Below are 144,179 nucleotides of genomic sequence, written 5' to 3' on the forward strand. Positions count from 1 at the left end.
TATTATTGTTTTTTTAATTATTTAGCTTTAGTTATTATTCAGTTGGGAATTTTAGAAGCTATTTGGTTGCTAGGATACACATTACCCTAGCAACCAAGCAGTGGTTTGAATTATAGACTTGAATATGAATGACTAGTTATAAAAAGTAACAATAACAATACAAATGTAGCATTACAGAGTAATAGCCACCCCCATTTGAAAGCTGGAAAGAGAAAGAAGAAGGTGACAACTAAACTGGGAAAGGGAATGGAACAATTAGGGGGTTATTTTCTAAAATCCCAATTTATCTCATAACATTAATAAAAAAAAAGCTCAACCAAACTCCCTTACCTGATTTTTATTTATTAACAAAAATAATTCAAATTAATTGGATCATGAAAAAAAAACACAATAAAATCGAGCAAAACCTGGAATCGTACACATTTTTCAGGCTTGTTTCCAAAATTGCTTGATTTTTTGGAATTTTTGTCCAAAAAACTCTGAAATGGTTGGATTTTTGTTCTAAACCCAGTGCAAACCACGATAAATTTAATTTGGGATAGGTTCCTCTCCCATTGACTTGTACAGGACCTTGACAGGTCTGATATGGTGGATTTTCAAATTCTGGCTTTTTGCAGCATCGGGGTATAATAAATCTTGAAAAATGTTAGTTTTTACCTAAAAAAGCTTGATCACAAAAATTTGAGTTTAGTAAATAATAATAATAATAATAAACTATGACCAAAGACTAAAAAATGCGCTTGCCTTCCTTGCTACTCTTTACTCTTTAGTACATTGGATAAGGAATAGCACCTTTACTTAACAACACATTCTTTAGAGTGAGAGTAGTAAGGTTGTTGAATGCCCTGCTGGGTGATGCTGTCATCCTTAACTGAGAAGGTTTTGGGGATTTTTGTGGATAACAGGGTGTGCAACACTAGGCATGGGTTTTTGTGGCCTTCCTACGAATCAGGGCCTGGTGCAGGGCACTCTTTATGCCTTATATTGGTTTGTGCATACACCTATTTATTGTACAACAGAATATGCTGGCATTTCATAAATACTTATTAATAATAATAATAATAATAATAATAATAATAATAAATAATGTTAATATTGGTATAGTTAGAATAATTGAGGCAAGATTCTGATTGTTGTTACTTGATTGGGGTTATGTATTTGCATAAGCTGTGTTAAGTTAATTGCTTATGAAGGATGTCAGAATGTTGCAGCCTTGGGAATATTGGGAGGAGACTGGGAAGCTAGTCTCTGTGTGTGTGTGTGAGAAATAAAGATGGTGAACTGATAACAGCCTGCCTGCATTACTGTGATATAACAATGGGACTCTGCATATTACTAGATAATCATGACACTGTACTAAACTGTACAAGTAATTATCTGATTACAATGGACATAGAAGCTTTTATTGAAAGGATGTGGTGCTCTAGCTGATGCCTAATGTAGTACAGAAATGGCTAAACAGTGCAGACAGCACATCCCTGCTCTGCGTACCGCATAGGGCACATTTTTTTCTTTTTGTTAAAGCAAAAACAGAAGCAATCATTAGAAACAATTAATTCTACCAGATACATGGCACTTACAAGATAATTACCATGTAGTTAACTCTATTTTCCTTTCCTTGCTCTTTTTATTAGCTACATAATCTCCTACATTAGCATTATTCTGAAGCAAAATGGTATCTGTGAAATAGTTCCCTTTTCACTGATGGCAAGCTACAAAATGTCTGATTAGGGATCAATTTTCCTAGCAACGATTGCTGGCAATCAAATAAATAGATTTCTCTATTGTTAGAAATTAAAATAGCTGTTTCCTTGTGAGTGCTTAATGAAACTGTTTATATGGCTTCTTTTTTCAATGGTGTAATTTTTCATAGAATGGAACTGTGCTATTTGGAGTAAAACTCAACTGAACTGCTCTAGAAAGACCAGAACAAAATGTGTTTAGAAGTAAACGGCAATTAGATGCAAGATTCTTATAGCTGCAGTTTTTTTAAAGAGAAATCTGTATTGGAAAAATAGGCAATAATTTGTTTCCTTTACTGTAAAAAAATTCAGTTAGGTTATTTCTTTCCACGCTTCACAGCTGCACAATATTATTTTATTTTAACTGTCATTTATTTCTCATCTAAGTCATCTCTAATGTTGAAATATTTCTACCGGCTCCAGTCATATTGATAATGTCATAGCAAAACAACCACCTCTCTTTTGTACATGTTCTGGTGTGTAAATAATCTAGTGTAGTAAAATACATTAGCGTGCTTGCAAGTTTTTCCTCCTCATTAAATCTATTTTACATCCAGTACACCTACTAATCCATTTTTGTGGGTACTTCAGTATTAGTTGAGTAACAGGTAGTATTTCTCAGAAAAAAAGTTCTTTACTACACATGACACTGGAGCAAGATGGTCATCTTTTAGTAGCAGATAAGCAACTAGAATCACCTAACAACTTGGCATCCCAAGTTTTTGGGATTTTACCTTGCTTTCTCCTTTTTGTCTCATTTTTAAAAATTTAACAAAAAACATTAACTTTAGCAAAGCTGTGTGATTTTAGAGTAAGAGTTAGAGGAAGGCATATCTACAAATGTTTACCTTATAACCTAAAGTGTGTTTATTTCTTGTATGTTTTTTTTAAAAAAAATTCAGTATTGTATTACTATGAGTGTCCAGTGGTGTAATAAGCCATGAGTGGGCCTGTGTGCACCCCTGCACCCCGGTAGTTACAGCACTGTGTCTATACAAATCAGGTATATGAATAAACCTATACATATGTGGTATTGTTGCATTAGGGAGACAAATGGGGGCTGATTTACTGACAATCAAATTTCATTTTTTTCCATGAATATCTAAAAATTCATGGTTTTCCTATTTTTTAAAAGCTCTAAAAAATTTAGATTTATTGAGGGTAAAAATCACAAAATCATCTAATACAAAATTTCGCCATGTAAAAGTTGTCAAGGTCCTATAGAATTCAATGGGAGCTGCGATGATCAATTTGGACTTTTATAGGTTTTCGAATTTTTCTTTGCTAGTTATTGTCAGAAAAACGTGAACTTTTAGTGGTTTTAGAGTTATTTGTATTTTTTAGTTCATCAATCCATGTTTTTACCTTTCATAATTTTTTTATTTGGATCTCTTAATAAATGTCATGACATTCGTGGTTTTAGAGAAAGCCACTAAAATCGGACTTTTAATTAATACACTGATAATTTAATATAAAGGCAGGGTAAATTGTTCCTGATAAATCTGACCCTAGTCTGTTTGTTAAGCGTCGCAAAGAATTTGACTATATATAAAGGATAATAATTATTAGAATCTGGCTGTTCCTGTTGTTTTGGAACGCCTTAGTAAATGTAATAAACTACCTAGTGCAGTAATTGCTAATTGTTTTGCATGCTATTTATTAACATAAATGGAAAGTTCAATATGTTTAACTTTTTCAGGCTGTTCCTGACATTACAGTTAACAGAATATGAACCCATTATTTATTAGTGGCAAACAAGATTTTTATATTCTAAATTATATGAACTGCATTCTGCCAGAGTTTGAGAGTAATTGCAGGTCTTGCATGATAATAATGGTGTTTAGCTGCTATAACCTACCAGTTAGTTATTCCTTCCTGTTTAGCTTCTGCAAGTCTGCAAAGCAAAGAATATGTCAAAATAGCAAAATATTATAAAAAATATTGCCATCTCAAATACTTAAAACCAATACACATTTTTATAAAGTATACAACTGCCCCTAATAAACAGTATAAATCGCTTTGAATTAATAGTATATCTGCTCCCTAAACTGTGCAAGTATTCTGCGCCTAGAAGAAAATTACTGTAAAGAATATCTTAATATAGATTTCTGGCATGATTTCTGGTGTTTATTTTGGCAATCCTAGAGGGATCATATAATGACTAAGCCATGTCTGACAGTTTTCTGCTCTCCGTTTGCAATGTTTAAAAGCGATCTCACATTTTATGCAATGTATCAATGGCATTAACAGCTTAACTGTTTTATGACTGTTTTGTGAAATATTGATAAAACACAATGGTTAGAACACACTGAGTGCTCCTAATGAGACAGTATTTGTCAATGAGATATGAAGTCACATAAGGATAGAAGAAGTTGTCATAAATATAATGCCATATGCAGTAGCTAATTATAGAAGAAAACAGGAAAGAAATACAGTCAGGAAAATACTGCTCATCAAGGTGTTTATTTTCATTTGTGTTATTAATTTATTTATTTAGAATACAGCATGCTCTATATAGATTAGAGCAGGGTTGTCCCTTCTGTGGCCCCCCACATGTTGTGTCTGTTTACTATATGAAAGCTTTAAAAGGTATCACTACAGAGATTAACTGGCCCCTGCATTGTTTAAACCTCAAATTCAGACTCTAATCCCCTGTATTGTTCACATCTGTGATCCCCCTGCATTGTTCACACTTGAGACACCTCTATTGTTTATATCCTAAAGGCCTGTACTGTTCACACCTGAGACCCAGACTGAAACTGCCCACATTGTTCACCTGTTCACACCTTATTCAAAATGCTAATGGGGCTCCCGCACTATATAACTGTATGTAGTACAGTGTAGAATGATAGCTTTCCCTGTCTCCTGCTCTGTTCTGCCTTCCCTCCCTGTGTGTGCCATTCTCTGCTTGCCCAGTGCTACCTGTGTGTGTCATTCTCTGTTTGTCCAGTGCTGCTTGTGTGTGCCATTCTCTGCTTGCCCAGTGCTGCTTGTGTGTGCCATTCTCTGCTTGCCCAGTGCTGCTTGTGTGTGCCATTCTCTGCTTGCCCAGCGCTGCTTGTGTGTGCCATTCTCTGCTTGCCCAGTGCTTCTTCTGTGTGCCATTCTCTGCTTGCCCAGTGCTGCTTGTGTGTGCCATTCTCTGCTTGCCCAGTGCTGCTTGTGTGTGCCATTCTCTGCTTGCCCAGTGCTGCTTCTGTGTGCCATTCTCTGCTTGCCCAGTGCTGCTTCTGTGTGCCATTCTCTGCTTGCCCAGTGCTGCTTCTGTGTGCCATTCTCTGCTTGTCCAGTGCTGCTTCTGTGTGCCATTCTCTGCTTGCCCAGTGCTGCTTCTGTGTGCCATTCTCTGCTTGCCTTACGCTACCTGTGGGATGTAAGCCTGTTAGGGGTTTGTTCTTGGGGTTTGTTAGCATTTGGGAATTGTTGTTAGGGGCCACTAAGGTGTTTAATCATGTGTTGGTGGGTTGCTGTATTATCCACAGGGGAGGATGAGGTATATGGATTTAGGGGTATGTTTTTAACATAACTTCAATTTTTCACATATGGGTGATGAGGGATTTCCCTGCAGCAAGCACCAACCATTTGTTTTTTTTGGTGTGCTACCACCATTAATGTGGATATGATCTTAAAATTTCTTGTGGTAATATGGGTGTGGTTTACAGTGGGTGTGGCATAAAAGGGGGAGTTGCCAACACTGACTTCCATTATCAGCCCTCCACCACATAGGCCAGTAAAATGTTGGCACTCGGTACCACAGAAGTTGGACAGCACTGGATTAGAGTACCAAAGTAAAACTACAACAAACAGGACATTACTTTTATCCCTATGGCCAACATAGTGGCCCTCCTATTCTCCCAAAAAAAATACAAAAAGTTTATTTTGATCCTTTACCTTACTGTATTTTATGCAAGCTCCATCAGGAGACAGATGCGAATAATGCATTTATTTATATAAGTGCCACTTATATAAATAAACCATATTACCCATAAAGGATTTACTTTCTTCCACTAAGCTAACGTTACAAATATGGGAGAGATCCAAATGGTGATTGAAACTTAAATCTACTAAACCGCTGATTATAATATATCTCAACAATGCATCTTTTCCACCCAGTCAATCACCGGACTTTTGCTCCAGATGGTTTGAAACTAAATTGCATACCATTAATGATCTATTGGACTCAAATAATCGAATGATCCTGCCCTTTGCCGATATTTCCAGGAGTGTTCCCCAAGTACGTTTGCACCTATTTGAGTATCTTCAGATATTTTTTTGCCCCATATAGTGCTAATGCACAGACCACTGTTCCAACAGAGTTTAAAAAGGTGGCTAGGAATGGCTTGCCACAATATGGCTTAATATCCAGGACATATAAAATACTACAAAAGACCCCAACATCCCATTCCTATATGCTGAAGTGGAATAACATATTGCCACAACCATTAACAGAAGCTGAATGGGATTCTATATGGCAGAATGCTAAAGGTATGGAGACATGTGCTAAACAGAGGGAACATATATAATATATTTATATATATATGTATCATACCCCTCAACAATTGAACAGATTTTTTCTGGATCGTTCAGCCACTTGCTGGAGAGGATGTGGGGAAATAGGCTCGCTTCTTCATATTTTTTGGATATGTCCTGTAATACAATCATATTGGGAGGAGGTGACGAGGCTCCTTGGCTCAGTTTTAGGCCAACCTATATCGAAGGACATACCAACTTTTATACTTGGCAAACTTTTTCCCAAAATAAGAAGGAAGATGCAAAAATGTATAAATCATATACTGACAGCAGCCTATCAGGCAATTGCAGCAAACTGGAAAACACTACACCCACCAAGCATAGCAGAGGTGTTATTGAGACCAACAAAAACTTTGAGTCTAGGATAGCCTACATTCAAAACACTATGGCACAATTCCTGGAAATATGGACTCCATGGGAGCTGCGAAATGGGGGCTAGATAGGTCGCAAACCTATGCTCAACATTAGTAAAACCAGGAGCAGGAGTCATGGGAAAGTAGAATCTTCTTCACAATGATAACTCCAATTTTACTTTTGAATGGTTAATTTACCTAACACTGTTAATTTACTTATGCATTCTGAAATATCTTAATTGCATATGTAGATTTAAGATGGCACGCATTTGTTATTTATTTGTTATTTATTCACTGTAAACTTTTGAACTTTTCATTATTTTTTTTTCATATTATGTGATGAAAAACGTTAATAAAAATTATGTTACAAAAAAAATAGGCAGGCGGATTAGTAGCAAAGTCGCTATTCAGGATATGGGTGCGGCACCGAAAAGTAAGGGGGGGGGCGCTGGGCCACCAAGCCTTGGCTTCTGGAGAAATTGTCTGTAGAATTCCCTTACAAAGCGAGGGGCATGTACATTGGAGTGTTTCTCCAAAGATCAGTCTTACCCTGAAGGGTGGAAATTGCTGGTTTTACAAGGGAGACATGAAACACATTGGGAATTCGCATCTTAAGTAGTAGTCGGACAGCTACAGGACTAACTATTTCAGAAATGGAGAAAGGACCGGGAAATTTTGGACCCAACTTGGGAGAGGGAACTTTTAAATGAATGTTTCTAGTGGATAAACACATCCTTGTTACTAACGTTGTATGGAGGAGAGGATCTCCAGAGCACTCTATTCCAAATTTGCTTTGGTCACAGCCCAAATAGTGGACATATGGTCTGCATAATCATCTGCGGTGGGGACATCCAAAAAGAAGAAGTCTTGTGGAAAGGCCTGACGATTTTGTCCATACACTGTCATAAAGGAGACCTCCCAGTGGAAGTGTGGCATGCATTGTTATGTGCGAATTCTGCCCACGGGAGGAGGTCGGATCAATCGTCCTGACAGAGAGAGATATGATTCCTCAGTAATAGTTCTAATGCTTGATTCACCCGCTCTGCTGCCCCGTTAGTTTGGGGATGGTAAGCAGAAGAGAACCGAAGAGTGATACCCAGAGTTTTACATAAAGAGCGCCAGAACCTAGATATGAACTGAGATCCCCTGTCTTTGACATCTTTTAGGATAGTCAGACACCAGACTAAATGTTGCAAAAACTCTAGAGTCTTTTCAGGACCGGGATGTCCAGCCTACCTAGAACAATGAGTTTATTGCAGATTGGGGGGGCAAAATTCAGGGGGTACAAACGACATCCGGATAGGAGTATCCGAAGGAACGGAAGACTGACCAGACAGGATTTGCTCAGCAAACTGAGGAAACAGGGAAACAATAATTCTGGCCGAGAAATGACTGTATCTTGCACTTCAGAATGACGATCCACTGGAGTGAAGCTTCTGGATAGTGCATTCGCTTTCCGATTCTTGGAGCCTGAATGATAGGTCAACACAAAGTTGAAGCGGGAAAAGAAGAGAGCCCACCTCACCTGTTGGGGATTCAGTCTTTTAAGAGCTTGTAGAAATTCTAGGTTAGGTATAGATGGGGACTGGGTTAGAAGCTCCTTCTAAAAGGTGGCCCCATTCCTCTAGCGCAAGCTTCACTACCAGAAGTTCACGGTTCCCAACATCATAGTTTCGCTCTGCTGGAGAGAATTTCTTGGAAAACTATGCACACGGATGTAATTGCCCATCGGCAGAATATCTTTGGGAAATAATAGCACCTGCTCTGACATCGGAAGCATCAACTTCAATGAAAAGGGAATAGGGTTTACCTCCCTTGCAGATGAGATAGGGGAAATATGGGAGGAAAACCCTTTAATGAATTGCCGGAAGTAGTTTGCAAATCCAATAAATCTCTGTATGGCCTTGGTACTTAAGGGAAGAGACCACTTCTGTATAGCCGAAATCTTGGTGGGGTCCATCTCGAATCCCTCAGGGGGAAAATGACATACCCAAGGAACGAGATTTTGGACACTTCAAAGATGTACTTCTCCAGTTTGGTAAAGAGAGTTTTTCCTTAAACGAAAGAGTACCTCCTTCACTTGAGAACGATGGCTTTCCAAGTCTTTGGAGAAGATTAGGATGTGGTCTCAGTACAAGACCACCGATTTCCCCAGTCGATCCCAGAAAACATCATTCATGAGCTCCTGCAGAGTCCGAACCGCATTACAAGATATTCGTAATGCCTGTTCCCGGGTGTTAAATGCCGCTTCCATTTGTCTCCTTTCACGTATGCAGATGCATTTATACGACCCACGTAGATCTAACTTGGTGAAGATTTGAGCACCTTTCAGTTGGTCGAAAAGTTCAGAGATAAGAGGCAAGTGGTATAGGTTTTTAACCATAATTTTATTAAAGGAAAGGTCAAGCCTTTTTTCAGTTTTGGCATGCCTGTGTAGCCTACCTTATCCCAACCCGAACTGCATTATTTTCTCTGTGAAAATCCCCTCCTCCTCCCTGCAACAATGCATTCTTTGTCTCTCTATACAATCATTTACCCGGTGGCCATTTTTTCAGATTGCGGTCTTCCTGAGGAGGCGTGTTATAGAGGTCACTGATGATGCGCTGATGTTTTTTACCCGAAGCCCGAGTCCTCTTTAATGCGCATGCGCAAGATTAACTAAGAGAAAGTGCGCATGTGCATATCGCCAAGCACTAACGCTCTTTCCGAAGGGAGGGGAGAGAGAGGCTGATCGTGCAGAGAAGAAGCAGGAAGATGCAATCAACCAAACAGCTCAGCGCTTTTCTTTTCAAGGACGGGAGTAATAGGTATGTGAAGACTGTAGTGAGGCATGTTAATGATTAAATTCTTGTTGTGGGGGTTGACATGTCCTTTAAGGCCTCAGTAGTCAATGCAAGGACGTAGACCACCATCCTTCTTTTCCACGAAAAGGAAGCCAGCCCCAGCCGGAGAGGTAGAGGTATAAATAAACCCCCGCTGGAGATTCTCTGGGATATAGTCCTTCATAGCGGAGGTTTCCGCAGGAGACAAGGGATTAGTGCGGCCAGGGAGGAGATTTGTAGGGTCGATGAGCGGGAAGGAATTCTGGGGATCTTTTGCAGAATACATCAGCAAAATTCCCATAGACTGCCGACAGGGGTTGAAGATCAGTAGAGGAAATGGATACCCGCTGGATGGGAGTAACTGGTAAGCAATGGGTTTGGCAGTATAAACTCCAACGGGAGATCTGGTTGGAAGACCAATCAATGGAGGGGTTGTGCAAACGGAACACCACTGGAAGGGATGGACAGTTAATAATCAGGAGGGATAATCTCTCTTTATGCAAAGTCCCAACCTGCACAGATAATTCCCCTGTCATCATGGAGATAATCGCAGAGGCAAGCGGTCTGTCATGAATGGCTGTAACCTACAAGGGAGAAGAGTAGGGGCGTACGGGGGAACGCCCATGTATTTGGCAAAGGTAGCGTCCATGAAATTCCCTGCAGCCCCGGAATCAATCGATAGTCTTAGTGGCAGAAGAAATTGGTGAGAATTCTCTTGGAGAACAGGTGCAAACCTTCCCTGCATGAGTCATCCCAGTTTTACCCTGGCCCACTCTAGCGGTTTACCCTCCCATCTATTCATCACATGCCCCACCTAAGCCCGCTTGCTGGAGAACTGCGAGGGTTGAAACTTGAACTGTATGAGGCATTGGGTCACAAAGCCTCTACAGGCCTGAGGATCCCCATTATTATTATATTAGTTGGCCCAGACCGCTGCCTGCCCTTGCTGCTGAGATCTCTATCTCTGGCTCCGGGCGCGTGACATTCAGGTATGCCATGTGCGCACGTACGGGGGAGGGATTGGCGTTCCGAAGGTTGCTGCGGCCAGGGCCGGAGGGGGATTGGCAGAAGGGTCGGGACTTGGGGAGGCCCTGAGACATTAGCCCCAGTGGGTCCTGGGCCCCCCAGTCCGACACTGATTAGTGCTCAGTCTCATACCCAGACAGTTTCTCAGGCACATGCTATTAAAACTTTGTAAAGGCCATTTAAATGGTTGGGAGAATATGAATAAATACTTTTTCCTCCTTTCAAAATCTAAAGAGGCACGGAGAAAGTATAAAATGTAAATATTGTTCAGTTCTTCATTTTGCACTGTTTATTCCACCAAAACATACAGTACATAAAGAAACAGGAGGAGCACCCTGCCATAGTGTAAATGAGTTAAAAATGTATAGGTATGTGACCTATTATTCAAAATGCTAATACCAGATAAGGGATCTTTCAGTAATCTCCATAATTTAAAGGAGAAGGAAAGTAATTTGATTGTATTTACTTACGTGACACTCCGGGCCAGTGCTTCTATCAGTAGAAAAACTGCACCGGGCCAGGGTTCTTCCAACGAGCACCACGGAGTGATCCTCACCCTGGTTCTTCTTTCAGCTAGCTGCGCATGTGTAGTAGAGTGAAAAGCAGGAAAAAAAACCCAAAAAGCCGGCTATTTAGTTTGACAGTGCATGCATCTGCCCTGGGAAATTTGAAGAGTGAAGAAGCAGGAAGAGGATCACTTCGTGGTACTGGTTAACAGAACCCTGGGTCGGTGTAGTTTGGATCAAGTACAAGGTACTGTTTTATTATTACAGAGAAAAAGGTGATCATTTTTAAAAGTTTGGATTATTTGTATAGAATGGAGTCTATGGGAAACGGCCTACCCTTAATTGTCTTTCTTCTCTTCTTTTATTTCTCTAAAACTCTAAAATTTTGAGGCTTATTACAAACCACAAAAAACTGTAATACAAAACATCACAAAGTAATAGCATTCAAGGTCTCGTAGAAGTTAATGGGAGCTGCACTGATTTCACTTGTAATTGTCCATAAAAAATTGACTTTTTTAGGTTTTATAGATATTTGTATTTTAAACACACATTTCAAACTTTTTTTCATTTGTACTCATTATATTCAGATCTTTAAAGAGAAATAGAATGCATCTGTGGTTTCAAAAAGCTTTAATACCACTAAAATTCGACCTCCAAAACTGCAACAAAATCTCTGATGTGTGACAACGGCTTCTATTCTGTTCTTATCCCCTTTCATTCATCTTTATGCTTTTGAAACTGTATTTATTCCCCTTTATCTTCCTTCGAAGCAGATCCATTTTAAATCCCATTTACTGTGGTAGACTTTAGGGTAAGGGCACATGGGCAGATTCGGGGAGATTAGTCATACCAGCGACAAATTGCATCTTCTTTGGGGGCGACAATCTTCCTGAAATGCCTTCCCCTACCTTCCCGCCGGCTATAATGAAAAATTGCCAGCAGGATGGCGCTCCCGGAGATTCGTTTTCTGAAGTCACCCGAAGTTGCCTCAAGAGGAAACTTCGGGTGACTTCAGAAAACTAATCACCGCGTGTTCCACCCGCTGGTGATTTTTCATTTTTTAGTTCGGGGAGATTGTTGAAGAAGATGGGTTTTGTCGCCGGGGTGACTAATCTCTGGTTGGTGGTACACGGTAATATTCGGGGGGAGATTAGTCACCCAGTGACAAATCTCCTCTTCTATTGGTGACTAATCGCCCGGCAAGGCCTTCCCACCGGCAAGAATGTGAATTGCTGGCAGGATGGCATAAGTAGGAATACGAGGAAACTTCGACCGGCTTAAGAAAACTAAGCACTACATATGCCATCCTGCCGGCAATTCTCATTCTTGCCAAAGGGAAGGCATTGCGGGAAGATTAGTCGCCCGAAGAAGAGGAGATTTGTTGCTACCCCAAATCTTGGAGAACAAATTTAGTCAGCACACCGATTCTTAGTATCTTGCCTTGATGGTGCACGTTCTGCAACGACCACTTTCCATTGACAGACCATGTAATGTAGAAAATGAACAGCACCATCGATTTGGATGTGGTTTAAAAAGCCTTTATTTGTGCTCTTGTGGGCATCCCCCGCGACGTTTCAGGCCATGTGGCCTTTTATCAAGCTTACTGACCAGTATTTCCATACAACCATTTATACCCTTTAACTCCATCTAGTGGTCAATAAAGTGCATCAGTTATTTTTAAACAAAAAACAAAAAACAAAACAAGCAATTACAATAATTCATAATATAGTGAAAATTACCAATTACATCAATCGAGTGACACCAATAAATAGAAGCTTGATACGATAAAAAATGTCATAGTGTATCTGTAAAAGAATAAAGACATAGATCATAATTAAAACCCATAATCAATTAAATATAGAATAAAAGAGCCATTCAAGATCACCTAAAAATGGGACTTAAATCATATTCTTTATTCAATCCCCATGGCTCTAAAGTTTCCAATTTCCTAATCCAGAATGCTTCTCGATACAATAGATCCTTGTGTCTATTCCCTCCTCTTTGTTTTATATCTACTGTCTCCAACACTTGGAATTTCAATTGGTTTACTCTGTGAGAATGCTCAATAAAATGGCCTGCTACTGCCTGATCTCTTTTTCCAGTATTAATAGCGGACTTATGTTCCCTCATGCGTTCACGAACTGTTCTTTTTGTTTGACCCACATATGTAAGCCCGCAGGGGCATTTGATTATATATATAGCATATGTTGAACTACAGGAATAACGATCTTTGATCTTTATAGGGTATCCTTTCCTAGGATGAAAAACCACATCTCCCTGTTGAACATTGGAGCAACAGTTGCAGTTATAGCAGGGAAAAGTCCCTGCTTTACTGTTCCTGCTCACACTCCTTTGTCTCATATCGGTGTGAACCAGCATAGAGCCTAACGATCTACCCTTTTTGTAGGCTATTATAGGTGGTCTAGTGAACGCATTAATTTGGGGTAAATTGTTTTTTATAAGCGGCCAATGATGCCGTAAAATATTGGCAATTTGTTTACTCAAGGTATTATATTGAGTAACGAAAGTAACATTGTTCTCTCTGTTTTTTGGTTTACCTTTTAACATTTCCTTTCTACTTTGATTTTTAATTTCATTGAATTGCGTCCTAAGGAGGTTATCTGGATATTCTCTTTCACGAAATTTATTGCACATTTCATCCAACCTTTTATCCACTTTATCTTCAGATGCGACTATACGTTTAACTCTGCTTAATTGTGATTTCGGCAGAGCTTTCTTTAGCTGTGGTGGATGGAAGGATTTGTAATGTAGCAGCAAATTGCGGTCTGTCGATTTTGTATATAAATCAGTTAATAAACCCCCCTCTGCTTTGTATACCTTGGTATCCAGAAATGGAATTTCATCCAAATGTGAGTTTAGGGTAAACCTTATACAGGGTAAGGCATTATTGATTTCCTGAACGAATAATTCAAGGGTCCAAAGTGGCCCCGCCCATAACGCAAACACGTCATCGATATAACGCATCCATTTCTTGCAATATATTTTAAATAATTCATGTACATAGACAAATTTTGTCTCAAATTGATTCATGAATATGTTTGCGTAGGCGGGGGCCACATTAGACCCCATTGCCGTACCACGTATTTGCATGTAGAATTCTTCGTCAAATTGGAAGTAATTGTTATGAAGGAGGAGTTCCAAACACTGGATCACAAATTTTTTTTGAGATCCATCAAGACTTTCGTCCTTTAGTAACTCCAATGAGACTGCCTCGACACCCCCATCATGTGGGATGGAGGTGTAGAGGCTCTCTACATCTAGAGTCACCAACCATACCCCTTCCATATCTTTAGAAAAAACAGATATTTTGTTTAAAAAATCACTAGTGTCTCTCACATATGATACATGCGCTTCCACATATGGTCTGATGATCTTATCAACAAAAATAGCAATAGGTGATAGAACAGAATCCACACAGGACACTATAGGTCTCCCGGGGGGACTTTCAAGATTTTTGTGAATTTTGGGAAGTATATAAAATAAAGGTGTTAGAGGAAACTGTTGCTGTAAGAATGCCAATTTTCCATCTATTATCTTTAATTGTGTGGCTTCATCCACCAAATTTTTAATTTTCGTTTGAATTTCAATCAACGGATTGTTTCTTAATTTGAGATATGTAGTATTATCATCTACTTGGCGTTTTATTTCAGCAACATAATCATCTCTATTCATAACAACCAGTGCGCCCCCTTTATCTGCAGACTTGATGATAATCTCTGTATTACCCATTAAATCCAACAGTGACTGATATTCTGATTTACTTAAATTATTCGGAAGTACATGTATATCACCTCTACGATATTTATCTTCTAACATCTTAATTTCCCTGGTTACATGTTTAATATACGCTTCCACAAAGACATTATCACATTTGGGCATATATGTACTAAGGGGTTTAAGATCTAATTGATCACCACAGAAGGTATTTATAGAGTGAACTACACCTCCCACCTCTTGTTTGTTGTCAAATTGGGCCTTCAATCTTAATGTCCTGAAAAGTCTAAACAGTTCTAGATCTAGTTTAAAGAAATCGGGTTTGTTCACCAAGCTGAAAGAAAGTCCCTTATGCAATACCTGCAGTTCAACATCGGTAAGCGTTCTGCTGGAGATATTCACCACCGCATCCGTCGGCGTTTGTATTGTCGGTGCTGCTTGTTTCTTGCGGTGCTTGCGGCCCCCTCGTTTGCGTCTTCTGGGTCTGCCGTGAGTGAACTTTGCGATCCACCTAAAAAAGGCAGGGAAGTATCTTGCGAGTCGGAGGTTTCAGTCGATGCACGAACTCTTCGCGTCTCCCTGGGTTTATTACGGAATCCTCGTGGGTCCCTCCCTTGGAAGCCTCCTCGGTCATTGCGGTTAGTTTCCCATCGGTACACTGCACCCTCCTCGTAATCAGCCGCATCGCGTTGAAACTTTGTGCGTTTGCGAGCCTGCAGCTCCATGCGGAAACTTTGTAGATGGTCCGCCAGCTTTCTCTTTCCCTCTGTAAACACCTGAGGGCTCGCCTGGTTCCGCAACTTTCCATTTCGTTTCCGCTCTGTGATACTTTTGGTAACTCTTTATGTATCTCTTCTATAATTGCCACCATAAGGTCAATCGAGCATTTATTCAGGATAGCTTCCCATTTATTACAAAATTGCTCATTATTGGAAAACATTGTAGGTCTTAAATGTGAACGCAGGCCTCGTGGAATTCGTTTGCACTTAACATATTCTCCCAATGTTTGCGCATGTAACTCATATGCAATGAATTTACGTTTGGTTTTCTCCAATTCTTTGAAGTCAATCGCTATATCCGGCTGATTCAGGAAATTATCAGTTTGTCCAATCATGCCAGTAATTCGGGTGATGTCCTCATCAGTATATGCAAAAGTCATTTTGAATCTTTTTTAAGTGTGCAAGACTTACGTGGAACAGTAATCTCTGGTTGGTGGTACACGGTAATATTCGGGGGGAGATTAGTCACCCAGTGACAAATCTCCTCTTCTATTGGTGACTAATCGCCTGGCAAGGCCTTCCCACCGGCAAGAATGTGAATTGCTGGCAGGATGGCATAAGTAGGAATACGAGGAAACTTCGGCCGGCTTAAGAAAACTAAGCACTACATATGCCATCCTGCCGGCAATTCTCATTCTTGCCAAAGGGAAGGCATTGCGGGAAGATTAGTCGCCCGAAGAAGAGGAGATTTGTTGCTACCCCAAATCTTACCATGTCCAACCAGCCGAAAAAAATTATTTAGTCCTGCTTTTTATTTAACCATTAGGCCTAATGGAGTTCAAAAAAAATCCCCAAACTTTCTTCATTGTCACCTCAAAGGACAGACTGAATGGATAATTAGCAATTAATTTAGATGCATTCTGCATGGCTGCACAGAAATCAATTCAGTCTGCAACTTCATCTAATGTATTGTTAATTAGCAAGGCAGGGTATGGATTTAATATATGCCTGTTTTCAAAGGGTATTTGTTGGTAATCTTACATGGTAAGTCAAATTCATCTAGGTTAGGTCATTCTTGCTTTATTTCTATACCTGCACAGTAAAACTTCTCCAGCTTTCCATTTGTATTATATGCACCAAAGTGATGTACTTGCATTTCAGGGGCCCATTGTAATGGAAACAGAAGTTTCTCACCTACAAGATGGCGACGGCGTCCAAAATGGCGACTCCTTCCTTCCCCATGTGGATCCTGCTGGTCTCAGTGTGATGACGTCGGCTTCCTCTCGCCCACCGATTGGTCGCCGGCGACGGAATGGTCGCCGGCGTCAGAACGTGCGTCGGCGTCTCGACGTCAGCGCGTCCAAATCTTGGCGCCAAACTCTGCCTATTTAAACCCCTTGGACATTACAGATCTTGCCCAAGTATAGGTTCATCTTCGTGATTCCTGGGTGTTGTATTATTGACTGATTTCTTGTGTACATACCTTGCTTGTTATTCGGATTGACCCTTTGCTGCCTGGATTGAACCTTTTGCCTGAACCTCGACTATTCTCCTGCCTGATCCCTCTGTACCTCGAACTCGGTGATTACCTGCCTCCTCCTTGGTCCGCACTCCTACTGCGCCTTCGGGCCCTTACACCCATGCCCTCCATCTGTTCAGATATAGCATGCACAATAAATCAACTGGTTTGATTCATGGCTTATGTTATTCTGATACATTTCCATGATTATTATTTTTCAATAACTCTAGTGGCAATCACTGTATTACAAGTTTTGACTGCCTGTTAATAACCCAATTTTTTTAAACTACTATAAAATCTTTCCAAATGACGCCGGTTTCATATAAATTTAACTTTATGGAATATTATATAAACAGCCGGCTTTAACATAACTGGAATATCTATCTTTCTGGGCTATATTTTTTTAAAATGTATGGCAGTAACTATACACTGATTTCTATTAGCAATTTTAACTTACCATGGGGGAGAATTTCTTGAAAAAAAGGTAGTTAAAAGAACACCAAATTGACAAAAGCCTTAATCCATTTTGTAAATACAGCAATGTTGTACACTCTGGAGTTATATTGTTGTACAGAATTGGAATAGGAAATGTTTCCATAAAAATGCAGAATACAGCTTACACCAAATTGAAATTAGGGTAAGCTGTTTGGTGTTATTATGACATTTTGCTGGCATTAATAACATCAAATTAATGATTAAAATGAGTTCAAGTTGTTTACTCCAACTGTTTTGTCAAAAAAAACAAAATGAAAACATTTTGTGGAAGCTTGTTTGCTCCTGCAAAGACTTAAAAATTGAATGTTTAAATATGGGACTGGGTCCAGTGGTAGTTCCAGCAGTGCCATATATTTAATAAATTACTTACTCTTTCTTGACTGCCAGAACCATTACTTATTTGATCATCAGAATGTGTTTGACTATTTAGAGCAGTCTAATGTACATTTTGTATATAATTTGCACCTTGCAGATTTATTAAGCATAGAACAGTATTATGCATGCAATGAACACAGCACAAGCCAGTGAATGGGGTTCAGTTTGGAAGGTATTTTCTGAGTTGTGTAGAGTGAAAGTGGTAAAACTGATAAATCCGCCCCAAAGTATTTTTCTTTTTTTTTTTATATTCTTTAGACCTATGACCTATGACCCATGTTGAATATAATCTTCTGATAGAAACCCCAGGCCTTATAAGGGGCTTCTGGTGCTGTGTTTTGATAAATATATATTTTGTTTAATTGTGTGGTTAATATGTGTTTTTCTTTCCTTTAAAATAACTATACCAAAGAACGTTCCCATATGATATATGGTTATTCTCAGTCACCAAATTTCCATGGGCATAAATTGCACAAAACTCCGATGTAAGGTCTAATATGCCCATATTTTACAAATGAGGGTTTAATATATATATATACTACATGTATGTACATGAGTCATGTGACATCACTGAGCATCGATTATAACTGATAACATTACTAAGCACAGTTTACAAAGATATAATTTACAGGATATTCATGGCTCTTGTGTATTATATATTTATTATTATACAGTATGATTGTCAAGCATGTGTAAAACAATACCATATTTCACCACACTGCAGAGGCATAGGAAAGTGTTGGGAAGATTACTTTTTCTGCTCTGCTTGCATTTCATGTATAGGAAAAACATTTAGGGATCTAAAATATGTTCTGCAAAAATGATGTTCCTGTCCTGTTAATATCTTTGTCCATCTCCTATAAGGTTCACTGAGCTGCTGCAGAATTGAGGAAGAGAATGGCAGCAGAAGACAATGTTCAAACACTGTCAGGTACAGTATATTAGTTATTACAGTTATTACAGGAAGTCCATCTCCCAATCTTAGTTGTTTTTAAGCCATCACGGCAATAGGAGAATAGAATAGAAAGGGGCAGACAAACACTGCTTTTAATAGCAATACATATACAAATAACTTTAAAACCATAGAACATTGGTAATTAATGTATAATGCAAAGTTGCTTAGAATTATGTTTTCTTTTATTAGGCAAAAACATTGTTTTGGGTTGACTTTCCATTTAAGCAAAGAAGTCTAATTTTTACAAATGATTTTGTTTTTCTCTGTAATAATAAAACAGTACCTTGTACTTGATCCTAAGTAAGCTGCGGAAATCTATATTGCTCTAATGTTTAAATATTTTTTTAGTAGACTTAAGGCCTCATTTAAGATTGCTCGAGCTTTTCTCATGTGAGCCAAAACGCTCAATCTCAATTCAGGCACTTAAAGTATCTTGATGCAAATTTTGAAAAGATCCCTTATCTAGAAAACCTCAGGTCTCAATCATTCAAGATAATATATCCTATATTTGTATTATGGAAATATAAAAGACCATGAAGTATCTGTACATTTTGGCTCCTTAAATTTTAGTGTGTGCTATAGTTACACAATCATTTGCAGTTAAAAAATACAGTAATGTCCTATGGAGTCTCTCTCCCTAAAGTTCAAACAGATTAACTCCCTACTGTTCCAGTACTTGAGAAGTCTTTCTACAGTTCCTGTTCTGTTATTTCCCCTGTGCTTTCCAGCATCCTTTCATGAAAAATGGCAAAAAAGCCTTGACAGAATAAAAGATGTTCATATCAGTAGAAAACAGAAAATACCCTTGTAAAGGGCCTGTATACAATAATTTTAGTGCTACAATTTAGCAGCATGGAATATTTTCATCATTCTGTCTATTTGTGTTATTTCTAAATTCAATTAAATATGTCATGTTTACAGTTCATGAAAGGGCATGCTACAAATAGTAGAGAGCAGGGGCAAAACTACAGAGGAAGCAGACCCTGCTGCTGCAGGGGGCAAGAATGTATAGGGGGCTCCATTAGGCCAAAATGAAATAGTGATTTCAACATATATTGGTACAACACGACAAATGTAGGATATGTTGGGGGCCCTAAAATTCATTTGCTGTGGGGCTCAGTAACATATAGTTACTCCACTGGTTTAGAGGCACAGGTAAGGGATCCTTTAATCTGGAAACCCATTATTTCTAAATTACAGAAAGGCTGTGTCCCATAGACTCCATTTTATCCAAATAATCCACATTTTAAAAAAAATTTCCTTTTTCTACATGATAATAAAACAGTGCCTTATATTTGATCCAAACTAAAATATAATTAATCTGAAGATATTAATAAACTGAGGGCCGGAATTTTTCTGGTCTCCGTGGTGGAGGGCCAATAATGAAAGCCAGTGCTGACCACTCCCCTTTTAAACCACACCCACTTTAAACCACAAGAACTTTTAAGACTATTTCCACATTAACCCAAATGGTTGGTGCTCACTGCAGGGATATTACACATCACTCATGTGAAAAATGTAAGCCATATTAAAACATACCCTTAAATCCATATGCCTCCTCCTCCCCTCCTGTGGATAACATAGCAACTCCAGCACATAATTAAACACCTTACGGGCCCCTAAAAAGAATTCCCAAATGCTAACAAACCCCTAGCACTAACTTTACCAGGCTCACAGATAGAAAAGGGCAGGCAGAGTATGGCACACACATGGAGCATAGGGCAGGCAGAGTATGGCACACACAGGGAGCATAGGAGAGGCAGAGTATGGCACACACAGGGAGCACAGGGCAGGCAGAGTATGACACACAGGGAGCATATAGCAGGCAGAGTATGGCACACAAGGAGCATAGGGAAGGCAGAATACAAAATGATACAGGGAAATTTATCAGGCCCCTCCAGGTGTGAACAGGTGAACAATGTGAGCACTTTCAACAATGCAGGTGAATTATAGACTGCATTTGAGGTATCAACAATACAGGGGTCAGTTAATCTCAGTAGTGATACCTTTTAAAGCTTACGCAAGATAAGCAGTCGCAGCAGGCAGACTTTCATTTGGGGGGCCACCAGGGGTGGGCCAATGTAGTTTGGCACCCTAGGCAAGAGCTTCAATCAGCGCCCCCCTGTTCTGCTTTACCACTTCCCACCTTACCATGACGATTTTTAAATAAAGAAAGCAAGAAAGTTTACAACACATTAATGAATGAAACTTTTCATTCATATTACTGCCCCCTGTACCTGTACCAGCAAGCACAGCAGCCATCCATCATACAGCCCTCCTGTACCTGTGCCAGTAAGCTAAGCAGCCATCATATTGCCGCCATTCTTTACCTGTGCCAGCAGCAGCCAAAAATAAATGTGATCACATATTGTCCCCAGTATTTATGTACCTGTGCCAGCGCCCAGCAGCAACAGCAAACATATGGGCCCCAAATCTGTACCTGGCTGTGCCAACAGTAATAAAGAATGTCTTCAGTTCATATATTCACATAAATGAAGTTGTCTGATGCAGTAGTTACATATGCATACATATGGGAAGGAGGATACACAGAGCTAACCACATCAGATAGATGGCCTTAGACTGCTGCACTGACTCACAGAAAGGCCCACAATATAAATTAAATTCACTGAAAGAATAGTTATAGTCACTAAACTATAGTTTATTCCTCAAACAAGTTAATTTGACACTTGTCTGGGTCTGTATGTCTGGGATTCATATCGAACAACGTGGGGCATATTTACAGCTCTTATATATAGACTATAAAAATACAAAAGTAAAAGATTTTAAATAGATTGATTTATATGACGTATGAGACACTATTAATTCTTTTTTATAAGTCCTCCCCTGTAAAAGAGGTCCATATGTTGTACAGTTAAACACATGCATTCTTTTTACAATACAAACATTGCTTTGATACTTGAACTAATGTCTTCACAAAGAAAACAAATTATTTATATAAATATCATGATACCAGCATTGCTCTGCGGCTCATTCCTATGTGCTCAATTAGACAACAGAGCAATTTAGAGCAAGTCTCACATGCAGGGCCGGGCCAGACCGGCCAGCTGCATCGCCCCCTTCACTCATCCCGCGTATCCTCGTGGAAGGCCACATCACTGCACATGTGCGCTGATGACCAGAGACGTAACTAGAGGGGGGGGGCCCTGGCGCGGGACGTGCAGCCGGGGCCCCGCCCCTCTCCGTACGGCCGGAAACGGCCACAGAATTCAGACTGGACTGGGGTAGGCAGAAGTTAAAGTTATGTGCCGGGCGCCCGCCAACCCTTGCGCCCTAGGCACATGCCTACTCTGCCTACCCCTAGTTCCGGCCCTGGGGGCACACAAGGGTGGGGGTCGCCAGTTGGACAGCACTAATGTACTGCTGATGGTCTTTATTTTTATTTTTGTGTTGTTTGGCATTTCTGATTGCAAGGGTCCGACATACCCTAGCAACCAGGCTGCTATTTAGAATTCAAAACTGAAGATGAATAGAAGATGGTCTCTACCGAAGCATAAGCAATAAAAATAACAACAAAATGTAGCCTCACAGAAAAAAACATGATTAAATATAGTTTAATTTTTTAAAAGTTGTTGACCAACGTAATAAATGATGTATGACCAAGGAAAGAAGAATAAAAAACATTGAACAACTCTTCAAGCAGTTTTTGAGTTTATAAATCTATTGCACTTCTGCTTTGACTACAAATATCAGAACAGAAAATCTGAAAGGTTAGGAGTTGACAATCTTAAAGAGATTGTGGCAAGTGCCAAATGCATTAGGGAAAGAACCACAGGCTCACAGTACTGACAACCAAGAGCAGGTGTGTGGAAAACTAAAACCATAAAATAACTCATAATACATTAATTTCATCAGACTTTAGAATATAAACTTTAATCACTTTACCATTAAAGATAAAGAGCCAATGTAAGACCCCTGTTTGTTATATAATAATTGTAAAAAACTGTGTAATTTGATGGCAGTATATGAATAAATGACAATTTTCATAAGCGTATACCTAAGCCTTTTTTTTAATGTAAATGATTACTGCCACCTTCTGGAGATTACCCTGCATGTCTAAAGAATTACAAAAAAAGTTAAGAAATGTCAGCAGCTACATTGCATTTTTTTCAGTTTACTGGGCAGATGTTCCTGTTTTCAGTGGCATTTAAAATATGCCACGCGGAGGATTTTGTTTATATAAAATATTAATGAGTTGAAGATTTTCTTCACATAGTCTATTTTCCAGACTTCATTTTAGCATACTCTATTGCCATCTTCATTTATATAATTTAAAACATTTAAACATTCAATTACAAATATGAAAATATTTATAGATCGATTCGGTAATATATTATTAGATTTGTTTTTAATATTACACATTTTTCCACTTCAAAATAATATCTGAAACAAGATATTTTAAACTCATTTTCTAAAAACTGCGTAAAGGAGAAGGAAAGGCCTATTTACTTGGGGGTGCCAAAAGTTAGGTGGTGGTGCTGGAAAAACCCCATCGAGTTTTCCCCCGATCTGATTAAATTGTGCTTCTTTAATAATAAATAAGGTCCAATCCAAAGTTTGGTCAGACTTTTTTATTAAAATAATCAGAAAAATCTGGATTTTATTAAATAACCCTTTTAAGTGTTGATTGTTTTCAGTTACAGAGCTATTTAAGTTTTTATCAGTTGCCAATCTAATGAATTTTGTAACACCACCACCACCTGTAGGTCAGTTCCTGTAACTGTACAGTCAAACAGATAAATATAGTATACCTTCAGAAGGAAAACAGAGAAATGTTATGATGTTGCTCTGCTCAGGAAAGAGATCAGAAGTCTCAAATTCTCTTTCCTATCTCCTTCCTGAGCAGAGCAACATCAGATCATTTTAGGGTTTATTTATCATTTAATGATCCTTGGCAGACAAGTAGTTAAAGACATTCAATTGATAAGAGTTTTCACATCTTAATGCTATCAAGTTCATGTACACTTGTCTTTGTACACCTAAACTACTTTCAAATAAAGAAAAGTTATAGTATATAGAATTTGTATTAAAACACACCATTGCCACAGGAAAAACTAAAATGATAAATTAGGCTGTGTATCTGGATCAAGAGTTTGGCACATGTGTATGTATATCTTTATATTACTCAATATACAACTGAAATGTTATCAGTCTAGAAGGAATATAATGATATTATATATTGATAGCATTGTTTAGAAATCTTTCCTACTTGTTAGATAAACTCAGGCTCAGCTTTCATTATTTAACCTCCATAGCTGATACTGGCCAGACACACAAGTTGTATTACAAGATCCCCATCTGATTGCTAAACTTTTTGGATATTAGGTGAGTTATATTAAATATATAGATGAGAAAACAGCACAGGCCCATGAACCAGCCTGTAAGAAACTTACCTGGGGTGCAACAGGGATGCTCATTGAACCCACGGCGGAGACTCCCGATGTGTCTGCTTCCTCCTGCACCTTCACGTGCCGTGTCCTCTACTTTTTCCAGGTTTGTGCGCTGCTCGGCTCTTCGTGCATGACATCATTGCGCTGGCAAAAAATTTAAATATTCAGAGGTGCAGGTGCCATTGCCCAATGTAGGTCTAGTTCCTGGGTGCGATTTCTACTGTTTCTAACCTGTTCTTGACCCTGCCTGACCCTGAACCAAGCCTTGTCTGCTGCCATCCTGACCCTTGCCTGTATTTTGACTATTCTCTTGGATCCTATCTTTTAACTGCTATATTGGTATACCAACCTAGCCTGTGACCTCGACTATGCTCCTGTCTCTCAATTTTGGACTGCGCTTCCTGATTTGGTATTGATCACAGAATTCTATCAAGTATTGCTTCCACACTACAATTTATGGAGCCATATTATTTTAAATCTCCATGATTTTTATTAATTTATCATTTTAAACTTTGGGGTTCATCTACAATGTTAGTTGCACTACCTGGAATGTACAAAATGACATTGACAACTTTAATATAGTTTCATACATTTTCTTTTTTATTCAAATAACAAGTAACAATATATCTGTAATGACCAAAGATGACCATACATGGTCTGAAAAAATGCAGAATAGGCCCCTCCAGACTGAGTCGCCAGTTGTACTTCCAGTGAGAAAGGATCTCCATCAGCTCAGAGAGATTAGGCAGGTTCATTAGTTGCTTAATTTGAGCAACAGAGAAGTCTTCTAGCCTGTGAAATCAGTCTCCTTTCTGGCAAGGGCTGAGATTAATCTCTTCAATGGTAGATCCTTATTGACCCAAAAAGAGGCCTTGACAAACTGGAAGCCTAGTTTCATACAGATGTTTTCTCCTTTATATACCAAAGGTTCTGTTGCTTTTCTTACAAAGCCAATCACAGTGTGCTGAAATCTGGGGCTATTTTCCATAGAGGACTGTTCTATACCTCCCAACATTTCTTTGAAACTGTATGCCATTAGTCTTATGCGGCATGGTCATACAGTGTTATTAGAAACCACAGTCCTAATCCAACCAAGTTCCAGTTTTTATTAAGCCCCTTTCATTTTCCCTGAATCCCTGAATCCATAGTGTGTCACCTTAACAGGAACAGAAACAGGAATTGTCCCAGAACATCACTGCTCACATCAGGCAAAACTTTAACTTCAAGAAAAACTTCCTGTTTGACTCTTGGGCCCAGAGCATTCTGGGGATTTAGTAGAATAGAAGCACTTATTTTAATGTATGCTCCACTAATCTTGTCAATAATAATGTACTGCTTATAATAGCAGAACCTTCTTCCATGACCCATGATTAATAAATATGCATGAATTATTTCATGTAGGAGCGTCTGTAGAGTAGAAAATACTTCAGTTAGTTCAACATTATTGCAAGACCCAGTATTACCGTATACAGAATTTAGAAGTAAAAGGGGGTTTATATATAACCAGTTAATGTCACCATAATAAAATATTAAATATTATTATAGTTAGGTGTTAAGGAGAAGAAACCAAATCACCCCATGCCCTGCAGAGTAAAGGGGGGAAGGATGCATTTTGCACTTCGTGTTATATTAAGATAGTTATATAGTTATATTTTCAATTGGCAAATAAAGACATACAGGGGAATGTAATAAAAATCGCTAACGGAAAAACTATTCGCAATGTGAAAAGTTATGCCTTTGCGCAAACAAATTTTGCTTTGTGCGAATTTAATATAGCTTTTGCGAGCCTGGAAACTGTTTAGCGACCACTTCCGACAGTGAAAGACCGTTTGCGAATTTTATAGTTTGCGCCAATGCGCAGTCAATGTAATAAAACTTCTTACTGAAAAAGTCTTTATGTTTGCTCCAAAAGATTACGACACCTTCAAGCACTTCTTATGAGTGCGTAATTAAAATTCGCAATGCGCAATTAAAAATCGCAATGCAATAACAGTTTAAGGAACAATATTACATTGCGAGAAGTGGATTTTTAGTCTTATTGAATTGTTTTGCTCTTTGCGACTTTTATTACATTCCCCTGTAATATTATTGTTTTGTTACCAAACCTATTAGCGTCATTTGGATCTTGGAAGCCTTGATTATCTCCTGTTTCTATGAGTCGCTATAAACATGTACAATGAATTAAAGCCAAAACCCTTACTTCCATTGTGTCTTTTCTCGGCAGTAATTCCAGGATGCGCTCGCTCAAATCAATGTGGCATTTACCAGTGTTCAGATCAAATGTGGTCATTCCGAGACTCCTGTAGAATAAAATAATTTATATTTGTATTTAGTAATTATAATTAAAGATAGACACATATTGGGGCATGTCCGACAGCGTAGTGCACAAGACGTACGGTATGAGCGCTCCCGGGGCCCAAAGCTAATACTGGGACTTGCGGCTGCAGAGAAGGCCCACTGCCCTCAGGGTCTACCACCGGAGGACTCACCCAACACCTCCGCTACCACTCGCCGCAAAGCCTGTTCTTCTAGGAGCTGCTGCGGCATCGGTCCGGCTGCGGCCTACACGCGCTGTTGAAGCCGCGGATTAAATTTTCCGGCCGGAAGTGTGTCAGAACAGCGCTGAGCAGTGCCTGCCCAAATCCAGCATGTCATAACCCTCAGGGCCTAAGGTAAACTAGAGGGTGTGAAGAGTGCATCTTAGGCCCAGGGGGCGCCCCTCTTTCTGGCCCCAACGTAGGATAAGCTGCCACAGTTCCCAGAGGCCCAAACAACAAGCCATGGTGTCACTTCTGGAGCAACGCAGGGCAGGAGACCATGCTGTATATAAAAGGCACAGTTGAATATAAGGGACCTAAGCAGCCCTCAGGATATATACTTCTGGCCCAATATTACTGTAGCAGATGCTAAGGCTGCAGGATTGCCCAGGGGCAACAGAGTGCTGCTCATAGAGACTTGCAAACATAGAGCTGAGTTACTTGAGCCCCTGTAGGTACTATAACACAAATGGGCATTAGCACTAACAGACCATAGATTGAAAAGCTCCGCAGTCCCTTCTCAATATCTGACGCAATAGCCTGCGCAAAACCGCTTGAAAAGAGACAGCTGACTACCCCTCAAGCTTAAGTCATTAAACGAAAAGCAAAAATGAGGAGAGGTGAGCAGAAGAGCCGACGCGAACTGTCTAACAGGTTAGACCAATATCTATCTCCATCGCAAAATGGCGGCAGCAGCCAGCAGGGCACTAAAGGACCCATGGCCTGAGCCTCCTCAAGCAGCACACCACCAGACACTGAAGTGGCTGGAAATTCAGTGGAACCTACAATGGCGCAGATCCTCACGGCTATTAATACCAATACATCGGCGCTTCACACAAGTACTGCCACGTTGTCGGAGCGCATAGATGGCATAAAGGTTGATATTTCGCTGCTGCGCCAGGACCTCCAAAATGTCAGAGACAGAGCGAAGGAGGTTGAAACACAGATTGGTGTAGTGGAGGATGATACCGGGCCAATGAGAAATGAGCTACAAACCCTAGCGAGGCAGCTAAAACAAACCCAGGCACATGTGGAAGACCTGCAAAATCGCGTAGTAATATACAGTACGCATTATAGGCCTACCAGAAAAAGAGGAAGGGGATGGGCCAGAACAATATGCGGAGCAACGACTGCTGCAACAATTTGGAGCAAATGCTTTCTCCTCACAGCTGGTTGTCTTTATTTTTTAAAATTTTCAAGGTTTTCTGGGGGTAGAGAAGAGAAAAAATGGGGGGGTAAGGGGTACAATATTGCAATAAAGTCACATAACACAATTAGCACACAGTATAGAGCATTTAGCATCAGACTATTCCTTCAACTTATACCGTTTCTTTTTATTTTTTTAATTTTTTTGTCCTTTGTCTTTTGTGATAGGGCGGCTTGGAAGCCTTCTCTTGCTTCTAAATATATTTCTGTGTTTCTATACTGTTGCTATCAAGATGGGGGGGGGGGGAGAAAAAGGGGGGGGGCTGGAATGGGAGGGTGGGATAAAAACTAGGGGGGGGGTGGAAGCAAATCTAGATCCGCTCTACATTGATACTTCTTTTGTCTTATTCTTTATATCTCTTCTTCATCTACTTATTTTATCTGAGATTATATTAGTCGCTTAGTTGCTGTCTATCTATTTGTATTTCTCTGCTATTTACTTTGTAGGTCCTTCCAATCACTCCATATTTTTCCAAATTGTTTCATGGTACCGTTTTCTAATGCTAAAAGTTCTTCCATTGTCTTCGTCTTCTCCAGTTCTCTGACCCAGTCTAGTTTGCTGGGGGGTTCTTCCATGTTCCATCTTTTTGGTATCACCATTCTCGCAGCTTGTAGTATATGGAGGATCAGTTTGTCTTTTATTACTGCTTGTGTAGCTTTGTTTACATTGAAAATCACTGTTTCTATACTGTTTGTGTATGTCCTAGGTCTTAGTTTCTCTATCACTCTAAACACCTCTTCCCAATACTTTGCAAGTTTCCCACATGTGTACCATATGTGACTGAAAGATCCTTCTTCTCTCTTACATCTCCAGAAAACTTCGGGGATATTATCATAAATTCTATGTAATATTATGGAAGTCCTATACCATTTACTTAAGAGTTTGAAGTTACCTTCCCGTACTCTAATTGATCTTGATCCTTTGTGCGCTGAAGACATTATATCTTCCCATGTTTCATCTGTGAAGTTGATATTTGTTTCTTTCTCCCACTGTTGTTTGCACCTTGATTCCCACTCCCCATTTTCATCATATGCTCGTGGTGTATCCATATCAGTGCGCAAAGATACCCCGTATAAATTCAGAGAAATCAAACTCGACCCTCAGGGCCAATTTGTAATACTGCACTGTCAAATATTTAATACGGTGCTAACTCTCTGCGCTCTCTATGTTCCTCCCCCTCTCACTCTGAGGACCCTGGAATTAGTGTGGACAAAAATTCTTGAAGTTCCCATTGCTCCCCTTTGTATAATAGGGGACATGAATATGGTAATGAATCCACTGGTAGATAGGATCCCAGCTGGTACTAGTGCATGCTCCACCCTGACTCGATGGGCGGAGGCTATGGCCCTGTCAGATATATGGAGGCTGAAACACCCCCAGAGCAAAGAATTCTCTTGATACTCAACAACCCATAAATCTTTTTCCCGAATTGACCTGGCTCTGGGAACTCAAGATTTTATAAGATATGTGGTCGAAGTTAAAATATTACCGCAGGCGCTGTCTGACTACTCCCCTCTAGCATTGACACTGGTTCTCCCAGGCCAACGTAGCACTAGACTGTGGGGCCTTAGCCCCATGTGGCTTAAGCTCCCGACTATAGCAGAAGGCAGTGACACAGCAATTGTACAATACTGGGAAGAGAATAGGGATACTGCCTCACCGGATATACTCTGGGATGCCTTTAAGGTTGTTATCAGGGGGAAAATGATGCAAAGCATAAAACAGTATAGGAGGTCTCTTCAAGAGGAGGTGTCGCACTTAGAACAGGTGTGTGCTGACATGCAAAGAAATCACGCAGCTAATCCCACTGACGACACATATCAGGCAATACAGCAGGCACAGCAGGCTCTATCACTAAAGCAAAAAGAGCTTACCAAGAAAGAGCTTCTGTATACACAACAGAGAATTTTTGTTCAGGGTGAGAAGAATAGTAAAGTCTTGCCAAATTCCCTGCTGAAACTGTAGCGGTACCAAGGCTACTAAGGCAAGATAATACTGAAGTCAATGACCCTTGGGGAATTGCACAGGAATTTGTTAATTACTATGCCGCACTATATACAACAAGACTGATGGTTTCTAAGGAACAAATAAATGACTAACAGGAATAATCTAACAGGAAAACCTCTGAATTCTCTAGACCCCCAACAGAGAGTTTATCTTGACTCCCCAATCTCTCACTATGACCTAGCACTAGCAATACATGACATGCCCCCAAATAAAACACCTGGCCCAGACAGGTTTCCAGTTGACTGGTATCTAGCGAAAGCCAAGACCCTAGTCCCACATTTACATGATACTCTAGCTGATGCCCAAACAAAAGGCCAACTCCCCCAAACATGCAGGAAGTGATTATTGTGGTTATACCAAAGGAGGCAGGGCACCTGGCCCAATGTGGAGCATACAGACCAATATCGTTTCTTAACGTAGACACAAAAATTCTGGCCAAGGTTTTGGCCACCAGACTGACTAAGGTCATTACCACCCTTATAGAGCCAGACCAATCTGGGTTTATGCCACAAAAAGCCACGGATATACATATCAGGAGACTATACGCCAATATACAGCTCCCACATATAAACAAGGGTTGTAGAGCTATCTTGTCCATAGACTGGGAAAAGGCATTTGACTCAGTTGAGTGGCCTTACTTATGGGAGCTCTTGGCAAAGTATGGCATAGAGCCTAAATTCATCGCTTGGCTCAAGCTGCTATATCACAACCCAACAGCCAGAACCAGGGTAAACGGAATCTTGTCTCCACCTATACAGCTACAGCAGGGTACAAGATAGGGGTGCCCCTTATCCCCTCTGCTTTTTGCAATGGCAATAGAGCCACTAGCTGCTAAAATTAGAGCTTCACAAACTTGCAAGGGATTAAAAATTGGGACTCTTGAGGAGAAAATCTCCCTATATGCAGACGATGTCCTTCTATACCTCCAGGACACAGGGCCGTCATTAGCGGTAGCTATGGAAATCATACAGGAACAAGGGACTCTTTCTGGGCTAAAAGTAAACTGACAGAAATCTGTACTTTTTCCTTTAGACCTACCCCCTGCTCAAACGACATCTCCTAGACAGGACCTCCGAGTTGTGGACACATTCAAATATTTAGGCCTTAAAGTACACAAAATCTTAGCGAATTTTAGTAAGTTAAACCTAGAGTCAGCAACCCAACACTTCACTTGAATGATGGCGGCATGCCAGCACTTACCACTCACAATTTGGGGAAGAGTGGCCCTATTTAAGATGGTATTTCTTCCCAAATTTTTGTACCTGTTCCGAAATTCTCCAGTGCATATACCAAACAAATTATTTCAAAGCATTGAGAAGGTCACATTGACCTTTATATGGAACAATAAGGCCCCAGAATAGCGAAAGAGACATTGTACGCGCCAATGGATAGTGGGGGACTGGCGATGCCCAGTCTCAGGGCTTATTACTTGGCGGCGCAGGCAGCCTATGTTCACTGGTGGCTTGTGCCTAGTGCGGAAAACCCGAACATGCAACTGCAGGCCTCATTTCTGGGTTCTTTGGAAGCCATGCAAAATGTCCCATATAGAGCCCTAACAGACATTCATAAAGATTTGGCGGTAATAACAACAACGCACAAGGCCTGGACATCAGCATTACGTATAACGGGAGTAGATCCCCCACTATTATCCCCAGACCTACCACTTTGGAGGAACTCTAATCTTATACACTTTGTGGACCTCCCCAATTTTCAAGAGTGGCCACGTGGGGGCATAAAAAAAATAAAGGATGTGCTGGTAGAGGACTATTTTATCCCATATGTGACCCTCAGGGATAATATGATACTGGGTAACCCTAGACTTCATTCCTATTTTCAACCAAGAGAAGCCTTTACAAGGCAATTCCGATCTCAGTCATTAGTATTTGAGGACTATCCACTGATGAGGCTTGTAAGCTCTGAGACGCCGGCAAAGCTCAGATCTCAGATCTACAGGCTGCTAGTCCGAGCCCAAACATCCCCATTTCACCGTACCTACCTTAAATGACGGGATACACTAGGGGATTTGGGAGAAGACCAATGGGAGGAGGCGACTGAGAACTTATACCATTTTCTGGTATCCTCCCGAGATAGACTGATACAATACAAATGTTTACACCAGGTTTATTTGACACCCACCAAACTTCACAGATTTGGTAAAAGGGATAATATTAGCTGTCATAGATGTCAGACGGATCAGGCAGACTTCCTAAACATGACTTTGCAATGTCCTCATATAAAAAACTTTTGGAGAGCAGTCACAACCTATCTATCAGAGCAGCTGGCCCTTCCCCCATTGCTGTCTCCCCACTGTTGTTTGTTGGGGGTGCTGGAGGGAGTGGTTGTGGGCAAGTATATGACTCTTCTCATTAGAGGACTACTATATTACGCAAAAAAGTGTATTATTATGAGATGGATGGAGCCTAGGGTACCCATGCCAGGAATGTGGAAATGTCAAGTTAATAATGTTTTACCTATGATTAAACTTACCTACCTGGCAAGGGGCTGTCCGGAGAAATTCGGAAAAATTTGGCAGCCATGGACTGAGGCTGAAGGCCTAAATGACTAGGATGTTTGAGCTTAAATCGAAATGTGCATACCTATCTGAGAATTGTATGCATATCCTGATAAATATGAGTGAACCCCAGGCAGGACTGTTACCCCCCCATCTTTATTTCTGTGTTGTATTGTATTGAAGAAAATCAATAAAAAAGTTTTGTTTAAAAAAAGATAGACACATATTAATCAAGTTAAAATAATAATTCCTTATAAGGAAGATAAGTAACAAAACTAGAGTAAGATTGCATATCTAGATTACCTACTGCTCTAATTTATAGTTGCTAGGGCTGCTGTACTTAGCAACTAAATTGTAATTTCACTTTCAAGTTGGAAGAATAGAAAGGCTATTTGTTAAAAAAACAGCTACTTATGATGGTTAGACTGCATGCATCCGCAAAATGGTAGTAATAGGCAATACTTAGGGGGCCTATTTATCATGCTGTGTAAAACATTGGAGGGAAACATCACCGGTGATGTTGCCCATAACAACCAATCTGATTTTTGCTTTTGTTTTCTAACTTGTAGGTGACTTTTCAAATGTAATTGCCAATTAGTTGCTATGTTATTTATAAGATATAGGCAAGATGCCCTCTGTACTCAGCCCATTTTGTACTAAAATGCCTTACCCTTTAAAGGAGAACTTAAGCTTAACTAAAGAAGTAGCTAGAAATGTTTTACATTATGTTTTGGGCTTCTGTACCAGCTCAAGGCAACCACAGCCCTTTAGCGGTGAAGATCTGTGTCTCCAAAGATGCCCCAGTAGATCCCCATCATCTATTCTGCTGCACTGCACATGCTCTGTGCTGCTGTCACTTAGCTTAGGGATCCACTCAAAATATACAGTATACATAGAATAGAAATATCACAATATAAGGCTGATTAGTAATTAATACAGATAATTACTACATGTCAGCACAGAAACCAGTGCAGTTATCATCCAAATTTATTAATCAGCCCTGTAGCATCATCTTATATTACAGACCAACCTCATTTTCTGCTTGATAATTTGGACCAACCCCTGAGCTTAGCTTCTCAACAGCTGCTCAGAACCCTCTGAGGATGAGAGTGTCACAGACACTTTCCAAGATGGTGACCCCATGTGACAAGTTTGAAGTCCTGGATCATTGCTGCTATTGAGAAGCTGGTGCAATAAGTTCAGTATTAAAAATATAGCATGTTTAACCATATTCAATTTTAGGGGTTAGTTCTCCTTTAAACAAAACAGGGATTGTTTTTCCATATATTGCAATATATTTAAGATGGCCAACTACGTCAAAGTCATCTATTTCATACATAAATTGCAATATATGGACAAACAATCCCTATTGTGCTTAATTTTTTTATTTGTATGAATTTTGTGGTCACAGCCAAATGCACCCCTAATAAATGTGGAATGAGCTTCAAATAGTTAAAAAGTATATATATTTAACAGTTGAAATTTATAAACATAATCCCAAATGAAATATGAAAAAATGCCAGCATTTCGTTTTTTATTACTTTTTTAGAGTACAGGATGGGATGTCACTGACTAATGTTGAGGCTGTAGCTTCATCTTATCAGAACCTGATGAAGTAGACTTTGGATTAAAAATCATTTGCCTGAGCAAAAATTTGCCTGGCTAAAGGTCGCAAAACTTGACGATGACCCTGCAAATTGTTATTTTTGAGAATTTTCGCTAAAGTAAAGTTCTTTGCCCTTTGTTTCTCAACCCCTTCTCCTTTTAGTTTAGAAGAGTCCTGCAGGGCCTTCTTCACATTTGTATCAATTACTGGTTGCTATGTAAATAATTCTGTGTGTTTTTTGTATAAACCTATTAATTGTACAGCACTGCAGAAGATTTGGGTGCTTTAAAAATACATGTTATTAATAATACATAAAAAAAGAGTTGGAAAAGAGTCGGAATAAAGTAAGCAGTTTACATGGCAGGTCTTAATAGGGATTAAGTACATTCATAAAACAATACTGATAACTAGAGTAAAAGTGGTCATACCAATAATATCATACAAAAATTTTAGTACGAAATGTGGTGCGTGTATGGTGGGCGACAAGCCAACTGATATCAAAAGATTTGGATATCATTTGGCTCGTTGATTGTGCTGTCCAGAAAATTTTGATTGGGCGCCTTTGAAGGCACCCGAACATCAGCCATTGTTAGTGTTGAATCGTCAGATACAGTTAGAAATCCATTATTTATACCTTTATAACACACAAAAGCCATGAATATCCTGTAAATTATATCCTTATAAGCGGTGAGTTCTTATGTCATCAGTTATAAACGGTGAGTTCTGATGTCATTTCTGTCACATGACTCACCGAAACTTGTGTATTATAATAAATAAAGTACCCCCAGTTGCAAAATATGAGGATATTAGAAGTTACCTCGGAGTTTCCTGACCTGGCAGAGAGGAAAATCGCGTGACTTTTTGTCACAAAACAAGGAAGTAAAAAATGTTTTCCCCTTCCCATCCCTAATTTGCATATGTAACTGATCTTTCCTGGAAGGATATTTTCCAGGAAAGATTGTAACTGTAACTTCTATGGCCACCTTTAATAATACCATTAATGTCCCTGTGTCACATACAGGAACTGAATAAATATTAACCAAATATATCATCATATGCATATGCAAATTAGGTATTAGATTTGGTTTGGTATTTGGCCGAATCTTTTGCGAAGGATTCAGGGGTTCGCCGAATCCAAAATAGTGGATTTGGTACATCCCTACTCAAAACGTGCCTGCTCTATGGAGTGTATGGCTTATTGTGGTCCTTTGGACAGATACTCCAGTCTCTGCTGTGGAACTCTGCAACTCTCTCAGGTTTACCTTTGGTCTCTGTGCTGCCTCTCTGATTAATGCCCTCCTTGCCCGGTCTGTGAATTTTTTGTGGGTGGCCCTCTCTTGGCAGGTGTGTTGTGGTACCATTGTTGTGTTACCATGTCAGAAAAGGTGTGTTTATACTGACAGATCATGTGACACTTAGGGGCAGATTTATCGAGGGTCGATTTTCGAATTGAAAAAACTTAGAAATTCGAATTCAAAAAGACCAACCGAAATTAAATCGAAGTTTTTTTATGGCCCGAATAGGTCCGTTTTTTAAAGTCCACCAATTGACTCCAAATAGGTTCTAGGAGGTTCCCCATAGGCTAAAATAGCAATTTGGCAGATTTTGGATGGGGAATGGTCAAAGTCGACAGTACAGTACATGATAAATTTCAATATTCTCATATTTTGCAAATTCAAATTGAATTTTGACTACTCCCTAGTAGAGTACACAAAAATTGCTCGAAAATCGAATTTTTTCAATTGGAAAATTCACCTTGACATTGATAAATCTGGCCCTTAGATTGCTCACAGGTGGACTTCATTTCACTATTTCACTAATTATGTGACTTTTGAAGGTAATTGGTAGCACCAGGATTTTTTTTAAATTCTTTTTTGTATATATTTTTCTCATTTCACTTCACCAACTTAGACTATTTTGTGCAGATCCATCACAAAAAAATAAGATTAAGAAACATATAAATTACAGGTTGGAATGTAACAAAATAGGTAAAAAGCAAAGGGGAGTGAATACTTTTTCAAGGCAGTGTATATATATATATATATATATATATATATATATATATATATATATATATATATATATATATATATATATATATATATATATATATATATATATATATATATATATATATACAGAATCAAGGTCCTAGCGCACACCATTAGTTAAAGGTTCAAAAAACACATACCTGGGTGCTGCCCTAAAAAAGCTGCATTATTCATAGTCCAATGATGAGGGTGCACACCAGGATTTGGTAAATTAAAACTTCATTTTTATTAAATAACTTTAAAACAGGAACCGGCCAACGTTTCGGTCTCTCTCTAAGACCTTTATCAAGACCCTGTTCACATAAAACATCAGAGTTTAAATACCTAAAAACATGACTCACCCATTAGTGCACGCCCATACAGTCATGTGACAAAGGAAACACCTGCACCAAAAGAGCAGAAAGTTAAAAGCATTGTATCAAGTCTGTACAAAAACATTGTGTCAAATAACAAATTAGGCATACGCAGAAAACTGATACATATTGGGATGTATGGTTTGTAACATTATAGCTAAACTGTTTAACGTTGCTCAAGAAAACATAAGTAAGAGCAATGCTCATTCAAGCCCATAGGGGCTATGGTGTTAAGTTTACGTATCCAAAAGGCCTCCCGTTGCAACAATATCTTGGACCTGTCCCCCCCACGTTTCAAGGGCGGGATATGATCAATAGCTATATATTTGAAGGTGGGAAGTCTATGGTTCATTTCTAAGAAGTGCTTGGCCACAGGTTTATTAGTTGCACCATCCCTAAATGCTGTGCTGATGGCGGATCGGTGTCCGTCCATCCGCAGTCTTAGTGTCTGATCTGTTTTTCCCACATATGCAAGGCCACAGAGGCAGGTAATCAGATATACCACATGCGTCGTGGTGCAAGTGATGTGATGTCTGATCAATAGACGTTTGCCGGTTTGTGGGTGTAGAAACGAAGTGCCCGGGGACATAAACCTACATGAGGTACAGCATGGACAGCGAAAACAACCTAATTTCAGTTCACTTAGCCAACCACTAGGTTTCTTTGAGTAACATTCAATTGGATCGCTCTTGACAAGCAGATCTCTAAGGTTAGTGCCCCTTTTATAGCACATCATTGGCGGACCAGAAATCGCCTTGTGCAGATCAGAATCTGCCTCTATGATTTTCCAATGGTCCCTCACTAACCTGTTAGTTGTACTGGTGTTTGCATTGAAGGTAGTAGTAAAGACAAGTTTTGGTTTTGTTTTTCTGGCCTCGCCAGTATCGATAAAGCCTCATTCAATACCTTTTCCGGATAGCCGCGGTCCTTGAACCGGGCCCACATCTCTCCCAACTGTTTTTGAGTTTGTTGATCAGAAGAATTATTGCGAAACACCCGGCAAAACTGTGAAATCGGAAGGGATCGCTTCATATTAGGTGGATGACAGCTCCCAAAGTGGAGCGGTACATTTTTGTCGGTTGGTTTTCTATATAGAGTGTAAGTAAGGGCTTGGTCATTCATAGATAATTCAATGTCCAGGAAATGTATTTTCTGAGAACTGATCTCATAAGTAAATCTGACTGGACTATCCAATGAGTTTAGGACCTTTACCATACCCGTAAACTCCTCTGGGGTACCCCTCCAAAGAATGATCATATCATCGATATAGCGATGAAAAAACAACATTTTGTCACCAAACCGAGGAACAATCACTTTCTGTTCATATAAATGCATGTACAGATTGGCGTATGAGGGTGCCATGGCTGCCCCCATCGCCGTACCTGCCACCTGTAAGTAGAAGCTACTCTCAAAGCGAAAATAGTTCAACGTTAAAGCCAACTCCAGTAGTTCTAAAACAAAGGCAATGGGAGGGCCTGCATACGAATTAGATTCCTCCAATGCCTTCCTAACCGCCACTATTCCATCATCATGTGGTATTATAGTATACAGGCTGACCACATCCATACTCGCCAAGTATATCTCAGTGTCAATAGGGATCGATAACTCACGGATACTGTCTAATAAATGTGGGGTGTCGCGCAAATAAGTAGGCGTCTCACGTACTATTGGCTGTAGGACTGTGTCTAAATAGATCCCTATTGGATGAAGGAGGGAATCACGGCCTGACACGATCGGGCGGCCAGGGGGTTTGGTTAAACTCTTATGTACCTTTGGCAGTGTGTACAAAACGGGGCATTTAGGGAAATCTTGTTTCAAAAAATCAGACAATGTTTTATCAATCACTTTACAATCAAATGCAATATTGATAAGGGTATCAACTTTTCGTTTTAAAATTTATTACAGGATCGCCTGTAAGTTGTTTGTAAACACGACCATCTGATAGTTGGCCCAATATTTCATTCCTATAATCCTGGTAGTTCATAATCACTATCCCCCCACCTTTGTCCGCTGGGCGGATTACAATGTTGTTATCCATCCTCAAAGACTTGACTGCGTCCCGTTCATCCTTGGAGAGATTATCACGGAAGGAACCTTTGTCTAGCCCAGATATATATATATATAAAGTAGTTAAGAGCACTCACGGGTATTGTGACAAAAAGCTTTTATTGGAGCATTACAATCTACCCCACATCAACGCGTTTCGGTTCTCTCTGAACCGTCGTCACATCCTGAGTAACACATACACATTAGATTCTGTCTTTTAACTACAAACTGGGGGGAAAACAGCTTAGATGGAGATGACGTGTAAGGATTTTAATCCAACGATTGAAGGAATATCCTTCGATCAAAAAAAGTTAGCCAAGCCTATGGGGACCTTCCCTATAGGCTAACATTGACTTCGGTAGCTTTTAGATGGCGAACTAGGGGGTCAAAGTTTTTTTTAAAGAGACAGTACTTCGATTATCGAATGGTCGAATAGTCGAACGATTTTTAGTTCGAATAGTTCGATTCGAAGTCGTAGTCGTAGTCGAAGGTCGAAGTAGCCCATTCGATGGTTGAAGTAGCCCAAAAAAAACGTTGAAATTCAAAGTTTTTTACCTTCGAATCCTTCACTCAAAGTTAGTGAATCGGCCCCTTAAACTGTGAATCTCATAGCTTCCGTTAACTTTAAACAGGCAATCAATTACCTAGATACACATTAGTAGAAATCTTCAATATTTATACAAAAACAAATAAACAATGGAAATACAAACACAAAAAAAGAAAAAAAAATCAATAAAATCAGATACAACGTAACACTGCTATGCTAATACTCTTCCTATACTTCCTCCTGCCCAATCTTAAGCGGAACAAATTTTGTTACAAATGTATCAAGAATGTATCAACAATAGAGAATAGGCACAAAGTATATACCAAGTGGTCATGTCATTTTCTAAAAGTTATAATCTACCCTAAGTTATGAAAAAATAATCACATCTCCCTTTAGTACATAAATGATGTCCAGCAAACACTTGTTATCGCTAACCAAATTGTCGGTTCTAGGTGGCTTAAATAGTTAAATGGATCACTTAGCACTCTTTCAATGTTAGTTATGTGTTGCTATTAACTCCTGCCTATTCCACACAGTCTAATGTGGTTGTACTTACTCTAATCATACGGTTGTTACCGTTGTTAAGCAACTGCACTTAAACCCTTGCTGCAATAGATCAAATCTGATTAAACCGTGTAACAATATTTCTCTTCTAACCTATTGCACCGTGCATACCCACTTATATGTCAAAATATAGCTCAATATGATTCCCAAAATTACATTATATATTGTGAATTATTATTATATACACTATAATTATCACCTATAGATATTAATAAATCTAATATAACCCACAGTGTATCATTAAATTCATCATAAAATCTAGATCAAACATATATATTGCACCACCCATTTGTAAACGGATTCTCTCCCCTTGTGTCGATCTTGTAGGGCTAGTAAAATACAAGCAACAAAGATGGAAAATTTATAACCCACTATAAAGTGAAACCGTGTGTGTAACCCTCCCCATCAAACTCAAAGTGTCCTTATGTAAAATAACACATCCCAAAATATCGCTTAAAGAAAATCCAAATTAAGTTCATACAGTCAAAATTGCAGCTGAACTATCTTGTTGAATCACTTGTTGAAAAATATATAGCTCTGGAAAATAGCAGCTGCTATAAGATGTAAAGTCCGTAATCCGACTGTGTTAGGGATTTTACTGACGAGTGGTTGAAGCTGCACTCCCCTGCGTTCCGTTTTTCTGCGTTCAGCCGCAGGGGAGCGCAGGAATAGACGTATTAAGCTTTTTTCAAAGGGGCTGTACTCACACAAGCGCGTGTAGGCACCAAATGCAGGTTGAGACGCAACATGCTGCATTTTTCGTGTGTTCGGCGCCTACTCGTGCCTGTGTGAGTACAGCCCCATTGGAAAAAACTTAATGCATCTATTCCTGTGCTCGCTTGCGGCTGAACGCAGAAAAACGGAACGCAGGGGAGCGCAGAAACAACCGCACGTCAGTAAGAGCCCTTATGGGAGTGAATGGTAGATATAAATCTGGCCTTAGATTGCACACAGGTGGAATTCATTTCACTAATTATGTGACTTTTGAAGGTCATCAGTTGCACCAGGATTTTTTAGGGGCTTTATGGCAAAGAGGGTGAACGCATATGCACATGCCAATTTTCCGTTTTTGAAGTTTTTTTTAATTCTTATTTGAATATATTTTTCTCATTTCACTTCACCAACTTAGACTATTTTGTGCAGATCCATCACATAAAATAAGATTAAGAAACATATAGGTTGGAATGTAACAAAATAAGTAAAAAGCCAAGGGGGTGAATACTTTTGCAAGGCAGTGTGTGTATATCTATCTATCTATCTATATATATACATACATATATATATATATATATATATATATATATATATATATATATATATATATATATATATATATATATATATATATATAGTAGTGTAGCAAAAGAATGCACATCATAAATGACATATTCGCTAAAAAAAAGCCCAGTAAGTGAATTAAAGGGGTGGTTCAAATTTAAGTCTTGTTAAAGTGTGTTAAAGAATGGCCAGTTCTAAGCAATTTTGAAAAACGCTCTGTAAGGCTACAAAATTATTGTTATTGCTACTTTATATACATCTTTCTATTTAGGTCTTTCCAATTCATATTCCAGTCTCTTATTCAAATCATTGCTGGTTGCTAGGGTAATTTGGACCCTAGCAAACAGATTGCTGAAATTGCAAACTGCAGAATAAAAAGCTATATAACTAAAAATCTGAAAACAATCTCTACATCAGTGATCGCTACCCATTATTACATTCTCCCAAAGGGTTTTGTGTTGCAGCTGGGTTTAGTGAGACAAAAATACAGCTACTTATCTACAGAGAGAGACACTGCAGTGTGCAGCTTGCTAGGAATTGTTTCCTGTTCCTTGGAGGGAAAGTGTGGCCTACCAGTCATCTATATCAGGAGAAAGCTACAGTGAGATGAGAAACAGAGTTCCTTCTGAACTGTGAGTTGCACTAAACCCCTGCTTTTCCAGTTTGGGAGATTGTTGTTCAGCCCTTATTATATCTGAGATTGTTTGGTTTTTGTGGACTGGGTGCACCTGAGTTGCTGGATGTTTCCACAGTGGTCAGATGTATCTCCCCTCTCTACTACAGGCACCATCTGAGAGCAGTGTCAGACTGAGACACCAGGGGCCCACCAAAAAAAACCATAGACCAGGGGTCCACTCTCAGAACTATTTTTCTTCCTCTCCTCACTCAACCTCTATTCTCCTAGTCTCTTTGCTTTACATACTTTAATCTATGATTCCATCTATTTGGCCTCTTTGTTCTCTTAGAAATAGGGAATGGCCATGAAATAGGCCAAATGTTTAGCAGCACCTGGGCCCACCGGGAGTTTTCCTGGTATTCTTGTGGGCCAGTCCGACACTGCCTGAGAGTGTTGTTCCAGTGAGCTGCTGAGGTGACTTCAGGGAATACACGGTTATCTCATCCACGTAGTAGGAATGTAAGGAAGACTGACAGTATTGTTTTACACATGCAACTTAACCAAGGGACACATCTGCATCTTGTATCTAGTATAGGTCAATCTAAAAACAACTGGACTTGCTGAGTAATCAATGAAGACGATTCACTACTCATCCGAGCAGCTTCTTCAGTTCAACTGACTGGTGTGGGAAGTTCTCGTCATATAAACTCTTCCACTAATCCATTTACAATGGCACATTGTAACTCTTCAAAAAGGTGACATCTGAAGAAATTCACAGAGGTGTTGATTCTGTGTAGTTGTGATAGGATTATCCAATGTGTCATGCACCTCCTAGATACAGGTGTTACTTGTGAGAGTTGCATGAATGGATGTGTGAAGTTTTCTGAATCCGCCGGGGTACAGATGTTAGAACAGCATTGTATGTAGCAGACAGGTGGTGTCGAAGGCCCCCACCTCTGTAAAGAGATGGTCTCTCCACCTTGACATGAATCGCCTCTTTCACGCCTCGTTCAAACCAGCGGTCTTCTTTATCCAAGATTTGGACCTTGCTGTCTTCAAAGGAGTGTCCCTTGTCTTTTAAGTGTAGAAAGACAGCTGAGTTTTGCCCTGTAGAGTTCTCCCTCCTGTGCTGAGCCATTCGCTTGGAGAGCAGTTGTTTTGTCTCCCCAATGTATAGATCTGTGCACTCCTCGCTACACTGGACTCCGTATACCACATTGCTTTGTTTTTCTTTTGGTGTTGGATCCTTTGTGTGTACCAGTTTTTGTCTCAGTGTGTTGCTAGGTTTGAAAAACACAGGGACATGGTGTTTGTTGAAAATCCTCCTGAGTTTCTCTGACACTCCAGCTACATATGGGATGACTCAGCAAGTCCAGTTGTTTTTAGATTGACCTATACTAGATATACTATGACCTGGATGAATGAAAATCTTCATAGTCATCTGCATCTTGTGTTGTCTCCACAGACAGAATCCAAATTCCAAGTTTGATGTTGAATAGTGATGAGCGAATTTGCGCAGTTTTGCTTCGCGGGAAAATTCGTGAATTTCGCGCGAAATTCGCAAAACGGCAGCGGCGTCTCGTTTTTGACACCTGCTTTTTTTCCGACATGGCGAAAGTTTTTTTTTGACTCCGGCAAATTTTTTCGGGCGAATTTTCGCGGGCGTTTCGCAAATTTATTCGCTGGTGGCGAATCGCGCAAATTCGTCGCGAATTCGCGACTGGCGAATAAATTCGCCCATCACTAATGTTGAACCTATATTGCAGACTATTCAGTTCTTCATAAGGTGGCCCCCCACTGGTAAATGTTATATACAGCTGGTGATGTGTTGAGGTTATTCTGGGGGCTATTCTTACTGAGCTGCTATACTTATTGCACTATTATGCTATAAATTAGAAATGTTCCTGTTATTGTTCACATATCTAACCATCTCTTTCTTACAGCTTCAACTGTGCCTGGTGCAATGCCATTCTTGTACTCTTGGCTACTGGATCTCTGGGGTGTCACCAGGGTGCTTTACAGGAGTGTGTGCCGATCAGCACAAGTTTAGGGTACACCTAAGGGTGTGCTACATTGCATATGTGAATCTGCAACCCCTGAGTAGTCTGCCTGACATACACCAAATTGCATGGGCATATGATGGTGTACCCAGTTAATCTACTGGGTTAAAGGGGTTGTTCATCTTCTAACAACTAGTTGTGTTCAGATAGATAACCAGAAATAAGTCTTTTTTCAATTACTTTCTATTTTCTAAGTGTGACCGTTTTTTTAATATTGAAGTATAAAGTGTCACCTTCTAAAGCAGCTCTGGGAAGGGGTCACCAACCCTGTAAACTGTTCTAAATTGATATTTTAGTTGATACATTTCTTATCTTTGTCCCTGCTGAGTAGAATCCCTGAGTTTCATTAAAGGCAGCTGTTAGAATTGATACAATAGTTGCTAATACTACAGAGATGCTGCTGAAAATTGTATCAACTCAATGTTGCAAAATTGTAACAGTTTATTGTCTGCACCTGAACTACTGAGCTGCCAGACTGAAACACCAAGTACAGGAACATTCAATTTTAAACTTAGGTTTTGTAAAAACAGTAAAACATAAATAATGGAAAGTATTTTGAAAAAAAGTCTTTATTTCTGGGGAACAATCTGAAAACAAATGAACTGAAAAAAAGTGTTTGGAAGGTGAACAACCCCTTTAATCTTACATCCAGGGGCTGATCCTGGCCATTCTGCCACCCAAGGCGGCCTTCCTTTTACCCCCCCCCACGGCACCAATGTCACACTGGGACACCAGGGTCCCACCCAAAAACCTTAGACCAGGGACCAACCAAAAGACCTTAGATCAGGGGCCCACTCTCAGTACTATTATAATCCCTCTTCTCACGAAACCTCTTTTCTGCTAGTCTCTTTTCTTTAAATGCCATAATCTATTATTCAATCTATTTAGTCTCTTTATTCTCATAGAAATAGGTAATGGCCATGAAATAGGCCAAATATTTTGAAGCAGGAGGGCCCACTGACACCTGAGCCCACTGGGAGTTTCCTGGTGTCTCTGTGGGCCAGTTCGACACTGCATGGCACTCACCATTTAAGAGCTGGAGAGGGTCAGGGTCATTGCTAGGTCTGCACTACTGAATTTCTGCGTTGAAAAATGTAAATCCAGCTCTTAACTTTTTTCAACTTGCTTCATTGGGGGAGCACCCCTGCTTACATCATGAAATTAACATATCCCCCAACCATATCTATGGATGTATTTTACAGTTTCCACATCAAATAGTACCTTTAAATCTAACACTTGTTCCCAAAGTTACCTTGTGCCCCTTATCATCGTCACCCAGGGCCGGATTTAGGGGTAGGCATAGTAGGCACGTGCCTAGGGCGCAAAGCTGAGGGGGCGCCAGGCACATACCTGCTCTGTTGCCTACCCCGTGTCCGGTCCCATCTCTCCCCGACTGCTGCTGCTGTCTTTCACGTGAATGCATTTCTATGCATTCGTGCACACATTTCTCGCATGCGCGCTGGAGCGAAGTTTCGCACATGCGCAGTCGAGCGCGCACTGAGCCGGCGCCGTGGCCCGCCAGGTTGCCTAGGGTGCCTGGCCGGGTTGGCCCGGCTCTGCCGTCACCCATGGATAAGCTGCTACAAAAGAAGGATCATAAGTTAAAATAGTTTAGTATAAGGCCTTGCAAATGGTCATTGTTTACTATGGGTGAGAATTAACTGTATCCCTTGTTGTCACAGACATTATAAGAATGTGGAAAATGATCCCTGTTGGAATGATGTGTTCTTCAGCTGGCATTTTTGAAATCACAGAATTAATGTAACTTTGTGCTTTCAAACAAACTTGGGTCTTTGGCAAACCAAGAGAGAGGAACAATTGCATCTTACCAGTAGAAATTGCCCTACAGAGATGCCAGCTTTTAAATGGATTGGACAGCAACTTTGGAGATGCACAAAAGAAATCGAAGCAGTACCTAAAAAAGGGCACTGAACATGAGAGACTGGGTGAGTTTGATCCCTAAGTCATTTTGATTTAAGATAGAAGAAGCATTGTTCTGAACAAAGCTAGATCCTCAAGCTAGATTGCTCAAAATCAGGATCCCACCGAGATCCCCCATTGAGAGGGGGCAGTGATATTAGAAAGTTTACAACACATATAATACACTTAGGTTGCTTATTTGGCAGCAAAAAAAAAGTATGCACTATTTTCATTTTGGGATCTCTACATGGCTCACAGGACTGTAAACTGTTCAGAAGACCTTTAAGCATTCATATTGTTTTTTTTATCTTGCTGGTACCTAATGTCTTGGGAAATAAGATGCTATAAAACACAAGCTTTGCAGTGACCTTCAGAAATGTTATCACAACTGTTATATCAACAATACTCTGCAGTTTGGTAGTTTAGAGGATAGACATATATAGCCAAGTATTTGGCAAAATGTATACTTTCCAAAAATATGTTTTTGGGGAGTCTGCTTACATTTTTCAGCTTTCTGTGTGTTACAGAAAACAGGCAATGCATGCTGTTTGTATACCTAGTATATGCCTTGTATTTCCTGCTGTTTATATAGTGCCAACATATTTCTACAGCTCTTTACAGAGATTATACATCAGTCCACGCGCCAGTTGATCTCACAATCTATTGTTAGATCAGAAGGTCCAGTTTTATCAGGAGTCTATTAACCTGTCTGTATGTTTTTGGTATGTGCGGGATAACCAGAATATGCAGAGGAAACCCATGCAAACACTGAGAGAACTTCTTGCAGATAGTGCCCTGGCTTGAAATTAGATGGCATGGAGCTACATGATGTTATAGACATGCCACTCATTTACCGTACATGTCTCGCGGTCCTAGTGCCACTGACTGTGCACCCCCTACCTGCAAGTGAGCACATGCGCCATGGTGCTAGGGAACTCTGCGTTCCCAATGCAGCCGTTCGGCATGCCGCCCCTAGAATTTCACCAACCTAGGCCTGGGCCTTTGTGGCCTTGCCACAAATCCGGGTGTTGGTATATGCAGGGGTGTGTATACCATATAAGCATTTGAGGGCATGTGCCAAGGATGGCAGCTTTAATGGGGCAGCCCTCAGATGCCTATATGGTAAAAATAAAACCTTTCCGAAAAAAGCAAACTTCCCTTGCTGCCGGATGCTTGCCTATGAAATCTGGCAGCAGCGGTCGGGATAGGTGGTCATTCAATTACGTATGCAGTGACCTCACATCCGCTGATGTCACACAGAGGTGTGCTCACAGGTTGGGTGCCTAGGGCAGCACCAGACCTAAATAGGCTACTGCTTATATGAGATGCAGAAAAAAATTAGAGAGCTGCCAGCTGATTTGAGCTGTTGCAGGAATGTGGAAAAGCTGTTTATAAATTGATTTTTTTAAATAATTTATGCTGCCTGCTTCCACTTCCACTCACATAGTTTCTGACTGCATTGTCGTGTCTGGCTGTTAGAGCCCTTTCCACCAAGGCTTTCCAACTTCTGAACATGTTGTTTCCATAGGATGTGCATCTTAGTGGGAATGAAGCCTGTTTAGGGCTGAGATGAGATTAGGCAGGGCCCCCTCCCTTCCCCCAGGTGTGTCATAGTACCTGGCTGCCCCCATCCCCCCAGGCTAGAACAATAGAGTAGCTGCACAATGGTGGGAAAAATAGGGGTGGGACTTGGGGCAGAGGGGTTGGTTGCTGGAGTTGAGTTCTTAAGGGAAGGTTGGTAGTTTTGCAGACAGACTTACAGTTGTTTTTTTGTTTCCCACCCTCCCTCCCTAGGTGAAGAAGGATCCAAATGAAGGTGTTCCAGGGTACTTTGTAACCGATCGTCATGAAGGGGTCAGGAAGGAATTTTCCTCATAGTGCTAATTGGCTTCGAAGCACTAGAGTTTTTGTCTTCCTCTGGGGTATCATTATCTGTGTTTGTCAACAGTACTTACCTGGTACAGCTGCAGCTCTTGGGTTGTTGATGTGAGATAGAATCAATGCGGCTCCATGAGCAAAGAGACGGTTACAGTGCAGGCCTACCCTTATTGAGTCACTGGTGTGTATCAGACTTTGACTGTTCGCTCTTGTCTGAGTCATGCAAGAGTCCGGGTTATCGCCATTTATGCAAAATGTTGGGAGCAGGGGGAAGGGCTACAGTTCGGTTACGGAGGGAGATTTGCTCCATGATCCCTACTCCCTGGGTTTTATGGTAGGGGTAGTGAACCTACATTTGAGCCACAGAAGCTGGGGTCAGGGTGTACCTAGTTCTTTTTTGCTAAATAAAGCTGTGACCTCCACAGATTTTGCCGCCATATATGTCTCTGTATCTTTAATTCTCTATAGTAGTGACATACTATGAGGGGATGGGGGGTCCTTTGCCTAATATCTGTGTGACTGCTGGGGTGGGACCGATTATAGCTAGAGCAGGGGAGAGGGAAAGGAGTGCAGGAAGGTGCAGAATAAATTGTATAAATTCATGTGTATAAAGAAGAGGGTGGGGCTTTGAAGGAGGTCTGAGGGAAATTTCACAACCTAATGCGAAGAAGAAAAATCAGACCATTTCTTAGGAACTGCTTCACAAAATGCAGAGATATGCTGAAGGTTTGTGTTCTGTACAAACAATATGCCAAGACTTGAGCTTTTAAGTAAACCCTATGTAAATCACGTGTACACTTGACCTTTGTATTAGTCCTGGACTATGTGAGACAGTAATGTTGCGGTTTAGCATTATTAGCACGTAACACCAGGGGTTGGGTAGAGCGACAAAGTGTATGAAAGGGAAAGGGCAGCCATAACAATGTTTAACAGGAATGCAGTCTCTTCCCTGCAGCTCAGAAATCTGGCATGTTATATTCATTTTCCTTTCCCGCCCCACCTCCACTCATACAGCTATGTCAGGAGCACAGAGACAAGTCGGCTGAGCTGCTCACAGCTTATCACACCCACTGGGTGTACAAACACACCAAAACATTTGTGTAATTCTTTATTTCCCGATGTGTATTAAGGCATGCAGATCTAGTGTCCACTGCAGTGCTAGGATTCTCTGATACCCCCTTGAAGTGCGTGTGTAAAAAAACATAGAAATATATATAAAAATATTTATATGTAAAAAACTTTTCTCCACAAGTTGTCTCTCCCACTAACTACTCCAGCATTCTATTCACACCAGCCAATCACTGCTTCTTTGCAGTTGCCAGTCCAACCTCTGTCCATAGGAAATAGGAGGGTTTTTGGTAGAAAGGGAAAACAGGGCCAAGGTTGGGGACTGTAAAAAGAGGGAGGATCAGGGGAGGGCTTTCGTGCTGGGAGACTGGCCTCTCTAGCTTTTGCCATATGACTGACACAGCACAGACTCAGCTACAACCTCTGCACCAAATCAGCATTTAGGGAGCCCACAACAAGGGGCAGCCATGGACAACAAGTATGATGTGATTGTTATCGGTGGAGGCATTTCAGGTTAGTTGCACAAACCAAAAAATATGTTTCAGCATTTATAATTTATATTGAACATTTTTGCTTGATATCTGTTTGCATTGGTTGCAACACAAATCTAACATCAGCAGGAAATTTTCAAGCCAGAGCTTCCTTTTCGACAAGTTTCAGTTATTTGTACATGTCTAATTCACTTTATTTGCACGGAAGTTCATGAGAAAGAATTGGAAAAGTTCCAGCTGAGCTGTCAAATACAACTCAGGATAGCAAACACAGAAATGATTATAAAAAGAAAGCATTAATGGCTGAAAATAATGCATAATGTTAAGAAACAGACCAATCTATACGCTCATATATATAACTATATACTGTATACATATACTATATGTATATATATATCTTCAAAAAAGGTCATTAATAGAATCTAAAATAAATAAACTATGATGAAGGTTCCATCTTTGCTATGACAAAGCAGCAATTCTTCAATGCTTTATGGCATAAGTGGATTTAGGCACTGTTAAATTTAGTCACCCCCCCCCCCAGCTCTGGACAAGGATATAAATATGAAAACTTGAGTGTTGCATTCTCACTGGTACAGTTCTGGGCATATCCAAGAAAGTAAAAATACAATCACCCTTAAACTGTCCCTTCAGGATTGTGTCCTTTTCTACTACTTTGAGCCCCAAAGTACCCAGCCCCACAATTTGGGGGACATGAATACATATGTGTGTATATAATTTCTATATTTTTTTCTGAAATGGAGAAACTGATCCCACAAATGTCTTAACCATTACAAATGCCAAAAATATAGAAGACATGCAGGAAGACACAAAAAATATAATTTCTAATTTAATGAATTATTTAGCACAAAATTATTTGTTTCCCAGAACAATAATTGTAATACAGAATCAAAGAGTGGATGGTACTTTTCTCTGCAAGCTGTAATAAGTTTTCTTTGCAAAGAAACACTTTGCACAATTACACATGTGCAGGATAATGAAATATGTTATGTTGTTTGCCGTAAAAGATATTATGTGTTGGTAACAGCCACCGGATGACTAAAGCTGGCCATAGACGCAACGATCCGATCGTACGAATCATGGATTTGTCGGACCATGTGTGGAGAGTCCCGACATTTTTTGTCCAGCTAAGATCGGTCAGTTGGTCGATCGGACAGGTTAGAAAATTTCTGTCGCCTGCCGATAATATCTCTGCATGTATTGCTGATCGTACGATTTTCAGAGGGAGACTGTCACTAGCTTTGTCAGACATAACTATCGTATGATTGCTGTCAGGGGCAGAACATCAGCTGATCTGTTCTTATTTGATCAGAATGGTAAGACTTTGATCTGAATGGTTAGTGGTCGGGAGATGGGAAAGTCCGATCGTACGTTGATTCGTACGATCGGATCTTTGCGTCTATGTCCAGCTTAACCTGAATATCTTTGACCTTTCCGACACTTGTTTGAGGATCTTACCACAGAAAACAGTCTTGACTACCTCAAGTCCACATACATCTCCATTTCTGCAGGGTAATCAAAGTTAATATGTCTGTGTCCATCTTTTGGAGGTGCACACCATTCTCCATAAAGCAGGATAACCCCCTTTTCAAGTAACGTATGCTGCACTATGATCCTTCCTTGTAACCTGATAAATTTACTCATGGCCATTTTCACTTTTACCCTGGTTCTCTCCATCGCCTTGCGTCATGTACCATACCTCCAAAAAAGCCTAGGAACCATTTGAGACCATACTATGTGGGGCCTCCTCCTTCATGTTTCATAGACTGGAATCCCCCAAAACTGAAACATCCTTGCAACCCTGGAATAACCAGACAACCTCTTTATCTGGGCCAATGAGCGTCTTTCTGCTGTTGTGTTCCCAGGCACATTCCCCCAGTCCACACATATGCTATTTTCTCTTCCCAGAAAATGAACAAAGAATAATGTAACCCCTCCTAAAACTAAAACCTATGCTTTAAACTAACTGAGGCCGAAGATAGGAGCTAAAATTACTGAATTTCTACCTCCCAATTTAAATGGTTGCCCCGGTCCCCGGTCCTAAAGGAGTGTGAAACATACCCCTTTTCAGGCAAACCCTAGATAAGCATCTCTGAAAAACAGCTACAAGTTGAATCCTAGACAGCAGAATATAACAAAAATAACCAGTCTCCTTTTATCCTCAGTAGATTTTTGACCAATGAACAATGAAGCTTATAATAAAATCCTTCTACACTATTAATTCAAATAGAAAAGGCATGCCACTAAAGCCTTATTAATTACAATATGGGAACCTCCCTCACTGCCATGTTGACCCAAAAACCATTATAGTAAATTCTCTCTCCCTTTATCACCTGGTAGTGGGGATACAAACATGTATCTTTCCAGGTCCACCAACTATTACCATACCCTATTCTACACCTCCTAGATAGCTGGGGATCCTCTGTCCCAACTGCACCAAAATTGTCACAGCTGTCCCATTGGAATCACCTGGCACATGACAAACCCTGAATCAAATGTTGAATTTTCCTAGTTACAGGGAACAATGTTTGTGCTCTGATTTTGATACTCTGATACTTTGTACTTTGACTTTGATACTCTGATTTGGTACCAAACCCCCAAATTAGCTTTGTGTTCCTGATTCAAACAAATAAAATTGTGCTGTTATTCAACCCCCACTGTTGTCTGAGCTAATCTTTTCATGTTCACCCTTCTCCTGGTTATTATCCTACACAAATAAACAAGGAGCAACTCTCTCAGCATCACCTTTCTCACTTGCAACATATAACACACTATGTTTAACAAATCATACGTTTCTTTCGATGGTAAGCTACTCTGCGTTGCCTGGGAGTCAATTTTTATACCTAAGAACTTGAGTGTTCTCACTGCCTTCAGTTCTACCTTTAGCTACAGGTCCTCCATAATCTAAAAAATACCTATAGCAAAACCTGAAGTGTCACTAGACATTAGTTTTAATCTGCCCTTCCCACTCAAAAGAAGTCATCGAAGTATTTGATGACCAAACATATCCTGGCTTGCTCCCAAACCTCCCATTCTAGGAAAGTACTAAAGGCCTAAAAGTATACACATGATATAGACACACTCCCAGCCTACATTGTAAAAGGAAGCATAGGACACCCTTGACAAAACCTTTGTCTATTTCATCATTCACTAAGGAAAATCTAGGATGGGAAAGATTATGTATAATTATGTATATATATATTTTCTGCCCTCTTACTTGGGTTCAGCTCCAAGTGGCAACAACAACAAAAGTTTTACTGAGATGTATGGGATTATTATCCAGCTGCAACAGGAAAGGGCATTCCCCCCAACTGTTGCTACAAAATAAAAAGTAAAAAAAAACAGTGGTCTCTTTCTATTGATATCAAAGGGACGTACAGGTTTGAAACATGTTATCTAGAATGCTTGGGACCTGGGTTTTTTTTGGATAACGTATCATTCCGTAAATTGGAACTTCATACCTTAAAATCGTTAAAATAATTAATAAACCCAATAATCTGGTTTTGATTCCAATAACATAGTAACATAGTAACATAGTAAGTAAGGTTGAAAAAAGACACATGTCCATCGAGTTCAACCTTTTTTTTTTTTTTTATTAACTACCTATCTGCAAGTTGATCCAGAGGAAGGCAAAAAAAACCCATCTGAAGCCTCTCCAATTTGCCTTAGAGGGGGAAAAATTCCTTCCTGACTCCAAAATGGCAATCGGACTAGTCCCTGGATCAACTTGGACTATGAGCTATTTCCCATAACCCTGTATTCCCTTACTTGCTAAAAAGCTATCCAACCCCTTCCTAAAGCTATCTAATGTATCAGCCTGTACAACTGATTCTGGGAGAGAATTCCACATCTTCACAGCTCTCACTGTAAAAAACCCCTTCCGAATATTTAGGCGGAACCGCTTTTCTTCTAATCGGAATGGGTGACCGTGTGTCAGCTGGAAAGACCTACTGGTATATAAAGCATTAGAGAGATTATTATATGATCCCCTTATATATTTATACATAGTCATCATATCACCCCTTAAGCGCCTCTTCTCCAGCGTGAACATCCCCAATTTGGCCAGTCTTTCCTCATAGCTAAGATTTTCAATACCTTTTACCAGCTTAGTTGCCCTTCTCTGTACCCTCTCTAATACAATAATGTCCTGTTTGAGTGATGGAGACCAAAACTGTACGGCATATTCTAGATGGGGCCTTACAAGTGCTCTATACAGTGGAAGAAGGACCCCCTCCTCCCTTGACTCTATGCCCCTTTTTATACAGCTCAAGACCTTATTTGCCCTTGATACTGCTGACTGGCATTGCTTGTTACAGCCAAGTTTATCATCTACAAGGACTCTAAGGTCCTTTTCCATAATGGATTTGCCTAGTGCAGTCCCATTAAGGGTATAAGTGGCTTGGATATTTTTACATCCCAGGTGCATGACTTTACATTTATCAACATTGAATCTCATTTGCCACTTAGCTGCCCAGATTGCCAGTGTGTCAAGATCGTGTTGCAAGGATGCCACATCCTGGATGGAATTAATTGGGCTGGATAGTTTTGTGTCATCTGCAAACACTGATACATTACTTACAATACTTTACATAAATACATTAATGAACAAGTAAAATAAAAGTGGACCCAATACCGAGCCCTGAGGGACCCCACTAAGAACCTTACTCCAAGCAGAGAATGTACCATTAACAACCACCCTCTGTACCCGATCCTGTAGCCTGTTTCCTATCCACGTGCAAACAACTTCATTAAGCCCAACAGACCTTAGTTTAGAAAGCAGTCGTTTGTGGGGCACAGTATCAAACACTTTGGCAAAATCCAAATAGATCACATCTACTGCCCCCCACTGTCCAGCATCTTACTTACCTCATCCTAAAAAGCAATCAGATTTGTCTGACATGACCTATCCTTCATAAAGCCATGCTAATTGTTGCTCATAATGCCATTCATTAGGACAAAATTTTGAATGTGATCCCTTAACAAGCCTTCAAATAATTTGCCCACCACAGATGTCAAGCTTACTGGCCTATATTGCCAGGCTGAGATCGTAATCCCTTTTTAAATATTGGAATAACGATTAATTATATCTTAGTTTGGATCGATTACAAGGTACAATTGTTTTAAAAAATTCAGATTATTGAACTCAATGCTCATTGGTGTGCTGCTGATGCATGGGATGTCTGCTCGCTATACCATATTTAACTTGCTCTGCTTTTAGACAGTTGCTCCACTTCAATGTACTGTTTTCAATCATATGCTCGCTGCATATTTCTACCTTGTTTTCCCCCATGTATAATAGGTGCTAAATTTGCCTAGGTACAGTAACCCGTATCACCTAGTAAGATATTTGCTTTTAAACAGGTGACCAGTAAATGTTACCTGCTGATTGGCTGCTTATGCATACATGTTCCCAGAGATGTTCTTTATTAACTTACAAGAGTCTTCTTTTCTAACAATGTAGGGCAATGGATATGCTATTGCAGAGCAAAAAACATCTTATCTGCAATGTAATCTCACCTTCCCATTCAATCCAATCCATTTTGGAATTGAAAATTTGAAGATTTAGCAAAAATAAATGTTGCAAGTTTGCTCATCGCAAAATGATACCTTTAATGATAGTACAACCCAAATATTTATATGTTTAAATTTAAATCAACAACAAGTCTATATTGTTATATAATATATTGTATAAGAAAGTACTTCATAAATTAAATGAAAATTAATTTCGAACTTGCTCTTTAATTTTTGTTGCAGTAGCTTTAATTGAATTTTACATACACACCCTCACACACACATAGTTCACATCAGCATTCAACAAACTAACAAAATTTAACAACATCACAAAAATCATACTTTTTTGGGTAGATAGTTTGTACAAACGTGTTGATATTGATTTGCTGGGATCAGGACTGACTCATAAAAACGGCTCAGGAAACTGTGAGAAAGGGGGCAAGTGCTATAATATTACTTACTACTGTTGGACTTTGATTTTGAGTTTTGATTTGGACTTTGCACAAAACAAATAAAATGTATGGGCAGACAAAGGATAAAGTTTTACAAGATTTTACAGTTTAAAAATGTAGAGCAAGGGTTCAAGGATGACCATTCTTTGTATCATAATGTGTCCACATAGCAACAGTGCTGCTTGCATGACTTTCATTGCTTTCAGCACTGATATTTGCTCAGATAGATACTGTAGGTTATGAGGCTAACCACACTGTCTAGCTCTGTTTTGTGTCATGACACAAGAACCAACCTTTGTCAGTCAACCCCTGCCCTTAATTAAATGGAGAAAGCCTGCCTGTGATACTTCTGCTATTTTTGAAATGCATTTCTTTGTTTTTTGTCATTTAGCTGATTTCGTTTTAGAAGGTGTTGGGCACAGTGTTTTTGGGCAGAGACTAGCTTGCCTTCAAAATGTCTTAAGTAACAAAAACATACTGCATATAGAGGTAATGAAGTGGTGGTTCACATTTAAGTTAACTTTTAGTATGTTATATAATGGCCAATTCTAAGCAACTTTTCACTTGCTCTTCGTTAATTATTTTTAATACTTTTCAATTATGTGCATTGCTCTTTGTACATTTTCCAGCTTTCAAATGGGAGTCACTGACCCCATCTGAGAAACAAATGCTCTGGAAAGCTATACATTTAGGGGGTTATTTATCAAAGGTCAAGTTGTGTTTTTCCCTAAAAAAAATTTCATGGGTAGTTTCAGTACAAATCCAAATTTTTCAGGATTTATTATACCCCCGAAGTTGCAAAAAGCCTGAGTCTGAAAATACACCATCTAAAACCTGTTGAGGAAGTCAATGGCAGGGGTCCCTTCAACCAGTAGAGAAGAAGTTTTTAGCTTTCATGATTATCAGGCTTTTTTGGTGGTTTGCGCTTGAAAACTAGATCAATGAGCTTTTCAAGTTTTTTTTTTTGCAAATAACTCGATCCATCTGAGTACTTGAGTTTCCTCCCTATTGCATTGATTCAAGTTTTTTACATTTGTCTTTTTCATAAATAAGCAAACATTCGAGTTGTGAGTTTATTCGAGGTAGAAAAAAACCTCACAAATTCGACCTTGATAAATAACCCCCTTATTGTTATTGCTACTTTTTATTACTCATCTTTCTATTGAGGTTCCCTTCAATTCATATTCCAGTCTCTTATTAAAATTAATGCATGGCCGCTAAGGTAATTTGGACCCTAGTAAACTGGAGAGCTGCTAAATATAAAGCTAAATAAATCAAAAACACAACCAAAGTGAACACAAAGGTGAACAACCCCTTTAAGTCTCTATTTCATTTAGGTAATGTAGGTGCTGATATACTGTAAGGATGGATAACACTTGCATTGTTCACTTCTGCCACTTATCATTAAGTGGAGAGTATGGTTTACGTTTGTGTTCTAGCCTATAAAAGCATATTGATTTCCCCAGTGGGACTAATAGAACTAAAGGGATTATTTATGACCTCATGAATGCAGGATTGCCTGTGTTTAGCAGAACTGTATTCATCAGGGTGGGTGGGAAAGGCATGTAGAGAAGAAAGAACATTCTGAATTCTGTGAACTGTAAACGAGTAGACAGGCCTATGTGTACTAAGTTGAAAAGAGACTATTACTTTTCAGTAGTAAATAAATCATTTTAGTGCATATTTGCAAGGCAAAAACATTCTTGTTCTGTTATACATAAGCATTTGTTCCAGGGTATGCTTGTGTGTATGTATGTTTAGCAAGGCTGGTTCAATGCATGGAGCCAATTCAGTATCTGCAAGCTCTTGGGCAGACTGGGGTGTAAAAATCCCTTGGGGGATTAGTTGCATATCCCTCAAGATGTGAGAGGAAGAGATCAGCTCTGCCTATCGCCAGGATGTCGTGAAACATCAGTTCCGTATGTTTATATTTTCTGCTGTGTACAGTATTCTCCTAATGTATCTGTTCTTCATCTTCTTGACAACTCCGAACATACCAGGTATTCCATATGTTAATATTATATCTGTCATTTTCTATCCCTATAACCTGCTTATTTGTCCCAGGCTCTACTTCTGCAGTTTCAGCAGATATGCAGCAGTATTAGTAACAAGTTTAGAGGTGAGGCAGAGAAATAAAGAAATGAAATACAGTAACATATGCAAAGAAATGAGGAAATTATGAAAAAATAAAATACCTGTAACTCCTTAATATTTGCATGACTTGTTTCTCATTCCCACTGCATCATTTCTCATCCAAGAAATGCCTCCGATATTTTTATAAGAGTTTACGGCCATATTGGTGTAATTTACAGAGACAAAGGAGTCAGAGTTTCAGTTTATTGCTGTTAGTGTATAGAGTATGAAATGAATATCTTCTGTATATGTATACTGGGAGTCTACCAACATCTGGAAACCAAAGGTTACGTTACAGGACTTTAAATGATATTCTGAATGGCTTCACCTACAATCTTAAGGTAAAATTGACATTTATTATAATTAATATTATTATAGTTTCTTTATTTTGTTACTTACTCACAATGACACTCTGCATGCCAGGCATTAGCAATGACCTCACATATAATGGACTAATGGAAATGTAATTCAGATAAAAGAAATTATTAGCAGCAAGATAAAATGTTCTCTTTTGCATTTAAATGAATATTGCTGTTTTGCATCATGGGCCCTGTCATTCAAATTGAATGAGCATGTGGAAGCTGATTTTCCTTATGTATTCAAAAATCCTACGGAAAAGAAGTTTGCCTCTAGAATGGATTATCTGCTATGTGAATGAGCATGGAAAGCTTCCTTATCAATCCAAGATCATTCTTAGGCAGTGCGGTTATAATAATGTGTACCCCTTGGTGCTTGATCCTTTTGTGAGGGTTTTCTGCAGGTGCAGTCATCAGTCAGGTGATTATTGCTAGAAAAAAGGCTCACTACTATATAGCAGCAACAGTTGTCCACGAGTAAATTCTTGTGTCTGGCTGCCATTGAAATGAAGGAGGCCCTTGTCTGCTGATCTGGAAATTGCTTCACTGACAAAACAGCATGCATTGCCCCATGTACAAGATGGCACTAATATAAGGGCACAGGTAGGGATAGCCAGGTTAAAATATCCATACAAAGGTCTGGATGTCTGTCTGTACTGCCCAGTTGCGGAACAGTGCGAGTAATGGCTTCATTTGTATATATTTGTAATATTCTTAGTATGATACCAGGTTTGGACCATGCCACTGGCATTCATTAATCTATGTAATATGCAGTGAGGACAAGCCTATTGATATTATATGATAATAATAGATGCATAAACTGTGCATCATTTTTTGGCTGAACCAAATCCACATCCAAAAAATTACGTGACTTTTCATTACACAAACAAGGAAGTCAAAAATGTTTTACCCATGCGCTGCACACGCGGTTCTCTTTCCCTAATCTACATGTGCAAATTAGGTTTTGGATTTCGGCCAAATCTTTCACAAAGATTAGACACGCCCAAGCGATTGCATGTACTTAACTGAAACCCCGGGCCATTCTATCAGAAGAAAATTGCACAGGTCAGGGAATCTTCCAGCGAGCACCACAGAGGTCTTCTGGGTTCTTTTTTCTCGCGGCTGCGCATGTGCAGTATTGCGAAAAGCTGAACTTTAACAAAAAAGTCAGCTATTTCGTTCTACTGCGCATGCGTCTGCCCCTGGAAATTTGAAGTTAGAAGAGTCTGGAAGACGATCGCTCCGTGGCGCTCGCTGGAAGAATACATCGCTGGTGCACTTTTCTCCAAATAGGAGCACCGGCCCGGGGTTTCAGGTAAGTACATGCAATCACTTGGGGGTGCCTAACTTTTGGTATACTGATATTTTTGATATACTAAGAATCCTAACATTCCGATCCAATTATCCATAATAGATTCCTGGAAAAGCTGATTTCCTGTAACAAGTCATGTAGTAAAATATGTATGCAATAAGTATTATTTATTTGAAAACTATTATTTATTGAAATTTCAAATGTAATTACATTTTTTGCAGTGATTTTCTTATTTATTGTTTTAACCAAAAATGATTTTAAAGCTTTTTTTTATTACCATGGAATACTTTGCTTTCTCATTAAACACTGATCTTTTGCTTACCATTATACACAATGCTCTGAACATATGTGTATTCTGGCTTTCCTACCATTTCAGTGACTTCCCTCATTGCAACAGGCAAAATGTTTCAGCTCCATCCCATGTGGAATAGAGTATATGTTAGGCATCTTGCTAATGAATATAAGTGACTTACTTATCTTGCCAGACTAACTTAATTTCTTTTTATGAGAATGTAAGTAGAGACCTCGATTCTGGGATGGATATGATTTACTTAGACTTTGCTAAAGCATTTGATACAGTGCCACACAAAAGGTTACTGGTTAAATTAAGGAATGTTGGCCTGGAACATAGTATTTGTACCTGGATAGAGAACTGGCTAAAAGATAGACTACAAAGAGTGGTGGTAAATGGAACATTTTCTAATTGGACCAGTGTTGTTAGTGGAGTACCGCAGGGCTCTGTACTAGGTCCCTTGCTTTTCAACTTGTTTATTAATGACCTGGAGGTGGGCATTGAAAGTACTGTTTCTATTTTTGCAGATGATACTAAATTGTGCAGAACTATAGGTTCCATGCAGGATGCTGCCACTTTGCAGAGTGATTTGTCTAAACTGGAAAACTGGGCAGCAAACTGGAAAATGAGGTTCAATGTTGATAAATGCAAGGTTATGCACTTTGGCAAAAATAATATAAATGCAAGTTATACACTAAATGGCAGTGTGTTGGGAGTTTCCTTAAATGAGAAGGATCTAGGGTTTTTTGTAGATTACACATTGTCTAATTCTGGGCAATGTCATTCTGTGGCTACTAAAGCAAATAAAGTTCTGTCTTGTATAAAAAAGGGCATTAACTCAAGGGATGAAAACATAATTATGCTTTTTTATAGGTCCCTGGTTAGGCCTCATCTGGAGTATGCAGTTCAGTTTTGGACTCCAGTCCTTAAGATGGATATAAATGAGCTGGAGAGAGTGTAGAGACGTGCAACTAAATTGGTTAGAGGGACGGAAGACTTAAATTATGAGGGTAGACTGTCAAGGTTGGGGTTGTTTTCACTGGAAAAAAGGCACTTGCGAGGGGACATGATTACACTTTACAAGTACATTAGAGGACATTATAGACAAATGGCAGGGGACCTTTTTACCCATAAAGTGGATCACCGTACCAGAGGCCACCCCTTTAGACTAGAAGAAAAGAACTTTCATTTGAAGCAACGTAGGGGGTTCTTCACAGTCAGGACAGTGAGGTTGTGGAATGCACTGCCGGGTGATGGCTGATTCAGTTAATGCCTTTAAGAATGGCTTGGATGATTTTTTGGACAGACATAATATCAAAGGCTATTCTGATACTAAGCTCTATAGTTAGTATAGGTATGGGTATATAGAATTTAATTAAAAGTAGAGAGGGGTGTATGTATGGATGCTGGGTTTTCATTTGGAGGGGTTGAACTTGATGGACTTTGTCTTTTTTCAACCCAATTTAACTATGTAACTATGTAACTAACTATGTAACTTACTTTGCTTTTATTATGGGGGTCATTACTGCAATACAAACATCCCACACACTGCATGCATTGTCTACTCACTCAATGTCCCACTCACGGTCTGTGCCATAATGTGTTCAGCTGTAATCAAATTTAGGGCTGGATAGTGGATCATCACTTTAAACTATACTTTAAAACTGAACAATTGCAAAGCTCAATAACCAAATCAACCCTTTAACCAGTGTTGCCGGAAAAGGAGGAATTAAAATAATGTAGTAATGCAATTTAGTGTCATAATATGTTGGACTGTACTTGAGTGACTATGGATTAAGAAGTCTTGGACATGAACGGCTCCACTTACAATTTCCCCACCATCATAATCTCTCTCCTACTCCTTTTCCATCTTTCTTTCTCTCTTTTATCTTCTATTAGACCTATAGTATCTTGTTTTCCCCAGGTGTTAAAGAAAAAAAAAATTCCAGTATGTTTCCTTACTTGCCATTCTGTGATTTGTAAGTACACTTTTCACCTGACTGTGTACTGGAAATAAATAAACAGATTAGTAATTGAATATTTTTAGTTGTATTAAAGGTTAAGTGAAGCTGCCATTGATTTGGTGGTAAGAAAGGGTCCCTTGAAACAAAAACTTCCCAATGATAGCTTGGGTGCTTAGAAACACTGCTGGCCATAAGAATTCAGTACCACTCTTAAAGTGGACCTGTCACCCAGATATCAAAAGCTGTATAATAAAAGTCCTTTTCAAATTTAACATGAAATCCGCATTTTTTTATTAAAGCATTCATAGCTGTAAACTCATTTAAAGATCTCAACTGTCAATCAAATATTGCTTTAGGCATAGAGATGGGGCAGGCGATTACTTTCACTTTTTATTCAGAACTTACTAGATGTCACTGCACTCCCCACATTCTCCCTCTCTCTTTACTTTTAATTTAATTTGTGTAACCAGGGCATGGGGATGGGCATCAGGTCCCCCTTTCTGGTGCACAAACAAGATTCTGATATAATGCAAGGCCTGTCTTAATAACAGTGTCCACAAAATGGCTCTGGCCTGCTTGCTATAAATATGAATTCCCAGACCAAAGGAAACAAGATTCAAATAATTTATATAGTGTAATTAATTTTAGTGCAGGTATGAGATCCGTTATCCGGAAAATTCATTATCCAGAAAGCTCCGTATTATGGAAAGGCCGTCTCCCATAGACTCCATTTTATCCAAAAAATTCAATTTTTTCAAAATGATTTAATTTTTCTCTGTAATAATAATACAGCACCTTGTGCTTGATCCAAATATATAATTCATCCTTATTGGAAACAAAACCAACATATTGGGTTTATTTAATGGTTACATTATTTTCTAGTAGATTTAAGGTATGAAGATCCAAATTATGGAAAGATGCATTATCTGGAAAACTTCCGGCTCCCAAGCATTCTGGATAAAAGGTCCCATACCTGTACCACTAGAACTAGTTTGTACTGAATGCAGTAATTAGTTGGTGCTAAAATATTGAATATTGCGATACTGTCTGTATAACAAATGTGTATGAACTGGTTTTCCTTAAAAAAAATATAACACAGTAAACTGTTTTGTAGGTCTCACAGCTGCTAAGTTACTTGTTGAGTCTGGACTGAATGTTGCTGTGTTGGAAGCTCGTGACAGGGTCGGTGGAAGAACCCATACAATAAGGGTATGTGTGCAGATATCCTCCTAAATGGTGTAAAATTGTATTCATTTAAAATAATATTACATTTAAATGGACAAAACTATAGAAAATTTGGTTTGACCTTAACATGGATTCTATGGTGGTGAGTTCAGCTGCATCTTCTGAGCTAGGAGTTAGCTCTGAGACCTTCAGAAGATGAGGTGATTATTTATTTGTGGCTTTTACTGCGCTTCCCACATGGATTTAATGGGGTTGTCCTGTGCTGACAGAAATATGCACATCATCCTGATCTGAAATGTATAATTCTATTTTTGTTTGTATTTTAATAAATAAAGTGGAAACTATGTATATTATTTTTTCATCAGAAAAAAGAAGTTCAGTATGTGGATGTTGGTGGTGCATATGTTGGGCCAACACAGAATCGTATACTACGAGTAGCCAAGGAGCTGGGAATAACGACATATAAAGTGAACATATCTCAACGCTTTATCCACCATGTTAAGGTAATAAATTGGAGTAGGATGCATCTATGTTGCCTGTGCTATGCAGAAATGTTAACAGATGTCAGTAGAAATCTGTTGGCAGTACTGTGTGGTTATGGTTAGCACCGCTGTCTCTTTTCACACCTGGGTTAATTTCCTCAAATGAGGAGGTGTTAGCTAAGAGGTTAAGTGATCAGTCATGCTCAAGGTTCAATTCCCTGTGTCAATTCCCTGTGACCCTGGACAAATCACTTAAGAGGTTATTTGCCTATCCCTGGGTTGCCCTTTTACCAAGCATCGGCTGGGAGGAGCATTAGAGGGCACAGGCCAGCCCTGCCCTTACTTCTATGCCATGGAACAGGCAGCAAGTACAGGCCACAAAGAGCCCTTTGCCGCTCCTTAACTTGTGCGTATGTATTAATATATGGCAACATGGTGGCTCAGTGCTCAGTAAAATACTGATTTGCAGGTTCAGTTTCAACTAGAGGATTTAGCATGCTCTTCCCATGCATATGTAGCATGCTCTTCCCATGCATATGTGTTTTTCCTTTATGTATGTATGTATAACTTTAATTATAAAGAGATGGAAGCATACCTAGCTCTGTACAGTTTACAATATATAATAGTACACAAGGGAGGGCAAGAAACATAATAAACACAATAAATATATAAGTACACAGAGGTTATGTGCCATGTGCTACGAAAGCCAGTTGAAAGGAGGTCTCTGCTCCACAGAGCTTACAGTTTAAGTGGGTGGATAACATGCAGGCACAAATTGGAGGGTATCACAGGGACCTTAGACTCAGATCCACTGGGGTAGGGACTGGTGCTTAATCTCAGAAGTGTACAATGTGGTCAGACCTCCAGCATATAAAGAAAAGATAATCATTTTGTTTCTTTATAGTAGAATTCAGTATGCCCACAGCACAAGTGAATACAGGTGTGACATTGTCCCCTTATCGATTCGATTGTCTCATATGTGCACTAAAACACATATGGAGGATCCGCCGATTAGGATAAGTTTCATCAGAAGCCTTTAACGGGCAAGTCAAGCCAAAAACAAAATAAAAAAAGGTTAATAAAAGAAAACATAATTCTAAGCAACTTTCCAATCTAGATTTATTAAGAATTTTCTGTGCTTTCAAAGTTATTTGTAAATGCAATTGCTATTAAAATTATTAGGCAAACAATTATTTTTTGGGTTGACATTCCCTTTAATGTACCATTATATTTAGAAAGAAACTAGAGCACCTGGTGGAGGTCTATCTGAGCACATGTAGAACATACATAATCTGTGCAGTTTGTGCCAATCAAACTGGAAACAAAGATCCATAATTATGTTATATATTAAGTGAAGTATAGAAGCTGCCTGGATGTGCCACTCTGTACTCGAGAGTCTGTTAATTTTAGGATGTTCTCTGATGTTCATGCATCTCTCTGAGCAACTATATTGACTGCTGGAAAACACATGGAAAACAGAAACATCATGCTGAAATTATTGCTACTTTTTATTGCTCACCTTTCTATTCAGGCCCTCTCTTATTCAAATCAATGCATGGTTGATTGGGTCATTTGGACCCTAGCATCCAGAAAAAAAATCTAAAACCACTCAACTAGAAGACAAATGGACAGCAGTTTACATTAGGTTGCATCATGTTTATTTCTAAGCAACCTCAAGAAATACAGTAAAGAATGAGGAAGGGGGTTGTACGAAAGCCAGGACACACATAGGAACCATAATGTTACCCTTTTGAACCAAAAAGCCTTGGGAAGCTTTCTCCACTGCTGTACTGAACTTCAAGTATATTCAAATTATCTGAAATTAGAAACAGTTAAATTGCTTTTGTTCATGGTTAATAACAACATATTGCATTAATTATGAATTTGTTTTGTTAAGAATGCATTTAACATTCCAAACCCTTTCTCCCTCCTCCTATGTTTGTGTCAAATTGTTATCGCAACAGTACATATCAGCATTCTGGTTGCCTTTAAGAAAAGAGATATCTATTCTTTTATCTTTGGAAAAGCTAGTACATTCTTTGTTAATTTACAGTATGGAAAGAAAAACAAAGGGTGGAAATGGTAATATCCTTTGTTAAGTAATGTTTATCAACCCATTTCCTTTGCTAAATATTTTAGGCAAGAAAACATTTAATTTATATTAGCATCATTGTTGCAAACTGAGACTTTGATAGATGATAAAGGCATATATCTGCAGCTTAATCTCATGCACAGGGAAAGGGATTTATTGGTAGTAGGGGACATTAATAATTGTGTGACTATTTTTCATTAGTGACATTACAGAGTTTTTAGGAGGTTACAGCCTCAATGGCCAACAGTGATGCCACTAAGGTCAAACTCGTCAGTGTTCCTGTGACATCTAGGGGTGGTTCGCCTTTAAGTTAACTTTAATTTAGTATGTTATAGTATGGCTCATTCTAAGCAGCTATATAATTGGTCTTCATTATTTCTTTTTATAGTTTTTGAATTATTTGCCTTCTTCCTGACTCTTTCCAGTTTTCCAATGGGGGTCAGTGACCCCATTTAAAAAACAAGTGCTCTGTAAGGCTACAAATGTATTGTTATTGCTACTTTTTATTGCTGATCTTTCTATGCAGGCCCTCTCTTATTCAAATCAATGCATGGTTGATTGGGTCATTTGGACCCTAGCATCCAGATAGCTGCAAACTGGAGAGCAGGTGAAAAAAAATCTAAAAACATTCAACTCAAGGGCAAATGGACAGCAGTTTACATAAGGTTGCATTATGTTTATTTCTAAGCAACCCATTTATAAAACAACGGTAAGTGGCAGATTTATCAAAGGTCGAGGTGAATTTTCGAATGAAAACAATTCGAATTTTGAGCTATTTTTTGTGTACTTCAACTAGGGAATAGTCGATTCAAATTTGCAAAAAAATCAAAATTCGAATATCAAAATTTATCATGTACTGACACTTTAAAAATTAGACTTCGACCATTCGCCATCTAATATCTGCCGAATTGCTGTTTTAGCCTATGGGGGACCTCCTAGAAGCTATTTGGAGTCAATTGGTGGACTTTGAAAAATCTAAGTTTTTTTTTGAAAAAATTTGAAACGAATTTGATCGAATGCGTTATTCCTTCAATTCGTATGATTCAAATTCAGTCGAATAACGAGCTAATTGACTCCATATAGGTTCTAGGATGTCCCCCATAGGCTAAAACAGCACTTCGGCAGGTTTTAGATGGCAAATGGTCGACGTAGAAGTTTTAAAGAGACAGTACATGATCAATTTCGATATTCGAATTTCAACGTTTTTTTCAAATTTGAATCAAAGTTGGACTATTCCCTAGTCGAAGTACACAAAAAATAGCTTGAAATTCGAAGTTTTTACTTCGAAAACTCACTTCGACCCTTGATAAATCTGCCCCTAAGTCTTGGGGCGAATGAGTTATGTACCTTATTTAAGACATCTGGTGCACCAGAGTGAATTATTGATCAAACTCACTTATTGCTTCATTAACTGATTAGAGGAAATCTGCACCAGTGCAATGCTTAGCAGACATTCAAACGTTTAATTTTATTGCAGTAAACCAATTGCAGGTGCAATTTTGACCTTCAGAGACACATTTTATCTCAAGAATCAGGTATTGTAGCCTAACCACAACTCTACCATTACTATAGCTGTCATTTAATGACCAGCGGTGGGTTTTATCATATGATGTGCATGCTCTTTTTAGCTATTTCAGTTCCTGTTTGTACTTCTCCATTGTATATACCTAAAATCTATGTATAAGCAAATATGTTTGCTTATACAATTTTCAATTTTCAGTGTCAGCAAAATAAAGTGCAGAGTTTTTTAGACGGCTGCGGAGCGGTTTGTAATTATGGACCTTAACAATAATTAACTGAGTTTTCTCAAGGAATATCTCAAGACTTTTGGTTTATAGCAGATTTGTTTTAATCTGCACTAGTTAATCAATAAACAAGATGATACTTTCCTTTTATGGCAGCACTATTCTATAAGAAAAACAAGTGTGCGTCCTTTGCTGACTTTTTCTTCAAGGGTCTTAATTGGTTGTAAGAGAACTGCTATTAATTCTTTTTGTAATAAGGATGACGGTGGAACAAATAATTCCAGTGTGAACAATGCATATGTAACTGTAAAAACTTTCTGGTGATGGTATGCTAGAGCACCACACATTTGATTCAGTTCAGAAGTAACAGAAAAGTTAGAGAATGCATTATTGTTTTCCTGTTGCAACGTTTGCCCCAGGTTCTAATAAAGTTGTTACTGAATTCACTTTTAGATCATACATAGGACTCCAATATGAAATTGTTGTCTACAACTTTCTTCCTTCAACAGCCTTCTTAAAGTATTATAGTTCATTTAAAAAAAGATAGCCTATGCTGTAGTACCCAGGGAAATATGGCTTGACATTAGTAGGTTTGTACCTAGGAATAGACTTGTCCAGGCATAGCAGTAATGGGAGCAATTGCTTAAAGGACAAGATAAGGCAAAAAAAATAAAATCCCATTTTTACTTTCTTTAATGAAAAAGAAACCTATCTCCAATATACTTTAATTAAAAAATGTGTACCGTTTTTATAGGAAACCTGACTGTATGCAGTGAAATTCCCCCTTCATTTACTTCTATGGATAGGAATTGTCAGACAGTCCCTAACTGATCTGCAGGGAAACAATCATACTTATGAACAGCATGGGGAGCCCCCGCTTAATTCCCAGCCATGCAGAGCTCAAGCAGCTTTGTTTTTTTCCCTTTAGAGCAGTCAGCGACTGTGTAGAGATTTGTATTGGATTTTATTTTTGACTTTACATCCCCTTTACTGTTTCCAACTCCAGCAGCAGGGACAAAGATCATTGAGCCAGATTTACACAGATAAACTGGGATTTAATTAGGAGTATACTTTGCTGCAGCCACTGGTTATGGAGAGTTGGAGAAAGTTTGCATTAAAGGACATGTAAACCCTATAAACCCTTACCATGTTTTTAGGTTGGGCATATATTCCCCACACAAAATGCATCATTGTCTCTGTATTGGGTCAGGTAGTATCTGTATCCCCTTCTTTAGCCTGCACTGTAGTGTTTTCCTGAACGCAAGATGTGCTTCAACCAGACGGCCATTTTCTATCGGCTACATCATCATTTATATTTGCATATCCAGCCACGCCTGATGACCTTGCTCAGAAGTTTTTTTGGTAACTTTATTAGCAAGTATGTGTAATCCTACTCACTCCTACATGTAACCCCACCACTCATATGCATAATCCCACTCACTCATATGCATAATCCTACTCATACCTGTTATCCGATTTAGTCATACATGTAATGCCACTCACTCATACATGTATGAGTGGGATTATGCATATAAATTGTATTATGCATGTGAGTGAGTGGGATTATTGATGAGTGAGTGGGATTACATGTATGAGTAGTATTATGCATATGAGTGAGCGGGATTATGCATGAGTGAGCAGGACTATACATGAGTGAGTGGGATTATGCATGAGTGAGTGGGATCATACATCCTTACTGTTAACCTTTTAACAACCAGTTATCTAAAGATTTCAAAGAGGCCGTTCACTGATTAAATTTTTATGGAGGGTTTACATGTCCTTTAAACAATACAAAAACTATAAAATCCACATTAGATTACATGACAACACAGGACCGAGTGCAGTCTGTATATTCTGATTATTAATCAGTCTTGCTGTATCGGCTTCTGTCAGATATTATTTGACTTGTGCTCTTTTGATAATTTATGACGATCCCTAAGCAGCCCAGACCACAGTGAGCATGTGCACAGTCTTGTCTTGCAAAGATGTTTAACAAAGTTAAACTTTGTTAAACTTTGAAAGCATAAATTATTTGTTTGATTAGGCTTTGTGGTGCAGTAAATTCATGCTTATGTTTAGTGTACAAAATACACCATTTCTAGCCATATTCTATTTTAGATTTTCCTTGTCCTTTAATATGGCCTATTAGACTTTGCAAGATGTACAATAAAACAGGTTGATCACGTATTCAATTGTACTAGGCACAATTCAGCAAGACTGTCTTATTAAATTTAACATGTCTATCTATTACCTGGTGATCAGAGCTTTCTCGCATAAATTGCCTCCTAATCTGAATCTGTCTCATGGGAATTCAATGCATGGGGCTCATTTACAAATGGAGCGTTAAGAGTTTCAATTTGTATTTACACAGCAAACCCCATGCTTAGGATTGAGAGGTGTGTTGGAGAAACATGTAGCTCTGTGCTATGCTGGGTGACAAAGGAAGGAAAAGATTAATGATTAAAGATTTTCTTTATTGAGTTACTTTGCACATTTGCCCTGGGCCTGATTCCTGTCTCAACAAAGCGTTCTCCAGAGATAGAAGTGTTTACTCATTGCCTGCCATAAGGACAGTTTGTATTTAAGAATGTGGGTTCTTTAACTTTTCCACTAGCTAGTCTGCATCTATGCGGGACACACGTTTAATAAATGACCTGCAAAGCATAAGTGATGCAACAGTGCAGCAATTATACACACTTCACTAATCGTAGAGAAACTGTTCTGCCATTATAATACAAGGTACAACCACTAGATGAGAAAACATTTGTTTTAGGCTTCTGTACCAGCCTAAGGTCATCATATCCCTATAGGAGCAGTAAAGTCATTTCAGTATAAAAAAATACAGCATTGCTAGACATGTTATTTAAAGGGTTTAGTGTTCCTTTAGATATAAGCATTTCACAATTATAGGTACGTATTCAGCCAATGCATACTATAAAAAGACATACAGCCTCTGTGATTGCAACATATTATTATTGCTCTTTTTTACTATGCATTAGTCTTTAGGGTCTTTATTGTGATCCCCACACCTTCTCCACAGTCAGTTGAGCTTAATACCACTTTCATTAAAGGTACTTCATTAAAATGTGCTTCTTGTACCACTGTATATTTGTGCTCAGCGCCGCGCAGTCCTTCCTGCCTTTCATTCCAGCGCTGCTGTGTCCATTGATGTCAGATAACCCTGAAGCTACCGCCACCACAGGGCGCACATGGCACTCACACCGTGAATGCTGGAAATTACTCCAGTGAACACTGGAAAAGATGCCAGACAAACGTTGAAAATATTTGTTGCAACTGCACTTGATTTGCAGCAAATATCAGCATAAATATAAATTGTACTTTGCTCACTGCACTTGTGGACAGACATGTGACCTTTTATGAGTATGTATTAAGGCTAATGGGACACATTAGGGTACTTGTAAGTATGCAAATGCAGTGAACGAAATCAACGCACCTGCATGTGTATTTCATCGCAAATCTGGCACAGTTGCACTAAAGATTTTTAAAGTCTGCCTTGAGTTATTTCTGGTGTTTGGCATGCAAACAGGGCTGGATTTACATAGTGGGCGCCCCTAGGCCCACTACCATTTGTCGCCCCTGTCCCCTCCAGGGGGACAGGAGCAATGGGGGTTGGCGCACGGGAAATTTAAAAAAATGATTGTATCTCCAGCGCATCCCCAGTGCTTTTGAACCAATGTGGGTGTGGTTGGGCAGCATGCCGCCCCCCTAAAATCCTGCCACCCTAGGCCCAGGCCTAGGTGGCCTTTCCACAAATCCAGGCCTGCATGCAAATAATGTGTGCCCTATTCTGTTCATACAACTGAACTATGGTTATTTACGCAGGACACTGAGGAAGCCCTGAAGCTACTGCCCAGAGGTGGTGGTAGCTTCAGGGTTCGCTGGGTCAATAGTCACCTCAGAGCAGAATGAAATGCAGGAAGGACTAAGCAGCACCACACACATGCAACTAAATGGTAGTGCAAGGAGCCAATTTTGATGCAAGTTACACACAACTGCATTTGCTGACCTACAGTACATGAGCCCTATTGTATTTTGAGCATTTGCTCTGATGTCCTTGCATGTGCCAGAGCTATATATTAAATAGCTAACATTCACATTTTTACATTAGTTTGCTTGATTTTACTTGGTTTCATCTGATTAAAAAATTATTATCAAAAATACAACCATTTGTAAGTACCATGTTACAGTTTGTCCTGTTGTATGAGGTCTATGTGTGGGTGCCATTAAGTATTTGCAACCTATGGCAAAGAGTGTGTGTAAGCAACATGTGAACTCATTTAGCACAGTGAGCTTTGAGGATTTTATTGACGAGTTTACTTTGATCACAGCATACAAAAAAAAGATAAAAGAGGCCAAAGGACAGATATATTTCTACTGTGTTGAAGGTTCCCTGTACTTTTCAATAAGTGTAAATGTTTATAAGTCTCAAGTCCTGAACTAAGAATGTTTGCTGAGCTTAGATCAGAGTATTTTAGCTAAGTGAGATACATAATTAAAATGCAATAATATACACTGTATGTTTTTACAGACTAAATCGAGAAGAATTCAGTAGTATTAGAACTAAGCTTTTTATGGGCTTGTGTGCATAATGATTTCTTGGAACATTATCCTCTTGGATGCAATTCAAAATTCTGTTTGAATCACTGTTGTCTTCTTTTGCTAATTTTGATTAAATCCCTGTCATATGTTATTTATATAATGCTCATGAATACACCATAATGTTATGATTTCACATAACTGTTTCTGAAGCAATCAGCCTGTCCCAACAGATCTGGTGAGTTATTTGCAGTTGAAATTACCATTTGAAATTCAAAGATATGAAAAAGCATTGAGGTTTGTTTATAGCAAGGCCAGATAGTGGCCTAACAGTACCCTGCTTTTGTACAATTCACATTCCCACCTAATAATTACAGTCACCATGGCTTCATAATTAGATGTCTGTTATAATAAAGGCAATTTGTGTGTTGTAAGTATGGGATCCCTTATCTGGAATCCCATTATCCTGAAAGCTCCAAATTACAGGATGGATCTACCACAGAGTTCATTATAGTATGTATAAAGTTTAAGGACACACACCATATTGTTTCTTTAATTACCAACTAGCATTTATAAAAAATGCAAGAGGTTCTAGAATTACGTCTAGGATCATACGACAATGCACTGCTCCACTGCTACCCTTCTGTTGTGCTGCAGGTGCGGCAGATTTCAGTGCAAAATGCAAAGTCTCAGGTTTCAGAGCCAAAATCTGCCATGTCTGCATGCACCTAAGTGGAGGTAATGATTCCAGGTGCAGGAGCGGGGCAACGGATTCTGCGATTCTGCGGAGCCTAAGGCTGTCCTTGTAGAATGTGTTTACATTTATGTAGATGAATCATGCTAACTGCAAAGCAGTGGATGATAGATCTCCTTTTAAATGCTTTTTCAAATGGAGCAGGGTTTATCATCTGAACCAGACTCTCCAAAGGGACACAATGCAAATTATATTCCTGATTTTATATATTCAAATAAGTAGAAGGAAGTACCAAATGCTCTTTCTAGGTCAAACCCTGTCCTTTGTGCTCAGTACAGGCTGTTGCCATCACTGTCAATTGCAAAGTCTTTAACGTTTTGTATTAAACGTTTTGTATGTAATGAATGTATTCCCAAATTTAAATATTCTCAATATTATTTTAGGGAAGGACCCATGCATTTCATGGATCATTTCCACCTGATTGGAATCCCTTTGTTCTTCTGGATTATAATCATTTATGGCGTACTATTGATGAATGGGGAAAAGAGGTAAACTTACTTTTATATATGTACACTATAAAAAGTTTAAACAACTGAATAATGAATATTAGTAGGCTGCTTTATTAACATTCAAAGTAAAGTTTTTACCGTGAATTTGAGGTTTTGAAATTCAAGTGTTCTAGATTCATTAAGGGCAAAAAACTCGAAGATGTGAATACAAAAATTAACAATTGGCAATTAAAATCTGGCAAGTTCATGTAGTAGTCAATGGGAGTTATATTAGCAATATACAAGCATTTTTTCAATTCAAGTTTTTGAGCCTCATTTGAGATTTGGCAGACTGAAATCACATTCTAATGACTCTAGACAATTTCACTGTGTTTGAGCTAAAGCTCATATTCAAGAAGCTTGGGTTCTGACTTCAAAACCAGTTTGGGTTATATATGGAAGGAGTTTGTATGTTCTCTTTTTGTGCATGGACTTTCTTTGGGAATTTGGGTTTCCCTTTCTAAAAACATATGGGCAGGCTAATTGGCTTCTGATAAAACAAGGTACAGGTATAGGATCCCTTATCTGGAAACCCGATATCCAGAAAGCTCCAAATTACGGAATGGCTGTCTCCCATAGACCCCATTTTATCCAAATAATCCAAATTTTTAAAAATGATTTCCCTTTTCTCTGTAATAATAAAACAGTAGCTTGTTCTTGATCCCAACTAAGATATAAGTAATCCTTATTGGAAGGAAACCCAGCCTATTGGGTTTATTTAATGTTTAAATGAATTTCTAGTAGACTTAAGGCATGAAGACCCAAATTATGGAAAGATCCGTTATCCGGAAAACCCCAGGTCCCGAGCATTCTGGATAACAGGTCCCATACCTGTATAATATTATTATCTTATGCTTGAGTTTTATTGTTTATAAGCATTTAAATCTCAAAACATCATAAACAAGTTGAGGACAAGGGAGTATCCTCTTGTTATAACATCAGGCAAATTAAGTTATGTAGTAACATGATTTAGACTTGTTCAGTTTCAGCAGTTAAATATTGTTTGACAGATCCCAGCTTGATTAACATAAGAAAACAACTAAAGTACTCTCTGAGTACCTGGAACATGACACACTTCTTATGCCACTTTACAAATCATCTCAAAATGAGCATAGAATTTGTTACTGTGATGTAGAATGTGTCATTTAACTGGTGGGGAATACCTTTTTCATGCAGTCTTTATTACTTCATCAACTACTGCACGCTATTCTGAAAGACTGAAAAAGGAAATTGCATACTTTATTTTTTTTTGTAGGATACAAAATATGGGTGAGTATATATATATATATATATATATATATATATATATATATATATATATATATATATATATATATATATATATATGTATATATATGTATATATATATATACACATATTTGTTTTAGATATGACACTGAATCTTATTTCAGATTCCTGAAGATGCTCCATGGAAGGCTCCTCATGCTGCAGAGTGGGACAAAATAACAATGAAGGAATTTATAGACAAAGTTTGCTGGACAAAGTAAGAATTATATACTACCTGTATATCTAGCAAACTGTCTGTTTCCAGTCAGTAAGACATACATCAATCTAGTTCAACCCTTCTGCCAAAGTGAAACCTAACTGTTAAGGAAAAACTTATTTAGCACACACAATACTCCTGCATTAACTTTTCACTAAGAGTTATTTTCAGTACCTTTCTAAATGTTCACTTTTTAAAAAGGTCAGTACAGCTTTAAATAGAGAAAATTCCACAACTTCACTACTCTCTGTGTAAAAATAATTTTAATTTGCATCTTAAGCTGGGACCTCCTTTCTTCTAATCTGAATGGATGGTCTTGTATTCAGTGGAAGGACCTACTAATGAATGAAGCATCCAAGAGTTTATTATAAGGTCCCTTTGTATATTTATATAAAGTAATCATATCTTCCTTAAAGGAGAACTAAAGCCTAACTATGAAGTAGATAGAAATGTTGTGCATTATGTTTTGTACTTCTGCATCAGCTCAGTTCACTGCACATGCTCTGTGCTGCTGTCACTTACTGAGCTTAGGGACCAACTCAAAATTTACAGTACACATAGAATAGAAATGTCACAATATAAGGCTAATTAGTAATTAATACAGATAATTACTACATAGCAGCACAGAAACCACTGCAATTAGCATTCGAATTTAATAATCAGCCCTGTAGCATCAGCTTATATTACAGACCAATCTAATTTTCTGATGGATAATTTGTGACGACCCCTAAGCTTAGCTTCTCAACGGCTGCTCAGAACCCACTGAGCATGTGTCACAGACACTTTCCAAGATGGTGACCCCTTGTGACAAGTTTGAAGTCCTGGATCATTGTTGCTATTGGCAAGCTGTAACATTAGGTTGGTGCAATAAGTTCAGTATATAAAGTATGACATTTTAAGCTATATTCATTTTTAGGGTTTACTTCTCCTTTAAGCACATCTTCTCCAGCATAAACAACTCCAACTTAATCAATCTTTCCTTATAACTGGGACTTTCCATTCCCTTTACTAGCTTAGTTACTTTTCCTTGGACTTATTTCATCATTTTAAGGATCAGAGACCAAAACTGCCCGGCAAGTTCTCGATTGGGCCTTACTATTAGTTTTTAAATAGGGAAAATTGCTGAGAATTGTATGCACCATTTTTATAATACTTTGGCACTGAATAGAGTCACAAAAAGCACTTAAATTACTGATCTCATTCGAATTGGATTGTGGCAATTTATTTTAAATTGATTTGTGACCTTTGACCCCAATTTACAAGTTGGTCTGTTAGGATAATATTTATGTGTTTCATTTTAACAGGAAAGCTAAAAAGTTTGCTCAACTTTTTGTGAATGTGAATGTCACCTCTGAAACCCAGCAGGTGTCCTTACTTTGGTTCCTGTGGTATATAAAGCTTTGTGGTGGTACATCAAGAATTTTTTCTGTAACCAATGGAGGTCAGGTACTGTAAAAACCTCTGTTCATTTTATTAGTCAGTTATTAAAATTGAGGTGCATAATGTTTTTCTGAAAGTATTGTCACAATTACAAATGATTCATATCTTTCTCCAATTAATATTTGCAAATACACATGTTAGAATATGTTAGAATAGAAAAATATTTCTTAACACCATTCTGAAGGTGCCACAAAAATGTTATCCCTCAGACATGATCCATGGATGTGCAAAGTTTTATAATGACAGACCTGCAGAATACAGTACATGAAAGTAGAAATGACCAGTGATTTAATAATTTAAAGGGGTGGTGTAAAGTTTGCAATTTCAGCAATCTGGTTGCTAGGGTCCTAATTACCCTGGCAACCATGCACTGATTTGAATAAGAGACTGGAATATGAATAGGAGAGGGCCTGATTAGAAAGATAAGTAATAAAAAGTAGCAATGACAATAAATGTGTAGCCTTACAGAGCATCTGATTTATACATGGGGGTCAGCTGGAAAGTCAGAAGAAGAAGGCAAATAATTCAAGAACTATAAAAAAGAAAAAAATGTAGGCCAATTGAAAAGTTTCTTAAAATTAGCCATTCTATAACATGCTAAAACCAACCAACCCTTTGGTATCGTTTGGCACTAACAGTAATTTGTGGCAGAAATTAAAATATGTATGTTACTACAGTGCTACACAATACTGTATGTTGGCGCTATATAAATACATGTTAATAATAATAATAATAATACTATATAAATATAGCTATGGCAAATAAACCCTTTCTCTGTATTGCAGGGAGGTTGAAGCATTATGTTAGTTGTATTTTTTCCATTTGCAGTGAATAAAAGGAGATGTAAATCCAAAAATAAAAGAAACTGTAATTCTAAGCTATTTTCCAGAATGCATTAATTAAAATGTTTAAAGTTATTTATAAACAATAATGTTTTGTTCTTTGCTGCTTCTAGCTCTGCTGGGTCTGTGCCACTGAAATACTAACTGTAGTCAGCTCTCCTCTAGCCAGTTCCTACAATGCCTTGTCTGTTCTATTAAAGGAGAACATAAAGCTTTCTTGAATGACTGGAGCATTAGGCTTGCCACTATTAATACTGGGACCCTTCATAATAGTCAGTGTTACTCTTGCATATTTGTTGCACTGAAGTTTCAATGTCTGGTGATCGGGAACACACCCTGCCCTTAGCGTTTGGTGATCCACACCTACACACAACAAACACCCTCCAAGTGTTAAACACTTACACACTACAGGCCCATGCTCTGTATATGCAACATTTTATAACTGAGGTTACATTCATTTTAAACATTTTTGCTCCTACTCAGTGTGTGGTCTGAAAAATATCCTAGTAGCATACTTTTTTTTAACATTGCTTAAGCTTTCTCATGATAAATGATATATTTTCTTTTTTAGTATTTCTATTTGCAGTGAAAAGATGTGCAGTCCAAACTCTGGACATAAAGTTGGCAAAACTATAGCAGAATGTAAAACATTTTCTAAATACCTGATTGCTGTGTATGTTTTTTTTCTTTCACTTCAGGAGAGGAAGTTTGTTGGTGGTGCTGGCCAGATAAGTGAGAAATTAATGGAACGTTTAGAAGGTCGGGTAAAGCTACAAAGCCCTGTGGTCAGACTTGATCAGTCGGATGATACCGTTATAGTAGAAACCCTAACACATGATTTATATCAGGTAATTAACTGAATGAGCTCTTTTAATTCCCATGATGTATACATAGTGCATTGTACAATATGAGCTATAATACATATTTATGAGAATCCCCCCAAAAGCTCCATGCTGTATATAAGCTTTCCAATATCATTTCACCTGCAGAAATTCTTCTCTGTGTTGGTCATTTTGTGTATATTTTCATGTTGTCTACCTGGTGTGAACTGAAACCTTATCTAGTATAGGTCAATCTAAAAACAACTGGACTTGCTGAGTAATCAATGAAGACGTTTCACTACTCATCCGAGCAGCTTCTTCAGTTCAGACTGGTGTGGGAAATTCTCAGCATATAAACTCTTCCACTGATCCAATCACAATGGCACATTGTAACTCTTCAAAGAGGTGACATCTGAAGAAATTCACAGAGGTGTTGATTCTGTGTAGTTGTGATAGGATTATCCAATGTGTCATGCAACTCCTAGATAAAGGTGTTACTTGTGAGAGTTGCATGAATGGATGTGTGAAGTGTTCTGAATCTGCCGGGGTACAGATGTTAGAACAGCATTGTATGTAGCAGACAGGAGGTGTCGAAGGCCCCCGCCTCTGTTCAGAGATGGTCTCTCAACCTTGACATGAATCGCATCTTTCACGCCTCGTTCAAACCATCGGTCTTCTATATCCAAGATTTGGACCTTGCTATCTTCAAAGGAGTGTCCCTTGTCTTTTAAGTGTAGAAAGACAGCTGAGTTTTGCCCTGTAGAGTTCTCCCTCCTGTGCTGAGCCATTCGCTTGGAGAGCAGTTGTTTTGTCTCCCCAATGTATAGATCTGTGCACTCCTCGCTACACTGGACTCGGTATACCACATTGCTTTGTTTTTCTTTTGGTGTTTGATCCTTTGGGTGTACCAGTTTTTGTCTCAGTGTGTTGCTAGGTTTGAAAAACACAGGGACATGGTGTTTGTTGAAAATCCTCCTGCGTTTCTCTGACAAATTACAGAAAGACCCATTAACCGGAAAAACCTGAGGTCCCGAGCAGTCTGGATAACAGGTCCCATGCCTGTATATCCCTCTGCGCATAGTGTCATTTCAGTTGATTCTTCAGGTTTATCAAAAGTAGATCATGTGTGACAGACAATAAACTCAGACCCATCTCAGGGAGAGAAACAGAAAACAACATAGATCAACGCAGCTTTAGATAAAACCTCATGATAACAGAATGACCCTGACTGCATTGCTTTCTTCTATTACTTCAACTCCAACTTGGATTTATAACAAGCCCCTAATATTATTTCTATTATTGTGCAACAAACACAGCTAAAACGTGTACACATACAATATCAAAGCACTTTTGCAATTCCAGTATAAACACTTCTGCATAGAGATTAATCTGCAATATCTTCAGGATAATATGGAGGAAAGCACAAACAAACAAATGGTATTTTGATAGCAGTAAGACAGATAGGATAGTGATTGGTTGACTTCTACGAATGCTTAATAGTAAAAAGGCAGTGATTACAGTGAGAGAGGATGTTTCAGTTATCATAGCACAAAAATAAATAATTACAATGTTTTATTAAAAATGTTCAATTGTGCTGACATTTACATTCATTTATTTGTATTTATTTTTAAACTGAGAACAAAGACTAGTAACATAAGAAAAATCTGGTATCAATATATTTGTAACATTAGTATTGGGGGAGGAGATGATTAAAGGACAATTTTATACAATGCAACAATAGTGGGCAATTATATAAATTACTGTAGACAATGATATGCAGAAAATTGTAACTGTATACAAAAGAACATTGAACAACAAATGATTAAAGCAAATTGCTGCTGAAAAAAAGAAGAAAATAAATATGAGAAGAAGAACAAGGTAGAATGACCCGTTACTTAAAAGGAATAAGAATTTTGCGCTGACAAAAAGGATGGAAAAATGATACAGTTTTTAATAAAAATAGATCTAATTTTGAATGACTGATTTTAAATTGAAAAGGTTTTTTCCACACACAAGTCTTTCATGTAATTAAGCACAATGGTTTATCATAAATCCCTTTGAGGAAAATTGGTTTCCTAGCAGCAGCCAAAGGGATTTTAACATATATCAAAATGGAGAACAGATTACTACTATTGAGAAAAATGTTCATTTGCTATTTATTTCTTTATATCAGTCACTTTTGTTCTTGGGACCAGAACATTTTTGGACCAGGCATCAAACTATGAAAGATGTTTGCATTTACTTCATTACATGTAGGACATTAATGATTTACAGGGTACACATACCTCCTATACTAATTTGCAGGGTACACATACCTCCTATACTAAACTAGCTGCAGATATTAAACTCACTATAGCCTTGGATATTATGCTTGTTAAAGAAGTTATTCAAGTCATTCTTAAAGACATTAAAGAGAGTGAAATAAATGCTAAATCCACACATCAGGTGTGTCAACAATATTCTGTATTGCATTTACATTTTAAAGATTGTTAGCAGAACAAATGATTATTAATTACAAATTCTTAACTATGACTAGTAAAGCACATGCTTGTGTTTTTGTTGGCATTATATGTATGCAATGACTTATATCTGCTTGAAATGACACAATTATATGTTCTTTATTTCAGGCCAAGTATGTTATCAGTGCCATACCACCAGGCCTTACTACAAAAATTCATTTTAATCCAGAGCTGCCACCAACAAGGAACCAGTTGATTCAACGCCTTCCAATGGGCTCTGTTATAAAATGCATGATGTATTATAAAGAAGCATTTTGGAGGAAAATGGGTGAGCAGTTCAATATATGCTGGACTATTGTCTTCTTAAAGGCCAAGTAACACCAGAATATGAAAAATATAATCAGTATAAGCACTTTGCCTCATGCTGCCTCTTTTATGATAAGTCCAATTCACCTACAATGCACCATATTTTTGAATAGGGACATATTATGTTACTTTTACCCACAATAACATATGATCCTATACAGTATGTGTGTGTACAGGTTGATTTGGAATAATGGTGGCTTTATTTACTAATTTTATAGGTATTGCTTGGTTATGACAAACATGGTTGTTTATAAACAGATGGTATATCTCAGTTTACCATCACAGGTACATATAATAGCATTGCAAGGGAAGTGGTGCTGCACAAAAAACATTTATGGGTTGTGTTGTTTGTGAATTTTGTGAGAAAACATTGGCATAGAACATCAGGGCTGGATATGGTCCTAAAGTTCTGTGTAACATGTATGACCACCATGGACCAGTTGCAGAAAAAGCATTAGTGAGAAAATTCCAGCGCTGTGTATATGAAAGCTCATCTACACTGTGTTTGTGCACCACCCAAATTTGTTTAAACATTCAAATAATGTTAATTGAGTTTGGACGTTTGAATAATATAATGTAATTGATTTAAGATATTGTTCATTTAATAAAAAAAGTACTTAATGACCTGTTCCTTTCTAATAAGATTATTGCGGAGCTATGTATATTGACAACGAAAACGCACCAGTTGAGATCACATTAGATGACACCAAGCCAGATGGTACATTTCCAGCTATTATGGGGTAAGGCAAATTATTTTTGTCAGCAGTGCTTAGTATAACTCTTTAATTTAATTCTAGGTGTATGCAATTTAATTCTGGCATTTTATAACACAATACATACTTCTTTCCTTATCTTACAGTTTTATTCTGTCCCGAAAAGCAACGGCACTAACACATCTCAGCAAGGAAGAAAGGTATTTCTTTACTCTTATCATTATCAAATTACACTGTAAATCTAATGTTTACAGCAACAATGATATCTTATAATACAAACGGCCAGATTAAATTCAGTGAGAAAAAGGTTTATGACGTGAAAAGTCATGGACGAGGTTGAATTTGAAATGCAATTCAATTTAGAAAAACTCATCTTAAGCTTGTGAAGTTGGCTGCTGGATAGCTGTGGTGAAAAATGGGGATCACATTAAAGAATGCAAGTGGACAAAAAGATTGGGTAGGAGATAAAGAAAAAATAGCACAGAAGGAGAAAATATAAAAGAAGAGGACTTCAGAAAAGGAAAAGTGTAGACACTTGGGGGCAAATTCACTAAGGCGCGAAGCGCCGAACGCTAGCGTTAATTCGCTAGCGTTTGGCATTTTCGCTACTGCGCAAATTCACTAACGAACGCTGGCGTAGTTTCGCTAGTGTTACTTCGCAACCTTACGCCAGGCGAATTTTCGCTAGCGACGAAACTACGCAAATTCACTAACTTGCGCAGTGTACTGAACGCTACCTTTTACGCTAGACTTCCTTCGCCACCTCAGACCTGGCGAAGCGCAATAGAGTAGATAGGGATTGTTTAAAAAAAAAGTCAATTTTTTTTCTAAGTCCCAAAAAACGCTGGCGTGTTTTCTACATGATGGGTGATAGGCTGAAAAAGATCGAAAATTTTTTGGGGCTCCCCTTCCTCCCCCCTACATTTCCTGACTCATGGCAACTTACCTAGACAGTGGGCACATGTGTAGGGCAAAATAAAAATTTTATTTGCTGATTTGAAGGTTTTCTAGGCATTTGTAGTGCAGATACGTGTTCCTCCATTGAAATTTGTATGCAAATTAGCCTTCGCTAGCGCAACTTCGCTTTATATAGCGAATCAACGCTAGCGCAACTTCGCAACCTTACGCTACCCCTGTGCGCAACTTCGGATTTTTGTGAATTTGCGGAGCCCTGGCGAAACTACGCCTGGCGAAGTGTGGTGAAGTGTGGCGAAGTGCGGCGAAGTTGCGCCTGGCGCAACTTCGCATCTTAGTGAATTTGCCCCTTGGCATCTTTGGTTCCGACACATATGGCCTTTACCACATTCACAGGGTCCCTGTTTCCCCAACTACTATCGCTCCAAATGTGAAGCCTTATGCTCCAGACTCCCAGCACATCCTCCAGAGTACTTAGAGGAGATAAAAGAAAAAGAGACATTTGTTCTGTCCCATCTATGAGGTATAGGTGACAGAATCTTGAGCAGTAGGGGATTTCCCTTTGGATCCCGTACAGTGTGTTTATTTTATGTGTGCTATCAAAAACAGCAAATTCACGCCTGCTATTACTGTGTGCTTTTGTTTGCTAGTTGCAGAGACAATATATCAAAGCCATAGAATGTCTCCCTGGATAAGTCCTCCTATATATATGCAGAACAATTGCTGAATTACTAAAAGAGACAGTTATCTACCTTATAATATTGAGGGATCCTCAAATATTAGGCAACTTAAAAGCTAATGCTCCTTGGATTTCTGAAATGGTTGCTTTCCATGTCTGCATTGAGCATTTTATGTATGTAACCTGCAATAATGCATGTCGTGGCGCATACATTGCCTCTGAGCAGTGGGCTTCACTTGGGTTTACTGTATGCTCGACCTTTTATGAATTACAGTATTTTCTTAAAACAGCTACAGGGTAATATAAGCTGACCTTCCCATTACTGCCTTTACTCCTCCTGGACCTGTGCATTTTTAAAGTGGACGCAATTTCATAATGATGTTCATGCTTAGCTAAAATCTAGCCATACGTCCTTGATATATGTTGGAGCACACAACAAATGAGCATCCTGTTAGGCTTCATGGCAAAGAGCAAAAATGTTTGTGTGTCTATGGGATTTAGAAGGTTTGTTCACCTTTATTTGTATTGCATTTGAATTATTTAGCTTTTTGTTCATCAGCTCTCATAGACTAGATAGCTATTTGAATGAGAAACTTGAAAATAAAAAGGAAAGAACCCACTGGAAACATATATAGTAATAAAAAAAACTAAAATATTGCATTGGGCCTTTGCTGAACATACTTTCTGCCTATTGCTAATCACAAAAAAATGTTTTTCTTTGTTATTTCTTGAGATAAACAAGTTAAACAGGGGAATGAGTAGCTAATTAGATTACCTCACCTTTCATACTTTGTTGTGACTGTTTTGTTTGCAGGAGTCTATTATGCAGAGGGATTATCTGAACATAATTATATATCTCCCAAGGACCAAACATTTTGCTTTTTGAACTGTTTTGTTTAAAAATAAAAAACATTCATACATACATTTTTTAAAATTAAAATAGGCAAAAATATGTTCAGCACAAGCATTATTCATTGAACTCATGCTGAACAAGGGGCTATATAACGTAAAACAATCAAATTTCACCTTTAAATATATAATTTATATGAGGTTAAGTTAATTTTCTGGGTCCCTCCCTACATATTCACCATTACGATTTGAATATCTGAGTGTATTTGAGGACTGCTGTATTTCAGGATTCTTCATGCAGATACAACTCTGCTAAGAGAAATCAAAATAGCATTGTAAATAACATAATATATTGTTCTGCTTCCTCACTACACTACAAACATCTCAAATGTCTATTACATTAAACCCTACATCTATTTGTTGTTTAAGGCTCCCTAAGATTACATAGTTTTTCAGAGCAAAGATCAATATTTAATTTACTTCTTATTTCGTGTTTCTTGTAATCTATAATAATGACAGCATAAAGATAATTATTTTATACAAGTTTAATGTTTGTTGTTCACTTTTTCTTGTTAAATTATGAAAATAATTCTTACTGTCCTCTACATTATACTGAAAAATGCTAGCATAGTAACTAACTAAGCAAGTCCCCAACTTAGTTTAAAGCTGTAAATAGAGATGGGCGAATCTGTCCCTTTTCGCTTCGCCAACATTTTTTTTGAAACTCTGAAAAAAATTGCAAAATGGCGAAAAATTCACGAAACACATTGAAGTCAATGGGCATCAAAATAATTTTGACATGCAACAATTTTTAATGAGCGACTTTTTTGTCGCAGCAAAGTTTGTGGGCAGCAAATTTTTGTAGCAGGTTAGAGACAAAAATTGCAGGTGGCGAAATGCGGACATTTGCTGTAAATCCATGCCTGCCAAATAAATTCGCCCATCACTAGCTATAAATGTTATATTCTATAAGACTGTATACCTCTTCCTGCAACTTAATGTGGGAGGAGTGGGAGGGGGTGTTATCAGTCCAACTGCACTGCAGCAGTAAATAGTGACTGGAGTTTATCAGAGCTCAAGTCACATGACTGTAGCATCTGGGAAACTAACAACGTGTCTAGTCCCATATCAGATTTCAAAATTAAATTTAAAAAATCTGTTTGCTCTTTTGAACAAATTTCAATGCAGGATTCTGCTGGGAGAGTGCTATTAAATGAACTTTGCAAAAAAACATGTTTTCCTGTGACAGAAGGGACCTATCACCCCAAAAAAAATATTTCCAAATCCTATTTTATCATGTTAATCAAGCAAATTGAACTTTAATTACACTGTAAAAAATGTTTGAACCTTGTTTCCTTCCGTCTGGGAATGAATAATTATAGCAAGCAGGCAGGAGCCATTTGGTGGACACTGTTATTAAGACAAGCCTTGCATCATTTCAGAATCTTTTTTGTGCACCAGGACAGGGGACCTGATGTCTATCCCCATGCACTTTTTACACAATTAATTGGTGAAGAGAACAGGGGGAATGTGTGGAGTGCAGTGACATCTAGTAAGTGCTGAATGGAAAGTGAAAGTAATGCCTATGGCCTAAGGCAGTGATCCCCAACCAGTAGCTTGTGAGCAACATGTTGCTCTCCAACCTCTTGGATGTTGCTCTCAGTGGCCTCAAAGCAGGTGCTTATTTTTGAATTCCAGGCTTGGAAGAGAGATTTAATTGCATAAAAACTAACCATAATGCTAAGTAGAGCCGCCTGCCAGCCACATAAGGGCTACCAAATACCCAATCACAGCCCTTATTTGGCACCCCAAGGGACTTTTTCATGATTGTGTTGCTCCCCAACTCTTTTTACATTTCAATGTGGCTCACAGGTAAAAAAGGTTGGGGACCCCTGGCCTAAGGCATAGAGGAGGGGCAGGGAATATTTCATTTACAGTATGTGCCCTAAATACTGTGATTAACCCCCTTTATTTTCCCTTTGTGTTGCCCTTGCAGAATTGCAGTGAAGCACTAGATCCAGACTCTGTTGCCCAATTTCTGCTTTGGGTTTTGTGCAGTATAAAGTTTTCTTTGCTCAGTACACATGTTGAGTCAAAGATACTCTTAGAGATGCCCTCAGCATAGGTTGTAAAGAACCAACAAAACAAAATATTATGGCAAAAATGTATTAAGCCATGGATTAGTTAGGAAATATTACTCTGAAAAGACAAGAGTGGGAGATTTTGAAATCCAAGTGTAAATAGCAGAAAACAGTAATTGCAGGAATATCATTTTCTTTGTATTTTCTTTATATGCAGGAAATTGCATGTGTATTTGTACACAATGAAAAACATAGAGAGCCATTGACTAAAAACTGCATTTATCAAGCTGTTCCTGCTTTAAAGCTGTAATAATCATAATAACAATAAGCTATACTGTGATTGGATTTCTGTCCTTATTGTTAAACCATATTTTGTAATGTGTGCTGGTTTTTATCACTTTGTGCAGGAAGAAGCATATATGTGAATACTATGCCAAAGCCCTGGGTACAGAAGAAGCACTGCACGTAAGAGACTCTGTTTTGTTACATATATTTTTTAATGTAGACTATAATAAAAGTGCTAAAAGGGCACTTTTACATTCTGAATGTTGACTACAATAACAATTATACATTCTTACATTGCAGTTCCATAACATAATATTTTTATGATAACTTTAATATTTAGGAAAAGGTTGTTTATCTTTTACTATTCTTCTATACTTGAATAGATAACTGTTATGGATTTTCTATCCAGTTTTATGATATTCTTTAATAACTGCACTGATAAAATGTAAAACTCTTTACAAAAGTGCACTTCTCAAATGCAATCAATTTGCTCTTCTCTCATAATGCATCGTTCCTCCTATGATTTCAGTGTGAAAGGGTGGAATGATTATTTGCTTTCATACTGTAAATGCTCCTACTAGACCTGCTTGAAGGTCAGTTAGGGGAAGATTTAGGTTGAACACTTATTTGCTGTCCTAGATATCCATAATTACTGATGCACCAATGTTTACCTTATTCTGTAATCTTGGTATGAGCTAAGGGCAGTACTTATCAATGGCTGGACCTTAAAAGACTGAGCCAAAAAAATTCTTACAGGCACTGCACAGCTAGGTTGAGGCTAGTGGAATGTTAACTGTTCACTAACATCTATTGTGATTCATTTATTACTAAAAACTAAATGGGGCTCACTGCAAATTGCTGAAAGAATGTAATGGTGCAAGCACCTTTATAAATAGCACCAATGCACGCTCAATTTTGTGTACTAGTGTTTTGTTGCATGTTCCTGACACTTATGGAGGACTGCAATAAAAGTCAGTAACGGAAAAAATATTCGCAATGCGAAAAGTTATACCTTTATGCAAACATATTTGCCTTGCGTGAATTTAATATAGCTTTTGCAACCCGGAAACTGTTTAGCGACCACTTCCGACTGGGGAAGAGGGTTTGTAAATGTTAAAGTTTGCGCCAGTGCGCAGTGAATGTAATAAAACTTCTTACTGAAAATTTGTTACGTTTGCTTCAAAAGATTACGACACCTTTTAGCGCTTCTTAAAAGTGGGCAATGTGCAATTAAAATTCGCAATGAGCAATTGAAATTCACCATGCAATAACTGTTTAAGGAAGAGTATTACATTGTGAAATGTGTATTTTATTTGTGGAAATTGTTTTGCTATTTGCGACTTTTATTACATTCTCCCATTAGGTTATTTATTAAGGTTCGAGTTGTGTTTTCTATGAAAACTCAAATATTTCTGTTTTTTTGAAAAACTCAAATTTTTCAAGATTTATTATACCCCAACCCTGGAAATAGCTAGAATCTGAAAATACACCGTCTAAAACCCCCCAAGGTCATGTAGGAGTTAATGGCAGAGGTCCTTTGAACCATATGAAGATGTTAATAGTCTGCATGATGTTGCATGAAATTTTCCTAGACGGTTTTGCCAGAAAATTCGAATAAATTGAACAATTCAAGTTTTTCCCTGTGGAGAACTCGATTAATTCAGAATCAAGTTTTTTACATTCAAGTGTTTTTTTTAAATAAGATAAAATTCGACCTTTCATAAATAACCCTCTTAAACATAGGCGTTGGAACTTGGGGGGCCACAGGGTCCGTGGCCCCCCAGAATTTTCCTCCTCCGGTTTTGAATTTTTTTTTTTTTTGCTGGTGTGTGTCTAGAAGTTTTTGCATGCTTTGCCTGCCAAGCACGTATTTTATATATGCTGGCAGGCCAATGCTCTAAGTGCCAAGAACGTATCTAATACGTTCTGCACTTTTAAAACAAATCCCTCTGCATCGGCAGCTTTTGCCACTTCCACAGATGGTTAGGGAGCTGGACAATCCTTTAGGCAACAAGCCCAGGGGGCTTGTAGTTCGGTCCTGTGACTCGATCGTCACAGGACAGGTCTTACTTACCAGACTGCATGGAGGACTTTAGGACTACACAGAGAAGCAAGATCTTCAGCACCCACCCACACACTTCCTGCTTTGTGTTTTTCTGCTGATCTGGGACCTTCAATGCTGCCACAAATTCCATGTACCAAGGAACAGTAGGTGGCCTTTCTTATACACATTTACACACACACACATACAGATGCAGCCACTTTGTTTTGTGTGTTTGACACAGAATAACTCAGATATCCCACTTATCCCATTTAACACAGAAAATTGCGTCACAGCATTCCATCTAATTAAAGTATTCCTCATTATGAACAATGGTGCTTTGAAATGCTAATGAAAAGGTTAAATGCATTAAATGAGTTAAGATGACTTTAGATAACAGTTTCTTCAATTAATCCCGAGTCATGACGCATTTAACACACAAATCCAAGTGGCTTCATCTGTACATGCAAATACACACAAACTACACATTTTTCTAAAGTTAGATTTTTTATATTTTATTTTTTTATTTATACACTTTTTAGAGCTGTGCATACACACAAACACACACTTATTGTGGGTATTTATACATGAAATTGCACTGTGCCATCCTACTATGAATTCTGGGGGTATTTATACATGGAATTGTCACCATGCCATCTTGATATAAGTTCTGGGGTATTTATATTTGGAATTGCCATCGTGCCAACTTGATATAAGTTCTGGGGGTATTTATATTTGGAATTGCACTGTGCCATCCTACTATGAATTCTGGGGGTATTTATGCGTAGCATTTCCATCGTGCCAACTTGCCAACTTGATATAAGTTCTGGGGGTATTTATACATGGAATTGCACTGTGCCATCCTACTCTGAATTCTGGGGGGCATTTATTCTTGGAATTGCACTGTGCCATCCTACTCTGAATTCTGGGGGGTAGTTATACATGGAATTGCACTGTGCCATCCTACTATGAATTCTAGGGGTATTTATACATGGAATTGCACTGTGCCATCCTACTCTGAATTCTGGGGGGTATTTATACATGGAATTGCACTGTGCCATCCTACTCTGAATTCTGGGGGGAATTTATACATGGAATTGCACTGTGCCATCCTACTATCAATTCTAGGGGTATTTATACATGGAATTGCACTGTGCCATCCTACTCTGAATTCTGGGGGGAATTTATACATGGAATTGCACTGTGCCATCCTACTATCAATTCTAGGGGTATTTATACATGGAATTGCACTGTGCCATCCTACTCTGAATTCTGGGGGGAATTTATACATGGAATTGCACTGTGCCATCCTACTCTGAATTCTGGGGGGAATTTATACATGGAATTGCACTGTGCCATCCTACTATGAATTCTGGGGGTATTTATGCGTAGCATTTCCATCGTGCCAACTTGCCAACTTGATATAAGTTCTGGGGGTATTTATACATGGAATTTATACTGTGCCATCCTGTTTTCTGGGTGTGTGGGGGGTTATACAGAAAATACAGGGTTAAAGATCTTAGTACAAAGTTAATCCAGAAAATGGTCCAATTGCATCTTCTTGGAAGAATTTTTTTGAAGTAAATTGTAGAAGGTTTAGAAGGGGGTGTTCCTCCTTCCTTTGTATCAGCTAGAAGTTAGACAGGTTTTACTTAGGCCAAAAAGCTAGACGTGTCTTTTTTTCAAACTAAATTACTATGTTTCTATATATAATTATTATGCTGATGCAGTGGGATTGGAGCATTTGTACAACTGTCCCATTATAATGTAACATTGCTGTCTAACTAGCAGAAACGGGATCTATGTAGTGAGAGATATTTGAATTTTTCACATTACTATGTATTGTTACTTTTTATTACTGATCCTTGTATTCAGGCCTCTCCTATTCATATTCCAGTCTCTTATTCAAATCAATGCATGGTTGCTAGGGTAATTTGGACCCTAGTTACCAGATTTCTTAAGATGCAAATTGAAGAGCTGCTGAACAAAAAGCTAAATAACTCAAAAACCTTTAATAATAAAAAATGAAAACCAATTACAATTACAAATCGTCTCAGAATATCAAACTCTACATCATACTAAAAGTTATCTTAAAGGTGAACAACCCCTTTAAAGCTACTCAAGTCATACCTCGCAACTGTCCAATTTTTAGAGGGACAGTCCCTATTTTGACAGCTCGGCCCACAGTCCCTTGTTTGTACTGGAAAGTCCCGTTTTTCTGCACTGAACAGGCAGAAAAAGAAACAATGTTTCTAACTTAATTGGCTTTTGGCAGAGAGCCAAGAACAGCCACAGCAGAAGATAAGATACTTTTGTAACAATTTTGAGATAAGCAAATGAGTAATTGTAACAATACAAGATAACAAGTCCCTTTGGAAAAGTTAGACTCACAGCTTAAAGTGCAATTCACCTTCATTAGCAAAACTGTAATAACTAAAAAAAAACCACAGAAATATGTTCAAACTTTCATAACCTGCCAAATTTTGTAAAAATGAACATGGTAATTAGGGGGTGTGGCCACAAAAATGGACGTGGTCAAGATAAATTTTGACGTGTTACGCGCACCAACTTTTTTGTCCCTCTTTTTATTTCCAAAATGTTGGGAGGTATGCTCAAGTGATCATCATTTTGTTCATAGTTATGCACAAATACAAGCAACACCCTGTTTAACAGATGTTTGATTTCATGATTCTAATTTGACTAGACCAGCAGATGGGGGCTACAGGGACTAAAAACTTTGTCTCTATTGGCAACAGTGATCACTAACACAGCATTCTGGAGGTGTGTATGCCAGCTCCTCCATTCATAACTATATAAATAAAAGATATTACACTGTTAATACCATTAATACAATGTGTGTGTGTGTATATATATATATCTCAAATTTGCAAATAAACCGCACAACCAGGTCTTGCATAAAGTGTAAAAAACAAAAAATTATTTTATTATCAACGTTTCGGCTCCAAACTTAAGCCGTCTTCTGGTTGTGCGGTTTATTTGCAAATTTGATATTTATTGTTTAACCAGCACCTAGGCATTGACCAGAACTTGGGAGTGCTCCAGATCGTGATTTTGTATATATATATATATATATATATATATATATATCAAACCTTCTCAACAAACCGCACTCCAAGGACTTTGAATGGTGTCAAAAAAATGCCTTTATTTCAACGTTTCGGCTCTCACTCGTGAGCCGTCTTCAGGAAAGTGGAAAACTCTACAAATGTGAAGCGCTTTTTAAGTGCAGAAATGGCGCCAAATGACGTCATCATTAGTGGGTGTGTTCAAACCATAACAACAATACGAGTAAATAATAAATAATAGACGTTGCATCTCCGTGTCTGCAATGCTCTAATCTGTGAGTCCGTTAGTGCATGAGATTACCCAAGTGCATATTCACCCCAGCGTGCGTCTTTAAAAACAGCCGTTGTTGTGTCCAGCTGCGCCCCCTGACTCGCATCAGAAAACGTAATTAAAAACACTTACCCCCAGGCGATCTAAGGTGTAGGCCGCTCTCTCCCTCTCAGTCCCCTCTCTCGGCAGATCATACCAGTGTAGTGTGCTGATTCGCCCGTCCGCTCATTAAATTTTCCGGTTCCTAGAGGCAACAGCTCCCTGCTCTCGCGCAGTATCCGGCCTTAGCCCCGCCCACGTTGCCATGGTGCGTACTAACGCTTTCAACTGCGGGGAAACCATAAACTCCATTCACTCCTTGCAGGCGACGATGCGCATTCTTACCCAGATTATGACTCTCTATCCGCATTGTATGGTCACATCACTCTTTCGCTGGCATCAGGGTGTACACTAACCATATGGTCTGTGGCCCCCCTTCTGTCGTCAGGGATATAGTGCACCACTCACCCAGGGTTACTCCTGGTGCTGTCATTTCTGGTCTGCTGGAGTGATCATAGGAGTATTTTGGTAGAGCGTGTTAATGGGGCTCGTAGGTGCTCTCTTAGTACATACCTCCAATCGCATACCTTCATAAGTCGGCCTGCACACTGGTATGTTTAATCGCCAGGGGACCCACATTCCTTCTCGGCCTCTCACCTTTCTCCCTGGGGTATAGTCACGACCTAAAAACATAAATCCCAGATCAAAACAAATATCAATTCCATGATAGCCTTCTTGTAACATCAATTGTGGATACATATTATCTACTGCAATTTGTTCTACTGTCATCATATCATCTCCTCCCACTCTCATGTTTCAAAAATGTCCAGGGACTCAAAATAATGTTTCTTATCAAAGCAACGGTATTCACTGGTACGTTCCAGTGCTTCCACCGAAAAAATAGAGTCCTCACTTGTGCAGGGGGGAGAACATCGTTAGTAAAAAGGTGACATGGGTAAGGTTTCATTTAGGCCTTTGGGGACCAAGGTGTTAAGTTTGTAGATCCATTCAGATTCTCGTTGTAGCAAAAACAAACCTCTGTTGCCTCCTCTTCTTGGTGCTGGTATGTGGTCAATAATCATGTGCCTAAATTGCGGTAATGTGTGCCTTTGTATAAGCCAATGTCTCGCTACCGGCTGGTCAGTCTTCCCCGTGGATAGTGCGCTCCTTATGGCACTCCTATGATTATTCATGCGCTCCCTATACGTGGTGGTCGCTTTCCCCACGTAATGCAGCCCACAAGGACACCAAGCCATGTATATTACATGATCACTAGTACATGTGACCCTGTGTTCAATCCTGTATTTAGTGCCCAGGCTAGGGTGTGTAAAAAAAGTGCCCTGCGACATTCCGCTGCAAGTTAAACATCCCGCACATTTAAAACACCCTTTCTTTAATGGTCTATCTAACCACGTTTGGCTCTTCTTCTGTGGACTTGTTAAATTTTTAACCACTAGAATATCCCCTAGGTTCTGCCCTTTTCTATAGGCTACAAGAGGTTTTTTGTCGGCAAAAGGTAAGTTTTTATCCACCTGAATGATTTCCCATCTATTGGTTACTGATTTTTTAATATCCACACTAGTGTCCGTCCATTCTGTGGTGAAAATTAGGTCCGTCATGTCCTTCTTTTTGGTGTTGTCTGAACTTAGCAAATTGTCCTGTGTCATTAATTTGGCTCTTTGTAGTTGTTCGTTTATCAATTTCCTGGGGTATCCTCGTTCCGCAAACTGCTCCGCCAGTTCGGACAGCCGTATTTCCGCAGTGTCCCTTATTGTATTATTCCTGATCACCCTCAGAAATTGCGAATACAGGACCCCCCGGGACATATGTGGAGGGTGGTGGGAATGGGCATGTATAAGGCTGTTTTTATCTGTGGGCTTCTTATATAATGTAGTGCCCAACCTGTCTTTCTGTTTAAAAATAGTGATGTCAAGATAGTTAATCTGCGTTCTATCATAGGACATAGTTAGTTTGATCGGCGAATCTAAGTTGTTTAGAGACTGTTGGAATTCCACTAGTTCGCTTTCTGTCCCTTTCCAAATTAACAATAAATCGTCAATATAGCGTTTATATAGGTAGATTCTGTCTGCCCCTATCGGTAATAGCCACCTCTTCTCAAAGTCTTCCATGAAGAGATTTGCAAATGATGGGGCCACATTTGACCCCATGGCGGTGCCCGCCACTTGCAAAAAGAAATCGTCATTGAATGTAAAGTAGTTGTGAGACAGAATTAAGTCCAACAAGGTAATCAAAAACTCTGTTGGTGGTATTCCTGAATGTGCCTTTATAAGTGCCTCCCTGCACACCTGTATCCCCCTTTCATGTGGAATCACCGTGTACAAACTGGATACGTCCATTGTGGCTAAGATACAGTCAGCAGGGATTTCCAAGTCCTTCAATAGTACCAGCAGATGTTTGGTGTCTTTTATGTAAGAACCCATATTTTGTACTAATGGTTGCAGAAAATGGTCTATATATTTCGCTACTGGTTGGAACAAGGAGTCTATAGCTGAGATGATGGGGCGACCTGGGGGTGCTGTTAGGGACTTATGTATTTTCGGTAACGTATACAGAAAAGGAGTTTTTGGAAAATCAGTAGTTACTCTGAGTTGAACACAGCCCAGACAGCGGGATGGATTGATGAACACACCAGAAAATTTTTAACTACTGATTTTCCAAAAACTCCTTTTCTGTATACGTTACCGAAAATACATAAGTCCCTAACAGCACCCCCAGGTCGCCCCATCATCTCAGCTATAGACTCCTTGTTCCAACCAGTAGCGAAATATATAGACCATTTTCTGCAACCATTAGTACAAAATATGGGTTCTTACATAAAAGACACCAAACATCTGCTGGTACTATTGAAGGACTTGGAAATCCCTGCTGACTGTATCTTAGCCACAATGGACGTATCCAGTTTGTACACGGTGATTCCACATGAAAGGGGGATACAGGTGTGCAGGGAGGCACTTATAAAGGCACATTCAGGAATACCACCAACAGAGTTTTTGATTACCTTGTTGGACTTAATTCTGTCTCACAACTACTTTACATTCAATGACGATTTCTTTTTGCAAGTGGCGGGCACCGCCATGGGGTCAAATGTGGCCCCATCATTTGCAAATCTCTTCATGGAAGACTTTGAGAAGAGGTGGCTATTACCGATAGGGGCAGACAGAATCTACCTATATAAACGCTATATTGACGATTTATTGTTAATTTGGAAAGGGACAGAAAGCGAACTAGTGGAATTCCAACAGTCTCTAAACAACTTAGATTCGCCGATCAAACTAACTATGTCCTATGATAGAACGCAGATTAACTATCTTGACATCACTATTTTTAAACAGAAAGACAGGTTGGGCACTACATTATATAAGAAGCCCACAGATAAAAACAGCCTTATACATGCCCATTCCCACCACCCTCCACATATGTCCCGGGGGGTCCTGTATTCGCAATTTCTGAGGGTGATCAGGAATAATACAATAAGGGACACTGCGGAAATACAGCTGTCCGAACTGGCGGAGCAGTTTGCGGAACGAGGATACCCCAGGAAATTGATAAACGAACAACTACAAAGAGCCAAATTAATGACACAGGACAATTTGCTAAGTTCAGACAACACCAAAAAGAAGGACATGACGGACCTAATTTTCACCACAGAATGGACGGACACTAGTGTGGATATTAAAAAATCAGTAACCAATAGATGGGAAATCATTCAGGTGGATAAAAACTTACCTTTTGCCGACAAAAAACCTCTTGTAGCCTATAGAAAAGGGCAGAACCTAGGGGATATTCTAGTGGTTAAAAATTTAACAAGTCCACAGAAGAAGAGCCAAACGTGGTTAGATAGACCATTAAAGAAAGGGTGTTTTAAATGTGCGGGATGTTTAACTTGCAGCGGAATGTCGCAGGGCACTTTTTTTACACACCCTAGCCTGGGCACTAAATACAGGATTGAACACAGGGTCACATGTACTAGTGATCATGTAATATACATGGCTTGGTGTCCTTGTGGGCTGCATTACGTGGGGAAAGCGACCACCACGTATAGGGAGCGCATGAATAATCATAGGAGTGCCATAAGGAGCGCACTATCCACGGGGAAGACTGACCAGCCGGTAGCGAGACATTGGCTTATACAAAGGCACACATTACCGCAATTTAGGCACATGATTATTGACCACATACCAGCACCAAGAAGAGGAGGCAACAGAGGTTTGTTTTTGCTACAACGAGAATCTGAATGGATCTACAAACTTAACACCTTGGTCCCCAAAGGCCTAAATGAAACCTTACCCATGTCACCTTTTTACTAACGATGTTCTCCCCCCTGCACAAGTGAGGACTCTATTTTTTCGGTGGAAGCACTGGAACGTACCAGTGAATACCGTTGCTTTGATAAGAAACATTATTTTGAGTCCCTGGACATTTTTGAAACATGAGAGTGGGAGGAGATGATATGATGACAGTAGAACAAATTGCAGTAGATAATATGTATCCACAATTGATGTTACAAGAAGGCTATCATGGAATTGATATTTGTTTTGATCTGGGATTTATGTTTTTAGGTCGTGACTATACCCCAGGGAGAAAGGTGAGAGGCCGAGAAGGAATGTGGGTCCCCTGGCGATTAAACATACCAGTGTGCAGGCCGACTTATGAAGGTATGCGATTGGAGGTATGTACTAAGAGAGCACCTACGAGCCCCATTAACACGCTCTACCAAAATACTCCTATGATCACTCCAGCAGACCAGAAATGACAGCACCAGGAGTAACCCTGGGTGAGTGGTGCACTATATCCCTGACGACAGAAGGGGGGCCACAGACCATATGGTTAGTGTACACCCTGATGCCAGCGAAAGAGTGATGTGACCATACAATGCGGATAGAGAGTCATAATCTGGGTAAGAATGCGCATCGTCGCCTGCAAGGAGTGAATGGAGTTTATGGTTTCCCCGCAGTTGAAAGCGTTAGTACGCACCATGGCAACGTGGGCGGGGCTAAGGCCGGATACTGCGCGAGAGCAGGGAGCTGTTGCCTCTAGGAACCGGAAAATTTAATGAGCGGACGGGCGAATCAGCACACTACACTGGTATGATCTGCCGAGAGAGGGGACTGAGAGGGAGAGAGCGGCCTACACCTTAGATCGCCTGGGGGTAAGTGTTTTTAATTACGTTTTCTGATGCGAGTCAGGGGGCGCAGCTGGACACAACAACGGCTGTTTTTAAAGACGCACGCTGGGGTGAATATGCACTTGGGTAATCTCATGCACTAACGGACTCACAGATTAGAGCATTGCAGACACGGAGATGCAACGTCTATTATTTATTATTTACTCGTATTGTTGTTATGGTTTGAACACACCCACTAATGATGACGTCATTTGGCGCCATTTCTGCACTTAAAAAGCGCTTCACATTTGTAGAGTTTTCCACTTTCCTGAAGACGGCTCACGAGTGAGAGCCGAAACGTTGAAATAAAGGCATTTTTTTGACACCATTCAAAGTCCTTGGAGTGCGGTTTGTTGAGAAGGTTTGATAGTGATATTTTTACCTGCACCCAGGCGGATGTTTATTGGAAGAGAGTGCACCTGACTAGGACTGCTCTATATATATATATATATATATATATATATATAGATATATATATATATATACATATATATATGCTGTATATGCTGTATATATGTATATACAATATATATATACTGTATATTTAGTGCACTTTGCTAATGCTGCCTATATGATTTACTGTAAAGGTCTATGTGTCAGTGATGTAGCATCACATGATAAGTTAAATCTCTAAACTAATTAAAGCACTATACTGCTTTCTCACAGCAGGAGCAGCACTGACTTTGCTGGGAACGAAATGCAATTCTCCTGAGTACTATTCATTAATTTTTCTCAAAACGACCAAAGCAAAACTAAAAAAAACAAAACAAACAATGCTAAAGATATGACACTTTCAGAGTACATTAAGCAGAACTTACATTATTTTTTTAATTTGTTCCTAAAGATACAGACCTCTGTTCCTTTCTATGACAGAAATCAGATTGCATTGTTCTAATAAGAGCTTATTAAACTTACAAAAATTGCTTTTTAAGAGCTTTGACCTTTTAACAGAAATGTATACTGCTCTGTTATATTGCAGAGTAACTAAAAATGAATGTCCTAATTAGTGTACATGCTGTAACCTTAGTACATATTTTCCACAATCCTTCTGTAAATGTCAAATAAACCCAAGGCTACAGGTGGGGGCAAATTTACTTATGGTCGAATATGGAGGGTTTATTAACCCTTGATATTCGACTGCCGAATTGAAATCCTTCGACTTCGAAGTCGAAGGATTTAGTGCATTTCCTACTATCGTACGAAGGAAAAATCGTTTGATTCGAAGGATTTTAATCCATCGATCAAAGGATTTTCCTTTGATCAGAAAATTGTTAGGAAGCCTATTGGGACCTTCCCCATAGGCTAACATTGGCCTCGGTAGGTTTTACTTGCTGAAGTAGGGGGTCGAAGTTTTTTTTAAAGAGACAGTACTTCGACTTTCGAATGGTCAAATAGTCAAACAATTTTTAGTTCGAATCGTTCGAATCGAAGTCGTAGTCAAAGGTGGAAGTAGCCCATTCGATGGTCGAAGTAGCCAAAAAAACCATTCGAAATTCGAAGTTTTTTCCTTCTATTCCTTCACTCAAGGCCCCCTGGTATTCAAAGAGTAAAAATGTGACTTGGTAAAGAAGAAAAAAGTTATATTTTCTTGTCCCTGTTCACTTTTTTACATAGGCTTTAATTTAGGTTTTGCTGTGTTATACCAATGCCTGCTTGTATAATTTTATATGTGTGTTTATAAATTTTATTTCTATAGGATTACTGGTATACCCAGCAATGTACATGTTGACAATATGGAAAATGACAAGTAGGGAGGACAAACAATGCAATAGATCAGTACAAACACAAAGAGATTAAATGTGTCATGTGATTTGAGACATAGGATTACAGTGCTGGTTTATATTGCTTTAGTTTATTATTGAAAAAATCTTCTCTCTCTTATACATTAAACACATTATTGCTCATGGCATGGACTCACCAGTCCCTGCCAGTGCATTGCCCTATTGCCTGAAGATGCCCACGTGCATCCTCATGACTACAGTTAGAAGTGCTCAACAGCAAGCCTTCTCATTTATTTGCCAGAGGAAAAATCTAGTAATAACTAAGTACTGTGTGTCATTAGACCAGTGGTTTGCAAACTGTAGGGCTGGTCTTACTGGGTAATAGGGATGAGATATTCTTTTGCCTTATAGAGATTCGCAAGTGGCAAAAATGTGTGCACTAGAATGTGCGCTAGAATTTTGCCATGCATTTTGTGTCGCTGGAAAAAATTTTTTGAACAAAGAAATGCCCATTGACTCCAATCCATTTGGTGTGGGAGAATATACCAAGGAAAAAAACCCCAATTTATTCCAATACATTTAGCATGAGGAAAAAAACGCATGCAAAAAAATGCCTGTTGAAAAAATCCTATTGATTCCAATGCATTTGGAGCATTGACTCTAATGCGTGTGAGTCAAAATAAAAGCCTGTTGAGAAATCCATTAGGCAATATTTAGGCAAAGTTTTAGAATTTCGTAATTTACCTGATTTCGCAAATCGTTTGTCGAATCGCTGCTATGGAAAGCTGGTCATTGGCCGGGGGGGGCAGACAGATGGCTGTTTAGGGACAGCTTTGGGGAGAGTGTTAGAGTTAGATATATATATAGTGAATAAAGTACCCCCTCTTGTAAATGATAAGGATATTATAAGTTACCAAGGAGTTTCATGACCATATATACAGGTAACTTATAATATCCTCATATTTTACATCAGGGGCTACTATAATACACAAGATTCAGAGTCATGTGACAGAAATGACATCACTGATGACATCAGTACTCACCGTTTAAGGATATAATTTACAAGATATTCATGGCTTTTGTATACTATATATAAATATATAGTTAGCATTTTTTTAATCACTCCAACATAGAACTCCATAAAACTCTTTCAGGGGAATGTAATATCACGCGCAATTGCATAAACTGTTCGCAAAGCGAATTGCGAGTAGTTTGCGCGCGAGAGTGGGTATGTAATAATTCGCTTTGCGACTGTTCTGCTACATTTGCGACTGTTTCTGCCGTTTCCCTCCACTTTGCGAACTTTTGTTATTGCGCTCTATTGCGCTGTTGCGCTATCAATGTAATAAAACTTCTTATTGGAAATTGCTTATATTGCGCTTGATTTTTTAACGAGTCATGTCTGTAGTCGCTGTTCAGTGGAAATGTTATTCACAATCTAATCGCAATGTAATTGTGTTCACGTGACTTTGCTATCAGTGTTGTGAGAAGAAGGTGTATGTAAAACTTTTGCAGAAAGATATTCGTGGAGCAATTCCACCGTTCGCATTGCGTAAGTTTTTTCGCTATTCTTCATGTAATTCAAAAATGTGGTCAAGTTATATGTGGTAAAGATATATGCCAGCATTTTTTTTATATGTGGTAAAGGTATATGGTTATTAGTTTTTTTCCAGTGAAAACATCTTTCATTGCGACTCATCTTATTTTTGCGTTTGCTACTGTTTTGTGCAAAAGTGCGAATGCGTGCTGCGATAACGCCAAATATTACATTTGGGGGTTTGTATGATATCCAATTTATAAGAATCCATTCCCAATATGTGAAATAGCAAATTTTTACCCAGCATTGAATATTTTGCATATATATCGCTGCTGTGAAGCAAAACAAAAAAATACAAAACGTAATATATTATTGAATAAAAATATTATACAACTGGAGCAGGATTTTAAAAATGTATTATGTATGTCATTATGTGTAAAAGCATTTAGGGAATTTCCTGGCCTGCAAACTGTCCCATTAAAAGGGTGTTTTAGCATGATATAAAGAATGATATTCTGAAAAAAATTGAAATTGGTTTTAGTTTTTTTATCATTTGAGGTTTTTATTCAGTACTTCTCCAGTTTTCAATTCCAGCAATCTAGTTGCTAGGGTCTGAATTACAACCATGCATTGCTTTGAATAAGAGACTGGGATATGAATAGGAGAGGGTCTGAATAGAAAAATGAGTAATAAAAAGTAGTAATCACAATAATTGTGTAGGTTTACAGAGCATTTGTTTTTTTAGATGGAGTCAGTGATCCCCATGTGAATGCTGAAAAGAAAAAGGCAATTTAAAAAACTATAAAAAATAATGAAGACCAATTGAAAAGTTGCTTAGAATTAGCCATTCTATAATATAATAAAAGTTAACGTAAAAGTGAAACACACCTCATAGTAAATGTAAATTCTCAACTTACAAAATTGTACCCTATATTATCATATGAAATATAAAACGTGGCATTTTATTGATTAACAGCCAGTGCACTATGAAGAGAAAAACTGGTGTGAGGAGCAGTATTCTGGTGGCTGCTACACAGCTTATTTCCCACCAGGCATCATGACCCAATATGGAAGGTAAGATATTAATCCAGCTCTGTGTGATTATATGTTTAATGCCTCCCTCCATTTGCAAGTGGCAACAGCTTTCTAGAGAGGTTATTATGAATGATTTGCATTTGGTTTAAGTGATTTTTTTTGTTCATAAGATTGTTATGTCTTCAGTGTTATTAGGCAGCCTGTTGGGAGGCTTTACTTTGCTGGCACAGAAACAGCTACACAGTGGAGTGGATACATGGAAGGTGCTGTTCAAGCTGGGGAGAGAGCTGCTAGAGAGGTACAGTGTGTTCATATAGTATGCATTTACATTTATATAGTGAAAGCAGCATACATGTTAATAATCTCATCACTGCATGGTGAACAAGGAAGGCATATAATACTCTGAGTATTAATAATAACAGTAAATGATACATGCAGTTAAGTAAAAAATGTAGCTAAGAAAAAAAAGTTGAAAAGTAAGCAGGAAAAAAATGATTCAAAATCCTATTTTATCACATTAGTCAAGCACAATGAACTTCGGTTACACTATATAAATTATTTGAATCCTGTTTCCATCAGTCTGGGAATTCATAATTATAGCAATGACACTGTTACTCATCTCAGAATTGTGTTTGTGCACCAGAATGGGGGACCTGATGTCCATCCCATGCACTGGCTACACAATTAAACAGTGAAGAGAACGGGGGAATGTGTGGAGAGCAGTGACATCTGTAAGTGCTGAATGGTAAGTGAAAGTAATTTTCTGCCCCGTAGAGGATGGGCAGACACTATTTGGTTGACAGCTCAGATTTTTATGTAGGAGAGCTGTGTACACTTGTCTCTCCTCTGTATTGTTGCTGTGCAAGGAGAGGGAGGAGCCCCACCTTCTGTGAGCTTACAGGAAGGAAGAGGGAGAGAGGAAGTGTTGCTGGGGGAGAGAAGCAGCAGAGTACAAACAAAGTGTGCATGCTCCCAGAGTTTCTGTGTGTGAAAGTTGTTAGGGAACCCCAGTAGTAGAAAAGTGCACTCTCTTTAGGGTGCGGAAGGAAAGGGGATCCTTGTCAGGGCTCTGAAGAGCAAAGTGTGATCTTTTAAGGGCACAGAAAACCAAAGGGAGTCTTTCTCATGACTTTGAAGCAACTGCCACATAAGTGAGGATTCACCTCAGCAGTCCAGAGATCACTAGCTGTATTAATTCAGTGAAGTTGCTCCTGGCTGGCAGGCTACCTCTATCGCTGTAATTTAAAGGTATAGTGTTCTGCCAAATAAATCCATCAACCTTTCCATTGTGTATGTGTATTGCGGATCAGAGAAGTTCTCAGGGAGGGGTATAACAGTTCAGCCTGTCCTGACCCTGGGTGGAGGCACGCCATTTTATAGTGTACCTGCTCTCCCATATAGCAGAGGCACAGGACTCCTGTAGCACCATACGCAAGTAAATGCGTAATAGATCTCATGCAGTAGCAAAAGAGGGCTACATTTAAATGAGCTTACAACAGCTATGAATGCTTTAATAACAAATAAAAATGGGATTTTATGTATAATTTGAAAAGGATTTTTATTATACAGCTTGTTCTGTCTGGGTGACAGGTCCACTTTAATAAAGATTGTGTGTAGGTAAATAGTGTTCAGCTCATTTATAACTGGGACAAAATTTGGTCTGGGTGCAATAATGTAACTTGGACCCAAGGCTGAATCATTTCCCAAAGTATGAATCATTTCCATGGAGTGCTTGTCATAAGGACTGTTGTTTTTTCAGACATAGTTATAGGGTGAAGCCATTGTGCTACAACCAACATTTCAGCTGTTTTATTAAATACTCTCTCAGTATCCATATTGTTGCTGCAGTATATGTTGCTGAGTGCCTTATACAGATAACCAGGTAGCACAGGTCTAATACAGCCCTAATATAAAAGTGGATGCCATCAGGGCCATACTTACTATATAGATTTGTGCTTATATCAGAAACTTGTGGACTGCCCATATATTTGAAAATTTTGTTTAAATCCTTCAGTCCACTGACTTGCTAAGGGGTAGGGCAGAGAGAGGGTAGGAGAGGAGGCCATGCAACCCTAGCTGCAACTCATGTGGGATTCATCATTATGTGGGCAAAGAAGTGACCATTTTAGTAAATCGCAATGATGCTAGAAATGGGGGGAAATGTTGGTTTGTGGGTAACAATCTGTTTGCATCCAAAAATTGCAATTTCACTTTGCATTCACTGTGGCCCGATATTGTATGGAAATTGTCACACATCCTGCAGTTGCTTTTTAAAGTCTCTCCTATGGTCCATTTTTAAAAGAAGCAGTTCCCAACATTCTGTTACTACTTAAACCAGATGTTTGGGGTTGAATTAAAAAAGATTTTATCAAAATGAGTTCTGTAGCCTGTCTTCAAATCACACCAACCATGCATATTTTCTGCATCGCCAAAGAGGATCAGTCATTATCCCAGATGGAGCTGTCAAAATTTCCCAGAAAATATATATTGTCAATATGGTGGCACTGATCTGTTGCATTGAAAGGTTATAAACTAAATATATAAAGTCATTCTTCTAATCTAAAATAACCGTCAGTTACCTGCCTGCAAATTTTATTATTTCTTTTACATCATGTTACTGTTCATAAACAAATATGCTTTGTAATGAATTAATCACTTACATTATTTGTCCATGAAGGTATTATGCACAATGGGCCGCATTTCAAAGGAAGAGATATGGATGCCCGAGCCAGAATCTGAGGTATGTTAACTTTGTCTCTGTTTATGCATACTGCACCAAAATAAATATACTTATTAATATGTTTATTGTAAGGATAATGGCACAAGGGCATTTTCCTAGCTAGACATTGCAGGTGTTACCTGAGAAAATCTTGTATAAGTTACCTGAGAAAAGCAGCTTTGGTCCATACAAGTCATTTTTCATCTCCAAAGGTAGACATATATGCATTTAAAGTGCTGTAATTATACAGCTACTGTAATTATACTGCCATATAATTTTCTTATTTACAGATTATGGCATATATTTTTCAGAAAAAAAAAAGACAGATAACATCTTGGACCTCATTATGATGGGTAGGGAAGGACACATACTGCAAGCAACAAGTGTATTTAGAATGGAGCACTGTACATTTATCCTCAGGGGCATTCATTGGGGATTGGCTGTGGGTGGCATGTGTGTATCTTAGCTTGCACCCCAGTGGGTATAAGGAACAGTGGAGGCCTATATTTACTTAAGCATAGGGCTTTGTTGTGCTTACAGTGTAGCTATGCCCATGATGCCAGTGTAACTGAGCATCAAAGAGCATGATTTTGAAACATTTATTACCTTATCGCTTGTGGGGGTTTAATAAATCAGCCCTGCTTTGTGCTAAAAGCCTTGAAATTACTTTTCTTTTATTTACCCATATCCATATAGAACACATATTCCACATTCTGTCAACATTTATTTAACTGAATGAAGAAATAGTGGACATTATTCAGTTTAGCCCAGAAAGGGCTATATCAAATATTCTTTGGAGATCTAGGTCATTTCATGCAATATTACTTTTCAGTTTAAAGCATTCAGGAACATTCAGCCTTACAAAATCAGAGCTTACAAGGGCAAACAGCTTTAACAAAATTAGCCCATTAGAACCATGATGCTTCATCATGTCAAAATAAAATGTTCATCCTAACAACTGGCTGTGCTGCCACTGATAGATACAAACAGGCCTAAAAGAGTCAAATTATTACATGAGTAACGTGGTGCAATTTTAAATGGGATAATAATATTCTAGAAGCTAATCAGAATTCTGCATATCAAAAAGGGCCTGAGCTAGGAAGTGTTATTACATAAATACCCAAGGTTTACAATGCACATATTCACTTTAAGACTCATAATAATAGAAAATTCCTGCATAATTCAGCTTGCTACAGAAGAGGACATTTTAGATTTATGATATCTTACATTATAGGCTATAAGAGGACCTAGGGAGTTGTTTCTGCAATGAATAGTGGCATCTATGTTTAGCTTCATTTCACTGGCTACTCAAGGGCATCATATCCCCTAGACCAGGTTCCATACTGGCTGCTTGTAAAAGCGTAAAAATTGAGGGACAAGGGAGGCAAACACAGTCAGTCATATATTCATAGAAGCTTGAGGTAAAGGGGAAAAAATATTTTTTCTAATATTTATGTGACTGGGGAAAATATCTGTCATTCTCAGCCCAGCAGGCTAAAGTGTCTCATTGCTACATGTCAGTTAGCATTAGCCCAGTGCAGTGAAATTCCTATGTGCAATAGCCATGTGTTTGCCTGACTGTGCACTGTATCACCCAACTTGTACCAGGCTAAATCAGGCTTTATTGTCTTCTACATGGATTGCAAAAAAGGTCCCTCATATGTTTTTAATGTTAATAATGCAAAAGGGTGCATAATAATCATCAATCTATTTGCCTCATACCAAAACCCCTATAAACCCTATTTTAAGGTTCAACTTTTGGTCAAGGTTCCCCGTGGCTTATAACATGGTTACAGATATACAGAATGAAAATGTTACTGTTACAACCAATCAACAGTGCAGTACAAAAATATTTATGGGAGAATATAAGTATTTATCCCTGCACTAAACCCTTCTTCAACGTTGGAAACCAATGTACCAAGGTCAAATTCACAATTTTTTCTTCTGCTGTACATTTCTTAATAGTTACATAATTAATCTAGGTTGAAAAAAACAGCCAAATCATCAAGCCAAGCTTAAAACTCCAAGCAGAGTAATCATGTACCCTCATAAGTACATTTTCTCCAGAGAAAACAACCCCAACCTTGACTGTCTTTCTTCATAGTTGAATTGCTTATTTATTTGCTTTATTAGCCCCTAGGTAACTAACTGATTGACACTGTCTAGTTTATTATCTGCAAAATAATAAAGAATAATAATAATATAGAAAGCAGCTTGAGTTACATTTGACTGGTAACCATTGTTTCTGCAGGGTATGCCACAGCTCTTCCCATACATTTCTATGGGAACCGATCACTGTTAATAGTGGACATTTTGACACTTACTGCAATACAAAGATTTCAATAATTAATTAGTAATATTGTGTTGGTTAAAGTTATAGTAACAGAAATTGTACTTCATAGAATTTGAGTCAATTGGCTATGTTAAACTATTTGTGCTATATTGTAAGCTAAATTGTTGACATATTCATTTCAGGATGTACCAGCGCTGCCATTTCCGACTACATTTTTGGAAAGAAACCTGCCTTCTGCCAAAGGATTGGCACAATTCCTCTGCTATTCCACATTTTTAGCTTCAGCTGCAGCTCTTGGGTTCTTTGCATACAAGAAGGGTTTTGTTGTCCGAGTGTGAGCTCTAGGATGCATAGCCTATTTCTGTAATGCTGGATAATTGTACCCTACCTAATATAATCATGTTTTTCATGGCTGACTCTGTAATTTGTATTGACTGTTAATATTATTGTGGCTCTTTATCAAGAGATGTGCAGCATACAACTCCTGTGACCCACAGAATTTAGCCAACAGATTACCAAACACTGAACCTGATCACCTGATGAACCTGTAAGGTGCTGCCTGCAGAAGGTAAAAAGCCAGTTAAAGAGTGTTTCTTGGCACAGTATTTTGGTGTAAAGCACTGTAGGATAGGATAGGCCAGTGGGGCCATATAACACTCCTTTTTACCTCCCAATATTCCTCACTCCCATAATTTTTTTTATTTGATTTATTTTAGATTGTCAATTATACTAATGTGTTAGTGCAGAGGGTAATATTGATAATAAATGTCAATGAACAAAACTGAATGTTCTCAGTGGTAAGCTCTGTCAGCCAGCATCCTCAGGAAGGCCACTTAAAATGTAAAGAATAAAGAAGGCATTAGGCGCAGTAACTTATATCAACCAAGCAACAGGTAGCATTTACTGGTCACCTCGTTAAAAAAAACCATCTTATTGATTGCTATGGGTTACATTAACTTTGCCCAGAAATAGTAATTATTAGGCAAACTTTATTACATAGGGGGTATGAGGCTTATCTGCCCTTTTCCTGCAGTAACACATAGCAGTCAATTTGGAACTGGCACAAATTTGCAGCATTACTTTATTAATCAAACCTTAACATTCAACTGACACATTATATAGTTCATCTAAAAGCACCAGACTATTACATCAACAGTTATCCTATAATCACATGGGAGCTTGTAGTAATTATTCAAGGGGACAAGGATCTGCAATGGTGTTCTGTGTGTTTTTTATATTAAACCAATCTGCAGGGGAGATTTAGACATCTTCCCCACAGCCACTGCTGGGCTGATTCATTCCCCGTGTGATTGGTGACCATTGCCCATTTATCAGCCTCTCACAAGGACTGTCAAGCTGTAGTCATTATAGTTATGTCCCTAGGAAATACTTGTCTCAGAATTTGAAAAAGCAGAAAGAAAAATGGAAATATAGTAGTTGAAACCCTTAAAAAGTGTATCTTTATTAGAATACAAAAGGAAAATAAAATGTACTGAATGCAAACCTTTATTTTTTTCTCCAGATTGAATTATTTTAGTTTGATATTTCTTAGCAATGTCAGGTTATATTTTTGTACTCAAAAAATACAAGAATTAAAAAAAGATTGGCGTTTTTTCTGGATTCTTTGCTGTCCTAATCAAAAAGCACCAGTCTTGATAAAATAAATGAATTAGTCCTCTACAACTGTCCAAGTTTGCCCCTCACATCATTAATGTCTCAGCCAGGACTGTTGCTTTTATACTGATGTGTCAAAAATGTGCCTCTTTTTAGGAAAACTTCAATTAAGCAGCATCTCAGATGAGCTTTCTATCTGCACTAGTAAATGGACTGCAGGGAGATTTGGAATTCATGGAACCAATAGAAGTATTTGCAGATAAAATCCATGGAAAATAGCATTTGAGAAAGTCTTTATATAATTTGTATTAATTTAATTTCTTTAAAATAGCGCTGGCGGGTAAGCTTAATAACATAGTGAAAAGCATGCACCCCCAAATGTAATATAAGGTACTAAGTTTGACCAGGAGCTGTAACCTACGGCAATCAATTATATGCTTGTATTTAAAGAGTTGACTAGTAAATTCTACCTGCTGATTGGTTGCTATGAGTTTCTGCCCCTGGGCAAACTTAGTGCTCTTTATTACATAACCCCAATAGTGTTTATCAGTCAGCTCCCTAATTCACGTGTTACATAGTAACTGAGCTTCAGAAAATCTACCTTTCAATCAAGTTTAATTGTTTCTACATTCCCCAGACTAAGCAGGGTGTTATTTTATGAAACATTACATTTATGTTGAATTTGTCTCGTCTAGGTATGGAGAATGGCATTCAAAAAGTTGTTCCGTCCCCACTTTGAAAATGTTTTCCATGAATGTAGCGTTTGATTTGAGAAACAGAGGTAAATGTTTATGCAGAAGTTCACTGCTTGGACATTCGCAAAATAAGCCCAGAACAAGGAACAAATGGAAAATGCATAAAGGGAAAATTAGATTGATTTATTGATTCCAAGCCTTTATTACACAAAATTATACTTGTTGATTTAGCAATTATCATAGTATACATTTTCTTCCTTTAAATAGTCTCTTTGCTCTTAGTTCTGGGCTAAATCCTTGTGACAAATCATCATATCATATCATGTCATGTGAGCACTTTTACAACTTTACTGGTCCCCACCCCTCCCACCCTGTTTCTGATATTACACGCACGTCAGCTATTGTTCAGAATGTCTGTGACCTGTTGTTTCCCTGAAAAAAAAAGTATTTGTATAATGTGGAGCAGCATACCTTGAGGCTATCAAAAACATTTTAACATAAAAAACCCAGTAGAATTGCTTTGCCGTCAGCGTGGATTTATGCAGCTTCGTTACCATCAAGTACAAGCTACTGTCTTTTTATTATTGAGAAATAATACAGTGCTATCTGGATAACAAGCTTCTGGTAAAAGAGAAGCAAAGAAACCATGTTTGATTGACATGCCATGGATATATATATAAGTTCAGTTGACATTATACCAACACTTTTTAAACTGCTTAGGTTTAAGCCCACGCACACAGACAACTGCAGGGCAAGGTTTCATCAGGTTCTAACAATGATGCAGTTATGTAAAACCTTGCTCTGTGGCTAATAATGGGAACTATCATAACAAGAATTAAATGAGGTGGTATTTGAGCCCTCAATGAACAAATTATCCTATACCAAGAACCAGCATGAGCTTTCAAGTATTTCTTCAGGATCTTTTTGACTTGCAATAAAGTTAAAGGTGCATATCTGTGTTATGGCAGTACATTTATAGTTCTTTCCAGGATCATATAAACATGAACCGCAAATATATCAGTCATACTGACCTTCAAACCACCCCTTCTACTTCTTTTTACAGATTACACCATAGTCTATGAAGGTGTGAATTAGACGTCACACTTCTTAAACGTAGAATTGAGTGGGGCAGCTCGTTTTATTTTGGACTCCTTTGTTAACAATATTTTCAGCATCCATTTTATAATCAATAACTCTTGCTGGTCCCTTAGTGATGGACCTAGTCCCTCTGGCTCCTCATTGGGGTGTTAGGCTACCCATTCTACCTACCCTCACTATCTCCAGCACTTAAGGCTTGCTCCACTTCCACTAACCTGCGCTAACTACTCCTATCCCTCGGGGAGGCAGGTTGGTCTGTCTCAGACTATGAGCCAAATGGAACCACTGCCATGCCCTCCAGTCAAGACTTTGTATACAATTAGGTCTGACTTTTTTTTTTTGATTACCCCCTTCTTTTCTCTCCCCTGGTGTCGGTGGTGCATACTACACTTCTACTCATAACAGATACACCAGCTCTACACCATCTAGTGGGTATTATAACAAATTACATATTTGCACATTTTCATTATACAACCAGGATACACATTAGACATTTCCACTCACCATCTGAAACATTTTTCACTTGTACAATTATACATTACTCATCTCAATTTCCACTCTGATTCCACCTGTTTACAAGTTAATGTTAAACTCCAGTACTGGAGTTGTTTCTTAGGATTGCAAATCCACTTTAACTATTGTTTGCTTTCTACTACTATTGATTGTTCTTGATGCTCCTCAGCCTCTCTTTTGTTGGTTACCTTAACTCAACCATTTGTATTTTTAATACAGGATTATTGTGCAAACAATCCAATTTAGATAGCAGCTTTTGCCCCTGCATAAACTGAGATAACATAAACTGGTTCTGCTCTAATCATATGAGTTAAAATGCACCGGTATGATCACTAATCTCAGACTAAACAAAGAATATTACTATATCAGTATTTGAAAGGCAACAAGGGAAAATGGCTTTTAGGGCTAGTCCACACGGGGCGACAGTCGCCGCGACCGGCGCAGGCGACAGTTTTGTATGGGCGCCTATGTAAAAACGCCTGTGCTAACCACACGAGGCGATGCGCTTTTCAACAGTCGCCTGAAAAAGCCTGGCGAGGCATTTTCAGGCGACTGTTGAAAAGCGCATCGCCTCGTGTGGTTAGCACAGGCGTTTTTACATAGGCGCCCATACAAAACTGTCGCCTGCGCCGGTCGCGGCGACTGTCGCGGCGCTTTGTCGCCGCGACCGCAAACGCGTCGCTATCTCCCCGTGTGGAATAGCCCTTAAAGAGCAACTGAAGAGGGCAAAACACATTAATTGCATTGTATCGCTATGCTAGGACTGCTATATAAACCCACAGTGAGCCTAGTATACTGCCCTGCCTCATGATTGGTCTTTTTCCACCATGTTCCTATTCTCTGCAATCTGGTAATATTCTGGTAACAGTCTAGCATCTAGCACAGTCATACATGGTAATATTAAAAACCATGGAAATCAAGGTGATTGCTAAGGATTTGTCCTTTGATATCACATTGGTTTTAATAACCTCTGAATGTTACTTATTTAGAAAGGCATGCATGTCTTGGCAATCTGAAATGCATTGCACTAGTTTTTTCAAATAAATTGCATACAGGATCCAATGTTTCTCCACATCTGCCGTTCTGAGAAAAAAGCATTGTTGTTTCAATGTTGTCTAATGAACAAGTAAACAAATGTATTATGTCTGGTGTATTTCTTATTCTTTTGTCTGATTTGGTATAATGCCATAATATAATCAGATTATACAATACGTACGATTTAACAAGATACAAATAGGCAATAAAAACAAAAGGTGAGTGTTGTTGATGAATGAATTGTTTGTTTCAGTTATTTAAATGGAAAGGCCTTTAATTCAATAAACTAGAAGTCTGAGCAATTTTACAGTTGAACAAAGGTTGGCTGCTTGTAATTGGCATCAAGCTTCTTATTTAAAAGTGTCTGAAAACTGTACTGTTTTATAATCAATAACCACTGGTTCTTTCTACTACATTACATGTTCCTCAATTTTCTTCATTTAATGCAAATAGATCTGTGCTAATTACAGTATACGGGCAATATGTCACCTTAGCTCCTGTCCCCTCAGCTATACTGTCTGTATGCTTGTGCACACCATCTACAACTAATGTCCTATGTGAGTACTGCCTGATACAGACTGTGTCTCTTGGTAGTTATATCATTGGCATCTGCTGACAGAAAGACACCACTGATGACACTACAGACACGATGCAGTATTGGGCAAAACATTTTTTCAACTGGTGAAAAAAACATGAAGTCTGACATAAGCCTTAGTTTGGTGCTGGGTGTCCTAATTTATACCTTCCCTTGCTTTAAATAGTCCTTGCTTCTTTTGGTCTGTTGGACACTGTAACGCAACCACTTGTATGTTAAATAGAGCTTTACTGTATAAAACAACTCCAATTAGATAGCAGCTTTTGTCCCTGCATAGACAGGGTTAAAAACTGGAAATAATGATTGATCAAGACAGTGTCAAAGCAGGTGGCTGCATGCACCTAAATTTGTCACCAACCAACCAGTTTCCTCCTACCCTAGAAATTTCCACCGCCATAGAAAAGAAGCACCACTGAATAACCTTCCCTAAAAAAAATACCCAAAATCACATGTAGCACACCCATAGGTAGGCCTTAGATATTTGTTGATAGTGTGACTTGTGTACCCAGTCACCTTAGTATCACGGAAACTCCCTGCAACTCCAGGTGAGGTGCAATATTACCTTGATCGTTCACTATTATTATTATTATTATTACTTTCTGGACACAGACCAACTGGAATAAACTGCAGTCTAGTTGCTTCTTCAAACAGTGAATTTATTAATTTAAATACAAACAGTAGATCGGTATCACATCATTCAGCATCAGCAAATTCTATTCAATCAGTGGAAACCCCTCACACTTTGAGATTATTCAGATAGGTCCCTATTAGGGTGTGAATTTCCCTCAGCACTAAGGATCCCACAGGGTATCTTGCTCCTTGACACTTTCCTTGCACCCACATGTGTCCCTGTCTCCTTGTTGGAGTGAATAGCTTTTCACTAGATAAACTGTAACTGACTTTCACTCCTAGAGTGTCTTTAACAAAAACTACTACCACTAACTAGACTTTCCCTAACTGGATCTGACACCAGCTCAGAACTGATCTGGTACCCACTTTCTTGTATGCTTGCCACCTGTTCAGTTTTGACCTAGACAGCCATCCTGAAATTTCCTAGTTTCCAAATTAGGAAAACCGGGCAGGATTCCCTGAAAATTATGCGGTGATTGGCCAATCTCAATCAACAAATCATAGCTCCACATGCCGACATCAATCCACCCCCGCAGGGTCACAGATCTGCCCCCATGATATCACAGGTGGCAAACCTACCTTGCCGCCAGGTTCGTTCCAGGAAAAGAGCTGTGAGTATGTGTGCACTCCATTTGACACAAAATTATACTACCACCTAATGGGTAAACACTGAATTACCATTACATCACACTATACCCTGGAAAGGGAAATAGTTACCCAGAGCCTACTGAGGACCACCTTAGGTGTCCTAGTTAAGGGGACATTGCCTGAGAAATATGTCTAATTCTCAGGGTCTTACTGATTGGGAGGGTGGGATACTGCTCCAACACTGCACTTCTGAAAGTAACCCAGCTTCTGGCAGACCTGGCTATTAATCCCTAAGGTACACTCCATTTGCCCCATTTAACCCCATTTAACCTTAACCCATTCCTCCCAACTGTCCCGTTTTCTGCAGGACAGTCCAGATTTTGGCAGCTCAGCCCACAGTCCAACTTACTGCAATGTCCCAACTTTCTCTTTGATCCCCTGCACTGATGTCAGATACAGAGTTTCTGAAACTTAAATAAAATAAAAGGCTTTTTGACAGAAATCCCAGAACAGTCAGCAGCTGCACTGCTTTTGTATCAATTTAAAATAAGCAAATATACAATTGTAACTATTTAAGATAAGCAGGTCTCTTGCGAAAACTGATACTAGCAGCTTGAAGGGCAATTCACTTTAATTAGCAAAACTTTCATAACCTGACAAATTTTGTAAAATGGACATGGTAATTAGGAGGTGTGGCCATAAAATGGGCGTGGTCAAAAATGTTCATTGCGTTCAAGTTTTTGTCCCTATTTTCGTTTTTTCAAATGTTGGGAGGTATGTTAGCCTAAACCTCCTCTTGCTGCCTTTCCTTTCTAGCTTGGACAAGGCCTCCTTATTTTGGGCTTCAGGATAACTCCAGTATTCTGACTTTTGACCATATAGAATGGACCCATATAATCACAAAGCTCAGTCTGAATATTAGCATATCCTCAGCAATCTGGCAATATTTAGCACCTGGCACAGCCATACATGACATTATTCAAAACCATTAAAAAAAAGGCAGTTGCTAAAGATTTGTCCTTTGATATCACCTTGGTTTTGATGAAGTTAAATGTTAACTTTGTGACTTTTGTGACTTGGAAATCATTGCTGTAACTTTTCAAATAAATGTCATACAGGAGCCTATGTTTCTCCACATCTTCCCTTCTGGGAAATATTCACTAGTACCAGAGATTTGCTTCTTTCTGGCTTTGTTAACCCTTTATTTGGCAGATATGACAGATAATCCATTTTCAAGGCTTGTCATTTATGGATGGGGAAGATTTTATTAAAGTACATGATTCTTCTGTAACTATTAACAAGGTATAACACTCTTCCCTTAATTTGCTTCTTCTTTTTTGTCAATAATTTTTCTGCCCTGTAATTGAGTCAGGCCTATTATTTGAGCATCGCAACAGCAGTCCAATTTAGTTCAGTGGTCACATAGTGAGCAAAACTGTCATTGCTTATCATACTAGTAAAAACTAAATTTTTTATGATTTTCAGTGTTATGCTCGATTGACTTGTTTCCATGACAACGTGTAACCTAGAGGTTATTCTACTTCTTTCAATTATTCACTTTTGTTCATAGGCATCAGTATATAGGTTAAATATCAGTGTTTCTAAAGGAACAGTAGTTTTGAAAAGATGCAGCTGCTGTAATGGTGTATAAGGCTTGGGTACCTTTAGCTATGTTGCTTTTATCTTTTGTTATAGGTAATATAATTATCTGATTTCTTCCACTTACAATACATCAATAAAAGGCAACACAATCATGACGGAACAATTTGTTTTCCAAATTAATAGGAACTCTAATTTCACTGCTCTAAAGATCTTTTCTATTAATGGTGTCTGAAAATAATTGTAAAGATGTTTTAGGTATAGAGCCCAGTCATTATTATACTGTAACCCCTATCTGGCTGAATAAGACAAATAACTACTGTAGTAGAGCATAGGCTACCCACAACGCTCACCATGAAGGGCTTTCACTACATGGAAAGATCATGTGTTGATGTTGTTGAACTACAGTGAGAGCTGTGAAGATGTGGAATTCTCTCCCTGAATCAGTTGCACAGGCTGATACATTAGATAGCTTTAAGAAGGCGTTGGATGGCTTTTTAGCAAGTAAGGGAATACAGGGTTATGGGAAATAGCTCATAGTCCAAGTTGATCCAGGGACTAGTCCGATTGCCATTTTGGAGTCAGGAAGGAATTTTTCCCCCTCTAAGGCAAATTGGAGAGGCTTCAGATGGGTTTTTTGCCTTCCTCTGGATCAACTGGCAGATAGGTAGTTAATAAAAAAAAAAAAAAGGTTGAACTCGATGGACATGTGTCTTTTTTCAACATTACTTACTATGTTACTATGTTACTATGTTACAACTCACTACTGCTAAAGGTGCATAATAACCGAAGTTGGATTCCAGGGGTTCTTTGCAAAACAGTAGAACAGGCTTTATTCAAGTACAAAGCACATGCCAGGTATATTCAAAGGTGTAGCAGACGCAGTATGCAAAGACACCATAGTAGGAATAGCACAGGGAGTTGATAGGATCACCTTCCAGGGTTTCAGTGGTCCCTTTACTACAGGCGAAGCAGAGCCTGGGGGAGAACTACTCCCTTCTGTCATCCTTGGTGGAGCTTGAGCTGCTCTTACTAGCTAAGCCTCTCTGACTCACTCTCTCTAGAGAGTGCTATGAAAAGGGCTATCCTATACACTGGCTTCAGCTCTTTCACGGTTGTCCCTTTAGGGCCTAACTCTTCTGGGGCCTTGTTGTCTGTTGATCCAGGCTCAGTGGACCTTCCACCCAGATCAACAGCTACAGGCCAAGGGGAAGGACCTCCCCGTGCAAAGCACTTTGTTACAGTGTGCAGGAAGTGGTCGCCACCTAGTGCCAATAAAATAGGTATGCAAATAATGTATAATATGTTACAGGAGGCACTGGCAGGGAATGAAGCCATAAGGGCCATTACATTACAAGGGTCCCTACAATATTTTGCTTGTATTATATTCGCCTCTCATGTAGGGATCACAGGTGGGTGGTATTTACTAAGCAGCAGTAAATCTACAGTGATGAGTTAGCAAAAGATACACAGTGAAAGGAGAACTAAAGCCTAACTAAGGAAGTAGGGCAGAAATATTGTACATTATGTTTTGGGCCTCTGTACCAGTCCAAGGCAACCACAACCCTTTAGCAGTAAAGATCTGTGCCTCCAATGATGCCCCAGTAACTCCCCATTTAATAATTAGCCCTGTAGCATCAGCTTATATGTGATGTCCCATAAGCTTAGCTGCTCAAAGTGCACTGAGCATGTGCATGTCGCAGAGACTCCTAACAAAATCCAAGATGGGAAACTCCTGTGACAACTTTGAAGGCCTGAATCATTACTACTATAGAGATGCTGAACCTTTAGGCTGGTTCAATAAGTTCATTATATACAATATGTAATTTCTTGCCATATTCATTTTTACGGTTTAGTTCTCCTTTAAATTCTGCTTTATGCAGTATAAGTAAATTCACCATCTAGGGAAATATATATCAAAGTGAGAATAGATAGGTTGTCTCAGTTTGGCTGAGGATAACAGAACTATATATTCATTCTATTGACATAAATTCATATTTATTAATTCTACTTGCCTGAGGGGTTTAGGGAAATGGATAAACAGGGCTGGGGACCTTTACTCCAACCAGTATGGGGTGGCAGTGGGGGTAGGTAAATAACTAAATGTTTAAGCACACAAATAGTTTTTGGCTACACATGTAGAACTCAGACCCCCCCACTGCTCCCACTAGATTGAAAATCATGTAATATCTGTGCATCATTGTATACATCAGTACACACTGCGACAAATTATAAATGATGTCTGAACTCCAAACCAAATTAAGCATTCATCAATTTTTCTACATTAAGGGGGTTATTTACCAAAGGTCAAATGTAAGATTTTTTTTTATACCTCGAATGAACTCGATTGAACTCACAACTCCAAAGGTTTCTTATTTAAGAAAAAACTAGAATGCAAAAAACTAAATTCTGCGAGTTCGTGTTGCAAAATCCGAAAACGATCAAGTTTTCAGTGGGAAAAAACTTGTATCGCTGAAATCATTTGAGTTTTCAGGCAAAACCCTCCAAAAAAACTTCAGCATCATGAAGGTTATATATATCTTCAAATGGTTCAAGTGACCTCTGCCATTGACTCCTACACAACCACAACAGGTTTTAGATGGTGTATTCAGATTTAAGCTATTCCCAGGGTCATGGAAAAATTCAAGTTTTTTTTCGAAAACTCTAATTGTCATGGAAAACACAATAAATCTGCCCCTAAAAGTAATATGCACCCCCAAAATATTGAAATACAGTATAATTCTAAGCTACTTTCCAATACACCTTCATTAAAGATGTATAATGGGTTTAAAGGTATTTGTAAATGTAATTGCAGATGCAAGATGCACTTTACTAACTCTATCTTTTCTGTGGGTTTGTCTTAAAACAGCTGTTTCATGAGTCAGAGACACGAGTATAGAGAATGGAAGCAGCCGGGTAAATTGAAGGCTTAGAATTACATTTTCTTTCACCATGCAAAAAGCTGGTTTTAACCGTGGGGGGTCAGTTTACACCCACGTCTTCCTCCCACCCACCACTCTTTGAACCAGATCGTGTAATCCATAGCAACAAATGGATTTTTTCTTTCAATTAGTTGTTCAGTAAATACTGCATGCTAATTGGATGCTGTAGTTTATGAGAACTGTTGAAAACTTGGCAACCTTAAATACATTAAACCATTAAAGAGGTCACCTATAGCTAGTAGACGTTTTAAGAACATGAAGGTTTGGATGGGCCTAAAATTAAACAATTTACACCACATCCTCAGCCTGATACGTTGCTAATAATAATCAATGATACATACCCTGTCTGATACACAGGCAGTGGAGGAGGTCCTACAGTGACACCAACCTGTGCATGAAGTAGGGTAACTAATCATTGATTAATATTACAAATCGGGACAGGCATGAGGGGGCAACAGTCTTAAAGCCTGTCTGCTATGGTTTTAGAAACAATTAAAAATTAAAGTGCAAATTGGTGTAATGTCAAATGCTAGTTTTCCTATAGATGGCACTACTTTATAACAAACAGACATTGACATCTTCCACAATGTTCCTCAAACTGCAGTGCTATTTTCTGGTTTAACAATATTAAATCAGAAAACAGAAGAGAGTTATTGTTTTTTTTTTATCACTTTTCAGTAAAGTGTCCCTATACATTATTTATGTATATTTTTATTCATACTGGGATACTGGTACAGATACGGGATCGGTTATCTGGAAACCCGTTTTCCAGAATGCTCCGAAATAAGGAAAGGCCATTTCCCATAGACTAAATTTTATCCAAATAATTCAAATTCTTATGAATGATTTCCTTTTTCTCAGTAATAATAAAACAGTACAGGTTTGGGACCTATTATCCAGAATGCTAGGGACCTGGGATTTTCCGAATAATGGATCTTTCCGTAATTTGGATTTCCATACCTTAAGTCTACTAGAAAATCATGTAAATATTCAATCAAACCAATAGGTTGGTTTTGCTTCTAATAAGGATTAATTATATCTTAGTTTGGTACTGTTTTATTATTACAGAGAAAAGGGTAATCTTTTTTAAAAATTTCGATTATTTTGATAAAATGGAGTCTATGGTAGATGACCTTTCCATAATTCGGAGCTTTCTGGATAATGGGTTTCTGGATAACGGATCCTATAACTGTACCTTGTACTTAATCCAAACTAAGATATATTTAATCCTTATTGGAAGCAAAACCAGCCTATTTATAATGTTTACATGGTTTTCTAGTAGACTTAAGGTATGAAGATCCAAATTACAGAAAGATCTGTTATCTGGAAAACCCCAGGTCCCGAGCATTCTGGATAACAGGTCCCATACCTGTATATGCATAAGTGTACATTACAATAAAATAAAATAGATGGGGAAAATACAAAAACAGAATAAAAACAAATAAAAAACATGGAGTTACATTAAAGGGCACATGTCGTCTGAACTGAACTGGTTGGGGGAAAGCATAGTGGGGTTTTTTTGTTTTTTTTTAAAGAACACCCACTGTCTGCGCTAGGCCAGCTGCACTGGGACCTCCATCGCTGTGCAGGCTATCATGTTTAAGGAAGTGCATAATGAGTAATTTTCTTTTTGTATGCTTGTGACATTCACTATACTCAGTGCCACAGAATGGCCGCCCACACCTGGAGCTCCCAACAGTTGCAGATGTCCTAGCGCAGACAGGGGGCATTCTTTAAAAACAAGCCTGCAGTCTGTTGGGGGAAAAATTTTCAGGTGGTAGGTGCCCTCTGCTCAGTGTTAAGACACAAGTAAGTAAGTAAAGTAAAGCTTTTTATTTAAGTGGGAAGGGTTGCCACCTGCTTGGTATTACACTTTTGCCCAGCTTGGCCTTTTCTTCCCTACCCCTCTACCAACCCTACCTTCTATTCAAATTTCTCCCCAATTGGTCCAGATCAGCATCGGACAGGAGGCCCACCGAGGCTGCTGCCTCAGAGGCCCCAGCTGCAAAGCTCCTTCTGCATTCCTTTTTCTTCTCGCATTGGCAAGGGCTTCATGCAATGGAGTCCATAGTTCTCATGGTTCCCATGTCCGGCCGGCCCAGTCCCCTCCTTAAACTTTTCCTTTCTGCCCCTTTTACATTACCTAAACCCCCACATGGCCCTGCCCCCTCCACTATCGTTGTGTCCAGAAATTATGGGGTAACTTGCAGATACAAATAACATTGTTATATATGCTCCAATATACAGTTAGGATTGCCACCTTTTCTGGAAAAAAAATACCAGCCTTTCTATATCTTTGCCTTTTTTCTTAATAATAACATTGGCATCAAGCATCATTTTTACCAGCCAGGTGACAGCCGTCTATACAGTGGTACAGAATAAACATTAACATGGGGAGAAGAATCAGTGATAACTCCCAGACATTGTGCTAAATTAACAGAATGGTGTAAAAGAATATGGTATAATGAGTCAGACACTGATGTAAATGATAACCAATTTCTGTAAGAAGAATAAATATGCGCACTCTGTTTCACCCACCACTATCCATTCCAACCTATGTTATCCTGGTGATAAGGACCTTTGGATTTTCAGTTAGACCCACATACCCATCCCAGTTATAGCATGGGGAGACATTTTTAGCGTTTTCTTCAAAAACGTATTTTTAAAATCATCTCTCCCTTAGAACCTGCTAGCTTGTTTAAGCACATATATTCTGTAGGCGAAAGAAAAGCTAGATAATTCTTCCAGTACTTGCTACCCTTTCACTGTTTTCTCACTTTGTCCTTCAGTTTTTTCAGTACAGAGATCTTTGGCAATTCCCTTCTGTGCAGAGTGCAAGGTGCAAAAACATTGTGGATTGTAAATGTTTTTGCAATTTTCTGCCTGCCCTGCATGTAATGAATGACGCCTATGCATGTTGAAATCTCATATCTATCAAAAGACCTTCTTTTTGAGCAAATACAAGTGACCATTCATTTGCTTCAGACTTGAAGATAAAACTGAAGGTTAGGGGAGAACATAACCATGACAATGATCTTAGAACCTGTCCCATCCTAAAACAAGAATTGTATGCTTTACATATATAATGCCGAACAATAAAGTGCACATCTAACTTTTGGATGAATACCAAAATGTTGAAACAAAGTAAGTGGTTTGATAATATGAAAAAATAAGAAAAGTAAATCATAAATGGCAAAAGTAATTATTTACAAGATAAGATGATGTACTGGGTGAAATGTTACATAAAATACATCAGTGTTGGTGAATTGTGTAATCTATTAGAATGGTTTTGATATGGCAATAAATTGTTTGCCTTGTGCTTTTAGTAACTATAATTTAAAGGGTCAGTATACAGCTAAATACATGTAGCACTTTGGAAGGGGGGGGGTCAAATTATATCCTTTCAGTTGGGTCCAGTTCAGAACCGATGCCAAGCACCCTGGTCTCGGCTTGAGCTTCTGCCTGTAGCAGCCGCCTTTGGCCTCGGGAGGAGCCCGCGGTACAAGGCGTTACGCAATAGTGTATTCAGGTCAGGCCGGGTCAAGGCAGGCAGAGTATAAACCTAGTCAGGCAGACAAGGGTCAAAACCAGGAGATCAATCAGGAGGAATTCAGGATAGAGAAGTCGGTTACCAGGCAGGGTCAGGATTTCAGAAGTCAGGATCGTCACAAACAGGCAGGGGTCACAACGGGTATCAGATATCAAGAAACAGAAGCTTAATAGCACAGTAAGCACCAGAAACTCACAATGAGATAACCTTTAACGGGCAATGAATGAATGAAGTCCCTTTAAATACCCCTTTGAATTTCGCGCCTTCCTATAACTAAGGAAGATGCACGTCGCGCGCCCTAGATCACTGGTACTTAGGGGAAGAGCGGCGTGGCGGGCGTCCCCGTCGCACCACTAGACCACCAGGGTAAGTTGTCCTCACACCAGAAATGTGTTCAGACTTTCCATAACCTGCCAAATTTTTTAAAATGGTTGTGGTGTTTAGTGGGTGTTGTCACAAACTGAGCATGGTCAATACATTTTCAGCATCCTATACACAACAGATTTTTTTGCCCCTCTTTACGTTTTTGGAAGGGGGGTATGTAATTTGGAGTGCATCCACCCAGGGTCATGACAGACTCAGCTGTAGTACTTCTCCCTGGAAACTTCTCTGACCACAATCACATACAGAGATAAGGATCATAAGTTTATTTGCAGGACACTGTACCTTTCAATAACTTGCATAATACAACCTGCCAGCCATGAACAATGTCACATATTGCAGATTGTTTAATCTATGATGACCTGTTTGAGGGATTCCTACTTTTGTGGCAGTTTCTTCACAGTCCTCAGAAGGACTACCTTTGGCTTTCAGTGCCCTGAATACAACATACCTCTCAACAATCGAAAATTGGAAAAAGGGACCAAAATAACTGCCGCGTGTAGAGTGGCAAAACATTTTGACCATGCCCATTTTATAGCCACACTGCCTAAATACCATGTCCACTTTACAAAAAGTTTGAACACATTCCTGGTGGTTTTAGAGTCATGTTTTATGTGTCATTACAGTTTTGCTGAAATTGCCCTTTAAAGGGGTGGTTCACCTTTAAGGTAACTTTTAGTATGTTATAGAATGGCCAATTCTAAGCAACTTTTCAATTGGTTTTCGTTATTTATAATTATTTGCTTTTTTCTTCTCACTCTTTCCAGCTTTCAAAGGGGCGTTGCTGAACCCATTTAAAAAAACAAAGCTCTGTAAGGCTACAAATGTTTTGTTATTGCTACTTTTTATTCCCCCTCTTTCTATTCAGGCCCTCTCCTATTCATATTCCAGTCTCTTATGCAAATAATAAAACAATACATGGTTGCTAGGGTAATTTGGACCCTAGCAACCAGAATGCTTAACCTGCAAATTGGAGAACTGAACATCACACTAAAGTGATCTCAAAGGTGAACAACCCCCTGCAACAATCGTTTCTTTGCTGATCTTAAATTGTTACATATGTATCAACATATATTGGATCTAACTGTCAATGACCTATCTGACACCCAGTTGTTGCATGAAGACAGAATGAAGAGAACAGATGCTGAGAGAGGGATAGTGAAGATAAACTTGATTATTTCAGAAACGATGCAGAATATTTAATTGATTGTATTTACAAAGTTTCTTTGATGAAGTTTATATTAAATTTTCATGATAGTTTCCATTCAATTGCTTCCAACAGTTAAACCATCTCTCTTTGCATAGATCACTCCCTCTCTCTTATGTTATATACTTGACTCACAGAACAGGACAAATAGGCCAGATATACAGAAAATTTACATTTTCCACCAGAAACTTGCAGAAATGGGAGTAGAAGTTAAGGACAGAATTTACTGAGCAGGGATCACAAACAAGGCTGCACAGCTCGTGAGCCCTTCTGCATACTAACAAATAGGAATAGTGTTTTGAATGCAAATGGTTACAGTTACAGTTTTTGGGTTAAATGTCTGAAACTCTCTCTTCCCCGTGAACTCAGTGGCTGCATATTTGTATAGCCGTCACACTGACTTTTGAGCATATTGCTAAATCTGACCTAAAAGGCAGTCAGATTAAACCACGCCTAGAAGGCTGTACTGATCCTGTAATCGCACTTAATAAGATATATGCCAGGCTACTGCCACTACACCATAACACCTCCCAGCACCATACAAGTAGGGGGTTGCTTAAAGCAGACAGCCCTCACCCTTGCAACATCAGTTCGGAGACAGAACTGCAAGAAGGCACAAACCACAGCCATGAGCAACACATATGATGTCATAGTCATCGGGGGAGGCATCTCAGGTTATTTATTTGGTTTATGAGAATATTTGATTTGTAGTATTTAGTCCCAGTAGATTCTGCCAGTCTGGGATAGCTGCATCGGGTAAAATCTGCATTTAGTTTACTCAGTGCAGCACATTTGGCTTCCCATGAGTTAAAGGTTTTAGATTGTGATGATATACATTGAGATTTAACATTTTTACATTATTTGTGGCATATAACGACAAATCTGCTGAAAGCTGTGGCTGTTTTTGTCTCTGGTTCGTGAAATTGAGTTTATGACATTGTCTAGTCTCTCTATATAAAAAACCCCATTATACTCTGAATACAATTGTCTCTCTGTTTTCCTCTCTAGTATTGTGCAATAGAAACAAGCAACAGAGGTCTTAGGCCAAAGCCTCTTGTGATCTGCTTGGTACCAGGAGATTAGAGTTTGGAAACCAAATTGTTTATAAGCTAAACAAAAGCTGATTATTTAGGTGCACTGGCATGTACGCAGAACGTGGTGTTTGGACAGCAGCTCCTAATAGCAGTGGGAATACTGTATAAACTTTTAGCATGGTGATCTGTAAACTTTTCTAACGCAGGGTCAATGACTGGGTAAAAAAATGATCTGCTGCTATCAAATCCATTGCTAAAGATGTCTGAATGCCACCTATGCTGTTGCTGCAGCTGCATTAATTGTACAGTTACAGTTTGAACAGCATTCTTTAGGGGCCAGCTGCAAAGGAAAAATCATTGCTCCAGACTTGGAGCTAATTCAACTATGCACTATGTTTTTTTTATTGTGCATATTGTGCATTTCTCTACTACTTTAAATGGAATTATTTTGAGATATTCACACACACTGTAAATAAATTAACTATAACCTAATTTAGGGATGCAACGAATCCAGGATCTTTCAGCAAGAATAGAATTCAGCTGAACCCAAGTGTTGCTTTTTTTCTGCATGTGCAGCTCACTATTCTTTTTATAGGGTTGTTCACCTTTGAGTTAACTTTTTTGTATGACGTAGAGACTGATATTCTGAGACAATGTATAATTCTATAACATGCTAAAAGTAAACTTAAAGGTGAATCGCCCCTTTAACCCTTCCGTGCACTATTTTTATTTTGCATATGCAAATTAGATTTCAGATTCAGTTTGGGCTATGGCCAAATCCTTTATGAAAGATTCAGAATTTGGCTGAATCACTGCAGCAACAAGATTTACATATGCCAGGCACATATATTAACGAACATAACAATTTACTGTAGCACAGGTCATTCCCACATCTATAGCCACATATAACTCACTAGATGTAATTTTGTACATATGTCACTTCTATACCATAAAACTTTATAGTGGCCTAGCCAATATAATACAGCATAATTATATACCCAGATTTCCATTGGCAGCTGGTATATAATAATGTAACAATAATGCAAGAATACAGGAGCACAAAATATTCCCACTCACATATAATAAAATCCCAGTTTGGACTCAACTGGACTCATAAAAAAAAAAAAAGAAAAAAAAAAAAAATTATATATATATATATGTCCAAGGTACCTGCACTCCAACCACTTAGATATTTTCACGGGTGCTTGGTCAAAGTAGTACTGTATAATCATCAAAGGATGGACCAGCACTCCAGTTTTGATAAATAATGGTGCTTTTATTCACATGATATTCACGATGATATGTGAATAAAAGCACCATTATTTATCAAAACTGGAGTGCTGGTCCATCCTTTGATGATTATATATATATAAATATATATATATATATATATATATATATATATATATATATATATATATATATATATATATATATATATATATATATACATATACATTTGAGTAAGTATCAATGCAAGTAGTTCAACAAATGTAATAACTAAAATGTCTCCAAGTAACGTACTATAAAAAGTCCACCTGTATCTTATGTTGACACACACATATATATATGAATATTTATATATGATTTTTGGATGAAATCTCTCTCCATTGATCCTAACTTGAAGTGTAAGTTTCTGCCAGGTTTTGGAGCTGGAACCTCCTGGCTACTGTATGCTTTGCCTTACCACTGGGCCAGTAAGGCAACCAGTAGGTTCCCACTCTGTCCCTATATCCTCTTTGGTTTGTACTGTATCTACATCCACTCTGACCTGATTTGTATCTATGCCTAATACAGTCTGTTCTGTTTCTACACCAGCTCTCTCCTGTCCTGTTGTCCTCTACCGACACCACCCTCTTATCAGTGGGGATATTGCCTAAATACCAGAATGAACCACTCTAAAGTCACAAGGCTAATAGAAAGTGGATGGGGAGTGTGTTTGACTTAAACTGTTCTGCTTATTTATATTTCACTACTGGGAATTCAAAAATATATTGGCTTTTTAATTATTTACAGGCCTTTCCGCTGCAAAACTTCTTTCAGAGTCAGGAATTAGTGTTGTTGTGTTGGAAGCTCGGGACAGGGTTGGAGGAAGAACTCATACAGTGCGAGTAAGTGTTTGTTATATTATTGCACCCTTCATTTATGTGTGAAGTAAGTGCAAAAGAAAAGTAGGACCTTTTGAAATATTAAATAGTATCTAAAGGCCCACATTAAAACTGGATATAATAAATATTCTAATGACATGTCTGTTTGGCACTTCCAATAGTTCATTTGGGTTCGTTCTCCATGACTTGATTTTCTAAGTGCCCTGCATTGCTCTGCCCGAGCATGAAGTAAACAGGTGCACAAATACATAAACTTAGCTGCCATGAGAGTACAAAAACAGATGTAAAATGACCTTTCTATCCCTGTGTAGCACCTGCTGCCAACTTGTACAACTAAAGAACAACTATGTTGTTCTTTAAATCAGAAGATACCAGTGTCGGACTGGCCCACTGGGATACAAGGAAAACTCCCGGTGGGCCTAGGTGTATGTGGGCCTCTTGCTTCTGACCATTTAGCCTATTTCATGGTCATTCCCTATTTATTTATGAGAAAAAAGGGCTTAATAATGGACAAATAGAGTATATTATGTAGAGACTAGGAGAATAAAGAGATTGGGTGACGAGAGGAGGTATAATAGTTTGGAAAGTGGGCCCTCAGCCTAAGGTCTCTGGTGGGCCCCTGGCATCCCAGTCCGACACTGGAAGATACACAAGGTGTCCCTGTAACCTACTATGCTTCTCATCTTGCAATGAATTTTAAGTCTGACACAAAGCACAGAGAGCAGTTTGCACTTGTATTGTGTTGGAGTGGAAGTGCTCTTTGTATGTGCTCTAAGGGGTGCAATTTTTTTTCATAAAAAAAAAGTACACATTTTTGTTTGGTATGTTTATGAGATTATTCAATAATTTAAAAAACAAAAACAAATGCAGATTTTTTTTCAAATGTAATTTGCAGTTTAAGTTTACAATTCATTAATATAGCTATTGATATATTTCATTTATATATATGTGTCTGTATAGGTGTGTGTACATATGTGCAAGGGGGGTTTATTTGGTAGGGTTGAATTGTATGGACTTTTTCAACCCAACTTAACTAAGCATCTGTGTAAAAGTAATGGTCTTGAAGGGACCCACAAGGTAAGCCACATATGGGAGCTCCATCTTTTTTAGCATATTGCTTCCAATCATAGGAAGGAGCTAAGAAGACCTGTATTTCCTGTAATTTTTTTTTAAAGCCCAACATGACTAGAGGCTTTAATTTCCCTTTTTGAAATTCCCCCTAACCTTACTGTAGTCCTGTGTTTTACATTATGTTCATTTCTTACTGCATATGTTCTCTTTTCTAAAAGAATAAACAGGTTAAGTATGTCGATCTCGGAGGTGCATATGTGGGACCCACCCAAAATCGGTTATTACGGATGGCAAAGGATCTAGGTCTGGAAACATACAAAGTAAATCTCAATGGCCATCTCATTCAGCATACAAAGGTGAGTTGCTTTTATAAAAATTAGATTTTCAAGAGCACAATGCATTTTACTAAGAAAGATTTTCCAAAAAACTTGAATGCAATTATCACAAAATAGGTTTCTACCTATCCATGCTTATAGTTTGTAGATTGGAAGATTATTGGCTCTTCCTACTGCAGACTTTTAAGATCACAGTGGTTGAGAAAAACAAGAAAATAACAAGAAAAGAAGACAAGACAAGATAAAAGTACATAGTAGATAACAAGATAAAAGTAGATAAGAAGTACATACCCATGTCATCTACAAGACCCAATGTCCTGGATTTTTAAAGGCACATTCTTGGTGGTACAGTCAGAAATTCCACACCTCACTTCCATTAGCCACTTAATGAGTTGGGTTGCTGCCCACATTTTGGGGAATGTGGGAAGCAACCACAATTTCCTAAGTGTCCAAATGGCTGTACCACATTTATTTCAATAATGTGGTTATGTAATTAAAGGCGCAAAGTTTGCTATTGGCCTAATTACCTACAGCAACCAATAAGCAGGAAGAATTTACTGGTCACCTGTCACCTGCAAATATGTTGTTGCTGTGGGCTGGACAATCTATGTGTCTTTTATTACATATGGGAATGTGCATTGAAAGTGGCCAGCTTTAGTAAAGAAAATACTCAGTTATGAGAATACCATTAACATTCTTGACAGTGCAGAATATTTCATAAGATGACATTTGCTGAGTGAATATGCAAATTTGGATGACTCACATTGTATATAAAGTTTCCAAGCCTGTTGTGCTAAGGATGTGTTTTTAACTTGTGTTTTCCAGGGCAAATCATACAAATTTAATGGAGCTTTCCCACCTGCATATAATCCTTTTGTATATTTGGATTATAACCATGTCATGAGAACAATGGATCAATGGGCAAAAGAGGTATATATGATACACACACACATATATATATATACATATATATATATATATATATATATATATATATATATATATAAATATGATACATATTATATAATTGTGTAATATTCACAAACCAATAAGAGGGTTCATTAAAATCAGTAAATTTACTCAAAAAAAATTCAGAAATTATTCTGGTTATTTTTTTAAGGTTACCTAGCCCTTCCTGCCAGTTAATAGAATAGTGTTCGGGCAATAAAATGGTCACAATCATTACTCACTTTTGATGTCAGACACCTAAGCTGGCCATAGATGCAAAGATCCGATCTTTCGAATCCTCGAGCGATCGGACTTCCCCATCTCCCGACCTGCCACTAACCATTCAGATCAAAGTCTTACCATTCCGATCAAATAAAGTAGTTAAGAACAGATCAGCCAATGTTCTGCCCCTGACAGCAATCGTATGTTTACATGTCCGATCGACCAAATGACAGATCTCCGTGGGACAAAAAATGTTGGGACTCTCCACACACGATCCGAAAATCGTATGAATCCTCTATTCGTACGATCGGATCTTTGCATCTATGGCCAGCTTTACAGTAGGTTGGGTTCCCCACCATTCATTGACATTATCTACAATATTAGTAAACATGGCTCTAAACCCTAAAAATGAGTATGGCATAAATGCCATATTTGATATACTAAACATATTGCACCAGCCAAAAGGTTCAGCATCTCTATAGTAGTAATTTTCCAAGTTATCATCATCATCATCATCATTTATTTATATAGCGCTGTCAAGATACGCAGTGCTTTGAGTTTTAAAATTGTCTTAGATCCTCCCTATCTTGGGTATTGTTAGGGTTGTCTGTGACACTCACATGCTCAGTGAGCTCTGGGTAGCTGTGGCAGGCGCAAATGATCAAGCAGAAAATGAGGATTGCCTGTCATATAAGATGATGCTACAGGGCTGAATTCTGAAGTTAATTGCACTGGTTTCAGAGCTGCCATGTACCAAAAATCTGAATTACTTACTAAATAGCCTTATATTGTGACACACACACACACATATATACATACAGTATATTGTGTGTCCAATTGTACAAATATTTTCTGCTGCTGTTTTTTTTTTTATATACCTTATTCTTTAACCTTTGTTATGTTTGGATTTCTGAATGTTCCATATCTTTTTGTACTTGGGGCATACCCTGTGGAATTAAGATCAGGGTAATATCTTAATGCTAAGACAATTTTTTGTCACTGTTTAAACTTTGAAAAGACTGGAAAAGTTACACAACATAATACAAAAAAATTGAAGATTATTTTTATTTTTAAAAAAACCCATTGTATCGAGATTTTCCCTGATATAAAATAGTACAATATTGAATGCAGTTACAATACATTGTAATAATATATTTTTGTTCATTATCAAGGTCACTTTCTAATGTTGTGTAGAACCAGTTTCTGTACTGGAGTGAGGGTGTATTGGTATTAACATAACCAGTCCTTCAGCTTTTTTGCATATATTGGGGCACATGATCTAAAACATCACAACTGTGACACGTGAATGGTGCCATGAAAGCAGAGTGTTTGCTTTGCCCTTGCTTCCAAAAATGTTACTCTATTTTCCAGATAATGTAGTGAGTCAAACAATGCATGTAGCAGTTAGTCTGCCAAATACCTTTAAATATGTTTGTAACCTCCATTGCACTTTTGATATGGACAGCAAGATATAGTATACATCAAACAAAGGCATATGTAGGATACTGATATGTTTGTTTTATAGATCCCTGTGGAAGCTCCGTGGAAAGCACCTCATGCTGCAGAATGGGACAGAATGTCAATGATGGAATTCATAAACAATACCTGTTTTACACAGTGAGTGTAATTGTTAAAAACTGTAAAAGAAAGAACAATACACACTTGTATCCAAAATGATGGGCATTATAGATACTGAGGCCAAGAGCAGTGGCCAGTGCTCCACTGGGCCCCCTATATCTCCTTGGTCCCTCCTCAGCAGTTGCAGGATCTTCTTTCTCTATAGTTGAGCCCCTGGATATAGTAACACTGTTTACAATGAGTCATAACCCAGCACAATGCCTGCACCTAGTGGAATCCAGATGCACCAAATCCAGGCTTGGCCAGAATTCTGCCTTTTTCACAGGATTCAGATTTGTCCAAATCCTCTGCCAAAACAAATCCTAATTTGCATATGCAAATCAGGAGTGGTTACTTTTGGTAACAAAACAAGGAAGTGAAATATGGTTTTTTTTCACTTTTTTCCTTCCCAACCCTAATTTGCATATGTAATTAGGATTTGGATTTGGTTCCGTATTCAGCCAAATCTATCATGAAGGATTCAGGGATTTGGCCGAATCCCAAATAGTGGATTCGGTGCATCCCTAATGAAAATTAACCAACACACACAGTACATATATAAAATGAGACATCCCTGTGCTACTACCAACTTTACAGCTCCTGTGTATGGGCTCTCACAATATCACAGATGTTCCAGTCTTTTTCAGGATAGGACTTCCTTCCTATTCTGTCCCCTATCAAATGGCACTTAATCTCTGTATATATTGTATATAAGGCATCTTTAGCTCTACAATAGATTATACTGTACATTGCCCTTTATTGTTAGAGAAGTTTCTTCCCATTATCCTACAGCTGATCTTAATAGAAAAAAAGGCTCCCATGTTGCCATTATCTTCCAAACATAGTGGCGACTTTTCTATCAATATCATACCATCTAGATTTTCCCCAATTTGCTCAGGCCAGAAAATCTCTAAATCAGTCTCCATTGGTTCATGTGACGTCAAAGTCGGATAATAATGATTGTAATGATGGTAAAATTCTAGCACAATTCTTGCAAAACCACGAAATTGTAATGTAGAAAAAGATCTCTCATCCCCATCTACCACTTAACTATTACTTTGCTCCCTACACAAGCACAAAAGTACTTTCTAAAACATTTTAATAAACAGTAAACATTACAGCTCATTTATGAACACAAGTTCATTATTATGCAGGGCAATTTGGGGCGGTCCCAATTTCACAAAATCACAAAAAAAATTATCAAATTATAGTTTCCCTCATGCAGGTGAAAGGAATATTGTGTGGCAAGAGAGTGGGGGGGGGGGTTATTTATGAAGAGAATAAAATACTAATTATTACACACAAATATTATATGGTGCTGTAGGACATATGTGTCATTTCATTATGTCAGTTCTAGGAAAGGATGTTAATTTATATATAATAATATTCTAGACTCATTTTGTCATTTTATGACATCATCTCTAATTGCGGGTATTAATTTATATAGTTGAAACTTGTTATGGGTTTTCCTCCTATGTTGAAGGGTTTTTGTAAAAAGTAATACTTTGTACAAAATAAAGCAAATATTCTGGATTTTCTTATTGGCAAATTGAACACAGCAACTACTGATTCACTACATGAATGAGTTGTAACTGTATAGCTGGTAGCTAGACAAAAACTAAAAAATGTAAATACATACTGTTCAATGAAACTAAATGTTTTCCCAGTGTATTTATAAATAGGTTATCTTTTTCCTTTATTCAGTGGTGTGATATTTTGTTTAACAGGTCAGGAAGAAGTTTCGCAACTCTTTTTGTAAATTTAGTTGTTACTGCGGAAACACACCAGATTTCTACGCTTTGGTTCTTGTGGTATATAAAACTTTGTGGGGGAACAACAAGAGCTTTCTCTACAGAAAATGGAGGTCAGGTAATGTAAACCAGGTTCTGCCTTTGCTATATCTTTCTAAAGCTGTGCTGTGCTTTCTGTCAGAGCTATATAAATAACTATGAATACTTGGGCAGAGGATTGGATGTGTGCACATATCTTAGGTTATTTTATTTTATTTATCTTATTTTATTTTATTTCTCTTATTTACTGCTGCAGATATTCAAAGCAAAAAAAAACTCATACATACTATGGATGTACCAATTCCATGGTATTATTCCATATTCAGGCAAATGTCAGCAATTTAGGCTGAATCCTTAACAGTCATACTCTCCTTCAAAAAGTGCACTGGCCTGGAGTACTTATCCTCTAAGCAACTAGAATCCTGTGGAGTTCCTAACAACTAGGCAACCCTCAGTGGTTCTGCCTTTAGTTCTACCCATGATTTCAGTACTTTTACTCTGGGCACAAAACTGTTCTCCAGTTTTCTCAGGCATCTCCTGTCTGTTGAATCTGGGTGCACATGCAACATTGAAATAGTCACCCGCTGCTCTGTCCTTGCTCTGCCTAGTCCTGGTCTTCACCTGCTCTGTCCTGTTCCTGTCCTGCTCTGTCTAGTCCTGGTCTTCACCCACCCTGTCCTGTTCCCAGGGGTGATCCTGTCCATTTTGGCACCTGAGGCGGCCTTCATTTTGCGTTCCACATCGTGCCGGAGGGGGTCGTGGGCAGTCCAGTCGCTAGTGCAGAGAGCACAATTGCACTCTCTGCACTAGGAGAGCCAAATTTCCGTTTTTTTGCCGCCCCTGGCAACCAGTAGGACGCTGCCGCCTGAGGCAAGTGTCTCAACTCATTGGTGGAGCTCCCCTGACTGTTCCTGTCCTGCTCTGCCTAGTCCTGGTCTCCACCAGCTCTGTCCTGTTCCTGTCCTGCTCTGCCTTGTCCTGGTCTTTGTCTGCTCCATCTTGTCCTGCTCTGCCTAGGCCTGGTCTTCACCTGCTCTGTCCTGTTCCTGTCCTGCTCTGCCTTGTCCAGGTCTTTGCTCACTCTGTCCTGTCCTGTCCTGCTCTGCCTAGTCCTGGTATTTGCTGGCTCTGTCCTGTTCCGATGCTGCCCTGCCTGAATCTCTCTCTGTTTCTACATGCACTGTATTAGCTCTTGCCTGAAGGACTCATCTTTCCACCTATTCCTCCTCCGCACCCCCTACCTTTCCCTGACACTAAGTTTACTATACTCCACTGTAAAAAAAAGAATGAACAATATATCTGTGTCAAGTCATGTAATATAAGGTCCAAAGTTTACTTCGGACATCTTATTAGTTGCTAAGGTGAGGTTAGCAACCAATAAAGGTGAAGGTGAGCTTTGTGCGCAAGAATATACTTAAAGATTTTTGTATCTCAGGGTAAAACTTATTGAGGATGATAGCCTTAGATTATGCCCTGCCACAATGCTAATTACCTGTTTTGATGTTAATGAACATTTTTTTAGGAGAGAAAATTTGTTGGAGGCTCTGGCCAGATAAGTGAAAGAATCATGGAACGTCTTCAAGGTCGAGTGATGTTGGAGAGCCCAGTGGTCAAAATTGATCAGTCCGGGCAAAGTGTTATTGTGGAAACACTAAACCATGAAACCTATGAGGTAAGTTAATCACTTTTACTGATTGGAAGACGCTTGCTGATTGAATTCTACAGTATGTAAGAATTCTTTGCAGCCACCAATTTGGAAGATATTATATGCAGTTATCCTTAACAGTTGAATAAAATCAAATTAGCAGATTAAAGTAAATAAAAATGTGTAAATGGTAATGCTTGTTGTAAACAGCTTGAAAAATTAGGGAATTGCTATTTTATGTTATTGCAAAGCTTTAGCAGTTATGCTTTTTAGATTTTAAAGTATTACATAAAACTTTTGGCTGTATGGCTTTTGTTCCAATGTACTGGGTCTGTCTTATTAGTTATCTATATGTTTGCTAAATTTTTAAGGCCAAGTACATCATTAGTGCTATTCCACCAATTTTGAGTACAAAGATCCATTTTGAACCAGAACTGCCATCAATAAGGAACCAGTTAATTCATCGTCTACCAATGGGGTCTGTCATCAAGTGCATGGTATACTACAAGGAAGCCTTCTGGAGGAAAATGGGTATGCAATCTTAATGGCTGAAAAGAAATGATCACTTCTAATCATTTAATTGTAAGGTACTAAGAACACCAGCACACATGGGGTTAAACATGCTTGCCTCTGCCCTAGGATTATGGCAGGAAAATATGTCAAGCCTCCTGGTGCTGTATAATAATGTCTTGTTCAATACCTTTAAGGGAGAAGGAAAGCTTCAATCATTGACTGGTGCCAAAAGTTCAGCACCCCCAAGTGATTGTAATCACTGATATCCTAGACCAGTGCAGAAAACTGTACTGGCCCGGGTACTTCTATGCAAGCACCACTGAGGGATCCTTTTCCTGCTTCTACCCTACTAGTCCCGCCCATAGTCTTAAAATACTGAATGAGTCTTAGCTGTAGTTATTAATAAAAACATACATATTATGATTATATTATCATTGGTATCAAGCTTGGCTTGATCCTTTTATTCATTCTCTTTCCCTAAAGATATTTGTGGATGTATGATCATGGAAGATGATGACACACCAATTGGATTTACATTAGATGATACCAAGCCAGATGGTACTGAACCTGCTATAATAGGGTAAGGGGGTAAATGTTTATTATATGTCTACTAACATATTTTTAAAGCAACAAATTGTGATAGAGAGAAGTTTACAGAAATATCTAGCCTATCTCTTTGGTAGTTAAATAATAACATTAGTCATTTTATGAATGGTGGTTTGAATCATTGTTCTATGTACGCTGTCATAGTAAGACTATCTGTAGCATGTTGGGAGCAAGACTTTCAGTATGAATTGCCTGTTTAGATGTGATCATCTGCTAAGAGCTCCTAGAGAATGGTGGGAGATGTACGTACTTTTGTGTGTACGTCACTAATATAAAGTGAAGCCCAAAATATAATTGCAAAATATATAATGATCTAATTCATTGCAAACCCATATTAAATGCATCTGACATTGAACTTTTGATTTACAATCCCTATGACAAGTATGATACCTCTAGTGTGCTGTGCACAAGAGTGGAGTCCACATTTTTTGTTTGGGAAGCAGGGCGATCCTGGCCCCTCCACCGCCTGAGGCAGCTTGCAGTTGCTGCTGCCCCCACTCCCCCCGTGTGCTCACCTTTTTGTGCCGGAGGTGGTCCAGGGGGTCCACGAGGGCGGCAGAGAGGGCCAGGACGCAAGCGCAGAGAGCATAATTGCGCTCTCTGCATTAGAAGAGCCGAATTTCCAGTTTGAAAACCGGAAATTCGGCTCCTAGAGTACCAGGAGAGGCATTTTTGCTGCCCCTGGTACTTTGAGGGGCGCTGCTGCCTGAGGGAGATACACAGGTTGCCTCATTGGCGAAGCGCCCCTGTTGGGAATGCTTACATAGGGGAATTTATGATTATAGATGTGTATATAGCAGTTGGTCTCTTTTTGGACAAACTAAGCCTCCATAAATCTTTGTTATTATCTTCCTAAGGCTGTGCATATGTTGTCCATGTTCTAGAATAAACAGTGACAGCCATGCTTTTATTCCAGCAGCCACAAGTCCTAATATCCTCAGACACACCAGACATACCAGTGGATAGGTTTCTGACTGGATATACAATAGCTGTGCATCATGTTAACTATTACTGTATATTTAATTCCCACTGAATCATCTTTTGGTCCATTTACCCTGCAGAGATGTGTAAACATAAACTCCCATCTCTTTCATAAACCAGAGTTAGTTTATCTGCATTCTTCCCAAATGTTCCATCTCTGGGGACCCCATGGCCTGAATAGGGGCAAAAGGGTCTTGACGCGCCCTTAGGAGTGCAGCTATCCCCGCCCCTCCCCCTTCTTCTGTTACAGATGCGCTGATTGGCTGGTGAGTCGCCATTCGGCGCCGGGACGTGGAGAAAGAAGGACGCAGCATCCCACCCTCCCTCCCTGTAATATGTGTGTTAGTCGCAGTTGTAGAGGGTACCTTTGCAAGACCCCCAGGGGAAGTTAAAAGGGGGTATTTCAAAGTGAGTGGAAGTAGCCTGGTAGGCCTGGGTCCTCATAGTATGGTATGCAGCCCGGTTTAGGGTTAGGAGAATGGAACAGGAACCTATCTTGGCAGTTTGGGTACAGACACCCCACCCCCATTCCCTCCTCCCCGGGTGGGGGAATAATATGTTAAAGGTTAAAAAGTTTGTTATACAAACGGTTGTTAAAAGGTTAAAAATGTTATACATGACTATTACTTTATTATTGTGTTTAAACAACTGCAGCCATCTCTTTCCAAACCAGTGGTGTATATGTATTATTTGGGGTAGGAGAATTGTGGTGTGGGAGGAGGTAGAGGGATAGGTGCACCCGTCATGTACTGGTCACAATTTCTGCATATGCACTGGTACACAAAGCATTTAAAGCCCATATTATTTCTTTTCAGGTTTATTCTTTCTAGGAAAGCAACTTTAATGGCAAACCTTACCAAGGAAGAGAGGTAATAATTGTGGTTAACTGTTTTTACAGCTGCTTTTTGCTTTAACAGTGGCAATAATTTGAAATAATTGGATTATAATATAAAGTCTTCAAAATCTTCCAAAGTTAAAGAAACACGAAGGAACAAGATAAATAAAATGGTATTGATAAGTTAGGAGTTTGTCTACATAGGAAGATCATATATGTAAAGCATATTCTCAAGCACATTTGTGTCTACATAGGAAGATCATATATGTAAAGCATATTCTCAAGCACATTTGTGTCTACATAGGAAGATCATAAATGTAAAGCATATTCTCAAGCACATTTGTGTCTACATAGGAAAATCATGTATGTAAACATATTCTCAAGTAGATTTGTGTTTGTATTACAAGCTAATATGCTAATAAGAACCAACATCAGACTGTAGTCCTGACAGAAAGCAATGCTCTAACCCTATCTACATCCATCGGGATTCCCCGATCGATATCTGTCCGAAAGTCTGCCAGATGTCGACCGGACAGCACAATCCTGTCGGATCTAGGCAGCATCTGTTCGTTGAAGCGGTCCCACTATCCGACTGCCTGTTACCCCACTAGGGCCCACGATCGGATCAGCCCGATATCGCCCACCTCAAGGTAGGCATATCGGGGAGAGATCTGCTCCTTTGGCGACATCTCCAAACGAGCGAATCTCTTAGTGTATGCCACCATTACAATTTAAATCATGTCCAATATATGTACACAAATGCATACACTTATAAGTGTAGTTTAAGGGGGCGGGTTAATCAAAGTGTGAAATTAAAGCTCACCACAGAAAAAACTACCACTTTTTAATAATTCCTATAGGATTTTTAGGAGTATTTATTGATGGGTGAATATAAGAGTTCACCATTTTATAAAATCCCATGGGAATAAATATAAAGAGGGCAAGGTTTTTCTGTGGTGAGCTGTAATGTAACATTTTGATAAATTGCCTACTCTTAGGGGCACATCGATATTCGACTGTCAAAGTTAAATCCTGCGACTTCGAATATCAAAGTCCAAGAATTTACCGCAATTCGTTCGATCGAACGATCAAAGGAAAAATCATTAAATCGACTGATTAACTCCTTTGAAACTAACAATTCGAAGGATTTTAATCAATCGATCGAACGCTTTTCCTTCAATCAGAAATTTGTTAGAAAGCCTATGGGGACCTTCCCCATAGGCTAACATTGATGCTCGGTAGGTTTTCGTTGGCGAAGTAGGGGGTCGAAGTTTTTTTTAAAGAGACAGTACTTAGACTATCGAATGGTCGAATAGTCGAACGATTTTTAGTTCGAATCCTTCGATTCGAAGTCGTAGTCGAAGGTCGAAGTAGCCAATTCGATGGTCGAAGTAGCCAAAAAAACATTCGAAATTTGATGTATTTTTTCTTCTATTCATTCACTCGAGCTAAGTAAATGTGCCCCCTAGTGTGCAGAAAATGCAAGAGACAAATTATGGAGAAAAATATACAAAACAGACAAGAATGAAAAACAAATTCTATATTGAATAATTATATACAACCGTGCCTCAAAGTGCATTTCCAATTACGTCTGTTAATTTATACATTATTCATCTTAGCTCTCTGCATCTTAGTTCTTATGCTGGATTTATGATATACCTTGCCATATCATCTAATTAGTAACAGAAATGCTATCTGGGGCTTTTGCTCACATCACTACAACAGATATAACTGAATACTGTATAACCAATTATTTATAAATATGTGTATTTTAGTATTAGCTAATATGTAAGGACATATAGCATAAGGGATTTACTCACTGATAACACTCATACAGAACAGAGCATAATAGAGCGAGGAAGGCCTACATTTCTTATATTTTATTTGTTATATTTGCTTTTATAATGTTTTCTTTAATATACTTTAAACAATTATGCAACCATTCTTTTTTTATCCAGAAAGAGAAAAATATGTGAGTACTATGCGAAAGTCATGGGCACTGATGAAGCTTTACATGTAAGTTATGATTACCATCCTTCAAAAATAATTGTTATTGTGGCAAAATAGTTTGCATTAATACGCCTTATTGTTTCAAACCCTTATAAGTCAAATTATATCTTAATTACAGACTATGCCTTTCTTGTAAGCTCTTTTTGCTAAAATAATGTAACACCCGGTTAAATTTTTGTAAAGCTTTACATAATGTTGGTTATTTATATAGTGCCAGCAAGTTACACGCACACACACACACACATATATATATATATATATATATATATATATATAATACACAAAAGCCATGAATATCTTGTAAATTATATCCTTATAAACGGTGAGTTCTGATGTCATCAGTTATAAACGGTGAGTTCTGATGTCATTTCTGTCACATGACTCACTGAAATTTGTGTATTATAATAAATAAAGTACCCCCAGTTGCAAAATATGAGGATATTAGAAGTTACCTCGGAGTTCCATGACCTGTATAAAAACACTCGGCCTTTGGCCTCGTGTTTTTATATGGTCATGAAACTCCTCGGTAACTTATAATATCCTTATATTTTACAAGAGGGGGTACTTTATTCACTATATATATATATATATATATATATATATATATATATATATATATATATATATATATATATACATACACAGTCCAAACATCCGCACTCTAACTGGTCATCCATTATTGTGGGTGCTGGGTCAACATTTAGGGGCAGATTTATCAAGGGTTGAAGTGAAAACTCGAATTAAAAAAATTCAAGGTATTTTTTGGGTACTTCGACTTTAAATTTGCAAAAAATTCGAAAATTCGAATATCAAAATTTATCTCTGTCTCTTTAACAATTCGACTTCAACTTTCGCCATCAGAAACCTGCCAAATTGCTGTTTTAGCCTGTTTGAAGTCAATTGGTGGACTTTTTTAAGAAAAAACTTTGAATCAAATTCAAACTAATACGATGTTACTTAGTTGAATGAAAACAACTTGTTTTTTTAATACATTTTGGTTGGTCTTTTTTTATTTGAATTTCAAAGTTATATTATTCAAAATTTGACCCTTGATAAATCTGCCCCTAATATATGAAAAGTTCAAGAAAGACCCGCACTCCAAAGTAGGTGAATCATAATGCTTTATGATGTTCTATAAGATTTGATTAATACATTTATGAAATAGCAGCAGAAAACTCTTCTGTTGCAGTTCTCTCATTCAAGTCCTTTGCATTCTAAGAGCTGTTTCCCTTGTAGTCACCTAATAACACATCTCTCTAGGGTGGAACAAACCTTTTTAACCAGTTATACAATTATTTTGAAGCAGCAGAATGGTAGACTCTAACAAAGAGTGATTTTTGTATATTATCTATAAATTTGCTTGTATTGTTTATGGGCACTATCAGAAAACATGACTAGATTGTATATGTTGCTTTGTAGCCAGTGCACTATGAAGAGAAGGACTGGTCTAAGGAGCAGTACTCTGGAGGCTGTTATACTGCATATTTCCCTCCTGGAATTATGACTCAATATGGAAGGTAAGACAGGAAATATCATGTAACAATGAATAGAGGGAGCAAGTCATTGATATAAATATGAAACGAATTCTGTATTTTTGGAGACTTAAATCTGTTCTTAGATTTTCACTAACAGATATCTTTAGGAAGGATAACTTTCCTTTTGACTTCTGTGCCAGTGCTAAAACATTCCCCCTCATATTGATATTAATATTATGTAGGGCAGGCTATAATGAGCTATGTTGAATACATTTTGACTTCAGTAGGCCATTTTTGTCTCAGAAAGATAAATACTGTATTCCAGAGTCTCATTATTTGTTTAGGAAGCCTAGAAAATACATGATGACCTACACACTTCCATGCAAAGAATAGTTTATAACCCCCAAACCAGTGGCATAACTACCAGGGGTGCAGGAGGTGCGATTGCATCCGGGCCCACACCCTGTTGGGGCCCACGGAGCCGCAATAACTTTTATCGTGGGCAGGGGGAGATTTTACAGCGCGCATGCCAGCAGTGCAGGATTCATATGGAGGAGGGCCCGACAGGGGGGCCCGGGTGCCCATCCTGTACCCACCGACAAGTAGTTACTCCACTGCCCCAAACTCATACCTTAAGTTTTGTGAGTGGCCAATGTTTAGTAACTTGCATGCAAAGGTTGTTCATGCACATACAGCTCAATCTCATTTTTTACCCTAAAACACAGAACCACAGCTAAAGTCAAGGAATAGCTCAAAGTATTTTTTTTAAATATAGAATATATTTATCTATCAGAAATCACCAAGGTGCTCTGTGAAAAACAGAAACATTAAGTACTGGTATATATTTAGTAGTGATGATAGAAACGCTATTGACTTACGACTTGGTACATATCTTGAAAAGACGTGTTTTCTGCTGCTGTGCAAATAAAAATCCTGTGCTGATTAGCAGCAGTCAAGTTTACTCGTTTTTGGAAGCTGGACAACATTTTTCAATCTCAAGTTAATAAATAATTTGAATTACCAAACTAACACTGCTGACCATATGGCAAGCTTAATCAACATTTGTATCTCCTGGATGAATCCCATTTGGCTTGGAAAATACTGCATTTATACTTTTCTGATTTCTGGCAGGCCCTCTTCCTGTGTCATTACCTTTTAGTACACTGAAATTGACAAAACTGTACTTACTGACGTAAAATATTTGTTACCTTAACCTGACGATTGACCCCTGAGTGATTTCTCCGCATTTAATAGAAAAAATTCTCTGCTGATAGTGTCAAATTTCTGAATGTCAGAAGTGCCAAGATCCTTAGGAATCCGCTATTAGGCTGTTTTACGCAACAGCTTATGTTTAACTCTCACAAACCCCATGTCACTTGTAACTGACCTTTATGGGTGACTAATGCTATCTTGGATTGTCCATTATACTTCTGTAGAAACACTTGCAACACACAAATCACTGGGCACTTGATCTTTTTACATATTACATGCTCAGTAAAGACCGAAGGGAACAAATTCTTTATCAGCTTTGTTCACTGCTTTTCCAGTTTTTTGGAGGTGCCTACATGGAGCTCTTTACCCTAAAGCAGGTGCAAGAACCTTGCAGAAAGAGGACAATTCAAATAGATTTAGGAAGCAAAATACAAGTCTTTCTTTCGTTTAAACAGATTTATTTGATTGTGATATTTTATCTATGAATGCTTGATAACTATGGGGCCCATTTACTTAGGTCGAGTGAAGGAATAGAGGAAAATGGTCGAATATGGCTACTTCGACCATCGAATTGGCTACTTCAACCTTCGTCTACGACCTTCGACTTCGAATCGAACGATTCGAACTAAAAATCGTTCGACTATTATACCATTCGATAGACGAAGTACTGTCTCTTTAAAAATTTCTTCGACCCCCTAGTTCGCCACCTAAAACCTACCGAGGCCAATGTTAGCCTATGGGGAAGGTCCCAATAGGCTTCCTAACAATTTCCTGATCGACGGAATATCCTTCGATCGATGGATTAAAATCCTTTAATTGAACAATTATTCCTTCGATCGTTTGATCGTAGGAATAGCGCAAAATCCTTCGACTTCGATATTTGAAGTCGAAGGATTTTACTTCGACAGTCGAATATCGAGGGTTAATTAACCCTCGATATTCGACCCTAGGTAAATGTGCCCCTATGTGTTTATATGTGCATTTGTGGGGGGGGATCTTCATTAAACACTATAGGCATCATACCAGCTGCTTTTGTGGAAGTAGCTTTCGGCAGGATCTCCTCACATGTGGAATTTCAACAGACACTTGTTTGTTTCTACAGTGTAATTCGGAAACCAGTTGGAAAAATTTATTTTGCTGGCACAGAGACAGCTACTGAATGGAGTGGATATATGGAAGGAGCTATACAAGCTGGTGAAAGAGCTGCAAGAGAGGTATAAAATATATGTATTCTATTAAAGGGACACAAATAATAAATTATTACAAGTTGTATACCTAATGCAATTACACCGGCTCAGTTGTTGCTAAATGAAGTATAAGGAATAGATACAGTATATGATATAGATACTCAAACACAAATGTTATGTATCTATTCATTTATTTCATTAGGTATTTACTAACATAGCAAATCAATCATACATCCACTCCTGAAAGGGGTAGTTCACCTTTATATTAACTTATAGCATGGAGTGACATTCTGAGACAGTTTGCATTTAGTCTTCATTTTATATTTTTGTGGTTTTTTAACAATTTAGCTTTTTGTTCAGCAGCTGTCCAATTTGGAATTTTATCAACAATCTGTTTGCTAGGGTCCCTAAACTCAAAAATGCTAAATAAACATGAGCATTTAGTGGTTTAGTTACATGTGACTCTTGCACCATCTGACTCTTTGTGGCAACACCCTGTTATTGCATTGCTAACCCACTTCAGATTTTTCTTTCATTATCGATCGTTAAGCTGAATTGATAAGATTGGCATTTTTTTATGATCATTATTATCATGTTATGATTGATGCCTTAAATTATTTGCAGACATTAAAACTTTAATCTCTTTCAGGTAATGTTCCAGATGGGACTTATAAAAGAAGACGAGATTTGGAAGACTGAGCCTGAATCTATGGTTAGTTTTCTCTTCTTCTGTCTGTACAAAATGTTATTTGAACAGTAAAATTAGGTCAAATATTTGAAAATGTAAATTGAGGTACATGAAAAGATTAGTCAAAGGGATAAATTAAGGCATAAATATTAAACAGATTATATTTTTCCCATTCATATAAACAGACATTCATTTCTTTCGAGCTGCTGCTCTGACTAGTCATTGAAAAGTTACAAGTCATAACAGACTTTAAGGGGGTTATTTATTAAGGTTGGAGTTGTGTTTTCCAGGAAAATTCAAGTTTTCGAGGTTATTTTTTTGGTCAAAACTCACATTTTCAGGTTATAAAAACTCAGATTTTTTTCTAAATTTTTCTACTTAACCCTAAAATAATCTGAAAATACACCATCTAAAATCTGTCGAGGTCATGTAAGAGTCACTGGCAGAGGTCCCTTGAACCATTTGAAGATGTTAATAGCCTTCATGATGTTCGAGTTTTTTTCTGAGGGTTTTGTCCGAGAACTCGATAAATTTGTGCATTTGAAAGTTTTTTCTTTGCTGAAAACTCTATTGATTCGATTTTAGCGTTTTTCAACTTAATCTGGCAGAATCAAGTTTTTTCCATTCAAGTTTTTTTCTTTAATAAGAAACCAATCGAGTTGTGAGTTCATGCGAGTTCATTGGAGGTATGAAAAACTCTAACATTCAACCCCCTAAGTCACAGTCAAAAAGAGAGAGTATCCAAAGTATATACAGGTATGATACCTGTTATCCAGAATACTCTGGACCTGGGGTTTTCCAGATAAGGGATCTTTCTGTAATTTGGATCTCCATACTTTAAGTCTAATACAAATCATTTATTCATTTAAATCCAAAAGGATTGTTTTGCCTCCAATAAGGATTAATTATATATTACTTGGGATCAACTACAATGTACTGTTTTATTAATACAGACAAAAAGTAAATCATTTTTAAATATTAGAATTATATATATATATATATATATATATATATATATATATATATTGCTGTAATTCAGAACTTTCTAGATAACAGGTTTCCAGATAATGGATCACATACCTGTATATTAGATTTAGTAGCATGTTAGGGCACATGTCCTCTGACAAGAGGCTTCCTTTAGGTTCTCCATTCCCTTTTCCCCCACTGAATAATTGTGTTTGGACTCTTATTAGCTGTCCTACCCATAATTTAAGTGACTTTGTCTCTGGCCTATGAAGGCTAGATAAAGCAGGGAACATATTACCCTGATCTAAAGTAATTCTTCTAGCTAGTTCACTTTGTTGGTTGCAAGTCTAATCTTGGGGACAGCTTAGAGTATGTTGCAGATTGCACATAATGATGTTATCAAAGGTACATAGCTTGTTGCAAGTTAGTAGCTCATATCAACCAATCAGCAGGTAGCTGGTAGGTTTACTGTTCACCAGTTTGAAACCAAACATCTGGTTATTATGGTATACTGGATAAGGGTAAACTTTGGGCCTTATATTACATTACCCTTAGTGCCAGAAAAGAGGTTGGACAAGCAATCCAAATGTGCTGTAGCAAAAACAGAATTATTATTATACTTCATACATTAGCTAGGGATACACAAGAATTAGAAGTAAGATGGCAGTGTGGCACTTCTTACAAATATCCACTTATGAAAAGGAGCTCTGGAAAAATATTTTGGCATCCACAGTAAAATTTGTCTTTTTTGGCATTATACAACACTGTAAATCTTTTAACCAATTAAAATGTTAGTCTTATACTTACCATCTGCCCTATTGCATAGTGTAAATATAGAGCTCCATTTCTTTCAGACCCCTTATGTCCTTTAGCCTTGCATCCTATATAGAGCAAACACTGTTTTGATCACAGGGCTCTGTGTATCACAATATTCATCCCAATGGAAATGGAAAAATATGTGATAATGATCTGTGTATATTTACCCGATTAATGAATGAATCTGAATCCTGTGCATATTAAAATTTAAGAAAAATAAAAAATCTACATCATGGCTAAATACTATGGATTTGGTTAAATCCAAATCCTGCAAAGAGTGAACTGTACCCTTCAGTCAGTGCAGCCCGTAGACAGCTATGGGATCAGTTATCCGGAAAACTTGTTATACAGAAAGCTCCATATTTTGGAAAGGTCATCTCCCATATTTTTTCAAAATAATCCACATTTTTAAAAATGATTTCCTTTTTCTCTGTAATAATAAAACAGAACCTTGTACTTGATCCCAACTAAAATATAATGAATCCTTATTGGAAGCAAAACCAGCCTAATGGGTTTATTAATTGT

The 144,179-nt window shown here is 38.5% G+C and overlaps 2 protein-coding genes across 2 annotated transcripts in view; both read left to right on the plus strand.

The window, feature by feature from the left end:
* Window positions 1–48,795: 48,795 nt before the first annotated feature.
* On the plus strand, window positions 48,796–107,974 carry maob.L (monoamine oxidase B L homeolog). The gene is made up of 15 exons (XM_041582103.1): window positions 48,796–48,948; window positions 62,079–62,173; window positions 62,515–62,652; window positions 72,163–72,267; window positions 73,680–73,771; window positions 75,076–75,217; window positions 76,752–76,901; window positions 79,502–79,661; window positions 80,343–80,439; window positions 80,559–80,612; window positions 85,344–85,401; window positions 100,078–100,175; window positions 100,323–100,434; window positions 102,814–102,876; window positions 105,331–107,974. Exons 1-15 carry the CDS (start codon window positions 48,903–48,905, stop codon window positions 105,484–105,486), a joined length of 1,566 nt encoding a protein of 521 aa, XP_041438037.1. The 5' UTR covers window positions 48,796–48,902; the 3' UTR covers window positions 105,487–107,974.
* A 14,162-nt stretch (window positions 107,975–122,136) lies between these two features.
* maoa.L (monoamine oxidase A L homeolog) overlaps window positions 122,137–144,179 on the plus strand; it is a gene marked incomplete at its 5' end in the record, with an annotated part of 22,851 nt that continues 808 nt past the window's right edge. Inside the window, 14 exon segments of the mRNA NM_001094885.1 lie at window positions 122,137–122,269; window positions 124,646–124,740; window positions 126,027–126,164; window positions 126,969–127,073; window positions 128,839–128,930; window positions 130,658–130,799; window positions 132,243–132,392; window positions 132,737–132,896; window positions 133,362–133,458; window positions 135,281–135,334; window positions 137,259–137,316; window positions 138,730–138,827; window positions 141,100–141,211; window positions 141,834–141,896. Coding sequence (NP_001088354.1) covers window positions 122,224–122,269; window positions 124,646–124,740; window positions 126,027–126,164; window positions 126,969–127,073; window positions 128,839–128,930; window positions 130,658–130,799; window positions 132,243–132,392; window positions 132,737–132,896; window positions 133,362–133,458; window positions 135,281–135,334; window positions 137,259–137,316; window positions 138,730–138,827; window positions 141,100–141,211; window positions 141,834–141,896 — 1,410 coding nt within the window.

The sequence above is a fragment of the Xenopus laevis genome, chromosome 2L (assembly GCF_017654675.1).
Source record: "Xenopus laevis strain J_2021 chromosome 2L, Xenopus_laevis_v10.1, whole genome shotgun sequence".
In the NCBI taxonomy this organism is placed as follows: domain Eukaryota; kingdom Metazoa; phylum Chordata; class Amphibia; order Anura; family Pipidae; genus Xenopus; species Xenopus laevis.

Bases quoted from the DNA above. Each gene is read 5' to 3' on its own strand.
- maob.L (XM_041582103.1), top strand. From the start codon at position 48,903: ATGGACAACAAGTATGATGTGATTGTTATCGGTGGAGGCATTTCAG. The intron at 79,662-80,342 runs GTGAGCAGTTCA...CTTTCTAATAAG, and splicing joins AGCATTTTGGAGGAAAATGG to ATTATTGCGGAGCTATGTAT. The intron at 100,176-100,322 runs GTAAGATATTAA...TTATGTCTTCAG, and splicing joins ATCATGACCCAATATGGAAG to TGTTATTAGGCAGCCTGTTG.